Consider the following 121,896-nt stretch of genomic DNA (forward strand, 5'->3'; position numbering starts at 1 on the left):
TATGTTTCTCACAGCACAATTCACAATTGCAAAGATATAGAATCAGCCTAAGTACCCATCACCCGATGCGTGGATACAGAAAATGCGGTATGTACATATACCATAGGACACTACTCAGCCATAAAAAAGAACAGACTAATGTCTTCTGCAGCAACATGGATGGAACTGGAGGCCATTATTTCTTTTTTTTTTTTTTTTGTTTTTGAGACGGAGTCTCGCTCTGTTGCCCAGGCTGGAGTGCAGTGGCCGGATCTCAGCTCACTGCAAGCTCCGCCTCCCGGGTTCACGCCATTCTCCTGCCTCAGCCTCTCGAGTAGCTGGGACTACAGGCGCCCGCCACCTCGCCCGGCTAGTTTTTTGTATTTTTTAGTAGAGACGGGGTTTCACCGTGTTCAGCCAGGATGGTCTCGATCTACCTGACTTCGTGATCCGCCTGTCTCGGCCTCCCAAAGTGCTGGGATGACAGGCTTGAGCCACCGCGCCCGGCCAAGAGGCCATTATTTCAAGTAAAGTAACTCAAGAATCAAAAACCAGATACCGCCCGTTTTTACTTATAAATGGGAACTACGCTGTGGGTACACAAAGGTATACAGAGTGGCTTAATGGACACTGCAGACTCAGAGGAGGGGAGAGTGGGGACGTGAGGAATGGGGAGGATGAGGGACGCAAAACTACCTTTTTGGATACAATGTACACTACTTAGGTGATGGGTGCACTAAAATTCTAGACTTCATCACTATACAATTTGTTCCTGTAACCAAAGCCACTTGTACCCCTAAAGCTACTTTAAAAAAAAGTACAGAGTAGAAAATGGTCACCAGAGGCTGGGAAGGTAAGGAGATGAAGGAGATGTTGGTCACAGGGTACAAAATTTTAGTTAGACAGGAACAATTAGTTTAAGAGATCTATTGTGTAACATGGTGACTATAGTTTATAACAATTTATTGGTCGCGTGTGGTGGCTCATGCCTGTAATCCCAGCACTTTGGGAGGCCGAGGTGGGCAGATCTCCTAAGGTCAGGAGTTCAAGACCAGCCTGGCCAACATGGTGAAACCCCATCTCTACTAAAAAATACAAAAATTAGCCGGGTGTGGTGGGGGCGCCTGTAATCCCAGCTACTCGGGAGGCCGAGGCAGGGAAAATTGCTTGAATCCAGGAGGCAGAGGTTGCAGTGAGCCAAGATCATGTCATTGTACTCCAGCCTGGGTGACAGAGTGAGACTCTGTCTCAAAAATAATAATGATAATAATAATAACAACAATGTATTTTATTCTTGAAGATTGCTAAAAGAGTGGATTTTGTATGTTATCACAAAAACCATAGGTTAATTATCTCAGTTTAGCCACTCCACAATGCATACATATTCCAAAACATCATATTGTACGTGATAAATATGTATAATTTTTGTCAATTTAAAATAATTAATTTTTAGAAAAGAATTTGAGAATGGCTATATACATTTTAGATAAGCAGACTTCAAAGCAAGGAAAGTTATCAGGTATGAAGAGGGTTGTTACATGTTAAAGACATCAGAATTCTCCAAGAAGTCATCACTGTAATTACAGAGCATCAAAATGTGTAAGGTAAAAAATGATAGACCTGCAAGGAGAAATAGGTGAATCCACTATTACAGTCGGAGACTTCAGGCACTGCTGTATCATAAATGAACATATTCAGTAGGTAGAAAATCAGTAAGACATAGTTAAACTCAACGACACCATCTCTGGCACTATTTAACCACATGTTCATTCATTTATTCAACAAGTATGTATTTTGTATCTATGCATGCCAGTCGCTTTGCCAGCATTGGGCACACAAAGTAAAATGTGGGTACTTGGCTCAAGGTTAAGTTGTTCCTAAAACCAGATTTCAAACAGATTCAGGTATGCATAGTTAACTGATGAGGCAGTGTTTGGAAGGGTTCCAGTTACATGAAAAGAATTGATGAAGAGGAAGGATTCTGCATGACAGAAAAGACAGATGATGGCCGGGCACGGTGACTCACGCCTGTAATCCCAGCACTTTGGGAGGCTGAGACGGGCGGATCACGAGGTCAGGAGATCGAGACCATCCTGGCTAACACAGTGAAACCCCGTCTCTACTAAAAATACAAAAATTAGCCGGGCGCGGTGGTGGGCGCCTGTAGTCCCAGCTACTCCGGAGGCTGAGGCAGGAGAATGGCGCGAACCCAGGAGGCAGAGCTTGCAGTGAGTGGAGATCGCACCACTGCACTCCAGCCTGAGCGACAGAGCGAGACTCCGTCACAAAGAAAAAAAAAAAAAAAAAGAAAGAAAAGAAAAGAAAGATGAATAGTGGGGCAGAGAAGCAAGAATGGTGTTTCACATCCATCCACCTCCTCACCCCACACACCACATACACACTAACAACGTGCACCTTGCCTTTTTGACCAATGTAGAATACTATGGAAGGAGGAGCTTTAAGTAGAATGTGGTGGAGTTATTTTTATGAGAGATGCTGAGAGACAGAGAAACAAGCAATACTATTTTGGTGCTCAGGGGATAAAGGGCAGCACTGAGTGATAAAGGCATAGTGTATCCACTTGACTCCCAACCCCCAAACCCACCCAATTCTAACATCTTCATCTAAACAGTTTCAGCACTGTTGGATGAAAGTACATCTTGGCGCAGATGCTATTGTTTCCATGGAGCCATGATGTCGATCAGGCTCCCACAGGTATCTTCGTTACTAAAGGGCACCATCAGGACTGAAGCAGAAGAAAAAGAGAATCAAAGACACCATCTGATACACCTGACCTACTTGTCTAGGAGCATTTTGAGGGCTCCCCTGGAGAATCCTAGATATGGCAGAGATGAGACAGGTGAGACTTTAAGGAGACCTGTAAGGGATGGAGTAGACATTACCCACTGTCTCTCAGCGTCTGCAACTCTTTTCTTCCTTTGTGGGTTGTAACAGAAACCTCCAATTTTACCTGAGCACATAGCCATCCAAAATAAAAAGAGAGTCTGGGACATATCCTTGAAGGGGAAAAGTTGAGTGAAAGCTCTGAGAAGTGTGTTTGAAGGGAAGGAAGTGCCATATTTGCTTTTTCTTTTCTTTTTCCTTGGAATGGACATGTTGTCTGAAGCTAGAGTAGCTATCTTGGACCATGATGGGGAAGCCACATGCTGAGTTTAGCAGAGCAACAAGATAGAGCTTGACTGTCTGACACCATGGAACACCATAACAGACCTAAATTGACTATCCCTGGACTTTAGAAAACAAAGTGTAAACGCTGGCCATGGTGGCTCACTCATGTAATCCCAGCATTTGGGGCAGCTGAGGCAGAATTGCTTGAGGCCTGGAGTTTGAGACTAGCCTGGGCATGAGACCTCATCTCTACAAAACATTTTTAAAATTAGCCAGGTGTGGTGGCACACACTTGTAGTCCCAGCTGTCCAGGAGGTTGAGGCAGGAGGATCCCTTGTGCCCAGGAGTTCAAGGCTGAAGTGAGTTATGATCTCATACTACTGCACTTCAGCCCGGGTGACAGAGTGAGATTCCATCTCTAAAAAATAAAATAAAGAGAAATAAACACTTTTTTGTTAAGCCACTGCTACCTGAAGTTTCTGTCATTGCCAAACCAATTCTAATTAATACATACAGGAATTGGAGAGATGGTAATAAACTCGTGAGATATAGGTTACTGTTAAAGTGGTCCCATCAGTAACTCCAGACTGGTGAGGCCTGAGAAGATTTTGTTATCCAAGTTTAGGCCTGATGTGAATTTCTAGCACTACATGTAATGAGATAATCATAAAAACAGAGGCATAACAGCTGAGGTTACATTAGAGAAATTGTGAACCTCTTCCAGTTATTGTCCAATCCGCATTCTTTACCTCAAATGTTCTGGCAAGGGAGGAGAACAACAACAAAATTAATTAATTTTTTTTTTTTTTTTTGAGACGGAATCTTGTTCTGCCACCCAGGCTGGAGTGCAGTGGCCGGATCTCAGCTCACTGCAAGCTCCGCCTCCCGGGTTCACGCCATTCTCCTGCCTCAGCCTCCCGAGTAGCTGGGACTACAGGCGCCCGCCTCGTCGCCCGGCTAGTTTTTTGTATTTTTAGTAGAGACGGGGTTTCACCGTGTTAGCCAGGATGGTCTCGATCTCCTGACCTCGTGATCTGCCCGTCTCGGCCTCCCAAAGTGCTGGGATTACAGGCTTGAGCCACCGCGCCCGGCCTCAAAACTAAATTTTATGGATTAAAGAAACAACTTTTTTTTTTTTTTTTTAGATGGAGCCTCACTCTGTCGCCCAGGCTGGAGTGCAGTGGCGCCATCTCGGCTCACTGCAAGCTCCGCCTCCCAGGTTCATGCCATTCTCCTGCCTCAGCCTCCTGAGTAGCTGGGACTACAGGCACCTGTCACCATGCCCAGCTAATTTTTTGTATTTTTAGTAGAGATGGGGTTTCACCATGTTAGCCAGGATGGTCTCGATCTCCTGACCCCATGATCCACTCGCCTTGGTCTCCCAAAGTGCTGGATTACAGGCGTGAGCCACCGTGGCTGGCCTAAAGAAACAAGTCTTAAGTTGAGAATTACAGTTTGGGATTCCCTTATTTATGACTAATTTATGAGCCAGGAGGACTGCAGAAATAATTTATGCTTCGTTAGCCTCAGATTATTCTTCTTAGTCCTGAAACTCTTGCAAGCATAAGTGAAGCCCTTTAATCAGCCCTCTGCCTCTCTAAGCCCCAAGCTAAGACCCAAACCGAGATTCTTAGTGCTTGGTGTCCTCAGTATCCATCATGATTTATGAACACAGGTCACAAGAAAGCTTTGTGAGATACACAAAATGCAGTCAGATATCTACTGAATTTGTGAATTGAACAACAAAATTTGCAAATTAATTGAAAAGCCTAAGGAAGAACTATGTGTCTTATGTTTTTAAATTGTAACCAATTTGAATTCCAATCGCTAAAGCCAAAATAAACTTCTGAATAGGCTTTCCGAAAAAACTGTTTTGAGTGCTCCAGAAAACTCACATCAGCCCTTCTGTTTTGCATCTTCTGTTCTGCAATAGCCTGATAACATCAGCATGTCCTCAATCGCTGCTCAGTGCTCAGTTTAGAGAAAAATCCCCATGATCCTAGCCCTGGAGCCAGCCCCGGGCCTTCTGTTTTTGGCTGAAGGCCAAGAAGGATACAATGATGGCTATAGAACTTACTGACAGACTCAAGGGAACCCCTGGGGCACAGTTTGGGCATGATCGAAGGACAGAGTTGATCAGTTAAAAAAATTATGTAAGAGGAGAGCTCCCAGCATGAGCAACGCAGAAGACAGTGATTTCTGCATTTCAAACTGAGGTACTGGGTTCATCTCACTGGATATGAACAGACACTTCTCAAAAGAAGACATTTATGCAGCCAACAGACACATGAAAAAATGCTCATCATCACTAGCCATCAGAGAAATGCAAATCAAAACCAAAATGAGATACCATCTCACACCAGTTAGAATGGCAATCATTAAAAAGTCAGGAAACAACAGGTGCTGGAGAGGATGTGGAGAAATAGGAACACTTTTACACTGTTGGTGGGACTGTAAAGTACTTCAACCACTGTGAAAGACAGTGTGGCAATTCCTCAAGGATCTAGAACTAAAAATACCATTTGACCCAGTCATCCCATTACTGGGTATATACCCAAAGGACTATAAATCATGTTGCCATAAAGACACATGCACACGTATATTTATTGTGGCACTACTCACAATAGCAAAGACTTGGAACCAACCCAAATGTCCATCAGTGATAGACTGGATTAAGAAAATGTGGCACATATACACCATGGAATACTATGCAGCCATTAAAAAAGGATGAGTTCATGTCCTTTATAGGGACATGGATGAAGCTGGAAACCATCATTCTCAGCAAACTATCGCAAGGACAAAAAACCAAACACCACATGTTCTCACTCATAAGTGGGAATTGAACTATGAGAATACTTGGACACAGGAAGGGGAACATCACACACTGGGGCCTGTCGTGGGGTGCGGGGAGAGGGGAGGGATAGCATTAGGAGATATACCTAATGTAAATGACGAGTTAATGGGTGCAGCACACCAACATGGCACATGTATACATGTGTAACAAACCTGCACTTTGTGCACATGTACCCTAGAACTTAAAGCATAATAAAAATAAATAAATAAATAAATAAAATCATAGTTTAGAAAAATTATGTAAGAGATATGGAACATTCCGATATGTGCAGTCCATTACACATTGACCTCATTCTCACAGTAAGAACACAAATTATGAAAGTAACACGTCCAGGCTTCAACAGCTTGTAAGTATAAAATAAGGCTACACCTTCACTTAAAAAACACTTAAAGACTTCAAATGTCCATATCCCCAGATAGGAATGTACTTTTCCTTTAACGTCCTTGGGTAACTTATGAATTTCCTGGGGGTGCTACCTTCATGCATCCTCATAGGCCCTTTGAGTTCTTCCTGCTGCGCTCCTTGTCCAGCGGTCATATCCATAACTGTCCTGTCAGAGGATATCTTGAGCCTGTTCCCACAGGAGCTACTGCTTCCGGCATCACCCATCGCCTCTGTTTCAGGTGAGAGGTCCCTGCTGCTTCCCTTGGACTTTTATATCTCAAGAAAATTACAGCTAGAGAAGAGGAATAAGCTCTAGTGTTCTATATGATGGTAGGATGGCTATAGTTAATACACTATACAGTTTCAAATAGCTATTAAAAAGTCAAAAAATAACAGATGCTGAGTAGATTGCAGAGAAAAGGACACTTACACACTGTTGATGGAAGTGTAAATTAGTTCAACCACTGTGAAAAGCAGTGTGGTAATTCCTCAAAGAGCTAAAAACAGAACTACCATTCAACCCAGCAATCCCGTTGAGTATTTACCCAGATGAATATAAATCATTCTACCATAAAAACACATGCAGCTGGGTGCGGTGGTTCATACCTGTAATCCCAGCACTTTGGAAGGTCAAGGCGGGCAGATCACTTTAGGTCTGGAGTTCAAGGCTAGCTGGGCCAACATGGTCAAACCCCATCTCCACTAAAATTACAAAGATTAGCTGGGCATGGTGGCACACACCTGTAGTCCCAGCTACTTGGGAGGACGAGGTGGGAGAATGACTTGAACCCAGGAGGCGGACATTGCAGCAAGCCGAGATATCATACCACTGCATTCCAGCCCAGGCGGTAGAGCAAAGATTCCATCTAAACACACACACACACACACACTAGATGTTCATTGTAGCACTATTTACAATAGCAAAGACATGGAATCAACCTAAATGCCCATCAATAACAGATTGGATAAAGAAAATGTGGTACATATACACCATGGAATACTAAGCTGTCATAAAAAAAGAATGAGATCATGTCTTTTGTGGGTACATGGATGGAGCTGGAGGCCATTATCCTTAGCAAATTAACACAGGAACAGAAAGCCAAATATTGCATGTTCTCACTTATAAGTGGGAACTAAGTGATGAGAACTCATGAACACAAAGAAGGGAACAACAGACACTGGGGCCTACTTGAGGGTGGAGGGTAGGAGAAGGGAGAGGAGCAGAAAAAAAATAACCACTCGGTACTAGGCTTAGTACTTGGATGACAAAATAATCTATACAACAACCCCCATGACATAAGTTTACCTATATAACAAATCTGCACATGTAGCCTGAACCTAAAATAAGTTAAAAATAAATAAATAAATGAATAAAGTTCTAACAAGAATAGACTATATCTTTCCCTTCATTATTCAGAACAGAGCTTGGATCAAATGGAAGTTTTTGAAGTCTGGGCGCGGTGGCTCACCCCTGTAATCCCAGCACTTTGGGAGGCCGAGGCGGGCAGATCACGTGGGCGGATCACGAAGTTATGAGATGGAGACCATCCTGGCTAACATGGTGAAATCCCGTCTCTACTAAAAATACAAAAAATCAGCAGGGTGTGCTGGCATGCGCCTGTGGTCCCAGCTACTCGGGAGGCTGAGGCAGGAGAATCACATGAACCAGTGGGGCAGAGGTTGCAGTGAGCCGAGATCGCGCCACTGCACGCCAGCCTGGGCGACAGAGGGAGACTCCATCTCAGAAAAAAAAAAAAAAAAAAAAAAAAAAAGTCTTTGAAATTAAATTTAAATAAAATTGGAATTTAAAAACATTCAAACAGTACTTAAATATGCTGAAGGTAACAGCTTTTTATAAGCCTGTTTGTTTGCCTTTGGAAATATTTCCTAAGGATAGAGCCCTAGAAACAAACTTCACGGGTTATGTGAGTATTTGATTAGTGAGAGTCACCAAAATGTACATGTATGTTCTGTGTACTTTTCTATAACTGTGTTATACTTCAGTTTCAGTATGTTTAAAATTGTTCTGGAATTGGCCGGGCGCAGTGGCTCATGCCCGTAATCCCAGAACTTTGGGAGGCCGAGGTGGGCAGATCACGAGGTCAGGAGTTTGAAACCAATCTGACCAAGATGGTGAAACTCCGTCTCTACTAAAAATACAGAAATTAGCCGGGCTTGGTGGTGCGTGCCTGTAATCCCAGCTACTCAGGAGGCTGAGTCAGGAGAATTGCTCGAACGCGGGAGGCCGAGGCTGCAGTGAGCCGAGATCGTGCCATTGCGCTCCAGTCCTGGGCAACAGAACAAGACTCCATCTCACCAAAAAAAAAAAAAAAAAAAGGTTGTTCTGGAATCAGCAAATCTGCATTTTAAAACTTGACGTATATTGACAATCTTTTTCCAAAAACCTGTATCAAAACATAGTCTAACAGAATCTCTAAATCCTTCTAACATTATCAGATATATCATATTCCATTCTAGTAGATATAAAATTATATTGGTCTGGTTATTAATCAGGTTAAACATCTCATATGTTTACTAGCAATTTATTTCCTTTTGTGATTTTCCTATTCATATGTTTTGCATGTCTTTATATATTTATTGACTTTAAGAGCACTTATACAACAAAAATTAATTCTTCTTCTAGTAGATGCTGCAAATATTTATCCTATTCAGGGGTTTCTTTTACAAATTCGTAATATTTTTGTCACCTTAGAAGTCTTAAAGTTTATATAATAAATTATGAACAATGGTTTGCAATATCCCTTAACATTATTACAAATACATTTCCAACCTTTTCTGCATGTGCTTTTATAACATTTTCTAAATTCTTTATGTTTTGAATATCTAATTCATATGAGATATTTTTTAGTGTGCGATGTGATGTAAAAGTCCAATACTATTGATTTTTAAAGTATAGCCCAATAGGTCACCGCTAGTTTGAAATTCTCCTATTGCAGCTTCTGGCGTGGTGGAATAGGTTGTTTCATACCAACTTCTTGCTACAATAATGAAGAGCTGAACACAAATATTTTTTAATCTTTCTGAAGGCATGAGAGGGCACCAGTGTAATGATGAACTAAGTAACCAGTATTCAGGAGCGGGGAGGCTGAGTCTGGTATTTGGGGTCACTTTCCCCCACTTCAAGTCAATGTCAATTTCAAAAGTGGCAAATGAGAAGCTGACAAGAGCTTTGATAAGAACCATAGGGCTGAGGAAACAAAAATTAAAGTTTAAGATACAAGAATGAGGAGACATCTGATAGTGTCCCAGGCTTTTAATTAGAATGCTGACAGCTATATCTTAGGAGTAAGAAGGAGCCAGAAAAAGACCTACCATCACAGAGAATAAATCCCAGCCCTGTGGCATGTAAAATTCTGATGAATAAACTCAATTAGGATTGCTAATGGTCCAAGCTTGAAAAGAAAAATATCACGGAGAGGCCAGGAGCGGTGGCACACACCTGCAATCCCAGTACTTTGGGAGGCCAAGGCGGGTGGATCACCTGAGGTCAGTAGTTCAAGACCAGCCTGGCCACATGGTGAAACCCTGTCTCTACAAAAAATACAAAAATTAGCTGGGCATGGTAGCGCGTGCCTGTAATCACAGCTTGAATCCATGAGGTGGAGGTTGCAGTGAGCTGAGATCGTGCCACTGCACTCCAGCCTGGGCAACAATGGGTGGTAGTGGTGGTGGGGCAGGGACAGCAGTAGAAACTTTGTGGAGGAAAATCACATCTTTCAGGTCCTCAAATATCTTCACAATTGTATATATGCCAACTCAACATACAATGAAAAATAATCAAAGATACAAGAACATAAGTCATGATGAAAGCCAAGAACAAGAGACAGTGAAAACAAATGATGTCCACATAATCCAGAAAACAATTATTAGACAAGAATTTTTAAATGACTATGTTGAAATACATGAAAGACCAATGTGGTAGTCTGGTCCTGCTCCTACACGATGACCTACAAAATGCCCACTCCTGTTATATGTGCCCACATCATCTCCTCCCCTTGAGTGCAGCAAGACTTGTGAATATGATGGGATAGTTATTTTGTGATTACATTATGGTTTATGGAACAGTTGAATTTAAGAAAGGGATATTATCCTTGGTGAGCCTGACCTAATTAGGTGGACTGGGTGCTGAAAAAAAAATAATTTGAAGTGTGGGAGGGATTTGATGTAAGGAGACTCTCCATTGCTGGCTTTCAAGATGGAGGGGACAACATGGCAGGGAACAACTGATGGCCTCAGGTTGCTGAGAGTGACCCCTGGTCAACAGCCAACTGAAAGACAAGGACCTCAGCCTTATAACCAAAAAGACTGGATTTTGCCAACAACCTGCATGAGCTTGGAAGCAAATTCTTCCCCACAGCCTCCAGATAAGAATGCAACTCAGCTGTTAGATACTGGGCAGAGAACCCAGTTGAGCTGCACCCAAAATTCAGACTCACAGAACTGTGGGATAATAAACATGTGTTGTTTTAAGCCGATAAGTTTGTGGTAATTTGTTATGCAGTAACAAAATAGCTAATGTAACAAGATTGAGAATTTTGGCAGGCAATAAGAAACAACGCCAAAGAAACAGATGGAATGCCAAAACTAAAAACTACAACTGAAATAAAAAGCCCAGTGCATGGGTTTAAAAACAGATAGACACAACTTAAAAAAAAAGAGAGAGATCTGGAAAATTGATTAGAATAAAACAACCAGTAATTTTTTTTTTAAAGCATGAAAAATACAGAGAAAAAAAGTGTAAGAGACATATGGGTCATATCCAACATACATGGAATTGAGGTCTCAGAGAAAAGAGGAGAGTGAATAGGAAAGAAGCAGTCTATGAAAAGTTGGCTGAAAATATTGGCTGAAATATTTCTAAACTGTAGAAATATATTAAGCCATAGTTTCAAAAAAAGGCTAAAAACCACACAAAAAGAAAACCACATTTAACAACATCGTATGAAAACTAATAAAAATCAGAGAGATAAATCTTTAAAACAGCCAGAGGGAAAAAAGTATGGAGGGGAAGGCATATCACTTTTCAAGGAACAACATATGCACAACTTCTTCAATAATTGTAAGAAATAAGAAGAAATATATAAATGTTGCAAAATATATCAATTACTAAAATAGATACAGGCAGAAATAGGATATCTGAATAGGCATATATCTACTACATAAATTCACAATTTAAAACTTACCAACAAGAAAAAGTTAGATCCAGATAGCACTACTGGTGAATTTTTTCAAACATTTAAGTGATAAACAAAACCAGCTCAACACAAAATCTTTCATAAAATAGAAATGGGAATACTTCCCAGCTCATTTTACAAAGCCAGGATAACCCGATGCCAAAACCTGACAAACACATTTTTAAAAAAGGAAATTATATGCAACTAACCCTCATGAACACAGAGGCAAAACTCCTTAATAAAATATTGGCAAATAAAATCTAGCAATATATTATTGGGATAATACAGCATAACCAAATATAGTTCACTCAAGGGGCCAGACAGGTGGCTCATGCCTGTAATTCCAAAAATTTGGGGAGCCTATGGGGGAGGATCTCTTGAGCTTGGGAGTCTGAGATCAGCCTATAGGCCACATAGCAAGGCCCCACCTCTACAAAAAATTAAAAAAAAAATAAATTAGCCAGGTCTAGTTGTGCACACTTATAGTCCTAGCTACTTGGGAGGCTGAGGTAGGAGGATCACTTGAGCCCAGGAGTTCGAGGTTATAGTCAGCTATGATCATGCCACTGCACTCCAGCCTGAGCACTAGAGTGAGACCCTACCTTTTAAAAGAAAAAAGAGGATTGATTCAAGAATGTAAGTTGATTTAACATATAAAAATGAATCAACATAATCCACTTCATTAATGGAATAAAAGTGAAAAACCATATGACCACTTCAAATGATACAGAAAAAGTCCTTTGTTAAAGAAAGTAGAATAGTGGTTGCCAAGAGCTGGGGAAAGGGGGAAATGGGGAGTTACTATTTAATGGGTATAGAGTTTTAGTTTTATAAGATGAAAAGAGTTATGGAGATAGATGGTGGTGATAATTACACATTATAAATGCATCTAATACCGGCTGGGTGTGGTGGCTCACACCTGTAATCCCAGTATTTTGGGAGACCAAGGCAGGCAGATCCCCTGAGATCAGGAGTTCGAGACCAGCCTGGCTAACATGGTGAAACCCCGTCTCTAGTAAAAATAGAAAAAAATTAGCCGGTCGTGGTGGAGGGTTCCTGTAATCCCAGCTACTGAGGCAGGTGAGGCAGAAGAATTGCTTGAACCCTGGAGGTGGAGATTGCAGTGAGCCAAGATCATGCCATTTCACTCCAGCCTGGGCAACAAGAGTGAAACACCATCTCAAAAAAAGAAAAAAATTGTTAAGATGGTAAATGTTATGTGTATTTGACCACAATTTTTAAAAATTGAAAAAAAAAAAACCCATTTGTCAAAATGAACACTGGTTTATTCTACAAACAATTATCAAACTGGGAATGACAGGGTATTTTCTCAATCGGATAAAGGACATCTACAAAAAACCTCAACTAATGCTCTTTTAAGATTGAAGTCAAGATAAACACATTCACTTTTATCACCTCTATTCAACATTGCATTATAGATCTAGCCAGTTCTTTATAGCATTAAAAAAAAACATATAATTTAGAAAATAATTATTTTACAGATGACACATAATTGTTTACACAGAAAATCCTCAGAAATCCATCCAAAGAGGAAGACTAAGTAATAAGTGAATTTCCTTAATAGTCATGAAATGACTGTTAGCTGTAACCAAGACAGCGTGAGTCTGTGTCTAGCTACATACAAATGGGTTTTTCATAGTCCTAGCCCTTAGTTAGAAGGGAACTTTTTTTTGTGAAAGTTCTTTTTAAGCGTTTTCTACATTTCATTGCCCCAAATTGGCTTACGAATTCTTATCCCTAAACCAATTACTGACTATTGTGAGGGATTGTCATGATTGGTTTAGATCAATAAGCAGAGAATGAAAATTGAGAAGTTAGTCACCAGGCTTTCTGTTTCTTTTTATATTATATCTCTTCCTCATCAAGAATTCAAAGATCCATTCCAAAAATGGAGTCAAAGAATCTCATTATAGTAATAATTATCATCTATTGAATACTTTATAGTCATTGTTTAGTAGTGCTGAGGTCTGAATGTTGGTGTTGCCCCAAAATTTATATGTCGGAATCTAATACCCAATTTAACATTAAGAGGTGGGGCCTTTAGGAGATAAGCAGTTCATGAGGGCTTTCCCTCATGAGTGCATCAGTTCCCTTAGAATAGAATCTTCAAGGAAATTGTTTGCCCTTTCCCCATGTGAGGATACAACCGGATGGCACCATCTTTGAAGCAGAGAGTGAGCATTCAACAGACACCAAATCTGCCGGCACCTTGATATTGAACTTCCCAGCCTCCAGAACTGTGAGCAATGAATCTGGGTAAAATAAAAAGTTTTCTCAACACAAAAATATAAACCCTCAAACTCTTTAACTTCCAAATCTACTGACGACTTTACCTGAGTTGGGGTGTGTGTAGCAGAATGGGGCAGGTATAAATAAGAGAGTAAAGAAAGGAGCTGGGTTTCAGGAATGGGGTCAACATGGGACCTCACATGCAAAAAGAGTATCCCAAAAGCAGAGCAGATCACAAGGACAAAAGCCTCACCAGAAATCTGCAGAAATATTAAAGGAGTTGGAGTTCTTCCATGTTACAATTTCATTTATGGCGCCATCTGGTGGCACATCTCACACACACTGTAGATACTGGAGGTTTTAACATCGTCATCTAAGACAGGGTCTCGCTCTGCCATCCAGGCTGGAGTGCAGTGGCACAATCATAGTTCACTGCAGTCTCAACTTCCTGAGCTCAAGTGGTCCTCCCGCGTCAGCCTCCCAAGTAGCTGGTACCACAGGCATGAACTACCACGCCAGCTCATTTCTTTTTTCTCCTCTCAGTCCTTCCGGCGGAGGCAACGTAAGAAGGAGGAAGGACGGAAGGCCGAAGGAATCCGAAGGAGAGGGAGGAAGGCTTCGGAGGAGGGTGGGTTGAGGGAGGGACTGTGGGGATGTCGAGGGGAGTGGCTCGGAAGGGGAGGAGGATCTTTCCCTCTTTCTTCTTTCATGGTTCTTTCTTCTCTTCTCTCTCTGCACTCTATCTTCTCCTTGGTCTGTTTCTTCTTATTCTCTTCTTCTTTCTTTCTTTCTCTGTTTCTTTTATTTCTGTTCTTTCTTTCTTTCTTTTCTTTCTTCTCTTTTCTTTCTTTCTTTCTTCCTTTCTTCTCTTTCTTTTTTCTTGTAGAGACAGAATCTTCCTATGTTACCCAGGTTGGTCTCAAACTCCTGGGCTGAAGTGATCCACCCACCTTCACCTCCCAAAGTGCTGGGATTACAGGTGTGAGTCACTACACTGGCCAGTTTTAATATTTTTGAGAAATTGATTCATAAAAGAGAAAATACTGCACCTACCATAAATTCAGCACCTACCATGTGCTTAGAATTGTATGTGTGTATATAATTTTAACAACATTGAGTTATCTTTACCTTAAAGAGAAATTTATTTGTCAAAGTCTACAAAATTGATTTTATTTGTTTGCAAGTTCCATTCCCCGCACATACTCAACTGTCTCCATAATTACTTGAAGATTGTAATTTAAAAACACAAAGTGAAAGAAACATCACAAAGTAGAGAATAGAGGATAAAGCATTAATAACCTCTGGTTAGTCTATTCTGAGTTATTTGGGGAACTATTGTTTTCAAAACAAACAAATAAAAACTTGTAAAAGGAAACCAAAAAAGAACAAATACTTGAAAAATAAATATATAAAATGTCAGGACTGGAAGAATTAGTATTAGGTTCAAAAGACGAAGTCAAAGAAATGACTTCCAAGAGAGAAAAACAGAAGAAAAGATAATATAGTAGAGCAATCCAAGAGATTCAATATTTGACTAATAGAGTTCCAGGAAAAGAGGAGAGAGGGAAACAGAAGTAAATTTCCCATACCCGAAAATTCGAGTTTCCAAATTAACCCCACCCCCATCCCCAGTGCAGGATACAATGACTCCTACCTAAGCACGTCACTGTGAAAATTGAGAACACAGACATAAAAAGATCCTGTAGGCCGGGCGCGGTGGCTCAAGCCTGTAATCCCAGCACTTTGGGAGGCCGAGACGGGCGGATCACAAGGTCAGGAGATCGAGACCATCCTGGCTAATACGGTGAAACCCCGTCTCTACTAAAGAATACAAAAAACTAGCCGGGCGAGGTGGCGGGCGCCTGTAGTCCCAGCTACTCGGGAGGCTGAGGCAGGAGAATGGCGTGAACCCGGGAGGCGGAGCTTGCAGTGAGCTAAGATCCGGCCACTGCACTCCAGCCTGGGCGACAGAGCCAGACTCCGTCTCACAAAAAAAAAAAAAAAAAAAAAAAAAAAAAAAAAAAAAAAAAAGATCCTGTAAGCTTTCTAGGAGAATGAAAACATCATTTCCAAAGATTCAAAATGGCATCAGGCTTCTCAACAATAGAACTGGATGATAGATGACTCTAAAGCAATGCGGTTTCACGATTCTGCAGAGGAATTGTAACTCTATAATTCCATACTCAGGCAAATTATCAATCAAATCAGAGAATAGAATAAATACATTTTTCAGATATGGAAGAACACACAAAATGTACCTCCCAAGCACACTTTCTTATGAATGTACTTGGGGATATGCTCCAAAAAAATTAGGAATAAACAGAGAAAAGTAGACCAAAGAAAAGGAAAATATGGGATCTAGGTAACACTGATTACAGGATTATAGCTGCAGAGCAGACTTACTGAGGCAGAGGCTCAAGGACAAAAATCTCTAGGAAAAACGCAAGTACCTAATGGGAAGCATGACTTTATTGAGAAGATAGATGAGTTTGAGGATATACAGCTTGCACAATTTTCTTACAGTGTAAGAAAATTAAAAAGGTAATAATAGGCCGGGCGTAGTGGCTCCCGCCTGTAATCCCAGCACTTTGGGAGGCTGAGGCGGGGGGATCACGAGGTCAAGAGATTGAGCCCATCCTGGCCAACATGGTGACACCCTGTCTCTACTAAAAATGCCAAAATTAGCCGGGCATGGTGGTGGGCGCCTGTAGTCTCAGCTACTCGGGAGGCTGAGGCAGGAAAATCGCTTGAATTTGGGAAGCAGAGATTGCAGTGAGCTGAGATTGTGCCACTGCACTCCAGCCTGGCAACAAAGCGAGACCCCGTCTCAAAAAAAAAAAAAGGGGGGAAACACATAATGTTATTTTAAGCTGTATGGTGTTATTGGACTTCCAGAAAACATTGTTTGGATATTTCGAACAATGTAGGCAGTTTTCTGCATGCTTCCTGACAAGTGAGGAGACTTGTGGCCTGGTTCTTAGACTTCCCTAGCAGCATGGCCCCCAAATGCCAGTCTCCACTCCCACCTTAAAAGAAGAAATCAAGACCTCCTGCTCTGAGATTGGAGGAGACATCAGTCTCTGTAGGCTTGCCGAGGAAGGGAGAAAAAGAACAGCAAGAAGCAATTGAACATGTTGATGAAGTACAAAAAGAAATAGACTTAATGAACAAGCCAGTGAGGAGATTTTGAAAGTAGAACAGAAATAATACAAATGCTTCCAACCATTTTTTCAGAAGAGGTCAAAATTGATTGTCAAGATCCCAAATTTTAGGGCAACAATATTTGTCAATCATCTCCAAGTGTCTGCACTGCTTGGGGAGGAGGGCGAAGAGGCACTGCATTATTTGATCAGAGTTGAAATGACAGAATTTGAAAATATTAAATTAGGTTACAGAATAGATTTTTATTTTGATGAAAATCCTTACTTTGAAAACAACGTTCTCTCCAAAGAATTTCATCTGAATGAGAGCGGTGATCCATCTGCAAAGTCCACGGAAATCAAATGGAAATTCGGAAAAAATTTGACGAAATATTGAAGTCAGATGCAGAATAAAGCCAGCAGGAAGAGGCAGCATGAGGCACCACAGAGCTTCTCTACCTGGTTTACTGACCATTCTGATGAAGGTGCTGATGAGTTAGGAGAGGTCATCAAAGATGATATTTGGCCAAACCCATTATAGTATTACTTGGTTCCCAATATGGAGAAGGAGAAGATGAGGAGGAGGAGGAGGAAGAATTAGATGATATTGAAGGAAGATGAGGATGGTGATGAAGAAGAAGGAGAGGAGGATGAAGGAGAAGATGACTAATAGGACACTGATGGCTTCCAACCTTCCTTTTAAAGAAATTTTCTCCAGTTCCTGGGAGCAAGTTGCAGTCTTTCCCCTGCCCCACCCCACTTCTTGTGCTCAGTAACCCTGTTCTTGTGGTCCCTTTTCTCTACTATATGGTTTTCAACTTATTTGGGGGGAAATACCTTGAGCAGAATACAATGGGAGAAGAGCCTCTATCCCCTTTCTATTCAAAATTCATTTTTATCCCTTCCTGTCTGAGCAAAAACTGTATAGAATCAACACCACTGAGCTCTGTGGGAAAAAAGAAAAACCTGCTCCTTTTGCTCTGCTGGAAGCTGGAGGGTGCGAGGGCCCTGCATGGCAGTGCACAGAAGTCTAGCTTCTTTCCTACTTTCTGTATATATTGGGCTCAGAGAGTACACTGTGTCTCTATGTGAATATGGACAGTTAGCATTTACCAACATGTATCTGTCTACTTTCTTTCGTTTAAAAAAAGAAAAAAAAACCTTCTAAAAAATGGGGTTTTAGAAGGTCAGCAAAGGGTGGTTTTGACATGTTTGGCCATGTTAAGTGGGCATTTTGATAACCTGGCTTCTCCTTTGGGCTGTTTGTGATGTTTGACAGATATCCTTGCAGTTTAAGATAACACTTTTAAAATTCTCTTCTCATTATGACCTGAGCCCTACCACTCAATGGGAGAATCAGTAGAACCTATAGGATCTTATCTGGAATTGACATGCTCGATTATAATTTTGTTCCTGTTTATTTTTAAATTTTCTTTTTGTTTCACTGGAAAGAAAAGATGATGCTCAGTTTTAAATGTTAAAAGTGTACAAGTAGGCCAGGCGCGGTGGCTCAAGCCTGTAATCCCAGCACTTTGGGAGGCCGAGACGGGCGGATCACGAGGTCAGGAGTTCGAGACCATCCTGGTGAACACGGTGAAACCCCGTCTCTACTAAAAAATACAAAAACTAGCCGGGCGAGGTGGCGGGCGCCTGTAGTCCCAGCTACTCGGGAGGCTGAGGCAGGAGAATGGCGTAAACCCTGGAGGCGGAGCTTGCAGTGAGCTGAGATCCGGCCACTGCACTCCAACCTGGGCGACAGAGCAAGACTCCGTCTCAAAAAAAAAAATAAAAGTGTACAAGTTGCTTTGTTACAATAAAACTAAATGTGTACACACAAAAATTAAAAACTAAAAATAAAATAACATAGGCTGGGCACAGTGGCTCACATCTGTAATCCCAGCACTTTGGGAGGCTGAATGGGGAGGATTGCTTGAGCGCAGGAGTTTGACCAGTGTGGGCAACATGGTGAAAGCATGTCTCCACAAAAAAATACAAAAAAGTAGCCTAGAGTGGTGGCACATGCCTATAGTCCCAGCTACTTGGGAGGATGAGGTGGGAGGATCACTAGAGCTGGGGAGGTGGAGGTTGCAGTGAGTTGAGATCTCACTACTATACTCCAGCCTGGATGACAGAGTGAAACCCTGCCTCAAAAATAAATACATAATAAAAGAATATAAATATTTTGTATCAATTTTCAGCTTTTACAGTCAATAAACTTAAGTCTTAATTTTGGTTACAGAATTAAATATTAATATTAACAGTCAATGTAAAAGTAAAGTATAGTTAACTGAAGGTGGGACACAGAGGAAAAGAGAGTGAAGGAAAAGATTAGGATGCTAATATTCTTATTTTACAAAGTAGGAACTCAAAATACACAGTGCCTATCTGAAAAAGATATTAAAATGATTAGTATAGTATTAAGTTAGAAAAGTAAACAAGAGAACTGAAATATAGCTATATTAGGAGTAGAGGAGGGGAGGGAGGTGGAGTTCAGCTAAACCTTAATATGTTGTAAAGTCAATAGACCTTTGATGGATTAGTGAGTAGAGGACACCTTTCCTAGAGATACTGAGGCAAGAGGTAGCAGTAGTGCCTCTTAGGGCTTGGACTGGACTCAAACAGTGGTGGGGGGGAACAAATTCCACTAGAGGGAATTTGTTTGAGGGAAAACAGCCTGCAAATTATTTATTTATTTATTTAAGACAGAGTCTTGCTCTGTCGCCCAAGCTGGAGTGCAGTGGCGCGATCTCAGCTCACTGCAACCTCTGCCTCCTGGGTTCAAGCAATTCTCCTGCCTCAGCCTCCAAGTAGCTGGGATTACAGGCAGCCACCACCATGCACGGCTAATTTTTGTATTTTTAGTAGAGATGGGGTATCACCATTTTGGCTGGGCTGGTCTCGAACTCCTGACCTTGTGATCCACCTGCCTCAGCCTCCCAAAGTGTTGGGATTACAGGCATGAGCCACCGCGCCCGGCCCAAATTACTTTTGGTTGGCAAATCACCTTAATGTTCAAAAGAGGGAATACTTAAATAATTATCACATTACATTAATAGAATAAAATATATCTAGTAAAACTTTTTAATGACTACTCAACAATATGGAAAATTCTATTATATAACAGAATTTTCAAAAGATATAAGTCCTCTTTCCCTCCCTTCCCTTTCTAAACAATTTAGTCCTAAAGCCACCAGGTGGGGTAGAGCAAGGTCATAGACATTGATGAGGAGGGGCCGTCTGGCATGGGAATAAGAAGTCAGAACCCAAGAGAGATGAAGATGTGTCCATGGTGGGGGATGTCTGAGGGGGCTGAGAGGGGAACCCAGCCGGCAGAGTCACAGCCTGAGTAAGTAAAGGAGACATCCACTCAGAGGGGTTGCCTAGTGGACATATTCAGGCCCAAATGGCGGACACCCATGTAGAAGGGCAGCCCTGGCACAGAGTGTCAGAGCCAGAGTGGGTAAAGGGCATCCACATGGGAGGGGAAACGACAGCAGCAAGGTGAGATTGGTTACATACATGAAGATGGATGGAATAAGCAACTATATTAAAGAATATGGGAGAAGAAATGTACAAATCAAAAAGTTATAAATAAGAAAATTAAGATACAAATATAGAAAGAGAAAACCTAATGTGAGGTTGTGGGGTTGGATTTGAATTGAGATATTGGTATAAATGTATGGTTTTCAATATGGTTACATAAAGAAAATACATGTGAGTATGGCTGCTGCACTTAGGCCCTTGAATCGAGCTCTTCTGCAGGTACTGCAGATTTCAGTGTATTCTGGGGTGGGAGGTTCCAGCTCTGCCTGTGGCTGCTAACAGATACCTACTTACAGATAGTATTGTGAAATTAAAAGAATTTCAGCATAAGAAGGTGGCTGTTGCATGTAATCTTCCTGGCACTAAAGAAACCTACTTTAGAAATTTGGAAGAAAAACTGACAAGCTCATCTTGAAGGAGGAGTCGACAACCTTACTTCATTTGTGTGGGTCCCAGGACCATGTGAAGCTGGCTAAAAATGTCATTTACAGGTACCATGCAGAGAACGGAAATATCACTTTGGAGGAGTATAAGTTTGGGCCATTTGTCATGAGTCTGTGTTATGGGTTGGATCTTGAGGAGCTCATGAAAGGCCAGCATTTATGAGGTTCCTTCTCAGAGTCCACATCATTCAATATTTTGATGGATATGTTAGTTGTCAAAGGCAAATATAAAAGTGCTCTGGAAGTATTGATAGAGATGAAAAATCAAAGTGTGAAATTCACCAAAGATACCTATGTTCTTACTTTTGCAGTTTACTACAAACTGAATAGCCCTGAGTCTTTCAAAATCTGTTCTACATTAAGAGAAGAAGCCCTACTCAAAGGACAGGTTCTCTCCAGGAAAGCATACCATTTCTTTGTGGTGTGAGCTCTGAATCAGAACCAAGTGGCAAAAGCTATGTCCATTTTTTTCTCAAATCATGAATCCAGAAAGCATAGCCTGCACTAATTAAACTATTATAATCTATATCCAGTCAAATATGTTGGAAACCCTGATAGAGATACTAAAAAATGCTGCAGAAGGAAATTTATTAAAATTTGTTAAAAGACATGAATTCTCAGAGGAAGTGCTGGCCAAAGTGAAGGAAAAGTGAAGGATGTGCCTGCCCTTGTGGCCAGATTTAATGAGATCTATGGGAAACTGCACATCAGTGGCCAGGTCACCGCTTGTACTTTGGGTGCTCTGCTCTGCCACACTCCCAGGGACAGGAAATCCCATATGTTGCTATTAAACAAGAAGATGATGACCCGTTGGACCTTCCAATCACTCAACCAGTCCTTTCTGGCTGAGTAATAATCCTCATTTCAGTCCACCTGTGGATCTGAAGGGCCTGCTTCTAGTGAGTTATTGCCTTCCCTAAGAAGCAGGCATTGCACTTCAGTAGATGCGGTGCTGACACTTGGCCTCCTCTTGAAATTCCCAAGTTCACTGAATGGTGGCATGTTGATCTCTGAGAATTTATGTTGCACTACTGTGCTGTGAAGGTCTACATGCAAGCACGGTTCCCTCAGAAAGGAGCTTCCCTTGTACATTGCTGAGGATCCTTGAAGGAACATGGTCGGTCTCCAGTCCAGCTTCCAGCACCAGAGTGGAATCCAGCAAGGACCATCAGGAATGAATTTCAATACAAGTGTGGTTACTCTGATTTTCAAGGGAGTAATTACTTGTAAATTACATCCCTGCTGAATTCAAGAGGTCTGAAACCCTATTCTGTCATGTTAGAAAATAGGCCAGGATTTCCTCACTGCTCTGCCATCATATATTTCTATGACTTGAACCCTCATTTTTCCACACTTGATCTTAGCCAAAAGGCCGAGAAGCGATGAACCCTCATTTTTCCATACGCAAAACAATAATGCCTATGCGTAGCTGCATATAGATTTGAAATCTTTATTCAAGGTTCAGAAGGATCAGATTTTCTCAAAAATAAGAGAAATAAAACAGGTTCATAAGCAAAAAAGAAAGAAAGAGAAAGAAAGAAGAAAGAAAGAAAGAAAGAAAGAAAGAAAGAAAGAAAGAAAGAAAGAAAGAAAGAAAGAAAGAAAAGCAAAGAAAAGAAACAAAGAGAAAATACATGCAAATCCATGTGAGTGTGAGTGTGTGAGTGATTGGCTATTTGCCATATTCCCAACTATGTCCACTGAGACAGCCTTAGAGCTCTCTCACCCCATCAGTAATGAGTACTACCTAGCACCCAGATCCAGGTTTCAAACTACTGTTCATCACTAAACATAACCAGCTCACCCTAGAAAAATGACTGGTTCCAGGAGAAGGAAAGTATAAAATGAGCTTGGACCATCTTGTAGTTTCTAAAAGCGAAGAACTACCTAAATAATGATGGGGAGGCTGGGCATGGTGGCTCATACCTGTAATCTCAACTTTGGGAGGCCGAGGCAGGAGGACCCCTTGAGCCCAGGAGTTCAGAGACCAGCCTGTGCAACATAGTGAGACATTGTCTCTACAAAAAAAAGAAAAGAAAAGAAAGAAAAAAGAAAGAAAGAAAAGAAAAGAAAGAAAACATAGCTGGGCATGGTCATGCGCACCTGTAGTCTCAGCTACTCAAGAGGGTGAGGGCTTGAGCCCAGGAGTTTGAAAGCAGTGAGCCATGATCACATCCCTGTACTCCAGCCTGGACAACAGAGCAAAGAGAAGAAGAAGAAGAGAGAAGGAAGAAGAAGAAAAGGAGGAAGAAGAAGGAGGAGAAGGAGAAGGAGAAGAAGAGGAGGAAGAGGAGGAGGACGAGGAGGAGGAGGAATAGGGATACATCAAAAACACACAGAAGCCCTATTAAAACAGCTTCCACTGGCTAATCTGGGACAAATTATAACTCAATGAATAAAACAAGAAACCATGGCCGGGCGCGGTGGCTCAAGCCTGTAATCCCAGCACTTTGGGAGGCCGAGACGGGCGGATCACGAGGTCAGGAGATCGAGACCATCCTGGCTAACACGGTGAAACCCCGTCTCTACTAAAAAATACAAAAAACTAGCCGGGCAAGGTGGCGGGCGCCTGTAGTCCCAGCTACCCGGGAGGCTGAGGCAGGAGAATGGCATGAACCCGGGAGGCGGAGCTTGCAGTGAGCTGAGATCTGGCCACAGCACTCCAGCCTGGGTGACAGAGCGAGACTCCGTCTCAAAAAAAAAAAAAAAAAAAAAAAAAAAAAAAAAAAAAAAAGAAACCATGAATCCATACTTATATAAATAAATGAATACTTTTAAAATATAATAAAGATTTAAATACCTACATAGTTTTCTTTTCCTCCTCCTCCTCCTTCCTCTTCTTCTTTCTCTTCTTCTCCTTCTCCTTCTCCCTCCTTCCTCCTGCCTCCTCCTCCTTCTCCTTCTTCTTTTTGAGATGGAGTCTTGCTCTGTCACCCAGTTGGGAGTGCAGTGAGGCAATCTCGACTCACAGTAACCTCCGCCTCCCAAGTTCAAGTGATTCTCCTGCTTCAGCATCCTGAGTAGCTGCAACTACAGGTGCCTGCCATCATACCCAGCTATTATTTATAATTTTAGTAGAGACAAGGTTTTGCCATGTTGGCCAGGCTGGTCTCGAACTCCTGATCTCAGGTGATCTGCACCCTCTCCCAACCCCCCAGCCTCCCAAAGTACTGGGATTACAGACCTGAATCACCAGACCCGGCTGAAATACTTACATAGTTTCAAAATGCATCCACTACAAAATACTTAGTAGTTCCAAAGAGAAAAATAATAACTTCAGTAGAGAAGGCTGGCAGATTTCATTTTAATCAGGTGAACAAAGTAAACATAATCAATAATGGCTTAAATTGAAATAGAATTGAGCCGGGCGCGGTGGCTCAAGCCTGTAATCCCAGCACTTTGGGAGGCCGAGACGGGCGGATCACGAGGTCAGGAGTTCGAGACCATCCTGGCTAACACGGTGAAACCCCGTCTCTACTAAAAGATACAAAAAACTAGCCGGGCGAGGTGGCGGGCGCCTGTAGTCCTAGCTACTCGGGAGGCTGAGGCAGGAGAATGGCGTAAACCCGGGAGGCGGAACTTGCAGTGAGCTGAGATCCGGCCACTGCACTCCAGCCTGGGCGACAGAGCGAGACTCCGTCTCAAAAAAAAAAAAAAAAAAAAAGAAATAGAATTGAAACTTAGAGGATGCAGTGGGAAGAACACGCACCATTTTTGTGACACCTCTGCCAAAGATGGAGAATCTAAATCTAATCGGGACAAACCCACATTGAGAGACATTCTGCAAAATAACTGGACTGGAATCTTCAAAAGAGTCAAAGTCATGAATCCAAGAAAGCCTGCGGAACTGCATAATACCCAATGAGAATGAAGAGACATGACTACTAAATGAAACACATGATTCTGATTGAATCTTTTTGCTCTAAAGACCATTATTGAGACAAATAGTAAAATTTGAGTAGAGTCTGAGTTAGATGGTAGCATAATGTAAATGTTAACAGTAATGTCCTGATTTTGATAGTTATATATGAGAATATCCTTGTTACAAGAAAGGCACACCAAAGTATTCAGGAGTGGAGGCGCATTCGGTAACTTATTCTTAAACGGTTCCGGAATAAAAGAGAGTTACTTGTGTTGTACTTGCAGTTTTTCTGTGAGATTGATGTTGTTTCAAACATTTAAAATTACAGTTCAAAATGATAAGGCAACCCTGTAAATAATATTTGATTCCAATGTTTTTTAACATATACATGTTTGTATGTATATTTGCACATAGAAAACTAAAAGTATGCACCTAAATATTAAGGGTGATTAATTTTAAATAGTGTGACTACATTTAACCATGACTTTGTCCTTTTTCGTCTGTATTTTCCTAATTTTTTACAATGAATTGTATTGCTCTTTTTATTCATTAAATCACTAGGAAAAACATTAGAAAATACAAATAAATTTGAAAATAATGAATTAAAATTGCTCTAAATCTCATCACTGAAAGTTAACCACCGATGACATTTTGACATCTATGCTTCCAGGATTTTTTACATGCATATATATATATGCATGTATAAGAAAGTTAAACATACATTAGAAAAAATATATATAGAACTTTATTTACAAAGGTAGGCATGTATTTTCACAAAATGAAATCGTAATAAACACACCATAAATTTTTTTCACTGAATTCATCTACATTCTTTCATGTCAACAAATGTAGGCCTTTATTATCCCTTTCGGGATTGAATACTATTCCATTGTTAAACTACTATTTATTTAAATAATCCCTGATGTTGGACACTTAGAATTTTTTTACTTTTACCATTATACATCATGCTATGATGAACATTCTTATTCATACAACTTTATGCATTTGCCAAATTGATTCCTTAGGATATATTATGAAAAGTAAAATCCTGGGGTCAAAGATTTAAAAAATATATATTAAGCACTTTTGCTGCATATTATCAAATTGCCCTCTAGGAAGCATGTGTATCAGCATATATTCTTACCAGCCTAGTACCCTAACCCATGACAATGTTAAATAGTGTCTTTTTTCTATGTGAGGAACTTAAAATAATCAGAATAAGCAGTAATCTTTAATATTTCTGGAGATAACTGGATAAGCAAATACATTTCATAAGCTTATAAATGTCCTAAAATGATAAACATTCTATGGTTTTTAACTAAGTTAGTAGGTCAATCATTAGCCTGGGGATGGGGAAGGGGAGAGGAAGTAAAATAATTCTTTAGTTACTAGATAAAGAAAAAATGATATAAGTGGAGAGATGGAAAAAACACTACAATGAGTCATTCCAGACCAGAAAATCTTGCATTTCATAACTATATTATCTATTGCTGTGAAACAAATTACTCTAAAACTTAGCAGTTAAAGCAACAAATATGTATTGTGTTTCAGTTTCTAAAGGTCAAGAGTTTAGAAGAAGGTTAACTGATAGGTTCTGGTTCAGGGTCTCCCATAAGCTTGCAGTAAAAATGTCAGCTAGGGCTGCAGTCATCTGAAGGTTTGACTGGGGTTGGAGGAGCTGCCTGCAAGATGGCTCACCCACATGGCCTTTGGGAGGAGGTCTTAATTCTTTCCTGGTGTTGGCAGAAGACCTCAATTCCCACATGGGTCTCTCCATTGTGCTACTTGAGTGTTCTCATGATGTGGCACCTAGCTTACCCCCAGAGCAAGTGATGTGAGCTCAAGAGCAAGGAGAAAGCCAAATCCTTTTTTGGACCTATTTCAGAAGAGGCATGCCATCACTTTGATCACATTCTGTTCATTGGAAGTGAATTCATTTCTAGCAGATTCTCTCACTGAGGTCAGTCACACTGAAGGAGAGAGAGATTAAGCTCACCGTTTGAAGGGAAGAGCATTAGTGACTGTGTGGACACATTTTAAGGCCACCATAGTAGCTAAAAAACATGAAGCTCTCATCAAGAGCTTCTGTAGTCTCAGATATTGATGACAGATGGCCAACTAACCACAGATCAAGAAAGGTCAGGTGCAGTGGCTCACTCTTGTAATCTCAGCACTTTGGGAGGCCAACGAAACAGGATCGCTTGAGGCCAGGAGTTTAAGGCCAGCCTAGGCAATATAGAAAGCCCCCCACCTCTAAAAGAATTTTTTTTTTCCTTGAGACTGAGTTTCGCTCTTGTCGCCCAGGCTTGAATGCAGTGGTGCGATCTTGGCTCACTGCAGCCTGCGCCTCGGGGGTTCAAGCAATTCTCCTGCCTCAGCCTCCCAAGTACTGGGATTACAGGCATGTGCCACCACGCGTGGTTAATTTTTTTGTATTTTTAGTAGAGACAGGGTTTCACCATGTTGGTCAGGTTGGTCTTGAACTCCTGACCTCAGGTGATCCTCCTGCCTTGGCCTTCCAAAATGCTAGGATTATAGGCATGAGTCACCGTGCCCAGGCTAAAACATTTTTTTAAATTTAGATTTAGAAAAAGAAAGTTGGAAACATAGAGTAATGAAAACATCACTGATTCAGGGACCAGAATATTTGGACCAGGGAAGATCAAGTCATGGCCGGGCACAGTGGCACTGTAATCCCAGCACTTTCAGAGGCCGAGGCAGGCAGATCACCTAAGGTCAGAAGTTCGAGAACAGTTTGGCCAACATGGTGAAACCCCGTTTCTACTGAAAATGCAAAAATTAGTCTGGCGTGGTGGCAGGTGCCTGTAATCCCAGCTACTCGGAAGGCTGAGGCATGAGAATCGCTTGAACCAGGGAGGCAGAGGTTGCAATGAACTGAGATGGTGCCACTGCACTCCAGCTTGGGCAACACAGCGAGACTCTATCAAAAAAAAAAAAAAAAAAAAAAAAGGCATATTAGTCAATGTATGAGAATAGGCTAAGTAAAAAAAAAAAAAAACTGTGAGTTCAACTAGATATATACACATTGAACACCTACAATGCACAAGGCATTGTGTTAGTTCTACTGGGTATAACCAGAGAGTTTCCTTACCTAAGATAAGCTGGTAAACGTTAGAACTACAATTTTAATGTAGTTCTGGAACTTTCAATTGAAGTTACTTACCTAAGACAAGCTAGTAAATGTTAGAAGTACAATTTCAATGAAACTTCTGGAACTTTCAGTTGAAGTTCCAGATTCCATGTGCTTAACCATTATGCTACCCTGACATTCTAGAGTCTACCCTGCCCACCTGCCTGAAGTGATCTCCAACCTGGGCCCTTGACCTTCAGCTCTTGGAGGGCTTCAAAAATGAGTTCCCTATTCCTTCCTTAGAGCATGTTCTTGAGTTAGTGATTTATTGAAGGAGTGCTCTTAGGAGAAACCTGTATGTAAAAAGCTAAACAAAGAAGTGATTTTAGCTAAAGGTTAGTCTCAAGCCTGACTCCATGGGGAGCTCTAAAACATGACAGATGCCATAAGATTGAGGCAAGAGGTCTAAGTTCTTACACATCCATATCAGCCAGTCATTGGCTGTGGGCTACTCCTGGGGAAGGACATAACCTTTTAGGCATTGTCAACAAGGAGACCCCCATAGGCTGGAGGCTATGCTCTGGAGAAGAGTGCACCTGTGAATTCTTGACAGGGAACACTCAGCAGCTGCGGGATGGCTGCACCTCCCTGGTAAGGGAGATCTATATGTATCAACTGTTCTCAGCCTTACAAATATATAATTTTAACCCCACTCTTCTAATACGGTTGCTTGCTGTATGTTTGGTCCTTAGCTAGACCAGCTTTCCAGAGCAGTTCCCAGGGCTGGCTCTAATCACATCACCTTCCTTCTTCCTATCACAATTTTCCCCTCTGGATCTCATTTGTGGATATGTTGCAAAGCCTGTTTCTTTTGTTTTGTTTTGTTTTAATGATTTTGTACTCAGTAAGTAGGTAGCACAGTGCCACACGCATGCAAAAGCATTCATAGAATAAGGCTTATTTTGCTTTTTTCTTTTCTTCTTGTCACCTCATAAATGTGCTGAAGATCCCATTTTTGAAGTTAATAATTTTATATCCTTGTGTATGGATTATGCAATAAGTTTATAAGGATATAATTCCAAACACTAACCTCATGCTAGTGCTGGCGAGCTGACATTTTGAAACACTGGGATATCCCAGTACCTCCTGAAATCCTATTTCCATAGGTAAATGGACTATTAGGTCTCGACATGAGACTCACATTTCTCTCATTGCCCCTGTTGCTTAGCCTTAATACCACCATTTTCCTCTTCCCCTTACCTTTCCCCTAAATCCAAACTTTACCTGGTTTCTGAATCGTAACTCTTATAAAGAATCAGCACAGCTGCTCCTGGAAGTGACATCTCTGGTATATGAACCACTTTCTGAAAACGAACTGGAGCCCAGTGCAAAAATGTGAAGAGGAGAGAAAGGCAGGTCTATGGGTAGGATACAGGGAATGGAGGCAGGAACATCAACAAATTCCACGCTAAATCAAAGCATTGCTGAAAATGACAGCAACTCTGTGCCCTGGAGTTCCTTTTGACCCCACCAGCAATGAATCTCTGCTGGATAACGTAACTTCATTTCATGGGAAGGAGAAGGCTTGAAAAGAACCAACTGAGTCTACCCTGCCTGGTAGACTGAGCACTTGAGGGAGGCAAGGAGGTGAGTTCTTGTCGAGGGCCTAATAAGGACATGACACATGAGACATTACCTTGGATACAGCCACAACCAGAGTTGCCTCTACTGTGTGTGGCCCTGGGCTAAAGTTTTTTTGGCAGAAGGGTGAGGAAGAGGGCCCTATCTATATAAACAGTTTCATGTTTAAATATATTACAAAATTTATGAGCCCAAGTGAAGTATCATGATTTGTCAATGAAGTTTTAGAATAATGAGAAAAGAAGAGATACTATATATATTTCTTTATTGTCCAATCAGTGTATATGGAGATTCTTTGGGGTGTCCAGATATCATCTCTTCCTGTTAGATCTAGGAATCATTTCTTCATGCTCTTTACTGTGAAAAGTACCATTCTTGAATAATTTCATGTCTCCAACCACAAGAGAAAAGTGTATAGCACTGCTACAGCTCTTCAAAACCTATTTAAATTGAAACAATTTGTATCTTCTTGCCTCTGTAGTTTCCTAGTGCCATTTAATGCCGGTTATAGTGTTACCCATGACAGGGAATTATCCACTGTATGGCCTAAATACCAACTTCCAATGACTCTCTCAAAGGTTACTTTATTACTTTACATTGTTGATGATGATCACAAATGCAAGTCTTATCCAGAATATGCAAGAAAATGAGAATGATGATTAATTTTCAGGCAATGTAGAATTTGCCATTTGGAATTTTGTAGTATAAACATAAAACATATCTTCTAATCACATTTTCTCTTGAACTCTTTAAGCCATAATTACTGCATTCCTAGAACATGACCTCTTTCACAACTAATCACATTCCTACCTTCCACACATTGCCACCAGCAAGGGATCTGTGGGCAGAGTGAAAAAAGCATCCCATTCATGCAAGGAGTGATTATCCTTCATCTTGCACAGATTAAGACCAACCCAAGAGAGCATGTTATCACCTACCATTTGGAGGCAAGAGAGAACATTGATAGGAAATGCCCCACTGGGGCTGGGAGCGGTGGCTCATGCCTGTAATCCCAGCATTTTGGGAGGCCAAGGTGGGTGGATCACTTGAGGCCAGGAGTTCAAGACCGGCCTGTATGTATCCACATACAGACATGGTGAAACCCCGTCTCTACTAAAAATACAAAAATTAGCCAGGCATGGTGTCATGTCCAGCTGTACATGCCAGGCATGCGCCTGTAACCCCAGCTATTTGGGAGGACAAGGCCAGCGAATTGCTTGAACCTGGGAGGCAGGGGTTGCAATGAGCCGAGATGGTGCCACTGCACTCCAGCCCGGGCGATAGAGCGAGACTCCCTCTCAAAAAAAAAAAAAAAAAGAAGAAGAAATTCCTCATTGGCACTGAGGAGCAAGAGTCTCAAAATCCTTACAGCAGACAGGAGTAGTCACTCCACACCTCCACATGGTATGTATCTTGCAAAAGGGATGAAGTAACTGTTTGGGTGCCAGCAATGGGGAGTTCACAGGGTAAGAAACATGTACTGCTACTACCCCTGGGTGCTGTAGACCAGAATTAGCAAAAGCCAGCAAAACAGCAAAAGCCTCCACACATGCAGCTCAAGCCTTAAGATCAGTAGTAAATGGTCACCGGTGGCCCAGAGTCCTGGATTCATCCTGTGTCCAGGATATATTTGAATCATCCAAAATCAAGTGTCAGCACCTTTCTGATGGTCCACTCTGGTGATCTCACACACAAAAAAATACCACACCAGCCAGAAGGAGAAATCCATTTACCAGGCCACCCTCCTGGAACCAGGCCCTGGCCTTAGGGCCCCAGAAGGACCCTCTTAGGTGTAAGTCTAAAAACTCTTTTTTTTTTTTTTTTTTTTTTTGAGACAGAGCCTCCTCACTCCATCACCCAGGCTGGAGAGGAGTGGTGAGATCTCTGCTCACTGTAACCTCCGCCTTCCAGGTCCAAGCAATTCTGCCTCAGCCTCCCAAGTAGCTGAGATTACAGGCATCTGCCACCACGTCCAGCATTTGTGTGTGTGTGTATTTTTAGTAGAGACGCGGTTTCACCACGTTAGCCAGCACGGTCTCGAACTCCTGACCTCAGGTGATCCACCCACCTCAGCCTCCCAAAGTGTTGGGATTACAGGCATAAGCCACCATGCCTGACCAAGTCTCAGAACTCTTTTGTGGCACCTAGTTGATCACACATGGCAGTGGGGAAACAGTGCTCCAAAGGGGAGAAATGGGACCTGGGCCCACACCAGTCCTAGGCTAAGCTCAGAGCACCCTAACCACATGGCTGCTGGCCTCAGCCAGTCCCAGATACTGTAGCAGGGGAGCCTCAGCCAGTCCCAGATACTGTAGCAGGGGAGCCTCAGCCAGTCCCAGATACTGTAGCGGGGGAACTTCCTATGTAGAAGGCACTCCAAAGTATAGGGGAGTCCTGAGGGCAGTGGCCCTGCTTGCTCAAGTCTAAGGACTCTACTGACCCTAGAATATAAATTTTGTGGCCATCCAAGGAATGAAATTTAGTAAGATCCCACATATCCGCATACTGCCAACAACCTGAAACTCAAACCTGTGCTGACGGTCTTGCCCTTCGTGTTATAGTGCTGCTTCCAGAAGGACTCCGTCAAAATACCATGGGCAGTGAGCCCTGCAACATCACCACCAAATGCAGCTGCCATTCATTGAACCCTACCGTGGGCTGTTCAATCTCATCTAATCCTCACAACAACCCTATAAAGTAGGTATGATCATTATCTAATTTTACTGATAAGAAACCTCAGATTCTGAGAGCTGAGGGCAATTCCCAGAGTCACAAGTGGTTTTTTTCGAGGGGCAAAGCTGAGATATTCTCACATTTATCCCAAGAATTGGTTCTTTTCTCCTACAGCACACCACATCAGATTAGTTAATAACCCGAGCAGTTCAACATCTTTGTTAACAGTTTTGAAACATTAATTCACAGAAAAACTGGTAGGCTCCAAGATGCCTGGACCCCACCTGATGTCTAGGCTCCAACTCAGATTAATTAAACCAATATTGCTAGAAGAGGGCCCTGGAATTGTTTTTAATTAAAAAAAATTTAAACTCCCCAAGGTAATGTTTTGTTGTTGTTGTTGTTTGTTTGTTTGCTTGTTTTGAGACAGAGTCTTGCTCTGTCGCCCAGGCTGGAGTGCAATGGTGCGATCTTGGCTCACTGCAACCTCCACCTCCCAGGTTCAAATGATTCTCCTGTCTCAGCTTCCCGAGTAGCTGGGACTACAGGCTTGCGCCACTATGCCGGGTTAATTTTTGTATTTTTAGTAGAGATGGAATTTTGCCATGTTGGCCAGGCTGGTCTTGAAATCCTGACCTCAGGTAACCGACCTGCCTCAGCCTCCCAAAGTGTTGGGATTACAGGCATGAGCCACCACGCCTGGCCAGTAATGTTAATAAGCAGCAAAGTTCAGAACAACTTAAAACACATTTTTTTTTTGAGACAGGGTCTCAATCTGTCACCCAGGCTGGAGTGCAGTGGTGCAATCATAGCTCAGTGCATCCTTAATCTCTGGGGCTCATGCAATCTTCCCACCTTAGCCTCCCAAATAGCTGGGATCACAGGCATGTGCCACCATGCCTGGCTAATTTTTATATTTTTTGTAGAGATGAGGTCTCCCTGTGTTGCCCAGGCTGGTCCTGAACTCCTGGGCTCAAGTATTCTTCCCACCTCAGCCTCCCAAAGTGTTAGGATTACAGGCATAAGCCACCACACCTGACCAAAAACTTGTACAGAGTGTTCTGAAGACAATATTTGAGTGTCTTCCAAACAGCAGAGGAGACATCCCTTGGCCAATAAGTAGATAGTCATTGATTAATAAATGTGTCAAAGAAGAATATAGAAGAAACTTATAATACAGATCCTTCCACAAAGATGCTAGTGGCCTAACTAGGATCATATATGGTATACTCAAATTAATTAAGGGCTAATTAAATAATTATATATAGATCCCACAATTTCTTACTTGAAACTTTTGGGGCCAATGCATTTTGGCCAACATTTTCAGATTTTAAAAAGCACCACTGTATGTTACAGTGTGTATGTTTATATCATATATGACTAACACACTCTTAGAAGGGCCTACTCATAACAAAACACAGTGATATTACCACAGTGAAATATGTAATGGTCACATAGCATAAATAAAGAAGATGAATAGCCTCACATTGTCAGTCTAGTCAGGTGTCATATCTAAATGAGTTTTGGGGCCACTTTGAAAAAAAAAAACTTTCCGTTTTCAAAGCTTAAGAGATTTGGGTACTGTAGATAAGGGACTGGGGATCTGTCACATGGGCTCAACATAGATCCTGGAAGTATAGAGAGGAAGAGACATTGGAATTAGAAGACTTGGCAAAAGTCTTCTGAATGAGGCAGAATTTGACCTACAGTGAGTTAATTTTCTGTCCCTGGGAGGTGAGGTCCCACAATGCCTTGTCACCCTATTATCAGCCATGGAAGGTATACTTTCCTGCTTGAGCCACTAGAGGCCTGTATTTTGTAAATTGCTTTCCTGAGATAGTCTACATGGTCAGATTAAACAGAAAAACAAAAACAAAACAAAACAAAAAAACACATGACCACTGAGATTTGCCCAAAGTGAAGACCTGGAGGAGATGAGCATACTCATCAAACAGCGCCGGAACCCTTAGGGAGAGAAGCTGGAGGGAATCTGAAGAGGATGGAGCCACATCGGAATACTACAGAATATAGGCTTTAATCCCTGGCTAATTCCATTCTCTTGATAATTCACTCCATACAATGGAGACCTTTCACATTTCATTCCTAAATCCTTGGTTTACCTACCAGACAGATCACTAACATGGTCGATTTTCTCTGACACCTATTCTTCTTTCCCCTCTTCCCATCCCATTTCTCATTTTTTTCTCCCTTGCCTTAGATAATCTTTCATCTCTTTCCCCAGACAGGGATTCGCCCTCAGGAATCTGCCTTGGCTGAGTCATCACCTTTCACCACTTCATCACCACCTCTAAAACATCAGGGTAGCCCACAGATGGAGACACACTTCCTGTCCACTATTATTAGAATTACTTGGGAGACAACACAGTTCCTAAGAGGTTATTGCTGGAAGTGAGTCAGAGGTATAAGGGATATATTGAATCAGCGAAGTCTAGGAGGATACTAGAGTGGTTGCCTGTCTGTGAAAACAGGAAGAATAAAGTAAACTGGAGAATAACGAAAGAAAGAGCAGGAAAATGCAAGCCAGGTCAGAGTAAAGCAAACCGTTCTTCCCTTCAGTCTCCCATTTATGTATGTCCCTGACTTGGGTCTGTAATAGTCTAGGAATGTGAAGCAGAGAAAAACTCTAGGGGAAGGAAATCTCAAAATCCAGTCACACGGTGAATCCTTACAGCTATGTTCTCAGATTCCTCTCCTCCCTAAGCATGACTAACTACACTAGTTCTCATTTGAATTTAGAGGAAATAGGCTGAGGGCAGCCACTTGCATTTTCTATGTATCCAGCCACACAGCTTCTCTTCTCCTTGATTAAGTGTGATACGTTCTCTGCTGAAATTATTCTTTCACCAACTTTCTTGTTCTTTAGAGCAAGAAAGCGGAAATAATGCTAAATGAGAAAAAGACTGTCTCTCATCCCATTCATTCCACATCTACTGGGCACCTAATATGAGCACTATTCTGCTTCTGGACATAATTCAAAAGATTGCTCACTCTCTCTCTCTCACTTTCTTTTTCTCTCTTTTCCTCTCTCTTTTTCTCACTCTCTTGACCCACCCTCTTCCAGCTCCCTGTGCCAGACTCTGACTATAGGACTAACATCTGCTTACATGACTGACTATAGGACCAACATAGCATAAGTGATCAGTATCGGTTGACTGAATCTCTAAAAGGATCCAGATAAAGAGAAGGGAAGGCCCAAAAAGAAAAAGAAGAGGAAAGAGAGAGGCTGGGAGCAGTGGCTCACACCTGTAATCCTAGCACTTTGGGAGGCCGAAGTGGGTGGATCACCTGAGTTCGGGAGTTCGAGACCAGCCTGGCCAACATGGAGAAACCCCGTCTCTACTAAAAATACAAAATTAGCTGGGCGTGGTGGCACATGCCTGTAATCCCAGCTACTCCAGAGGCTGAGGCAGGAGAATCGCTTAAACCGGGGAGGCTGAGGTTGCAGTGAGCCGAGATCGAGCCATTGCACTCTAGCCTGGGCAACAAAAGTGAAACTCTGTCTCAAAAAAAAAAAAAAAAAGAAAGAAAGAAAGAAAAGGAGAACAGGAAAAATAAAGGAAGAAAAGAAGCAAAGGACAAAAGCAAAGGTAAGAGATAAAAACAAGAAGCAAAGCAAAGAGGCTGGTAGTAAAAGATGGGAAGAAAGAGAAAAGGGCAGTGAAGGGTCAAGAAAAAAAAGTTCTACCCTTGCTCCAGCCCATGTTCTATCTTGCTCTACAGCACCACACCACCTCCTCAGCAGACCCCCAAACCTAGTCCCTAAATTTTTGCAAGCTCAGAAAAGGAAGCCTGATCCACATGGTCCTCCAGAAGCCATCACGGATAGAATCACTTTAACTGCATCCACAACAGAGAAATGCAGTTGTGCAAAACCCAAGAGTGTTATGTGATTGTTGTAGAGGCTCAGGGTGGGTAGCAGGGAAGAACATGGGTAAAGGATGCACTAAACTCGTCCAGTCCACATCCAGAGACAAACTTAGAAAAGCAGACAAATCGGCCGGGCACGGTGGCTCAAGCCTGTAATCCTGGCACTTTGGGAGGCCGAGACGGGTGGATCACGAGGTCGGGAGATCGAGACCATCCTGGCTAACATGGTGAAACCCCGTCTCTACTAAAAAATACAAAAAACTAGCCTGGCGCGGTGGCAGGCGCCTGTAGTTCCAGCTACTCAGGAGGCTGAGGCAGGAGAATGGCATAAACCCGGGAGGCGGAGCTTGCAGTGAGCTGAGATCCGGCCACTGCACTCCAGCCTGGGCGACAGAGCGAGACTCCGTCTCAAAAAAAAAAAAAAAAAAAAAAAAGAAAGCAGACAAATCGATGGCCAGGACTACAGTAGGGACTACAGCAGCTCTTCACTTACTCCTTTCCAGGGTAAAGGAAAGGAGAGACGGAGAGCTGAGAGAACCGAGGCATCACCTTATTCTACCATCTGTAATCCTAGGAACAAAATGCAAGTTGGGTGACCCACAAGGCAAGGAAGAATTACATATGCGTAATACCTAAGACCAGGAGAACTACATGAGAAAGAAGAAGTAAAAAAGGAAGAGGAACAGGAGAAGGTGAAGAGTAAAAAGATGAGTTGCTTCATTATCCAGTTGGTAACTGGAGTTTCATGTCATTACAGGTTATAATAATGTGCTTTTTTATAACAGAAGTTAGGTAATTGCAGTTAGGAGTGACCTGGTCTGGTTTGGACAGCTCGCACAATGTCAAATCAAAAGGTCGGGAGCTTTTGTGACATTTTCCCCCCTTGAGCTCACAGGCAATGACAGGACTGCTACAGACAGCTTTGACTGTCTTTAGATCCTCGTGGATGAATGCATACTGGGCTATGCAACTCTGATTGGGCTCCTTCATCTTGTGTGCCATCATATCATTGCATTCTCTATCTGTCTGGTCAAGCCTAAGATAGTCTTTGTTGCTCTGAAAGAGAGCTGAGGCTCTGAGCATCTTGTTTCCTCCAACCTCATCTTCATTGAGGATGGGATCTTCTGGCCAGCCAGGCTGCACCACTTCTTTGTTGCCAAGTACCAGCGTTTCTGTGGTTTGGATGCCCTGTCCCTCCTCAGTGGCCTCAGTTTCGTCCTGTGAGTCACTGGACCAAAATTCATTGAGCGGTTGATCACTCTCCTCCAAGACTGCTGCAGCCATTTGAAGCCCCAGCCCCAGGCCCATCCCCAGGCCCAGCAGCAGCATCAGCAACATGAAAAAGATCTGCACCAGATTCAGCCTCATTTTGCCTGGAGGGGAAGCGGGAAATGGAAGAACATGACTTTAAGATCAAAATTGGCTCTAGTAGAGACTGTAGTCTCCCTAAGCCCTACAGCATTGTATTTGGGGTCTCCTCTCCCTTCGCCACATTACCCTCTTCAAGGCAGTGATTTCTCTTTCCTTTCCCATTTCTCTTGTTCCTCCCCACCACATTCCCTATTGCTATGTAATAAAAGGTGGAAGTTTCCTCATGTTCTTTCTCTTGAAGACTAGGAAGATGACCAGGGAAAGCAGTTCTGAGGTAAATTACATATAGTAAATCAGTGAGGAAAGTTGACATCAACTGATTTTTTTTTTTCCTTTTTTTTTTGAGACGGAGTCTTGCTCTGCCGCCCAGGCTGGAGTGCAGTGGCCGGCTCTCGGCTCACTGCAAGCTCCGCCTCCCGGGTTCACGCCATTCTCCTGTCTCAGCCTCCCGAGTAGCTGGGACTACAGGCGCCCGCCTCGTCGCCCGGCTAGTTTTTTGTATTTTTTAGTAGAGACGGGGTTTCACCATATTAGCCAGGATGGTCTCGATCTCCTGACCTCATGATCCGCCCGTCTCGGCCTCCCAAAGTGCTGGGATTACAGGCTTGAGCCACCGCGCCCGGCCTTTTTTTTTCCTTTTTGAGACAGGGTCTTGCTCTGTCACCCAGACTGGAGTACAGTGGCACCATCATAGCTCACTGAAGCCTCAATCTCCCAGGGTCAAGTGATCCTCCTGCTGCAGCCTCCCAAGTAGCTGAGATCACAGGCACACACTACCATGCCCAGCTCTTTTTTTTTGGAACGAGTCTTGCTATGTTGCCCAGGTTGGTCTCGAACTCCTGGGGTCAATTAATCATCCCACTTTGGCCAAAGTGCTGGGATTACAAGTGTGAGCCACCATGCTCCTGACATCAATTGATTCTTAAACAGAAATTTGTTCCAAATAACCAGAGAATGATTGAGAAGACAAGTATGTACAGGTCACATTCTCCTTTAGGGAAATTCTTGTAGAAAGCCTTATTCTCAATATAGGACTAGATTTACCACAGAATACCAGCTCTTTATTTTTATCTCAAATTTGCTTTTGCTCATTCAAGTATCTATTACTCTTCTTGCTACCCACCTTCCCCACAAAAGATAAAAAGGAATAGAAAAAGTACCACAGTCCATTCTTACTCCTAAGGTGAGGCTGGAGGGAAGATGTCCAATTTTACATCTCAGGCCCCTGCTGAAGCTGTATCTTGTCAAGACAGATTCCTTCTATTACTAAAGATCTCTTAACACCTGGGTGGTCTTGCTGATTAGCTTTGTACTCTCAGGGAAGAAATGGAATAAGAATTAAACCAAAGAAAATCAAACAACTGACCTGCTGGGGGTTCCCTTACTCATAAAGATCCTAAGAAGGCCAGGCTTGGTGGCTCATACTTGTAATCCCAGCACTTTGGGAGGCCGAGGGAGGTGGATCACCTGAGGTTAGGAGTTCAAGACCAGCCTGGCCGACATGGTGAAACCCCATCTCTACTAAAAATACAAAAATTAGCCGGTATGGTGCCACACACCTGTAGTCCCAGCCACTTGGGAGGCTGAGGCACGAGAATTGCTTGAACCCGGTAGAAGGCCAAGATGGTGCCACCTGTGTGACGGAATGAGATTCTGTCTCAAAAAAAAAAAAAAAAGATCCTAAGGAGAGCTGAGCATGCATCTTTGTCCTTCTAGGCCAGTCTCATCCCCTTAACAAAGAGAGACATTCCCTGCCAGAATTAAAAAAAAAAAAAGAAAAAAAATTGCTATGAAGAACATTATTGAGGCAATTGATAAAATTATAATCTCTGTAGTAGATAAGAGTATTATGGCAGTCCCCCTTATCCACAGGGAATATGTTCCATGACCCCAGTGAATGTCTAAAGCCCTACATGCACTGTTTTCTTCCTATACATACATATCTACATAAGTTTAATTTATAAATTAGACAATGTATATTAACAACAACTAATAAAATAGAACAATTATAACAATGTACTGTTCAAGCTTTTGCAGATAAAAATTCTTTCTTACTGTAGATTTTACCAATTGCAGCATATGCTTCCCCCCCTTTCCTTATTAAGTTGAGAAACTTTCACCTTTTCACTTAAAGGGAGCACTTTACAGGTTCTTTTTGAATATCTGAATTGCCAGCATCATCATTCTTGCACTTTGGGGCTATTATTAGGTAAGATAAGGGTTATGTGAACACAAGCCTGAGATACCTTGATGGTGCATCTGATAACAGATACTAAGTCGCTAATGGCTGGGTGGTGTCTACAACATGGATACACTGGACAAAGGGATGATTCACATCCCAGGTAGGATACAGTGAGACAGTGAGAGATTTCATCACATTACTCAGAACAGCATGCAACTTTAAATTATGAATTGTTTATTTCTAGAATTTGCCATTTAATATTTTCAGACCATAGTTGACCATGGGTAACTGAAACTGGGTAGGGAGAACCACTGTATATATGTGTTTGATATACTGAATGTAAAACTGTACCTTGATTATTTAAGATCCTTCTTCTTAGCAGATGCACTCTGAAATAGTAAGGAGGAAAAGAGCACAACGTATGCAATATACTCTCAAATGCTTCAGAATATAGATATATGGATTGTACACGTGTGTGTTTACAGAGAAAGAAAGAAAATGATAAAAAATAAATAGGGGAGCCTGGGCACAGTGGCTCACGCCTGCAATTCCAGTACTTTGGGAGACTGAGGCAGGCAGATCACTTGAGCCCTGGAGTTTGAGACCAGCCTGGGCAACATGGTGAAACCCTGTCTCTACAAAAAATACAAAAAAATTAGCCTGGCATGGTGGCGTGTGTCTGTCGTCCCAGGTACCCGGCAGGCTGAGGTGGGAGGATGGTTTGAGCCCAGGAAGTTGAGGCTGCAGTGAGCCATGATCCAACTGCTACACCCCAACCTGGGCAACTGGAGTGAGAATCTATCTCTAAATAAATAAATAAATAAATAAGGGAAGTTTAAAAAAATAATGTATCTGGATAAAGAATATTCATGAGTTCCCTGAATTATTATTGCAATTTTTCTGTAAAGTTGAAAATATTTTTTTAAAAAGTATTTATTTATTTTATTTTATTATTATTATTATTTTTTGAGACGGAGTCTGGCTCTGTCGCCCAGGCTGGAGTGCAGTGGCCGGATCTCAGCTCACTGCAAGCTCCGCCTCCCGGATTTACGCCATTCTCCTGCCTCAGCCTCCCGAGTAGCTGGGACTACAGGCGAAAAGTATTTATTTTTAAAAAGAGAGAGCAGCTCCATGTTGTTTCTTGAGGCACCCAACACCTCTATGACTTACCTACATACCTAAGAAGCTGCAGAGATTCTTGTGTCCTCTCGTTCCCCAAGTTCTTCCCTCCCAGGGTTTACTTCTTCATGAGCAGTGCCCTGGCTGATAGTCTGAAGAAAAGTGGTTATCTTCTGGTGGTCCACATGCTCTTAAATACATACTTACTTCCTAAATCCACCTCCTTTTTCACTTCCTCCGCCTAGCGCTGAGCAAACACACTCAGCCAATTGCTTCTGTTCCCATAAACACTTTGAAGTGAGGCTATCTGGGCACTGACACAGATCCAGACATCCAAGACAGGAAATGTCTCCAGCCTGGGAAATTGCAGACAGTTTTGTTTCACGGATCAATTGTTCTGCTCCTGAGTTACACCCACTATTATGTGGTTTATGCAGCCTGACCTTGTGCATGAATTTCAAGTTTAGTCTTTTCTTGTATTTGCTACATGTACACATGTACTTCCTTTAATCCTCTCCTATAATTTCTGCAGTGTCAAGATCTTTGGCCTTTATTTGGCCATCTCTCCAACATAATTATTTTGCTTTTCACACTTTGCAAGTGTATTATGACAAGATTTAGAGTATTTGAGTCAATCATGAGTTTTCACATATCTTTACCTGTACCTTTATCCAGTTGTTCACTCTCTACTCCCTCTTTCCATTCCCCCAGCCAATAACCACATTCCCATAAAACTATCCAGATTTTGCAAATCTGATCATTTAGCCCTAGAAAGGAGACTATCCAAAGCAGCACTATCCTTATCAGTCCCTATAGTCTGGGTGAATAAAACCAGGAGGGTTACAATGTTGATCCTAAGGTTCACTTCTTTAGCAAAAATTGACATTATGACATAATATTTTTAAGATCACCCTGGAGACACTTTCCTCTTCTCCCTGACGGGAGGAGCCGCTCTTTCCGCGCGGTGCATTCTGGGGACCGAGGTCGAGCCTGCGCTGCCGCCGTCGCCTGAGGGAAGCCAGAAGAGGCCGCAACGGGGAGAAAACGCGGAGTCGCCACTGGAAAGAAGTGGACTCCCTAGCAGCAGGCGCCGCCAGAGAGGCCCGTCCACCCGTTCGCCCGTCTCCCTGCCCCGTTCACAGTGCAGCCTGCTTCTGCAAAGTGGTACGATCGAAGGGACTATGTCTTCATTGAATTTTGTGTTGAAGACAGTAAGGATGTTAATGTAAATTTTGAAAAATCCAAACTTACATTCAGGTGTCTCGGAGGAAGTGATAATTTTAAGCATTTAAATGGAATTGATCGTTTTCACTGTATTGACCCAAATGATTCCAAGCATAAAAGAATGGACAGATCAATTTTATGTTGTTTACGAAAAGGAGAATCTGGCCAGTCATGGCCAAGGTTAACAAAATAAAGGGAAAAGCTTAATTGGCTTAGTGTTGACTTCAATAATTGGGAAGACTGGGAAGATGATTCAGATGAAGACATGTCTAGTTTTGATCGTTTCTCTGAGAAAATGAACAACATGGGTGGTGATGAGGATGTAGATTTACCAGAAGTAGATGGAGCAGATGATGATTCATAAGACAGTGATGATGAAAAAATGCCAGATCTGGAGTAAGGAATATTGTCATCACTTGGATTTTGAGAAAGAAAAAGAACTCTGCAAGATTTCGTAATTGAGAGAATTCCTGAGTTGATAGCTCTAAAGGCAGATGCTGTATTTGCCTACTTTAACCCGTTTTTCAACCTGTTTGTTTTTTAAAAGGGTTCACTAAGGGTTGATATGTACCATTGTATGGGGCAATTTTTTTTTTTTTTTTTTTTTTTTTTTTGAGACGGAGTCTGGCTCTGTCACCCAGCCTGGAGTGCAGGTGCGCGATCTCGGCTCACTGCAAGCTCCGCCTCCCGGGTTTACGCCATTCTCCTGCCTCAGCCTCCCAAGTAGCTGGGACTACAGGCACCCGCCACCTCGCCCGGCTAGTTTTTCCGTATTTTTTAGTAGAAACGGGGTTTCACTGTGTTAGCCAGGATGATTTCCATCTCCTGACCTCGTGATCCGCCCATCTCAGCCTCCCAAAGTGCTGGGATTACAGGCTTGAGCCACCGCGCCCGGCCATGTATGGGGCAATTTTAAGTCAGCTAAGGCAATAACCTTATGCATGAACATTTCCCAGACTTTCATGAAGCTGTTGAGGTCCTAGGCAATTGATGCAGCTGTTGTGATAAATAAAAACACCTCACCTAAGTCTCCTTTTCTTCATAACGTAGATACATGATAGGAAGCGCTCAGCTTAGGGAAAGAGAACTAAATTTTAGATTATAGAACATGGATTCAAAAGTGGCTGGAACAAATTGGCTGACACCTTATTGGTAACCTGCTATTCCTCTGGTGTTACCCTTCAGGATTGTTCCACTAAAATTTATTTTTCAAAAAATTTACTTCACATTATTCTATGTAAGTGATCACTTGTCAGTGTTCCAGGTATATCTTAGCTAAAACTAGAGAATGCCCTAACTTAGATGGTTTTTGAAGCCTATACATTTGGTATTGTTTGACCCTTAAGCTTTTACATCTCTTAGCATGGAGGATGAAGAAAGCTGTACATTGTTGCTTGAGAGTCTGTACATTTAGACCAGATTTGTATTTGCATTGTCAAGTATGGCAAATGAGTGAAAAATGTTTAATACACTATTGGATTTTTTATTTCTTTTTTCGATTCAGCTTATACCAGGGCTGAAAACCTCAATTTATGTTCATGACAGTGGGGATTTTTTTAAATGTCTACATTCTTTCTAATAAACTGTTGGAAGACTTCTTGGCTGTCCTTTACAAAAATAAAAATAAAAAAATAAAAAACAAAATCACCCTGGAGACTGTTAAAGCACTATAAAAAAAACCTCTGTAGACATAAACACGATCTTTTAGGATGTTTTCCTAAACTGTGGTATACAAAAATAAAAAAATAAAAATAAAAGAAGATGTTTTCCTTAGTCCTTTAGGCAGAAGTTTTCAAATGGTCTAGGAGCCACCTCTGTGATTTACAAAGTCTACTGGGCTGACTTTTTGCAGTGCTGGTGTTTATAATTCACAATAAGAACAATAACACCAACTACCAGTATTGAGCACTTCCTTTTGCAAGGCACTTACTGCATTTCACCCTCACATTTGCTTGTGCTATCCCTCTTTGGTGTCTTTTCTGCCCATTTATTCTGGTGAGGTCTATTTGCAATGTGAAAAGAAAATCAAGAATTCTTCGCTGAGCCCAGTAGCAGTTTAAGGTCAGCAGGGGTAATGTATTCAACAACCACGCATCACCTGCTTCTTTATAACTAAAGTGTTTTGTTACTACTAGAGATCATTTGAAATTAACCTTTAATTAAATATAAAGAAGGAATCTAAGTCTGTATAAGTATAACCTTTAGACTGGACAGGCTTTTCTTTTCTTTTTCTTTTCCTAGGCTGCAGTTTTCTCATCTTCTAAATTTGAATCGTTCTTGGACATAAAATGGTTTATAATACTAAAAACCGTTTAAATAAAAAATGAATAAATTTGGATAATAGTAGCACTTACTTCACAGGGCCATTGTAAATATTATATAAGACACTGCCTGTAAAAGGCTAAATGTAGTAGTTGTTGTTATTGCTCTTACATAGTGATTACCAACACATGCTCATTACCCACCCAATCAGTATCATTTTCTGTTTAGAAATAGCACATGCTAAGGACTGTGGCTACCAACACTGCTCACTGTATCTTCTAGAAGAGTCAACCAGTATCCTGGAATCTCATAGAAGGAATTATGAGAAGGCTGATATAGGATGACCCTCATTTCACAAATAAAGAAGTGGCTCAAGTAAGTTAATGTCCCAAATGCTACAGATAACTAATAGCAGTTCTGATACTAAAACCCCTGACTTGTAGTTAAGAAAAATTTATGATAGATAAATAAGTAGATGGTGGATAAATGATAGGTAGATAGACAGATAGATAGGTGTAAAGAGATAGCGGTAGAAAAGATTGATGTTAAAACTGAACCCTACAATTCTCCCAGCTTACTTCCTAGAAAGAGTTTTCAGGCTGTAGCACAGACAGGGAGACCCAGGCAGAGTCCGCCAGTCTTCCTGAGCTGAGGAGATAAAATTGGGGGACCAAAGAAGCCAAGGCAACTGGAGTTCACAGAGCACAGTACCAGAGAGGACAGAATTGCAGAGAGAACTTCAGAGATCTGGAGTGACAAGATATCACTGCGTATCTATCAGAATGGCTGAAAGAATAAACAGCAAAAATACCAATTGCTGGCAAGGATGCAGAGAAACTGGGTACATGCATACATTAACAGTGAAAATACAAAATGTTATGGCCACTCTGTAAAATAGTTTGTCAGATTCCTTTTTTTGTTGATACATAATAGTTGTACATATTTGTGGGGTTTTGATACATTTACACAATGTTCAATGATTAAATCAGAGTAATTGGGATATCCATTACCTCAAGCATTTATCATGTCTTTATGTTGAGAACATTCCAAATCTTCTAACCATTTTGAAATATACAATAAATTATTGATAACTATGGTTATCCTGCTGTGCTAGTGAACACTGTAACTTATTCCTTCTAACCGTATGTGCTTACCATACAACCCAGCAATTGCACTCCTTGGCATTTAACCCAGAGAAATGAACACATATTTTCACATAAAAACCTGTACAGAAATAAAATAGTAATTTTATTCATAATATTCAAAACCTGAAAACCATCCAAATGTTCTTCAGTGGGTGACATGTTAAGCAAACCATGGTACATGTACCATGGAGTACGACTCAGCAGTAAAAAGGAATGAACTATTGATACACACAATAAATTAGATGCATCTCAAAGGCGTTATACTAAGTGAAAAAAATCTATCATCAAGTAGCCATGTACTGTATGATTCCATTTACATAACATGGAGAACAGATTCATAGTTTCCTGGGGCAAGGATCACTGGGATAGGGATATAAGTGTGACTACAAAGAGGTATTACCAGGGAGATCTTTGTGGTGATGGAATAGTTCTGTGTCTTGATTGCAGTGGTGGTTACAGGAATAAACAGATAATAAAATGACTTGTAACTACACACACACACACACACACACACACATACACACACGTCACACTAATGTTTATTTCTTGGTTTTGATATTGTACTCTTTAAGTGAGATAAAACCACTGGGGAAAACTGTTGATGGGTACATGGGAACTCTCTATACCATCTTTGCAACTTTCTGTGAATCTATAATTATTTCAAAATAAAAAGTTTTTCAAAGTGTTAATGCTCATTATAGAAATTTTACATAATAGTATATAGAAACACACAAATACACACACAAGACCCTCATCCTACTATTATTTACATTTTGATGTGTATCTTTGCAATCTTCCTTCACCCAACTCAACCCCATATTGACGTTAAGTTCAACATGTCTATTGAAACTACAGGTTGGCCGGGCACGGTGGCTCAGGCTTATAATCCCAACACTTTGGGAGGCCGAGGCAGGCAGATCACCTGAGGTCAGGAGTTCAAGAACAGCCTGGCCAACATGGTGAAACCCCATCTCTATTAAAAATACAAAAATTAGCCAGGCTTGGTTGAGGGCACCTGTAATCCCAGCTACTTGGAGGCTTAGACAGGAGAATCACTTGAATCTGGGAGATGGAGGTTGCAGTGAGTCGAGACTGCACCATTGCACCCCAGCCTGGGCAAGAAAAGCAAAACTCCATTCCATCTCCAAAAAAAAAAAAACAGGAAAAAAAAAAAGAAAGAAAAAAGAAAACTGCAAATTGAGATGTCAAGTGGTAGTTGGACATAGTGGATATAGCAACCCAGATTTTTTTTAACTTTGTTTTGTTTGTTTTTAAGATGGGGGAAATAATAGCTTGTTTGTTGATAGTAAAGACACAGTAGAGAGGAAAAACATAATGCAGGAGTGAAAGAAGATATTTGTTAGAGCAATAGTTTGAGTGCTCAGACAGAATAGATTGCCTGGGTTTATGTGTGTAAATGTGTTATGTTATCTATGAATTACACTTCAGGACAGTAAAAGGGAAACAACATGTTTGCTATGAAAGGTTGGATATGGTGACGTGGTTGCGAACCAGTGGTTTGGAAGAATCAGTAATGGTTAGGGTCTTGCTACACTGTGTATGCATGAATTTTTCCTTAATTCTCCAATTGCTGCTGCTCCAGTTGACTGGATGTAAGAATCCAGCTCAGCTGTGGGATGGAGGCTTTGCAGGTATGAGGTCTCTCTTGGGATGCGAGACATGGGAACAGCAGAAGGGAAAGAATACTGAGCAATGCTTTTCTAATAAGGAATTAGTCTCTGTTGTGGGTCCCAAAGAAGCCATTATCGGCCGGGCGCGGTGGCTCAAGCCTGTAATCCCAGCACTTTGGGAGGCCGAGACGGGCGGATCACGAGGTCAGGAGATCGAGACCATCCTGGCTAACACGGTGAAACCCCGTCTCTACTAAAAAATACAAAAAACTAGCCGGGCGACGAGGCGGGCGCCTGTAGTCCCAGCTACTCCGGAGGCTGAGGCAGGAGAATGGCATAAACCCGGGAGGCGGAGCTTGCACTGAGCTGAGATCCAGCCACTGCACTCCAGCCTGGGCGGCAGAGCAAGACTCCGTCTCAGAAAAAAAAAAAAAAAAAAAGAAGAAGCCATTATCTTTTTTCCTACGGTTTTTCCCATTCACATGCCCACCAGATAAACAAAGTCTGTGGTGGGGGAGGGGCACTTTTTCAGAAACTGCCATGTTATTTGAGATGACCCAGTATCTAAACATGGTCTTCCATCAGGATCCCAGAGTGCTCGATTGTGTGCAGATCACAGCGTCAGTCTACCCACCAAACACAAAGGGACCTAGCCTATTTAACATCTTCCCAGTAAAGCCTTTCTTATGGTATTATGTAGTATAATTCTTCTTACAGAAACATTTCTGAAGATTATGCTTTGCTTAAGGGTAGCCAGCAAAGGGGGTAAACAGAAATGAAAACCTAACCTATACTCTGTAAACAGACTGTACAAACTAGCACCGAGTTGACTTCACCAGGAGGAAGAGCCTTTCTTCTCATTCATACAAAAATGCTGTTTGGGCTTTCTGGGGACCTAAACAGACGGCTCTACATTTTAGTTCATTTTCACATAAGTAACCTCGTGTGATCCTCACAACTTCCCCACCAAGTAAGACAGTCCCAAATTATTTCTTTGGTTTTACAATAAAACTGAGGCCTCAAGCTGTTAAGTGACTCGCCTGAGGCCACATAGGTAGCGGGTGGCAGAACAGGAATGAGGCCCTGATCTGCTGACTTCCACCCATTGTTTTTTCTTTTTTAGCATCTACCTAGACCCCGATAATGTGTTCCACTGGAAATCATTTCCTCATGGACCTAGACAACAACTGGTTATAAGTGATTCCAAAAACAATCTTGAATATATAAGATAGGTATTTTTAGTTATTATTAAGAATCACAATTCACATTTGTAAAATGAACTACACAGACCTGCTCACAATCTGTAGAACCCAACCCTTCTTAACTCTGCCTGCTACTTTATTCTTATGATCCTTGTTCCCCCTCTCTAATCATTGTAGTTCCTCTGATCTAGCTTTCTAGCTGTTCAGGCCCTGCATAGCCACGGGTTCCGTCCATGGATTACCCTCTGGGGGCGTTACCACATTATGTCTTGTTCTTTCTAACTGAGTGATTTGGGCAGCTTCTGCAATCTGGGAAGAATTTTGCTAATAACATATGAACCGCTAGACCACAACCACTCTGGTGCAACAGAAACTTCCAGAACCAACAGTCTACAAAAGGAGCTTCTCAAAATCACATCTAACCTATGAATCACTCCTGCCAAGAAGCTCTTTGTTTTTTCACAGCCTATACCTCTGCTAGAAACGATGCCAGCTCTCTGATATTCTGGGTGGCATCCTCGATAAAAATCATGCTCAGGCCAGGCACAGTGGCTCACGCCTGTAATCCCAGCACTTTGGGAGGCTGAGGCAGGTGCATCACTTGAGCACAGGAATTTGAGACCAGCCCAGGCAACATGGAAAGGTCCTGTTTCTACTAAAAATACAAAAACTAGCGGGGTGCGGTGGTGCGTGCCTGTAGTCCCAGCTACTTTGGAGGCTGAGGTGGGAAGATCACCTGAGCCCAGGGTGTTGAGGCTGCGGTGAGCTGATATCACGCTGCTGCACTCCGGCCTGGGCAACAGAATGTCTCAAAAAAAAAAAAAAAAAAAAAAAAAATTCAAACATTTTTATCAGTGTAAGTAATATTCACTGCCTTCTTTGAAATAGGCTTAATCATTATCTTTAGAGATATTTCATCTAAAAATTATTGGAAATGACTTTATTATCTGGTTGCATATGTTGAAGAAATAACCAAATTTCTTTGTAAGTTGCATTATTCTTATTATGAGCCTGCATAACCTTTCACATTTGAAAATTATCGGTAATAAACTAACCACAGTCATTTTAATGCTCTGTCACCTACAGACAGTTTTTACTTTACTCTAATTTTGCCTAAAGGCTCTGCTATAAATTACAGGCCAGAATTTGTGTCTTCAACAAAGAACAGTCTCAAAGCCTCATGAAAAACAATTGTACCAGGTATTTCAAACTATTGATACTTTAAAGCATACACTTGGACATAGGCTTTTGAGGTAACATCACTTAGACAATGTTTAGATCAGGCTGGGTGCAGTGACTCATGCCTGTAATCCCAACACTCTGGGAGGGAGAGGTGGGTGGTTCACCTGAGATCAGGAGTTTGAGACCAGTCTGGCCAACATGGCAAAACCCCGTCTATACTAAAAATACAAAAAAATTAGCCGGACGTGGTGGCAGGAGGCCTGTAATCCCAGCTACCTGGGAGGCTGAGGCAGGAGAATCACTTGAACTGGGGAGGTGGAGGTTGCAGAGAATAGAGATCGCACCACTGCACTCGAGCCTAGGTGACAAAGCCAGTCTCCATCTCAAAAAAAAAAAAATTTTTTTTTAGATCAAACCTGTGGACTGACTCCAGATTTCCAAAACTCATTTTAGTTAAAAAAAAAAACAAAAAACAGGCCGGGCGCGGTGGCTCAAGCCTGTATTCCCAGCCCTTTGGGAGGCCGAGACGGGTGGATCACGAGGTCAGGAGATCGAGACCATCCTGGTCTACACGGTGAAACCCCGTCTCTACTAAAAAATACAAAAATCTAGCCGGGCGAGATGGCGGGCGCCTGTAGTCCCAGCTACTCGGGAGGCTGAGGCAGGAGAATGGCGGGAACCCGGGAGGCGGAGCTTGCAGTGAGCCGAGATCACTGCAGAATAAGAATTAATTATATAAAACTGAATGAACTGATAAAGAAACGTTGTGGTTATTTGTTTGGAATATTGCTTTAAAGTTCTGCCTTCATGTTGATGTTGTTTTAATGTTCTGTTCTGAACATCTAAAGAAGGTTTTTTTTCTTTCTTCTTAAAAATCTCTCTAATTCATAAGTTAGCAGCTTTTGTAAATTAAAATATTTATCAAATATAAACATTTTTAAATGATATCTGATTCTTACTGAACCACATACTCCAAATAAGAATTCAGAAACTCTTACCACCCTTCTTACTTTTTATAACAGTATAGTTATCTGAATAGGTTCAGCAAGAATCTTTTCTTTTTTACCAGGATATAACAGAAAAACAGTTATACAACCAGGGTGTGGGTCAGAATGTCATTTTTGAGAACGGTGTTGATTTAATCAACACCACCTGGGATCTGGCTTACAGCGTCCCAGTCTTGCAGAAGGTGAGGAAGGTCAATTCCTAGTTCTTGGTTCCTTACCTTCTTGGCAGGTAAGACACTAAGAAAATGTGAGAACTTTGAGAAGAAAGAAATTCATCCAAATGTATCGGTACTGTGGGTAAAATCTAGTGGAAAGAGATTCTTGAGCTTGGTTTTTCTAAACTCACAATAGCAAATAATAGAGGCTTTTAAATGTCAGTCTGAGATTTCTTAAGAAAACTTCTAGAAAGAAGTTCATTCTGTGGCCTTGTGAATAGTATATGGCTCTAGATTTACAAAGCAAACTTAACAAGGCCTATATGGTAAATAAAACTCTTCCACCTGTGGAAATAATCAGGCCAAACTATCAGGATTGCCCTTTTACTTACCTTCTGTCACACTGAGCTGAGAGCTTTCTATGCCATCTCTCTTCTTGTCCTCAGTGACAAGCAAAGTGTCTGGAACAATGAAGGTAGTCAACAACATTTATGAGAAGAATAAATATCAGGTTGTGGGATAGCTTTTGCACCTGATTCCAACCATGAGGCAGCAATGGAAAGCCAGGGGGGCAGGGGGAGGCGCTGGACTCATCAAGCTCGGTTTCCTCTGCCCAGCCTCAAGTTGTACCATGCGGAGACAGAGACTCCATTAAAAATAAACTGGTAATTAACTTTAAAATACTCCAGCAATAAACAAATAAATAAAAATAACAAAATAAGGAGAAAAGATGAAACAAGATGGGCAAAATGTTGATTACTGTTGAAGTTGAATGTAATGGGCACTTGGGGATTAATCAGACACTTCTCTCTGCTTAAGTGCATGTTTAAAAATTTCCATAATGGAAAGGAAGAGAAAGGAAAGGAAAAGGAAGGGAAAAGATAAAGGAAGGAAAGGGAAGGGAGGGGAGAGCAGGGGGAGAGGAAGGAAGAGGAGGGGAGGAAAGGGAAAGGGAGGGTAAAGGAGGGAAAGGGGAGAAGTGGGAAGGGGGGAGGGGAGGGGATGGGAGAGGAGGGGAAGGAAGGGAAGGGAGAAAGGAAAGAAAAGAAGAAAAGAAAAGGAATGGAAAAGGAAAGGATAGGAAAGAGGAAAGGAGAAAGGAAAGGAAAAAGGAATGGAAAAAAAAAGAAAGAAGGAGAAAGGAAAGGAAACTTGAAGGGGAAGGAAATTACAAAAAGGAAGTCTGCTGACTTTGTAAGAAGGGGGTAATGAGTCAGTTCAGGCAGTTTTGTTTCGGGTTTTTGCACCAGTGTTCCAGGTGTCCTAATCAGAGTGACTCATTCTGAATAAAGGCCAGATGAAGCCAAACCTGCTGGGTTACTTTCCTAGGAAACTGGGCACTGTTAATCACAAGATGTTTATGGTTGAGGAAATGACTTAATGGAAAAAGGCATTCTTAGTTTAAAAATGGGTTTCTTGGATGGCATGGTGGCTCACACCTGTAATCCCGGCACTTCGGGAGGCCAAGGCAGGTAGATTGCTTGATCTCAGGAGTTCCGGACCAGCCATGGGCAATGTCAGGCGTCTGAGCCCAAATCTGCTCGTACAAGTATCCAGCAACTGAAGCAACTGAAGAATCACAAAAGAAGTGAAAATGGCTGATTCCTGCCTTAACTGATGACATTACCTTGTGAAATTCCTTCTCCTGGCTCAGAAGTTCCCCCACTGAGCACCTTGTGACCCCTGCCCCTGCCCGCTAGAGAACAACCCCGTTTAACTGTAATTTTCCACTACCCACCCAAATCTGGTAAAACAGCCCCACCCCTATCTCCCTTCACTGACTCTCTTTTCAAATTCAGCCCACCTGCACCCAGGTGATTAAAAAACTTTATTGCTCACACAAAGCTTGTTGATGGTCTCTTCAAACGGACATGCATGACAGGCAACACGGTGAAACCCTGTCTCTATATAAAAATAAAAATAAAAATTAACTGGGTGTGGAGACTGAGGTGGGAGAATCCAGGAGGATCGAAGAGGATCGAGTCCAGGAGGTGGAGGCTGCAGTGAGCCTAGATCACGCCACTGCACTCCAGCCCGGGCGACAAGAGTGAAACCCTGTCTTAAAAAAAAAGGCTGGGGGCAGGGGGTGGTGGGTGGGAGGGTTTCTTGTGGTGGTGAAGGTGTAAGCAAATAAATAAAAATAAAAATGGGTTTCACTTTAAAGATAATACTACACTCATAAATTCTTGCTGAAATCAATAGTTACACCAGAGAATAACAATACTAGTAGCCTGTCACAACTTGATTGTAAGCCTTTATAATAAAGTAAACTATTCTTAACCTTAATATCTTATATAAGCAAGCATTACATTTAAGGTAGGGGCATTCCTCCACTTGCTCTCTGTGGATGCCCTACTCTGTAATAGAGTAGTTTCTAATGAACTGTTTTAACTGTACTGTACTCTGCGCCCTGTCCTTAATTCTTTCTTGCCCAAGATCGAAAAACCTGCTCTTGAGGTCTGGGACAGGAATCCTTTTCCAGTAAAACCGGTAGTTGACTCCACCTCTGACTTCCTCTTTTGTTCTGAGAGAGGATCTGTAAAACACTAGCAGTTTTGAGGAAGAGTGAGCCCTAGGGGGGGAAGTGCTCAGTGGCCTTGTGCTAGCTCATGTGCTGGAAGTCAGCCTCACTCCACACACTGGTCTTTTCCTGATCCCTTTCGGGTCTGAGACTGGGCAGTGGTCAGATACTGCCATGAGTAGATGGGAATGGAAATACTCAGAGCTGAGGAGGAGGCAGGAGAAGAAACTTTCAAACAATTGTCATGATGTGATATTTCAACTTGAGATAGTGGCGAAATAAATGTTAGTGGGAACTGCGTTCAATCCAAATGACAAAATCTCTAAAGTCTCAAGAAGAGATACCAGCTAAACTGGTAGCTTCTAATCTTTTAATCATCATGGGTCCTTTTTTCTTTCCTTTTTTTAAATACAATTTTAAAAATTCCTTCCCAAGTAACTGGGACTACAGGTGGGTGCCACCATACCCAGCTAATTTTTTTATTTTTTGTAGAGATGTAGAGATGGGGTTGCCCAACCGATTGGACCTATTATTCCCAGTCCCCATAGGCCCCTATAAATATTTGTTAAGAAATAGTTGTAACTTAACAAATGTATTTGGGGGACCATGTCCAAAAAAGCCAGATGGCCACCCAGAAAGGGTTTCAGGAGGTGGAGGTCACACAATTATCCAAGATACATTAGATCCTATCCTCAACTTACAGGGGCAAACTTGATCTTATCTGAGTTTTTCAGTTTCTTTTTTTTGAGACAGAGTTTCACTCTTGTTGCCCAGGTTGGAGTGCAGTGGCGTGATCTCGGCTCACTGCAAACTCCACCTCTCGGGTTCAAGCTTCCCCTGCCTCAGCCTCCCAAGTAGCTGGGATTACAGGCACCTGCCACCACACCTGGCTAATTTTTGTATTTTTAGTAGAGATAGGGTTTCACCATTTTGGCCAGGGTGATCTCGAACTCCTGACCTCAGGTGATCTGCCTGCCTTGGCCTCCCAAAGTGCTGGGATTACAGTCATGAGCCACTGCGTCCGGCAAGTTTTTCAGTTTCATACGACTGACTCACACCAACCAATCCCCCAAGTAAAATTATGAACAAGATCTACACTGAAAAATATGTGCAGTGAAAATAAACCTGCCCCATACATTCTCTGCCTGACTCAAGTGGGAGACCAAACCTCAAAGAGATGATTGCTTGGTGAGTATCAGTGGTCAGCAGTGTCACAGTTCCTTCAGGCCAGGATAAGTTTGGGAAAACATTTCTGACTTGAAATTAAGAACTGAGCTACTGTCTTATTCCTGGACAATGATGGCTTAGTAGAAAGCAATTTTCATAATTTAGAATTTTCCTTTCCAATTTCCAAACTCTCCTATCTCCTTCTTAAAATACATTAGCATGCTTGTTGATTTGTATTCTTTTATACTCCACCTTGTTCCAAGATAGGATTAAAGTCAGCTTGCAAAACTGTCTGCAATAAATAATAACATGAATCAAATTTAGGTGGGAGAAAAGAGGCAGGATACAACTTGATTGATTATGCCATCATTGTGTGGAGGCTGAAATCATTATGCTTCCTGAAGCCGGCATTTTGGTTCCCAGAGCTGAAGTCTGTAAGTCCTTAGCCCTAGTTAACAGATTAGAAGTTTTGATGGTTTAATTCTACAAATGGTGACTACTGTTTACCAAATGCTGATTTGACCTGATTTAATTCTCAGGTGGTACTAATAATTTCAAGTGTTGAAGAAATTTTGCCATTTAATATTCATACCTACGAATCACCACTTTATTTTCCCATTCGTATTAATAAAAATGAATTAATGAATAAAACTTACCAAAAAAGAGTTTTTAATAAGAATGAGATGACCACAATGGTTTGAATAGTTCAAACAAACTTAGTTTTAGTTAGCATGTTGTAGCCTCATTCAGAGTAAATGTGTGGTTTCCAGTAAGATGCCTGACATATTAAAATTAGCTTACAGACCTTCATTTTTACATTTGACGCCTAGAAAGAATCTTGAAAGGACAGCCAACAACCATATGAAAAACAAAATAGAAACTACCTAAGTCAAGAAGGTAGACACAAATGCCCCTCAATTTGCAAATAGATATTTCCCCTGCACCAAGAATCACCCCATGGGAGGAGCAACTGAGTTAAAATTTCAGGATGAAAGGGTTTGCTTTCTCTTCATGAAACTGTGTCTAGTGCTCTGGTCAGGTAACGATGATGATCAAGGTAATATTAGCGATCCAAGGAGCAGAGGCTCTTTCCATGTGGAGCTCGTATACCCTGGTAGGGCCACCAGGTGGACAAGCCAGTCCACCTGCACGATGCTACTAAATGGCGGGTCACAGAACCAAGGAAAGGAACGACTCGCCAGAAGAAACTCTGCCTTTTCTGAACTTTTTTTTTTTTTTTTTAATTGAGATGGAGTCTCACTCTGTCGCCTGGCTGGAGGGCAGTGGCGCGATCTCGGTTCACTGCAACCTCCGCCTCCCGGGTTCAAGCCATTCTCCTGCCTCAGCCTCCCGAGTAGCTGGGACTACAGGTGTTCACCACCACGTCCGGCTAATTTTTTGTATTTTTAGTGGAGACAGTGTTTCACCATGTCAGCCAGGATGGTCTCGATCTCCTGACCTCAAGATCCCACTGCCTTGGCCTCCCAAAGCACTGGGATTACAGGCGTGAGCCACCGCACCCGGCCAGAACTTTTTTGAGTTCACAGACTAAGTTCACTCGGGATGGCAGATACTGGCTCATATGGTTTGGCTGTGTGTCCCCACCCAAATCTCATCTTGAATTGTACTCCCATAATTCCCACATGTTGTGGGAGGGACCCAGTAGGAGATAATTTGAATCATCGCGTGGTTTCCCCCATACTGTTCTGGTGGTAGTGAGTAAGTCTCACAAGATCTGATGGTTTTATCAGGGGTTTCCACTTTTGCATCTTCCTCATTCTCTGTTGCCTCCGCCAAGTAAGAAGTGCCTGTCACCCTCTGCCATGATTGTGAGACCTCCGCAGCCATGTGGAACTGTAAGTCAAATTAAACCTCCTTTTCTTCCCAGTCTCTGGTATGTCTTTATCAGCATCGTGAAAACGGACTGATACACTGGCACAGAAGTTAGCACAGAAGAGTTGTTCATAAAGGTTTGGTGAAAGAGAGAGGAAAGGAGAGGAAAGGGAAGGATGGAAATTGGGAAGGAGGGAGGCAGGGAGCCCTGAGCAGTGCATGGAGGTCAGCAGTTAAGATTAGCTCAGCAAAGGAAGAGTCCTGGGCTTCTCTGAGAGATGGCCTCTGACAGGCTTCCAGGTTCCCGTGCTCTTTGAGAGAGTCTTTCTTATTCCCTTACCCAGTATACAGGTACTTTGGCCTGGCCTGGCTGGCCAGATATGCAGCTGAGGTTTTACCTTCAAAGATGGCGGCTAGAGAAATAAGAAAAGGGAAAGCATTTAGAATCCATAATAAGCCGTACTGATAAGTAACACACATGCATATCTTATGAATTAATGTTGATCTTCCTAGGTAAGACCTTCATAATGCCAATGCTGTTATGTAAGACAATGTCCTTATTCTTAGAGATGCATGCCAATATATTCAAAAGTGGACTGATAGCCAAATTGTCTGCAGCAGTTTACTTTCAAATGGCTCAGGAGAAAACAAATGTATGTAGCAAATTATTGACTATTGATGGTTTAGGTGAGAGGTACGCTAGTGTTCGTTACATGATCCCTTTTAGTTTTCTGTAAACTTAAAGATATTCCAAGTAAAAAGTTCAGGACAAATGGACATTAGAAATTTTCCCTAAAATGTATAAAATCTGTAGTAGGCACACCTAACTGGTAACAGTGCTTGGTTATCTTGGCTGAGAGGATAAGGGGTTCTTCCTTGCTTTTTGGCGTGTGTGCATGTGTGTTTAAGGCCACAGCTAGGACCCTTCTTTCTGCCCCTCTGGCCTCTTTCACTGCACCAAACCACCTGCTAATCCCCCTAAGAACCATATTTCTCAACAAGTGTTTCTATGTCTATCAGTAGCCCCACATGCTTCTTCCCCACAAACACATTCCTCATAAACCATTGCCCACACAAAACACACCCCCTTTAAACTGCTGTTCTGGAACAAATGGCTTTCTTCTCTACTGAGTGCACCTCTGCCCAAGGCTTCCACCCACAAACAGTTCTTTCTCTAAAGTTCCTGTGTAACCCTACCCCACCCATCCTCTCTGAATCATTGCCTCAATCCCCTGAGGTCTATCTTACTGCAAATTGAATTCCTGCTGGTGTTGAGCCGGAAGATTTCTCAGTTTGGTAAGCTAAAGAGTTGCCCTTCCCTTACAGATGAAGCAGTGAATTGCTTCCACTGTTGTCTAGGATCAGGCACAGACCTTACTGTTTCTGCCCTAGCATCCCAGCTCCTCAGGTCCCACTTGAGTGGCGTCAAGCAAAAGTGGACATGCACGGATAGGTATATAATTATTGAAACATGAAAGCACAGTGTAACATCTCACTCTCCTTCTGTAGAACTAGAGTGTTGTGGAACTGTAATTGTTGCCATTCAGGTTTTTGCAGATAAAATGTCTTGAAAAGAATTTTAGAGGTCATAAGGTCAAATATTTCTGTCTATAGCCTTGTCAAATACTCCTCTAGCTCCTATTTCAACATTTCAGGAATGTAACGTAACAATGTCTTTTTCGTAGAGCTCTTTTTCTAATATTGAGTGGGATCTCCTGTCCTAGTCAACTCTCCAAAGTTACACAGAATAAATTTGATTCTTCTATATGAGTAATGTTTAAAAATAATATAAGGCCGGGTATGTTGGCTTATGCCTATAATCCCAATACTTTAGGAGGCCGAGGTGCTAGGATCACTTGAGGCCAGGAATTCGAGACAAGCCTGAATAACATAGAAAGACCTTGTTTCTAAAAAAAAAATTTTTTTTAAGTAGCTGGGTGTGGTGGTAAGTGCCTGTAGTCCCAGCTACTCAGGAGTTTGAGGCAAGAGGATTGCTTGAGTCTTGAAGTTCAAGGATACAGAGAGCTATGATCATACTACTGCATTCCATGGAGCCTCGGTAACAGGTCAAGATTCTATCTCTTAAAAAAATGATGATAATAGTATTAATAGAAGACAGTTCTTCGCTACCTCCTTTCATCTTCTGTTTACCACCAAACTTAACTACTCTCTGACTTTTCATTCAACCTAAACGTGATGCCTTTTTACACATTCTGCATGCCCATCTCTATGTGTAGATCCAATGGTATGGAGACAAAAGTCCTGAGCCTGAAGGAATAGCTTAGCTATTCCTTTGCTGTGTGATGTTGAAAAAGTCAGATAACCTTTCTCTAAGCCTTTTTAAATCAGAAAAATGAAAATGAGAATAATATCAATGATACTTGCTCAAGGGTCTCAATAAGTATCAAAACTAAAAGGACCAAAAAATGTAAAATATTTTGTAAACTATAAAGCACTATGTACATATTACCTGCTGTGAATATTCACATTAAATGTCCAGTCTCAGCATGAGTGTCTCCCTTCCTCCCAGAGTAAATTAGGTCCTTCTATACTAGGTTTTTTTGATAAAATGTAGCCACACACATTGGAATTCAGCATCAATGGCTCTTATGGAATGATAGTGAATGGCAGTGATTACTCTGGAAAAATCAGTCTATTCATAATGACAATGGTTCAGACTAGTTTGTTTTATTGTTATTGTTTTGTCTTGTTTTTTAGAGAGGGACAGGGTCTCGCTTTGTCACCCAAACTGGAGAGCTGTGGCATGATCATTGCTCACTGTAACCTGGAACTCCTGGGCTCAAGTGATCCTCCTGCCTCAGACTACCAAGTAGGTGAAACTACAGGTGTGTGCCATTACAATCAGCTTTTTAAAAAATTTTGTGTAGAAACAGGGTCTTGCTCGTTGTCCAGGTTGGTATCAAACTTCTAGCCTCAAGTGATCCTCCCATCTCAGCCTCCCAAAGGGCTGGAATTATTGGCATGAGCCACTGCACCTGGCCTAGTTTTTTGTCTGTTTTCGATGCTTCAATGTAACAGCTACATCTTCCTTCTGCACTAGCCATTCTTTTACACTCAATCAGCTTTATAGTTGCTCCCTCCCCTGCAGGGCTCATAGCCTGCCATGTTATGAATTGTATTCCACAAAGTCTGGAGTCTTTGGGGTCTCTAAGCAAGAATTTAGCACTGAGGCTCTGGAGAGGAAGGGCTGAACTTTCTTTAACATATTTAAAGAGTTTGCTAAGAAGTCTTTACCCTGCAGGGATCACCTTGCAGAGTTTTTCTTTGTTGTTGTTATTGTTGTTGTTGTTTTTATTTTATTTTTTTTTTTTTGAGACGGAGTCTCGCTCTGTCACCCAGGCTGGAGTGCTGTGGCCGGATCTCAGCTCACTGCAAGCTCCGCCTCCCGGGTTCACGCCATTCTCCTGTCTCAGCCTCCCGGGTAGCTGGGACTACAGGCGCCGCCACGTCGCCCGGCTAGTTTTTTGTAGTTTTTAGTAGAGACGGGGTTTCACCGTGTTAGCCAGGATGGTCTCGATCTCCTGACCTCGTGATCCGCCCGTCTCGGCCTCCCAAAGTGCTTGGATTACAGGCTTGAGCCACCGCGCCCGGCCTGTTGTTGTTTTTAATTTCCTAGCTCTGCTGCCCTCTTATGGACAGTTATCAAGTCAAAACCAATCTCCTATCTTAGATCAATTTCCTTCTATTGGCAAGGTTCCCTATCACACAACACAAGTGTAACTGTACTATAAGCAAGCCATAGGGTATTATATCAATAATTAGTAAAGGTGCCATTTAACTCTCAGACTATGGTACAGGCCATCTTCTCTTCAAATCACACCCAAGTCCCAGTTGGCTTCTTTCCAGTTCAAAATGCCTCCCATCGTTTAAAAAAAAAGGGAAAAAAACCTTCCCCTGAACCCATATCCTTTCCCCAGCTACCACTTCCCTTTATAGCAAAATTTCATTGTTTTCGCTTGCTGCCTCTATTTCCTCATCTCTCATTCTTTCTGGTGTCGTCTCTAATAAATATATCATCTTTGTTACCCCACTGAGACTACTTGTTAAGGTCAGCAGTGACCTTGATCAGTCTCTTTCTTCACTTGCCCTCCAAGGCATCCTACTTCTTGGTTTTCCTTCTACTTCATTAATGTCTCCTCAGACCCATTTGCTAGATCCTTCTCCTTCTCCTGACTTCCGTCCCGAAGTGATATCATCCAGATCGTTTGGTTTAAATGCCACCTATGTGCTAATGACTTCCAAATGTATTTATCTAGCTTAAATCTCTTCCCTTGGACCCGAACTCATATACCTGACTGTGTAATCCACGTGTCCATCTGGAGGTCTAGCTTTTCAAATGTGACAGCAGTAAAAGAAAGTTTTCATGGGCCGGGCGCGGTGGCTCAAGCCTGTAATCCCAGCACTTTGGGAGGCCGAGACTGGCGGATCACGAGGTCAGGAGATCGAGACCATCCTGGCTAATACGCTGAAACCCCGTCTCTACTAAAAAATACAAAAAAACTAGCCGGGCGACGAGGCGGGCGCCTGTAGTCCCAGCTACTCGGGAGGCTGAGACAGGAGAATGGCGTGAACCCGGGAGGCGGAGCTTGCAGTGAGCTGAGAGCCGGCCACAGCACTCCAGCCTGGGCGGCAGAGCAAGACTCCGTCTCAAAAAAAAAAAAAAAAAAAAAAAAAAGAAAGTTTTCATTACCATGCCAAAACTGCTCCTCTGTTAACAATATCTTGGTAAATGGCAACTCCATTCACCCAGTAGGTCAAGCTAAAAACTTAGGAACCTTTCTAAATTCCTCTTTTTTACTCATACTTTATTTTCTATATGTCTATAGAAATAAGGTAGGTCTTTTATATATATATTCTATATATATATAATATATAAATTATATATCTATATAAATATAGGTAAGTCCTATCTGCTCTATCTTCAAATATCTCCAGAATCCAACCTCTTCTTACTGAAGCAGCATCGTTCATCTAAGGTAATACCCGAGGTTTGCTGCCTCACGCCAAGGAAATCAAGGATGTGGACACACAAGGAATGAGGTTAAAAGTGGAGGTTTCGTAGGTGAAAGAAAGAGAAGAGCTCTCTGTGCAGAGAGGAGTCCTGGGGAAAATGGACTGCCACTTCCACAGTGAAATGCAAGAGGTTTTATAGATGAGCTTGAGGAGGCAGTATCTGATTTACACAGGGCAAGAACGATCGGTTGGACCAGGCATGCCATTCGCATAGCACTCAAAGAAGCTGGCTGCCTCACCCTAATCTTTTATTATTTGGATGGGTTTTTTACCTGGCCATTGCCATGTTGCCTGATTCTTTACTGGGCACGTGGTGACAAAAAAAAGGGAAGATGGAGCCTCCACGTTGAACATTCCTTGCCCTCAGGTAGCCCTTTTCTATTGGCACAGCAGCCAGCATTCACCTGTGCAAACTTCCACCTTGCTTATCTATGTCTGCAGCTCAATTTTTCAGGCTGCTCTTTGTTAGAAAAGAAATGATTTGGGGGCTGCTTTTAGTTTAAAAAGGAAACCTTGCCAAGGACTCTTGCCCTCACCATCTGCCTAAATAATTTCTTCTAGTTCCTGTATCATTTGTCATGCGTGTCCGTGTGAAGAGACCACCAAATAGGCTTTGTGTGAGCAACATGGCTGTTTATTTCACCTGGGTGCAGGCAGGCTGAGTCCGAAAAGAGAGTCAGCGAAGGGAGATAAGGGTGGGGCCATTTTATAGGATTTGGGTAGGTAAAGGAAAATTACAGTCAAAGGGGGGTTGTTCTCTGGCGGGCAGGAGTGGGAGTTACAAGATGCTCAGTGGGGGAGCTTTTTGAGCCAGGATGAGCCAGGGAAAGGAATTTCACAAGATAATATCATTGCTTAAGGCAAGGACCGGCCATTTTCATTTCTTTTGTGGTGGAATGTCATCGGTTAAGGTGAGGCAGGGCATTTGCACTTCTTTTGTGATTCTTCAGTTACTTCAGGCCATCTGGGCGAATACGTGCAAGTCACAGGGGATGTGATGGCTTGGCTTGGGCTCAGAGGTCTGACATCATTGCCATCACTGGTTCAAGCATAAACCAACTTTTACCCTAATCTACCTCTGAGGTCTCCTAACCAATCACCCAGTTTTTGCTTAATACTATTGATTTTCTACAAAGCAGCCAGTGAGGTTTTCTTTTTAAAAAAAGTAAATTGGTTAAAAAGCATTTCAATGACCTTCTTTCATGCTCAAAATAAAACCTAAACTTGCCTACAACACTTGCCTACATCTCCAATCTTGTCTACTACCACCATTTCCCTTGTTCAGTCTACTCTAATAGCATTGACCTTCTGTTACTGCTAAATTGTTAAGTTCCCTGAGAACTTGTATGTTTGCTTTACCTTCTGCTTGCACACTCTTCTCTAATCACTACATTGTTCATGCCCTCATTTACTCAGGTCTCTGCTCAACCGCCAGCTCCTTGGAGAGTTCTTCCCTGAACCAACCTGTTTGAAATCACTCACCCTTTTATCACTTTTTTTTAAAAAAGCAGCCTTAGTGAGCTGTATTTCTTTTTCTTTTTCTTTTTTTTTTTTTTTGAAACGGAGTCTCGCTCTGTGGCCCAGGCTGGAGTGCAGTGGCCGGATCTCAGCTCACTGCAATCTCTGCCTCCCGGGTTCACGCCATTCTCCTGCCTCAGCCTCCCGAGCAGCTGGGACTACAGGTGCCCGCCACCTCGCCTGGCTAGTTTTTTGTATTTTTAGTAGAGACGGGGTTTCACTGTGTTAGCCAGGATGGTCTCGATCTCCTGACCTTGTGATCCGCCCGTCTCGGCCTCCCAAAGTGTTGGGATTACAGGCTTGAGCCACCGTGCCCGGCCTGTGAGCTGTGTTTCATGTATCATAAAACTTACCTGTTTCAAGTGCAAAATTCAGTGATTGTTAGGAATTTTATTCAGTGTTGCAACAATCACGTAGATCAGTTTTGGGACATTTTTATGCCTTAAATGAGATCTCTATGCCCATTTATATTAATCCCCATCTCAACCCTAAGTCCCAAAAAACCATTAATCTACTTTCTGTCTCTATAAATTTTTCTGGATATTTCATGTAAGTAGAATCATGTAATACAGATTTGTATCTGGATTCTTTTATTTAGCATGTTCTTGAGGTTCATCCACGACATAGCATGTGTCAGTAGCTTGTTCTTTTTTATTAACGAATAGTGTACCATTGTATTGATATACATTTTTTTTTCTTTTTCTTTTTTTTTTTGAGACAGAAGTCTCACTCTGTCACCCAGGCTGGAGTGCAGTGGCATGATCTCAGCTCACTGCAGCCTCCATCTCCCTGATTCAAGTGATTCTCATGCCTCAGCCCCTGAGTAGCTAGGATTACAGGCGCATGCCACCATGCCTGGCTAATTTTTGTATTTTTAGTAGAGACAGAGTTTTGCTATGTTGGCCAGGCTGGTCTTACACTCCTGGCCTCAAGTGATCCACCTGCCCCAGCCTCCCAAAGTGCTGGGATTACAGGCACAAGCCACCACACCCGGCCTAGATATACATTTTTTTTTTAATCCATTTACCAGTTGATGGGCATTTAGGATGTTTCCAGGTCTCTCTCGATACAGCCTATCTGTGCTCGTAAACAAGGGTGAATCTGCCTAGAGCCCCTCCTTGGGCAGAGGTATCTCGTGTGTCTAAGGGTTATATAATGACAGTACTATCACTGGGTCTTAGAGAACAGTTTGGTTCTCTAAGGCCATCTCTCTCAGCATATCCTGGTCTGAGAACATTCTTGAACTCAGTATTGTGGAACTGAAGCAGGGATCAGTTTCCTATATCTTTGAGAGACCAGCTAACAAGCCTTAGATCTTTGAGAGACCAGCTAACAGCCATAGGGTGTATCCTGAAGTGAAGAGTCCGTAGATAACAAATAGTTAAGAAGCTGGACAACCACAAAGAATGGCGGATTGACAGAAAATATCCAAAATTACTCTTACCATAATTCTGTCTTTTTTAATACTAGTCGTTTCTATTTGTGAGGGGGAGGGGAATTTGGCAAAGTAAGCATCGAAGGAAATCTAATGACCTGCCATCGCAAAAAATTTCAGGCATAACTCAATTTTGCTTTTCAGGGACTTTACCGACTCCATAACATCTTATCTATGATGTCCAGAGTGAGAGCTTTCCCACTGCAAAACAACCGTATGAAAAACAACTACTATGACACGCAAATTCGTGAAGCGTTCCATATTTTTTCTAACTCATGGCATACTAGATATGTTAATAAACTTATGACATGAATGCTTAATGCCTCGTTTTTGAAATAGGGAATGTACTACTTGGCCATTTGCCTACTTTATTAATTTGGGTAACATTCCAGTATTACTCTGTGATTTAGCTTATTTAATAGTGTTAAACTGAGGTTATATTAAATTTTTGATTCCCAGGTCAGGATTTTGTTGGTAATTTATGCAATAAAAGGGAAATACAAATCAAAAAAAAAAAAAAAAAAAGAAAAACAACTACTGTGCCAAATGTCAACTTTATTCCCTTGATCGCAATTAAATAATTTTCATACTTTGATGACATTAGTGGAACAGTAACAATGGTGGTAGCTATGTATTATTATTTTGGGGGAGATGACGCAAGCAGACAATAATAAAGATGAATACTGTGAACCAGAATTGACCTTAAATAATCTCTGACAGATGAAAGAACAGTTGGTAGAACTAGATCAGGTCAGGCTACACAAGACAAGCACCATATTCTACTAACCTTTTATTATAAATTACAACAGGAGCTCAGATAGAAACAGTTCGAAATAAAAGAGGAAAAGGGAAAACCAAGGCCAAAATCAAGTAGCTAGCAAGTGAAATGGTGTTTTAAAAAGAGTAACAGCAAAAAGAGGAAGAGAACAAGAAAGAAAAAAAAAAAAAAAAAAAAAAAAAAACAATGGCAAGTGAGATAAAACAACAGCTTTCTAGAATGAACAAACAAATTCAGAATGGACGCGAAAGTAAAAGCCCAGTGGAGGGGTAGGGGTTCGTTGACCTGAAAGCAAGAGAGCAAATTCAGATTAATCCAGAAGAATATCAAATCTAATTTATGCCAAACTAAAGTTAGACAAATTGATTAAAGACAGGAAAATGTCTATTTTTATTAAAATCCAAATTTACAATAACAGAAAAACCAAGCAGATAACCAGTATTTGTTCAAAGGCGTCCCTTAGAAACAAAACATTATTATGAAAATCAGGGGCCTATTTGCAAGAAAAAAAAGGCAACACAAATCTAAGCCAAATCGAATTCGGCAGAAGGCACAGCACAAAATGAATAGCTCCCTTCTTCCCACCTTCTTGCTTTAAAGGAGCAGCAGGTGGCATTATCTCTTTGTGTCTATTCCTATTAGTAATCAACGAACGAACTGAGAAGTGGTGAAAAAATTAAGACCATATTCTTCCTTTGCTTCTAAAAAACTGGAGGTGACAGACACGTATCCTTGACAGCATTGATGTAAGTCATCAAGAAAGCACACTAACTCACTGATGTGAAAAGATCTCCAAGATATGTTAAAATAAAATAGCAAGATACAGAAAATATATATAACATACTAAGTGCTGTTTATAATAAGAGAACAAAAATAGAATTTGTATTTGTTTATGTTTATATAGATCCTGGAAGAATGCAAAAGAAACTAATAACAGTGGTTACCAGTGGGTGGGGAAGGAAGGGCATATGAGAACAGGATGGAGGTGAGAGTTCTCACTAAACACATTTAATGTTGCTTAATTTTTGAACTATGTGATTATATACTTATTCACAATTTTATATTAAAAAGAAACTATTGACTTAAGTGTGTATTTTCATCTCTAAGTTGTTTGCACTTTTGCCTTTACATTTTACTTTATAACAGCTTATTCTTTTTTGTGTGTGTGACAGAGTCTTGCTCTGTCACCTAGGCTGGAGTGCAGTGGTATGATCACAGCTCACTACAGCCTCGATATCCCAGGCTCAAGCTAGCCTCCTATCTCAGCCTCCCGAATAGCTGGGACTATAGGTGTGCAACACCATGCCCAGCTAATTTTTAAATTTTTTATAGAAACAGGGTCTCACTATGTTGCCTAGGCTTGTCTCAAAAAGTGCTGGGATTACAGGCATGAGCCACTGTGCCTGGCTAATTTACTCTTTTTTATTTTATTTTATTTTTATTTTTCGAGACAAAGTCTCACTCTGTCACCCAGGCTGGAGTGCAGTGGCGCCATCTCAGCTCACTGCGAGCTCCACCTCCTGGGTTCACGCCATTCTCCTGCCTCAGCCTCCTGAGTAGCTGGGACTACAGGTACCCACCACCATGACCAGCTAATTTTTTGTATTTTTAGTAGAGACGGGGTTTCAACATGTTAGCCAGGATGGTCTCGATCTTCTGACCTCGTGACCTGCCCGCCTTAGCCTCCCAAAGTGCTGGGATTACAGGCGTGAGCCACCGTGCCTGGCCAAGTTTATTCTTTAAAATGCTACAGAAGACCCCAACCTGACTAAAAATTAAATACTTAACACCAATCATTATGCTATTCTATGCAGTTAATTTTGGGTGAAAGTAATTCTACTATCAAAACAAGCCTCTCTTTTAGTCAGGCTTCTATCCACCAAAATGTTACAGTGCAATTTTTTTTTTTTTTTTTTTTTTTTTGAGACGGAGTCTCGCTCTGTCACCCAAGCTGGAGTGCACTGGCCAGATCTCAGCTCACTGCAAGCTCTGTCTCCCGGGTTCACGCCATTCTCCTGCCTCAGCCTCCCGAGTAGCTGGGACTACAGGTGCCCGCCACCTCGCCCGGCTAGTTTTTTGTATTTTTTAGTAGAGACGGGGTTTCACCGTGTTAGCCAGGATGGTCTCGATCTCCTGACCTTGTGATCCGCCTGCCTCGGCCTCCCAAAGTGCTGGGATTACAGGCTTGAGCCACCGCGCCCGGCCTACAGTGCAATTTTTACCTACCAGTCCTTAGTTTAAAAACCGTCAACGGCTGGCCATCTTGCTTAGAAAATAAGGTCTTACTCTTTTGTTTTGTTTTGCTTTTTAGAGAACAGGGTCTCGCTCTGTTGCTGAGGCTGGAGCGCAGTGGCTCCATCATGGCTCACTGAAGGCTCCGCCTCCCCAACTCAAGCAATCCTCCCACTTCAGCCTCCCAAGTGGCTGGGACCACAGGCATCCACCACCACATCCAGCTAATTTTTGTAATTTTTTTAGAGACAAGGTTTCCCCATTTGCCCAGGCTGGTCTTGAACTTGGTCTTGAACTCCTGGGCTCAAGCAATCCGCCCAACTTGGCCTCCCAAAGTGCTGAGATACAGGTGTGAGCCACGGCGCCCAGCCCTAAGGTCCTACTCTTGAGCCTGGAATCAGAGCTCCTCTCTACCCTACTGCACATACTCCCATTTATTTCTTCATTTTAACTATTTCAATTTGTTAAATGATTAAACATTCCTGGATTCATCTGTATGTAATGCTCTCTGCTATGTCCTCTTAACCTACCTTTTTTTTTTTCAAAGATGGAGTCTTACTCTCTCACTTAGAGTGCAGTGCCACAATCATAAAGCCCACTCCAGCTTCAAACTCCTGTGCTCAAGTAAATCTCCCACCTAGTATATGTGATTATAGGCATGAGCCACCATGCCTGGCATTTCTGTAAGGCCTAAATAATGTCTCGTCAATCCTTTCCTACTCCCCAGCTCCGGTGATGGTCCTCTTCTCTGAATTCTGTAGCACATACCATCAGCGACACTTAGCATACACTACTTTTCACACATTACTGTATTCCTTTTTTAAAAAATTAGGCCCTCTTCCTCAGTTCAGTCAAAAAAGCTGATTCTAAACAATGACAATATAACATTTGAAGAGACTAGTAATAGTCTTTAGCAGCTGTAAGGGACTCAAATAACTCAGCCTAGTTATTTCTTTTTCATTCATACATCTTATCTCACATCTAGACTACAGGCACTTCATCTTATACCAACTTACATTTTGGTTTTTAGGACAATATTCTCTACATTAATACATGATTAATGAATACTTATTGATGCTAATAAAGATGATCATGATAGGGTCAAGCAAACAAGTCTGACTTCAATGTGTTTTGGACATCTACCATGAGATTCAGTAAAATCAATCTATTTTGCAGGCATTCTGCAGGCCCCTCCAGAAACGAATGGTATCGTCACCAGTTTTTTTCAAGAATGTCTTTTCTCTGGGAAGCCCTCCCACACCTACTTCCCTTCACTGTGTGCTGGTAGCCTACAACCCTAAACTGATACATTCAGCTTTGGCTGGACTGGTTGGCTTTTTAAAATCAGACACTTGATAAACAAAATGTGGTGTATCCATGCCATAGAATATTACTTGGTAACAAAAAGGAATTAAGTACTGATACATGCTACAACTTGGACGAATCTTGAAAACATTATGCGAAGTGAAAGAAGCTAGCCACAAAAGTCTAATTTCATTAGTGTGAAAGTCCAACATAGTTAAATCTACAGACACAGAAGGTAGATCCATGGTTGTTTGGGGCTATGGGGAAGCAGATAAGGTTTCCCTTTGAAGTGATGAAATGATCTCAAAATAACTGGTAATAATTGTGCTTATTTATGAATACATGAAAGACCATTGAATTGCACACCTTAAATGGGTGAATTCTAGGGTATGTAAATTTTATCTCAATACAGCTATTTTTAAAAAAGAAACTGAATAGGCTGGGCGCGGCGGCCTACGCCTGTAATCCCAGCTCTTTGGGAGGCTGAGGCAGGCGGATCATGAGGAGGTCAGGAGATCATGACCATCCTGGCCAACACAGTGAAACCCCGTCTCTACTTAAAAAATACAAAAAATTAGCCGGGCATGGTGGCAGGCACCTGTAGTCCCAGCTACTTGGGAGGCTGAGGCAGGAGAATGGCATGAATCCGGAAAGCAGAGTTTGCAGCGAGCCAAGATTGCGCCACTGCACTCCAGCCTGGGCGACACAGTGAGACTCCGTCTCAAAAATAAAACAAAAGAGACTAAATATATTATGTCTTCATATAAAAACGAATTTAGTAAATCTACTTACTAAATCTAAAAAGCTTACAATGCTCTTAAACATTCCACTCAATTATCTCTAGGACATATTTTTCAGATGGCCCCATTCTGATTCCTGGTCAGTCTGGCCAAGAGACAGATTGGGGTAGGAAAGCCAAGTACCAAATGCAGCTCTCCTCAAACCAATTACCTTTCTGCCTGTCTCACTAGAGCCTTTCATGTCCTGATCTAGTCACACCAGTTGTGACAATGACTCATGAACATGCCTAGTACTTTTTGCAGCTCTGCTTTGGCTCACCCTGATGTGAAATCCTCTTCCCCCGCTTCATCCTTCAAGACTAGGCTTAAAGTTTTCTATAAAACTTTACCTAAGTATCCATCACTTTAAGCAAAAGAAAAAAAGAAAAAAAAAAACTTTCCCTAATCTACCCAATTCTCACTGTTGGGTGTATACAATCAGTCCCTCCTTTGAGCTCCCACATGTGACTTTGTACTCATTTTGTACAAGCGTTATACAACAGTGACCTTGTAAATGAATCTTAAGATTGTAGGGCAAGGCCAGGAGGATGGCTCACTCCTATAATCCTAGCACCTTGGTAGGCCAAAGCCGGAGGACTGCTTGAAGCCAGGAGTATGAGACCAGCCTCAGCAACATGACGAAACTCCATTTCTACCAAAAAATACAAAAATTAGCCAGATGTGGTGGCATGCACCTGTGGTCCCAGCTACTCAGGAGGCTGAGGTGAGAGGATCACTTAAGCCTGAGTGACAGAGGTTGCAGTGAACTGAGATCACACCACCGCACTGCAGCCTGGGTGACAGAGTGAGACCCTGTATCAAAAGAAGAGACAGAGCCACTCCAAGATGCTTTTTCTTTGTGTTGGGCAGTTAAGTAGGTCAGTTAACCAAACAAAGGATAATTTGAAAGTTCTCCAAAGCAGCCTGTGCAAAATATCTCTTCCTTATTATACCACTAACAACTAAAATGTTGTCACTACTAGAGGCTCATTCAGACTGGTCTTTCTCAAAAGGCACACAGGCCTGAGAGGGCAGTGTGGTTTTGAAACATGCCAGCCAGCTGAATGCAAGTTGATAAGCAAAGATAATAGTGCAGTGAGCCAACAAGGGGGAAATGCCTGGATACAGTATCACAGGGAGGTTCTGACCAAGTGAAGAGAAAGACTGGAGCACAGAAAGGAAGTGGAAGGACAGAAGCAGACACTCAAAGAGAAGCAGAGTGTGAATCAACTTCACAGATTTGCCTGGGGCTGGCAGCAATCCAATGAACAACAGAGAGGCTGAGAGCAGAGAGGCGTTTGCCACTGCCTTGTCAGAATGGAGTGAATGGAGAGTGTGGTTACGGACGTTGGAGAAGAGTAGGAGAGAAAAGGCAAACAAGAGGAAATATAATTAGGGCTTTGGTAAGGAAGCGGGAACTAAGGAAGAGGCTAATCAGTGAACTGATTCAGCTATGATCAAATAGACAGGAAATGAAACAATCAGAAGGCAAGGGAGAGAGGAAGGACTAGCCTGGTGGATGTGGCCATCAAGCACCAGAAGTTAATTTTCCTCACCATCTCATAACCTCTTTCCCACCTTTCATCATTTTGCCCTTCTTCATCCTTTGCTACACTCACATACTATCTCATCTCGGTTCCTAATTACTTGTCTGAGAAGCAGATAGTCACACAAGACATGTGGTCTCACATCCTTTCATGTCAATCTTGTCCTGTGCCTCAGCCTCATCCCAAGTTACATAAAACATGAAACTATTTCATCTTTCTCTTTATTCTGACAACATTATGACATTAAATAAAGTCCAAGAGGTATTGGGTTAGTCCTTGTTTGGTCTCTGGTGATTTAGATAAGGTAGAACAAAGCCCCCAGGAATGTATTATCTCAAAAAGCTAGTAGCAGCTGCTGTGCAAAGTTCTAAGGCCCAAGTCAAATCCTGGGCACCTCCACAGATGCGTAGTAGGGCATGGGCTCCAGCTCTTGTATAAGAAAGAACAGAAATGAGAACAGCTTTATTTTGTAGCGCCAACGTCTCACTATGCTCACACCTGTGATCCCAGCTGTGAGAAGAGGATCTGGCACTAGAAGGGTCTAGTGGAAGAAAATGGGAAAGGTGAAGGATAGAAATCTTTTCCTTTCTGCTACAACCTAAGGACAGAGGCACGTGACTCCAGCAAGGGGTCAAAGAAGGTAGCAGCTACTTGGATCTTGTGTGAGAGACGCGAGACCACTCCAGGGCAGGTCAACTGGCTTTGTCAGGGAGTGGAATGCTGGCCATAAGAATGGAGACCAACTGTTCCAATTTCTGCGCAGCTTGTTTGCCAGCCGCTAATACTTCTTCGTGGTTGGCCTTCTCCAGGCTTTCGTAATCCATGATGACCTTGTTGGTGATGAGTGAGAAGCCGAAGACTCGAAGTCCACAGTGCCGTGCAACGATAACTTCTGGTACTGTACTCATGCCTGATGGTGAGAAAGATGGAAACCAACTGTCAGGATCCTCAAATAACTCTTTTCCTTGCCCTTTAGCCTCACTTTCAACAAGAATTAAAAATCTCAAAAAACATCCAAAGATGGCCAGGTGCAGTAGTGGTTCATGCCGGTAATGGCCAGGTGCAGCGGTTCACACCTGTAATCCCAGCACTTTGGGAGGCCAAAGCAGAAGGATGTCTTGAGCCCAGGAGTTTGAAACCAGCCTGGGCAACATAGCGGGACCTTGGTTCAAAAAATAAGTAAAATTAGCCAGGTGGGGTAGTGTATGCCTGTGGTCCTAGCTACTCAGGAGGCTGAGGTGGGAGGATTGTTTGAGCCCAGGCAGCTAGAACTGCAGTGAGCTAGAGATGGTGCCACTGCACTCCACTCTTGGCAACAGAGCAAGGTCCCACCTAAAACAAATCCAAAGAAGCAGCTAAATTATTGTTGAGGTATGTTCTTCTGTATTGCCTAAAATAAATACACATTTCTTAAAATCACCAATGCAATGCTTCATTTCTGTATTTGTGGCAATTTTGAAGTCAATCCTAATGATAGAGTTCCATCTTACAGCTAGAGGTACAGAAGGTGGCTATAGTGAATTTTTTAGAATTCTTAGAAACAGTCATCAAATTGGCCAGGTGCAGTGGGTCACGCCTGTAATGCCAGCATGTTAGGAGGCCTAGATGGGAGGATCACCTGAGATCACAAGTTCAAGGACCAGCCTGGCCAACATGGTGAAACCTCGTCTCTACTAAAAATACAAAAATTAACTGGGTTTGGTGGCACACGTCTGTAATCCCAGCTACTTGGGAGGCTGAGGCATGAGAATTGTTTGAACCTGGGAGGCGGAGGTTGCAGCAAGCCAAGATTATGCCACTGCACTCCAGCCTGGGCGACAGAGCGAGACATTGTCTCAAAAAAAAAAAAAAAAAAAAAAAAGGTAAAAGAAACAGCCATCAAATCATGATTATGGATAGGTCATTCATTAGCACTGCAGCTGTTAACCCCTTGGTGCTTTGTAAGGAGATTTGATGCTACACCAAATCTCACCACTTTGTATTTCAAGAAGTCAGTTTAATTCACCCTTCCCTGAAATCAGATCCTCTCAGTCCAATGAGTCCTGTTATCTCCTACTCCTTCCCATTCCCATTTTGCTAAATCCCTCCCTCTTCAAGCCTCCAGCCAAATTCCCCTTCTCACCAACAGCATCTGCTCCCAGCTTCTGCAGCAGACGAGATTCTGCCACAGTCTCAAAGCTGGGGCCTGCCAGCATCACATAGGTGCCTTCCTGTAGCTCACGTTGCTCCCCCATTTGTTTCCACATACTGAGAGCCCTCTGCCTCATAGTCCGGTCGTAGGCATCAGACATGGCAGGGAAACGAACTCCAAACCTAGGACACAGGTTGAATTATCTCACATAAATGGAATTTTAAAAATTCTCCCAAGGCTCCTAGAGAAGTCCTTAAATCCTACCCATCTGAAAAAAACAGAGTAAGCTACATACCTTTCATCATTGGGCCCTCTGAGAGGGTTCTGACCACTGAAACCAGGTAGGTTGATATGGTCACGGATCAGCATGATATCTCCAACCTCAAACTTGGGGTTCAGCCCTCCTGCTGCATTGGTGACTACCAGGGTGTCCACACCCAGAAGGTGGAAAACCCTCACTGGGAATGTCACCTTCGAAACAAAAGATCAGAAAAAAATTTTACAAAATTTCATCAATCCAGCTACACAGAAATGCATGATATACATCGTGAAAGAAAAGGAAGGAGGGGACCAAAAATCCACCTAGCCCAGATAGCTAGGTAGTGAAAGAGGCTAGATAGTTCTCTCCTGCCTCTTCCAGATCCAACCAGCCTAGTCCCCTGATTTACCTTCCAGAGCGAGTACCCTTCATACATATGGAATCTGCCCTGCATTATCACACAGGCTCTGCCATTCAGGAACCCAAACACCAGTCGGCCAACGTGACCTGGCACTGTATACAAAAAAGAAAGAGAAATGAATGGGATTATACTTTCACGCAACGCATATCCATTGAGCACCTACTGTGAGTTACTCGCTCTGCTCAAAATGTTAGGATATAATTAAGTAAAAGACTCATTATTATCTCTGCTTTCAGAAAGTTTAAGTCTGGTGGGAGACCCAGGCATTACTCATAATTATACAAATACAACCTGAGATTAGAGATATGGGGTAAGGATGTTCAGCATGAACATACAAAGAAGGAAGGGCTTTTTAAAGAAATTTCAAGATGATACAAGCCATACTGCCAGAGAGTAAAAAGTGAGTAAAAAAAAGTAGATACTCAGAAACGGAAGGTTCAATACCACATGCTGTCACTTATAAGTGGGAACCAAACGTATACATATGGACCTACAGAAATAATAGACACTGGGGACTCGGAAGTGAGAAAGTAGGAGGGGGATAAGGGATGAAAAATTACCTAATGAGTACAATGTTCACTGCTCAGGTGATGGTTACACTAAAGCACAGACTTCACCACCACACAGTATATCCATATAACAAAACTGCATTGTACCCCTGTGAATCTATAAAAATTAAAATAAAAAATAGGCCAGGTGAGGTGTCTCACGACTGTAATCTCAGCACTTTGGGAGGCCAGGACAGGTGGATCAAGAGGTCAGGAGTTTAAGACCACCTTGGCCAACATGGTGAAAACCCATCTCTACTAAAAACACAAAAATTAGCTGGGTGTGGTGGCACACGGCTGTAATCCCAGCTACTCGGGAGGCTGAGGTGGGAGAATCACTTGAACTTGGGAGGTGGAAGTTGCAGTGAGCCGAGATCACACCACTGCACTTGAGCCTGGGTGACAGAGTGAGACTCCTTTTCAAAAAAAAAAAAGTGAATGCAGTAATTATAGACCTCTTCAAATTTTTCAAAGTTCTCAAAACATGTATTCTTATATATTGCCCTAACTTAATTACCTACCTCCTCAGTCCAGCAAGCAAGCTCATAGTATACTTACTCTGGCTTCCTAAAGAAGAGACTACTAAACTAGGGGAAACAAATTTGAACGCATGCAAGTCTCTTTCCTTATGACCCATAGAACAGTCCTACGGGAACACATGTCCATGTAGGGGTGCGTGGGAGTGCAAAGATAACTCCCCACCGACATAACAACCATTATTACCATTCCCTTATCTGGCAATCTCTTCTAATAGATGGTTAACCTATCCCTTAGGGAATGGGAGAGGGACCAGAATCAAGAGGAAGAGCTGAGGAATTCTCAAAGATAGAGGAGCTTATGCAAAAAAACAAAATGAAACAAAAACAGTAATAAAGTTGACATAGGAAACCCAAGTGGCGTATAAAAAATAAACATGTTGATAAGCTTAAAAAAATTTACCCCCTTATCATTTAATGCAGTGCCCTTCTCACTGGGGGTAGGAGTGGCCAGTGGAGCCAACGTCACTGCTATCTCCCTTAAAGAAGTATGCCCTTCATTCACCCTCTCTTAATGTTTCCCACACCTTCCCCCTCTGCTCTCCCAGTCTTGTTTCAAAGGGTTTAAAAAAATAGCTATTAAAGGTCTTTTCCTGCCATCAGGTCTTAAAAAAAATTCTTAACTCTCCAGGGAAAAGAAGAAAGAAATCTTAAAAATTAATAAATAAACCAACAGAAGTTAGTTATTTGAGAAATTAAGTAAACCAAATAAATGACCCTTGCCCTTTACTTGGCCCCTGTCACCTGGCCCTCTTCTAAGTCTTAGTCTCAGTCCACGGACACACACATGCCCTGTCTGTTGTGGGATGTCTGCTAGAGGAAACTCCTGAGTCATTCTGACTCACGGTGGGCTCTTCTCCTCTCTTACAATATTTGTCTTCAGTGAAACGCTAGGTCAAGGAGTAGAAACGTTGGCCTCCTTGGTTGTGTCCCACAGAATCCCAATAACATCCCTCAGCCCCATTCCCCGCTTTCACTTGCCAGTACCTGTACTTCGGGGAAAGTTGGGGATTTCACTGTAGTCAAAGATCTGGGCCTGAGTTAATTTATCTGTCAGACCTCCTAATCCAGAACCACAGATTATTGCAACTTGAGGTCGGTGCTTAGTGTGAGACAGAAGCCATTCTGCAGTGTTCTTATAGTCTTCATATGTGTATCTAGGGGAGAAAAACATCAAGGTGAATTCTGCTCCCATTCCAAGGCCATCACAGACAAATGACCTTTGGTGCAAGAAGGCTAGCAGGTACACTGAGGCAGCAGGGACAGAGAAGTTGGCACCGAGGGAGAGGCCATACTATGCTCACCCATCTACTCAGCCACCCTTCTTTCTACAAGTCTGATATGAAACTCCCTCCATTCCAGAGCCTGGCAAAAATTAATAAAGCCTGTTTCTACTAACAGACCCAACTCCAGTGCTGGATCTACTGAACACTGGCAAGTTGCATACTTATCCTCATGACAAAGGTTTAGAGAGGAAGGAACCAGAGTCTACAGGGAAGTGCAATGAAATAATCAAATTAGGGAGGGTAAAAGGGCTTGACCAGGAGGGAGCCCAACAAGAGTACTCAAAATGGGATTAAGCCCTTCCTGAGGGTGGTGACCACCTAGTAAAATTCCCCTTATTACCTTACCTATTCCCCAAAGACATTCAAAATGTAATTAAGACCAACTACCATGAAGGCAGGGATAAACTCAAATTTTCTTTTAACCCTCATCCCTCCAGTTCCTTCCTCAGCCAAAGACTTAAGGGCTACTTTTTTTTTTTTTTTTTTTTAAACCAATAAAACACAATGGGAACACCCCTGGTAGAGGTCCACCTACCATTCTTAGCTCCCTGGATCACAAAGGGGTTAATTCCAGACAAGAAACTAGATAAAGTGCTGTACAAAAAAGCAGACCCAGTCCACAGTACTGGTTGTCAAAAGGCTAAACCAGGACTGACTACACTAATTCTCAGCAGACGCTTGTTAGAAAGACAGATTCTGGCACTCCAGCCTGGTGACAGAGTGAGATCCTATATAAAAAACAAAAAACCAAAAAACGGATTCTGAAGCCCATGTAATTTTGATTTTAAAGCCAGGTTTAGGGGCCAGGCACGGTGGCTCATGCCTGTAATCCCAGCACTTTGGGAGGCCAAGGGGGGTTCACGAGGTCAGGAGACCGAGACCATCCTGGCTAACACGGTGAAACCCCGTCTCTACCAAAAATACAAAAAATATATATATATATTAGCCAGGCGTGGTGAGGGCACCTGTAGTCCCAGCTACAGGGGAGGCTGAGGCAGGAGAATGGCATGAACCCAGGAGGCGGAACTTGTAGTGAGCCAAGGTCACTCCACTGCACTCCAGCCTGGGCGACAGAGCGAGACTCTGACTCAAAAAATAAATAAATAAAAATAAAATAAAATAAAACCAAGTTTAGGAATTGCTGGTCTAGAGGGAAGCAGAACTCAACCTAGATTCTAGTCTCAATATTGTCTTTTTAGGCATGTAATTGGTGTTCCAAATTATTTTCTCAGGCATAAACAAGGGAATGTAAATTGGCCCCATCTACCTTATAGGCTCGATCTGAAAATGAATTGAATACTTGCTAACAACCTCCAAAGACCTATGGCTCTGTTACACACAGTATTTGAACCTTTCTCCTGCTTTCCACCTGCCTGTGGTCTTCTTCCTGTCCTTCCCTCTCCCTGCCTCCTTCCAGTTTCCTTTCTCTCCACCAAGGATCTTTGCTCTTCAGGAACCTAAGGGCACTTACCCAGAACCCCTACACTAGCAAGAATCAACTCGTGTTACTTTTCTTCCATTTCCAAGTCCAGTTCTCTCACACCCATCTGGGAAGACCAAAGGTTGCCTTCAGAGGTGGCAATGAGGTGTGACAGAGCTGAACATAACTAACCAAGCTTCCACAGGAAATTTTTTACTCCCAAAGCAGAGCCTGGGAAACCAGACATGATTGCACAATACACCAGGCTACCCTCAGGGAAGCAGTTGGATACGGTAGGTTGGGGCTGGTCAATAGAGCCACAGGACAATGGAGAGAAGCAATTAAGTTGGTAAAATGTTAATCAAATGGCGTCCACAAAAGGTGCAAAGGAAATGAATGATGTGTGAAGCTGCCACCACATGGCAAGTCTAGCTACAACTCATAGCACTTCCTCATTGGCTATCAGTCCCCACAAGAACACCCTGGCTCCCTGAGCATCCAAAAGCAACTGTAATGCCTAATGCAGGTCACTTGGACTGGGACATCCAGGACCAAAGCAGAGAGAAGAGTTTTCAAAGGCCTGGGGTGGGGGAAGTGAGCAGAGGACTGTTGCTCAGTTCGATGACTGATTTCCTTCTCCACTTAGGAGTCAGTTCCCACTGAGTTTGTCCTACTTCCAGTCTGGAAGGAAGGGAGGAGTGCAACTGGCAAAGGAGGTGAGCAATCTTTCCTCTAAAGGAGGAACTCCGAATTTGAGCACCAAAAGTACCTCGCAGCTTTACCCAGATCCTAGCATGGGAATTTATGAAGAGCGCAGGGGGTGAGGACACCTCCTCCTGGTATGGAGTGAGGGATATATATATATATATATATATATATATATATATATATATCCATACACTCACTCTCCACTTGTACCCCTAACACACACGGAGACACACAACGGCTGCTTTTACGGAGTAGCTTAGACGCCACCAACCTGTCCCCTTCCTGCTCCGGTGGCGCCACCCCAGCTCGATTCCCGCGTGCGTCCCTGCCCGCGCTGGCTGCCACATGACTCTGCCGCCTTGCCCCCGACAACAGGCTCCGTGCCAGGCCTCTCTGCATCCCCTGGGCGCTCGCTCCCTTCCCCGGCTCTCTCTGGGCCCAGTGTGCCAGGTTCCCGGGTCTCACAGCACCCGCCCCTCCCCAAGGGTCCCGCGGGCCTGATGCCCGCCTCACCCGTTCTCCATGGTCTCGCAGCAGCCCTCTCGATGAGCCTGCTCCGGTGTGCTCCGGTGTGCTCCGATCCGCTGCGATCCGCTGCGATCTGCTCCGATCCGCTCGGATCCTCTCCGCTATGCTGAACTGAGCAAGGCTGCCAGGTCTGGTCCGCACAGTTCGCTCACTGTGCTAGGCTCTGCCTTATATCCCCAGCCCTGGAGTCCCCAGCCAATGGCAAGCGAGCACGCGGGCCGGCCCCGTCTCCATGGTGACACACCCTAATTCAATCGGCTGAACCTGGGCTGTAAATCTAATCGGAGTTCTTCTCAGCCCTAAACCTTCTCCCTCGGGGCGCGGGGTGGGGGGGCGGACCGGAGCGCACCCAGCATTTCGTCTCCGTACCCATTCCAGTCCGCAGAGCAGGAATTCCCAGCAAGAAGGCCTATGCGGAAATAGGGCTAGAAGTCGGGAGAAAATTCCCAGCCCTCTCCCTGCAACCTCATTCCAGCTGTGTCAATAGCAAACCGTGAGAGATTCAAAAAGAAAAAATTTCAAACCTTAGATTGTACAACCCCAGAATAAAAATGAAGCGAGCCTGTGTCTGAGTTGCTGCCTGGACAAGGGAAGCTGGGTCGCCCCTGGCAACAGTTCTTACTTGGAGGATACAGGGTTTAGGAGAGCACATGCAGGCCCGGACTGGGAGAAGAAAAAGTTCTCAGGCAAGAATTCCTGGGTCCTAGATGCCGACGGAAAGGATGAGGATGGATTTGGTGGGTAGGGACACAGATAATCCCTTGATCTGTGCAATACTGATCCAAGCAATTTAGGTAACTAGAGGACTCTTCCCACGATGAAAATTCTGTTATCAGAATACACGGGTACCAGAATATAACATAAATAGCGTGTCTTTGGTAGAATACAACTATTTCTTCTCTCCACATTTACAAATTAACCAACCTTATATCAAATCACAAATCAATGGTCCTTGCTTAGCTATTGGAATCTTCCACTTCTTCCCTCCTCCAAACTCTTTCCGCTTGCCATTTTACCCACTTCTGTGGGCAGCCACTATTTTCCAACTGTTTTTCTCATTCATTTAACAAATATTTATTGAGCACCATCTATGCACCAGTACTGTTCTAGTGCTAGGGACACAAGAATAAAAACAATATCTGTAAAATTAAAAAATATGTATATATATATATATATATATATGAAGGTCAGGTGCGGTGGCTCACACCTGTAATCCCAGCACTTTGGGAGGCTGAGGTGGGCGGATCGCCTGAGGTCAGGAGTTGGAGACCAACCTTGCCAACATGGCAAAACCCCGTCTCTACTAAAAATACAAAAAATTAGCTGGGCCTGGTGGCAGGCACCTGTAATCCCAGCTACTTGGGAGGCTGAGGCAGGGAGAATGGCTTGAACCTGGGAGGCAGAGGTTGCAGTGAGCTGAGATCGCACCATTGCACTCCAGCCTGGGCAACAGAGCAAGTGGCTGGTTCCTGAGAACTTATTAGCACTTTGAAAATAACAATGCACACAAATTGAAAGAAAAATATTTCGTTCTTAAATAACCACAAATAGTTACTTATGGATATGTGCATCTGTTTGACACTACTCAACTTCTCACATGTTGGAATCCAATGCTGCCACCCTCAATTTCTGTTCCATGCTGATTTTTACACAGTACTTTTTTTTTTTTTTTTACATAGTACTTAATTTTTATCAGAGGGACCTTCTAAAACCATCTTTTGTGAAGATATGTTGTCTGTATATATATATTTTGAGACAGAGTCTCACTCTGTCACCCAGGCTGGAGTACAGTGGCATGATCTTGACTCACTGGATTCTCTGCTTCCTGGGTTTGAGCCATTCTCTTGCCTCAGCCTCCCGAGTAGCTGAGATTACAGGCTCCTGCCACCACACCTAGCTAATTTTTTGTATTTTTAGTACAGACAGAGTTTTGCCATATTGGCCAAGCTGGCCTCGAACTCCTGACCTCAATTGATCTGCCCGCCTCGGCCTTTCAAAGTGCTGACAGTATAGGCAGAAGCTACCACACCCGACCAGACGTACTGTCATCGAAAGGAATATAGCACAATCTAGTGTTCCAACTGTGAATCACCTCAAGTTAATAGGTCACACAGTGTTTAAGAAATATAAAATATTGTTGTGTTTCCTTTGAAAATTAAAACTATTCCACAGTACCCTTGTGAGCTTGTACTTTGGCACAGAGTTTGGGAACCATGGCCCCAGTCCCTCTATGACATCTCATTCCTGAATCTATGTAGTGTAAATGAATGGGCTCTAATAAAACTGTCTGTGTATGAATGCCATCTTCACCCCTTATTTACTCATTGTGTGGTCCTAGGCAAGTAAAGTTCTTATTATGCCTCAATTTTTTCCTCTGCAAAATAGCGATAATAGTACTATTTTTGCAAAGATTATATAGAATACCTTTTACATGTTTAGGTAAGTGCCTGACTATATAAAAAGCACACATTAAATGCTGGCTATTATTATTAATCTCCATTGTCTCTTTCTCTTTTGATCTTTCTAGACTCACCTAACCATAAATTGAATCAAAATAAAAACTAGGGGTATATCCAGCCTATCAATTCCAGTGAATCCCACACTGTTCAAAACAGAAGGCACTAGCCATGTGTGGCTATTTAAAAGTTATAAAATTAAGATGAAATATAATAAAAATAAAAATTCAGTTACCTAATCACACTAATTACATTGTAGCTTCTCGATAGCCACATGTGGTTAGTGGCCACCATATTGCATAGCACAATTACATTTTTATGCTAGAGCACAGCACTGCTCTTATCTTTTCTAGTCACTGCTACCTTGTATCCACATAAAAGAAACTGGAACTGTGCTTTATTATTTACTTTTAGGGTAAAAGAGTTCCTGTGGCATTCCTATAGACAGGAACCAAACAATCATCAATCTTAGGATGATTAGAGTTCATTAATGCCTTATTACCCTTTCTGCTATCTTCTCATCACTTCTATCTTCAGAGGAACTCCTTGCCCAGGAACATACTTAGTAACACACTTATCCTCCACCTTCAAGATCAAGGAAACTAAAAAAAGGTGGCAGGAATAGGTTCTAAGTCACTCAGTATGGCTTTGTGAAGTGGGGAGACATCTCTAGATAGTGACTCCCAATGTCAACAATTATAGAAGCAAGCTCTATAGGCCTCTCAGGATCGTTTAGATAGGGAACCTATTTTATTCCTGCCCTCTCAACTGAGATCTCTCATTATCTCTAGATCACAAGCTAAATATGCTCTTTTAAAAATATCTACCCCTAGCCAGGCACAGTGCCTCAGACCTGTAATCTCAGCACTTTGGGAGGCCAAGACAGGAGGATTACTTGAGCCCAGAAATTTGAGACCAGCCTGAGCACATGGTGAAGCCCCATCTCTACAAAAAATACAAAAATTAGCCAGGTGTGGTGGCATCTGTGGTCCCAGCTACTAGGGAGGCTGAGGCAAGAGAATCACCTGAGCCCAGGAAGTCGAGGCTGCAGTGAGCTGTGATGGCGCCACTGCACTCCAGTCTGACAGAGTGAGACCCTATCTCAAAAAATAAAATAAAATATCTACTCTCCTTACCACCATAATCTTTGATCTTCCATTTTCTCCAATTACTGAAATTAAACCATTTTAGGGTTTTTCCGTGTTTTTTTTTTTTTTTTTTTTTTTTTTTTAGATAGGGTCTCGCTCTGCCACCCAGGCTGGAATATAGTGGCTCAACCTCAGCTCACTGCAGCCTCAATCTCCTAGGCTCAAGCAATCCTCTTTCCTCAGCCTCCCAAGTAGCTAGGAGTAAAGGCACGCACCACTACATTTGCCTATTTTTTATTTTTATTTTTTTAGAGATGGGGCCTCTTCATGTTGCCCAGGCTGGTCTCAAATTCCTGGGCTCAGGTGATCCTCCCACCTCAGCCTCCCAAAGTACTGGGATTCTGGGTATGAACCACCACATCCGGCCCTTTTTTTTCTGTTATAGAGATCACTTTTATTTCTCTTTTCTAAGAGTGAGACTTCCATCTGTGCCTCACTCAGTGACAGGAAGAACAGAGTAGAGATAAAGGACTGGCCTACCACCCTCTATTCCAAAGACCTTAGATCCTAGAAAGGGAAGCCAAGAATTCCCTAAAGGAAAGAGTAAAGAACTGAGGCCTAAGAAGAGCAAGGAGCACAAGGGAGCAAAGTCCCAATGTAATTAACATAAATTAATCGTTTAAAACCAGGCCATACTCTACCCCAATCCCACCCAACCCCCCGGCAAACTACCCCGGTCTTAGTTGACTCACTCTGCACATTACCAGAAACTTTCTGTGCTTTTGAAATGCGTTAAGGAATTGTGTTGTTTTCACACAGGTGGTAAACTACCACTTCAGGAAAGAGGAAAAAATAAATAGGGCATGTGGAATATGTGAAAAAAAAAAAAAAAAAGAAATCAAATTGGGACACTTTGGGTCATAGAAGCCAAGCAGATGTTTTCCACCCCATCCTCTGGCCATGTACACACTGTAGTGGTTATCACTTTGTTGGAAATCTAAAGAAAAAAATGCTTTGAAATCTTCACAGTTTCTTTGTATTCTATTATATAACACACTGAAGTGTGTTCCCCCAAATTCTTACGTTGACGCTCTAACCCCCATTGTGACTATATTTGGAGATAAGATCCTTTAAGAGGTAATTAAGGTTAAATGAGGTTATAATGGTGGGGCCACAATCCAACAAGACTGTTGTTCTCATAAGAAGAAGAGAGGCCAGGCTGGGTAGTGCTTGCCTGTAATCCCAGCATTTGGACACCAGGGCAAGAGGATCACTTGAGCCCAGGAGTTAGAGACCAATGACCAGCCTGGGCAACATAATGAGACCCTGTCTCTACAACAAATAAAAATATTAGCCAGGCATGGTGGCATGCACCTGTCGTCCCAGCTACTTGGGAGGCTGAGGTGACAGGAATGCTTGCACTCAGGAGTTCAAGGACACCATAGACTATGACTGCACCACTGCACTCCTGCCTGGGAGACAGAGTGAGACCCTAAAAGTATGGAAAAAGAAGAGAAAGGAAGAGAAAGCAAAAATGTGTGCAGAGAAAAGTCCATTTGTGCCACAGTGAGAAGATGGCCATCTGCAAGCTAAGGAGAGAAGCCTCCAGAGAAAGTAAACCTGCCAATATCTTGATCTTGGGCTTCCAGACTCCAGAGCTGTGAGAAAGTAAATGTTTGTCGTTTATGCTATCTGTAGTGTTTTGCTATGTCAGTCCTAACAAATCAGTACACCTCAATAGCCTAATTGTTCTCAATCTAAGTGGGAAGATCCCACCCCATAAGTAAAAATCAGGCAGTACCTGAGATGCCCAATATTTACCCGAGATAATATTAAAATGATTTATCTGTATAATACAGGTACCAACCAATCAGAACCAATGCCACCATAAACAACCAATGCCAGCCACCCTGTAGTGTCCCAGCTGAATATCCGCCCTGCTTGCAACTGCAGCTAACAATATTGTTCAGTACCCAGCAAATTTATCCCAAGATGGGGCTTAAGTTACTTTGTTAATTAATTTGAGAGCCATTTATCAAGCAGCTTCTATGTTCCAGGCATTTAGCATAAAAGGGCGCCCATCCCAAGCACCTTCTCTCTGCCACCTCTGTGCTTCTGCCCCTTTCAGTCTACCTATCAAATTATTTGAATGTAAAACATTAGATCATAAGTCAGAAGACTGGGATTTAGAGCTCCATTTCAGTCTGTCACTTAGCTTAAATGACTCCAGTTTACACAGTTTCAGTTTCCACATCTGTAAAATAAAGATATAGTCTTGGCTTCCCTGTCCATATCACAGTGGATTCTGAAATAAAATGAATACAACTATGAAAGTGCTTTATTGGCCGAGTGCAGTGGCTCACGCCTGTAATCACAGCACTTTGGGAGGCTGAGGTGGGCGAATCAAGAGGTCAAGAGATTGAGACCATCCTGGCCAACATAACGAAACCCCATTTCTACTAAAAATACAAAAATTAGCTGGGTATGGTGGCGTGCGCCTGTAATCCCAGCTACTTGGGAGGCTGAGGCAGGAGAATCACTTGATCCTGGGAGGTGGAGGTTGCAGTGAGCCGAGATCATGCCACTGCACTCCAGCCTGGTAACAGAATGAGACTCTGTTTCAAAAAAAAAAAAAAAAGAAAGAAAGAAAAGAAAAGAAAATGCCTTATTAACTGTGAGCAAGTTACAAATATTATTATTTTTTGCATTTTTCTGCCTATTGACCTACTCAAGACAGAGCTCAGATCCTAGTTATCCATGCACAATATTCATTTTTCTTTATGTTTTAGAAGTCTTCTCTGGCTGCTCTAGTTAGACGTGATCTCTTCTTTTCTTGAACTTGTATTACATTGTTTAATTCTTTTATTATGAAGCATGTGCTGTATCATGAATTTCTAGTATTGATATTTTTTCGTATCAATGATTTTTTTTTTTTTTTTTTGAGACAGGATCTTGCTCTGTTGCCCAGGTTGAGATCATGGCTCATTGTAACCTTGAACTCCTGGGCTCAAGCAATCCTCCACCTTAGCCTCCCAAAACACTGGGATTACAGGCATGAGCCACCACTCCTGGCCTGATATTTTATACTGTCAATGTTTACAGTATTCTGTCTCCCTGCCCAGAGTGTCTTTCACACTCCTTTTTAAGGAGTGTCTTTCACAAAGTGTAGATATTTAAAAACTATTTTTAGGACAGTTTTTGGAATATATGTGTAACTACCACACAAATAATGAAACCTACTCCAACCTCAGACAATGCTTGAGTGTCCGTGTGCCACAAACAGTAGAAAGAGCAGCAGACTGGCCTCCTTCTATGGAGCTACAACGTCTTCCCTATTTTGTATCTGGAGCTTCCTTAGTTCTTTAAGTGTCTGTTAGGGGCTCTTATCTAACTGGTCGAAGGTTACTAGCTTCTAAGTAGAAGTTGGCCTGAGAAAACCCTGTCTAAAAAAATCAGTAACTACGTGAAGTCTCCAGCCCCTGTGGCAGCCAAGTGCTGGGACATCAGCAGTTCCTTTGTTATTAAATATTTGGGGCTGGCTGTACTTTCTTTCATGCACGTTCCTTCTCAGTGGAGAATCTGCTAGCCAAGCTGATAATGGACCTTCTCGGGGTTTATTGTTTTTATGGATTCCTTGTTGCTTACCATATTTAAAGCAGTCCCAATTTGGGCTATGACTCGGGAAAAAAATCCAAGTGCGGTTCAGGCGCCCGTAAAGACCACAGGAGACTTCAGATAGGGGACGGAAGCATTGCTCCTTTGCTGGAAGCAAAGTTGAGACAGGTCTAAAGACCGTCCCATCTGTCAAATGAGATGACAAAAATAACCTTGGATTTGATTAATCCAATCAACAAACTGCTAATAACAAATGTTAAAGGTTGGTGGTCATAAAATTGAGTAAATGTACGGTGGCTTGCACCTGTAGTCCCAGCTACTGGGAAGGCTTAAGGGGGAGATCAAACCCAGGAGTTTGACTCCAGCACAGGAAAGACCCCATCTTTATTGAATTTTTTTAGCAAAACGACGAAATCTTCTAGTATTGGAGACACTCATGAAAAGATAATTTAACAATTTGATCAGCAGTGGGGAAAGACGGGCTCTGTAAGGGCAGCTTCCAGGAAAACCGAGTCTTGTGTCCTATCCCCAAAGTGACTCCAGCGACAAAGGCTGGAGAGATAATCTTAACTTTTTAATCCATTTCCTTCTGGTACATCATTACCCTGACTTTTTAAAGGTACTTCTTCGAGTAGAATGGCTAACTTTGTCTACTGTTCCCCAATGTCCAACTTCTCCCCGCTCTGAAGATCCCAAGCTTCCGCACTCCTTTATTGCACCCGCCCAGCCGCCTTTAAAATGCATAAGCCACGCCCCCCATGTTCTGGCGCTAAGTTCGGGCCAATGCAGTTGCGCCACTAGTATCACAGGTCTAGGGAAGGAAAGTCACCAGCCAATAGAAAACCAGTTATAACGCAAAGCCGGATAAAAGTGTTTCTTTGAACCAATGAGGGGCAGAAGCAACAGAGCCCGTGCAGCTTCCAGAAGACCAGTTGAGCAGAAGCAGCCTAGCCCCACCTCCTGGTCTGGAGGTAGCGCGATGGGCGTCGCTCCCAATAGCTTGCAGAACCTCTAGTCACGTGCAGGTTTTGCAAGCCCAGCAGCATCTGGCAGGTCATGTGACAGTTGACGTTTGTGCGACGCTCCCCAATGGAAAAGGAGAGCTGCCTTCACAGGACTAGGAATTGGTTTATCTACGCGAATAACAGCATGACCGGGGCGGGGAGAGCCTATCAAGTGCTGCTAGACGGAACGGGGCGGGGCAGGCCACTGGTTGCGGAGTGAGCTGGGCGCGCGGCGCGCAGGCGCCCTGGGGACCCGGTAGCGGCGGTGGCGGTGGCGGTGGCTGCGGTGACGGCAGAGGCGAAGGGAGCCGGATCGCCGACCTGAGCGGGAGGCGGCGGTGGCGGCCATGGCGACAGATGGAGAGCGTTCCCCGCTGCTGTCCGAGCCCATCGACGGTGGCGCGGGCGGCAACGGTTTAGTGGGGCCAGGCGGGAGTGGGGCTGGGCCCGGGGGAGGCCTGACCCCCTCCGCACCACCGTACGGAGCCGGTAAACATGCCCCGCCCCAGGGTAAGCCGGGGCGGGTCCGAGGTGCTCCCCGGGGTACTTTGAAAGCCGGGGAGGGGGCGGGACCGAGGGCGGAGGCGGGTCCCAGTCGCCAGGTGCGGGACTGCTGCACCTGTGACTGGGCGAGGCTTCCTTCCCTCCGCAATCGCGACCACAGCGTGGGACGGAAGGGGGTTCTGAGCAATCTGATGGAAGCGCCAATTATGAGAAGCCCTCCGAGCTTGGTCAGAGGGTTGAAGATCAGAAAGACTTCCCTACCACCGTGGAGCATCAGTGGAGGATGTCTGTAAGTGATCCCAGCCCTTCTGTTTTCTTCCTCTCCAGCATTTCCCCCGTTCCCCGAGGGACATCCAGCCGTTTTGCCTGGGGAGGACCCACCCCCCTATTCACCCTTAACTAGCCCGGACAGTGGGAGTGCCCCTATGATCACCTGCCGAGTCTGCCAATCTCTCATCAACGTGGAAGGCAAGATGCATCAGCACGTAGTCAAGTGTGGTGTCTGCAATGAAGCCACCGTGAGTTATACATATCTATGAAATGGGCCCTGTTTCCTGGATCCTCTTTCTGATGGCTTGGTTCTAGACCCTGACCTTCCGGCTGTTAGCCAAGTGCTCTTGATGATACCCAGGTTTCAGTTCCAGGTGTCTCACGGCCATTTCCCCAAAAGCCACTCACCAAAGCTAACGTTTACTTTCTCTCACTTCACACCTAGCCTAGTTCCTATTTGTAAATCTCATGTTATAGTCTGTTTTATTTCTCCTTCCTGGCTAGCACCTTATTTTTCTGATCTCATAAAGTGTTTTTGGAGGGAATTGGAGGGGATTGGGATTAGAGGTTTGCTTGCTGATGACCCTGTTATTCTCTAGCCAATCAAGAATGCACCCCCAGGGAAAAAATATGTTCGATGCCCCTGTAACTGTCTCCTTATCTGCAAAGTGACATCCCAACGGATTGCATGCCCTCGGCCCTACTGGTAAGAGGCATAATGTGGGGAAGGGCATAAGTGGGGAACTGGAAAGTCAAAAAAGGATGAGCGTATATAGAGAATGTAAAGGTGAGAGAGCCTAGTGTTTATTTAGAAAGAGAAAAGGCTTTGAAGCATATGCCTCAGGAATATTACAGCTGTCTTTCTCATTTCTCAATAAAAATATTGGGATGAAATGATGTCGTTTAGGAGAATAGAGAGCCTTGGGAACTGTGTGTGTTATCCTGAGGTCGGAGGGGAATTGGGGACCTGAAGTTTAAGCAGTGCTTTTTCTTTCTCAAGGATTCTTGAGGGTATACAGTTGGGGGACAGAGTATCGTAAGTGTACAAAGTCGAGTGGCTTGATAGGCAGAGAGTGAAGGATGTGAAACAGGGACTGTGTGAAGATTTTTAGGATTAAAAACTTTTCAAACACAGTCTTTTTCTTTTGTATAGCAAAAGAATCATCAATCTAGGGCCTGTGCATCCCGGACCTCTGAGTCCAGAACCACAACCCATGGGTGTCAGGGTTATCTGTGGACATTGCAAGAATACCTTTCTGGTGAGGAAGGGGTATTGGGAAGGGGAGGGGAAAGGAGACTAGGAGTCATTTCGAGTATATTTCTTGGAGTAATGGTAATGATCCCTGAAAGTCTGTCCTATGGGAACATGTTCTGCATCCCCACCCCAAGGTTCTCATTGAGGGGGACCCTGCTTGTGCTATTATTTTCATTTTCTTTCTCCATAGTGGACAGAGTTCACAGACCGCACCTTGGCACGTTGTCCTCACTGCAGGAAAGTGTAAGTGATTAGGGATTGAGCTGGTGATTGATGTATGGAGTAAAAACTCTATGGCTGTAGAAAGCATCCATTTCTATTTGCCTCCCCACAGGTCATCTATTGGGCGCAGATACCCACGTAAGAGATGTATCTGCTGCTTCTTGCTTGGCTTGCTTTTGGCAGTCACTGCCACTGGCCTTGCTGTGAGTACCCTTGCCCCAACCTCTTTCATTCTGCAGCCTCATCTCCATAGGCTAAGATTTGGGAAATTGCTACCCTAAAAAAAAGTGGAAGAAACTTGGGGGAGTAGTTTGTTTTAAGATATGGATGAGCTAAAGTGTAAGGTGGCTGATCAAACAGACTTTATTACTACTAAGAGTGCAAAACAGCCATCCTTTCTCTGTAGGATGAGGATAGGACAGTGAAGTGCTTAATTTAAGAGTTGCTATTTGCAAACCTGGCTCAGTTGTCAGATATTAAGAAAAACTGAGATACAGTGTGGGATGGGATGAGTATGTTACTGCCTAAGGGAAGGGAGCTGAGCAGCTCTGCCTTTAAGAAGGTGCCTGAGGGTGGCTACATGTGGATAAGGAACAAGGACTGAAGCATGAGTTATTACTGTTCTTAGGACTAATAGGAGGTAGTGGAGACCAACATTAACCCCATCTTTCTTTTCTTCTCCCTCCTTACCTTCATCAGTTTGGCACATGGAAGCATGCACGGCGATATGGAGGCATCTATGCAGCCTGGGCATTTGTCATCCTGTTGGCTGTGCTGTGTTTGGGCCGGGCCCTTTATTGGGCCTGTATGAAGGTCAGCCACCCTGTCCAGAACTTCTCCTGAGCCTGATGACCCACAGACTGTGCCTGGCCCCTCCCTGGTGGGGACAGTGACACTACGAAGGGAGCTGGGGTAGTTAAAGGCTCCCGGGGCTTCTATAAGGAAGCCAAGCAGCTGCCTTCCTTTTCCCTGGGGAGAGGTAGGAAGGAACCAGGCCCTCACTTAGGTTTGGAGGGGCAGATAAGAGCACTGCTGACCATCTGCTTTCCTCCAAGGGTTGCTGTGTCTAGGGTGAAGTAGGCAAAACGTTGCCCTTAAAACTGGGTCCTAAAGACGGTTCCAGCCTTGTCCTTCCTGTGTGCTCCCTGAGAGCCATTCCTGTCCCTTACACATTCCAGGGCAGGGTGGGGGTGGGTAGCCCTGGGGGTTCCCCTCCCTCTTGTGCACCATTAGGACTTTGCTGCTGCTATTGCACTTCACCAGAGGTTGGCTCTGGCCTCAGTACCCTCAGTCTCCTCTCCCCACATTGTTTCCTGTGGGGATGGGGTCAGCCGCTGCTCTGTACAGAACCACAGGAACTGATGTGTATATAACTATTTAATGTGGGATATGTTCCCCTATTCCTATATTTCCCTTAATTCCTCCTCCGACCTTTTTTACCCGCCCCCCCCCCCCCCGCCCAGTTGCAGTATTTAACTGGGCTGGGTAGAGTTGCTCAGTCTTTGGGGGAGGTTAGGGACTTATCCTGTGCTTGTAAATAAATAAGGTCATGACTCGACCCTTTTTCAGTTGTTAACTTGTATGCACGAAAATATGAGGGAGGGAATGTGTAGCCCCACGAAGGGGTAAGACACAAAGACAGCAAGGCTGAAACTATGGCTCTTTATTTTTGTGTGGATAATTCAAACAATGTCATTAGTAGTCTTTGTTCAATTTTTCTTAAAAAAGGAAAAACACTCAAATAAAAACTCTTGGGCTTAAAAGAACTCTAAGTCTGTCACAGGAGCCTGGTTGGAGGATTCTTATTTTTACAGATGAGAAATACAATGCAGATTTTTCTGAAGAGCGTTTGAAGAAGGAATAGTAGTTGAGGGGGCTTATTTCCCAGGCTCAAAGTGATTTAGGGGTGGTGTCCCATTGCTAGGTATAGGGTGATAGGACAGTGATCACTGCCGAGGGCCTTGGAACGGATCTTGCTATCACACAATGCAGGTAACAGAGAGTGGGACAACAAAAAGTAATCAAGGCGCCAACCAACATTCTTGGATCGAGCATTCATCATGTAAGTCCAAAAGGTGTAGGCATAGGGTGTGTTGGGGTAGAGGTGCCTAAAGCTGTCAGCCAGTGGCACAGCCTGCAGTAATTCCCCAAAGCCTTGGCGCTCTTGTGGCGTGAAGCCAGCATTCTTTTTGTTTCCCTTGGGGTTGCGAAGGTCAATTTCTTCATGTGCCACATTGAGGTCTCCACACAGCACAAGGGGCTTTCGGGAAGCCAAGCCCTTCAGGAACTTGCGAAAGGCTTCATCCCAGCGCTGCCTGTACTCCAGTCGTACCAGACCCCGGCCTGCATTAGGTACATACGCTGTTACCAGCACAAACGAGTCAAATTCAGCCACGATCACCCGGCCTTCCTGATCATGCTCTTCCTCGCCTACAGAAATGAAACAGAACTAGCATAAAAACTGTAAGAAAAGGGAAAGCAATCAAGAGGTGGGGCAGAGATGGAGAATTAGCAATTGGTCTTGAAGAGTTCAGGCATTAGGCATCAATAGGGTCTCACCTATGCCATAAGAAACTTTGAGTGGGCAATGGCGGGAAAGTAGGCCCACGCCACTGTATCCTTCCTTATCCGAAGGAGCAGACCAGTATTGATGAGAGAGTCCAGGCAGCTCTTGAAGTTCAGCTGGTAGTTTGTTCTCTGAACATTTGGTCTCTTGAAGGCATAGTATATCTGGGGCTTCTTCCTTTACCCACTATAAGTGAAAAGAAAGGTGGAAAATGTATTATCAATTCAGCAAAACATTTATTGAATATATGCTAAGTCATAAATATGCACAGGTTAAACAGTCAAGCAGTTCGAGGTTAATATTTAAACCATTCGAAGCTAGATAAATGAAAACAGGTAAAGTCTTACGTGCTATACTATGAATGTGTTTTGTCTATAGGCAAGCTAAGATTTTTAAGCTATAGTTAATGAAATGGAGGACATGCTGAAGATAAAATGGAGGAAATATAGTAAAGAGGTTTTTGCAACATTCTGGGAAGAGGAGAGAACATTAAAAAAGAAAATGGCAATGGAAGTGAAGGAACAGACATTTAGGAAATACAACTGGCAAGACTGGGGAAGCCCCACAGAAAACTGCAGGCAGGAGAAAAAACAGCCTGAAGGCTATACGGAGAAAAGGGGTGACTAAACCCTAAGATCATTAAACACTAAAGAATGTCTCTTCCCCTCAAATACCACTCACATCTAATCCTTTCTTCTTAATCCAGGCTCGAAGCCCATCCACGTTCCAAGAGCAGATCTTGAGTGTGGCAGGTTTGCCACTGGGTGAGGTTTTCTGATCGGGGGGGTCCTCATACAGGGCTGGGCCCTCTCCTGCTGCCTCCTTGTCATTTTTCTTTGCGGCCGTCTTACTCTTCTTGGGCTCTGGCTCTATAAAATGAGTAATATATACTAACAAAAAGTTGGTGGTTTCCAACCGCGATCCGGCGTTAACTATGGACCCAACGAAAGCCTGCGGTTACTGCGTCTTCACAAACCCCTGCAAAAATGAGTCGGCCCGTACTTACCGTTCATCAAGGGAATTACAAACACCCCCGCCGTAGCTTCTAGGAAGAGGGGCTCATTTCATTCTCTTACCTGTCTTGAGCTCATCCCCGTCTTCTGCCACCGCTCCCTTTTTCCCACGCTTCGGCATTCCCGTAACGAACGCCCTTCCGCACCTGTACCGCGTCGCCCACCGAAGCAGTCTTTTTACCGCGTTGCCTACAGACGCAAAGAAATCATGAAACCAGCTAAGCCTGGGGAGAAGACTCTTCTCAAGAGCGTCCCCGCACCAGGTCCCGCCTTTCAAACCACGTTATCTCTAAATCCTTTCCCCGCCTCCGTGCATCATAGGCCCTTCAGCCCCTCACCCACGTAACTAGATCATTTCATAGTGCCTTGTACCCTACTCGCGAGATCTGCCCTCCAGCCAACTGAGGATCTTAATTAAGGGTCCTGACTCAAGCTTGCCGTTCAGACTGCCAGCGAAGCCCCTCTTATAAGCGAAAGAGCAACCCCGTATCTGCACCGGTCCGATGGCAGCCTAGCTCCTCCTAACCCGAGCACAAAGAAGGATGCACGCTGAGCCCCCACGTGGGTAGCGGACCTGGTCACGTGATCAGAGGCACGCTTCCGGTGGCCGAAGAATGCGCGTGATTGGTCTGTCTGACACCACGTGACGAAGTCGCTTGGCCTTGCCTCCCTCATCTAATTCTCTAGAAGACTTAGGGCCCCAACCCTCCTTCGGGCTGTTTATCGTTGTGCCCGACGCAGGGCACATTGTGTGACTCTGACTTAAGATTCTAACGCTGTTCAAGAGGGAAAAAAAAGTGGAGAAGGCTGGGCTGGACCACGGGAAAGAGATAGGAAAACGGATAGGATTGTAAGGCACAGAGTCGGCTCGGCGTCCCTGGCAGTTAGGAAGACAGGTCCCTGGAGGGGCCTTGGCGGGTCTCCGCTCGCGGGAGTTCTGCGGTGTCTTTACCACTATTTTCTGCAGGCTAGCCCGCTTCCTATGCGCTCCGGAAAGCTGCGGCCCAGAGCAGACTAGTGAGGACCTCCACAGCTCCTGACGTTGCTAGGAGTCCTGTCGGCGTTTTCTCCCAGGCTCCGCCATGCCGGCGGTGCTGGGTTTTGAAGGCAGCGCCAATAAAATCGGCGTGGGTGTGGTGCGGGATGGCAAGGTGCTGGCGAACCCGCGGCGGACTTATGTCACGCCTCCGGGCACAGGTGGGTGAGTAGGGGAGTTAAGAGTTTTCCGCGCACTTCCCCGCAGAAGATCAGCCTTCCATCTTCCTAAATACTAGTGAGGTGCAGCTTTTGATCTGAGTCTCATTGAAATTATGTGACATTATTAACGTCACAATTCTGATGACTAGAAGAGTTACAAGCACTTGGACGTGGATCTGATGAGTTCGTTTACCGTTTATTGAGCTCATTTTATGTGCTAAGCATTCAGAAATAGATGTTATGATACTGCTGTGGAGTCAGACATATAAATAGATGTTTATACTACAGCATGATAAACAGTATAATAGAGATGGACTCGAAATATTCTGTTTAAAAAACGCTTAGCAGGAGTATATATTCCAGTTGCCCTGAATATACACTCCTTTTTTAAAAAATTTTATTTTTTGAAATATTCTAGGATGGGTAGAGAGATGAGAGTGGAAAGACTCCCAGCTTACATGTCAGAGAACTGGCTGGCTATGCTGTATTCATATTAAATATTTATGTTTTGGACATTTGGTCTTTATTTTTTATTTTAATTTTTTTTGAGACAGTCTTGCTCTGTTGCCCAGGCTGGAATGCAATGGCATGATTTCGGCTTACTGCAATCTCTGCCTTCCAGGTTCAAGAGATTCTTCTACCCCAGCCTCCCAAGTAGCTAGGACTACAGACAGATGTGTGCTACCACACCCAGCTACTTTTTGTATTTTTAGTAGAGGCGGGGCTTCACCATGTTGGCCAAGCTGGTCTCCAACTCCTGACCTCAGATGATCCGCCCACCCCAGCCTCCCAAAGTGTGAAAATTACAGGCATGAGCCACCGCCCGGGCCTGGTCTTTGTTTTTAAAATGGGAATAATACCTGTATCATTAGGTCTTGAAGATTAGATGAAAGTATCAAACACGTATGGGTGTGATGGCTCACACCTGTAATCCCAGCACTTTGGGAGGCCGAGGCGGGGTGGATCACCTGAGGTCGGGGTTCAAGAACAGCCTGACCAATATGGAGAAACCCTGTCTCCACTAAAAAATACAAAAAATTAACCGGGCGTGGTGGCGCATGCCTGTTAACCCAGCTACTTGGGAGGCTGAGGTTGCGGTGAGCTGAGATCATGCCATTGCACTACAGCCTGGGCAACAAGAGTGAAACTCCGTCTCAAAAAAAAAAAAAAAAGAAAGAAATACAAAACACATTACAACTTTTAATTGATACTTTAAATAAGCTATTATATCTTGTCTACTCTCCCTGCAAACACTTGGATGCATAGGAGAGGGCAACTGATTTGCATGTATCTGAAAAGCCTCCCTGAACAGGTGATGTGACAGATTCACTCCTCTAGGAACTTGGGCACTAGGAATACAAAGATAAACGAAATACTCATTGCTTTGAGATACTCATGATTAAGCTGAGCAAACCACAGAAAATTATAATGCTGTAATTGTTAAATAAATGACATCATCATGCACAGAGCTCTGTAGGGTCACAGAGGAAGAAGGTCACCAGGCTGGGTGCCATGGCTCAGGCCTGTAATCCCAGCACTTTGGGAGGCTGAGGCAGATGGATCACGAGGTCAGGAGTTCGAGACCAGCCTGGCCAATATGGTGAAACCCTGTCTCTACTAAAAATACAAAAATTAGCTGGGCGTGGTGTCGTCGCCTGTAGTCCCAGCTGTTTGGGAGGCTAAGGCAGAAGAATCGCTTGAACTCAGGAGGCGGAGGTTGCAGTGAGCCGAGATCATGCCACTGCAGTCCAGCCTGGGCATCAGAACAAGACTCTGTCTCAAAAGAAAAAAAAAAGGCCGGGCGCGGTGGCTCACGCCTCTAATCCCAGCACTTTGGAAGGCCGAGGCGGGTGGATCATGAGGTCAGGAGATCGAGACCACGGTGAAACCCTGTCTCTTCTGAAAGTACAAAAAATTAGCCGGGTGCAGTGGCGGGCACCTGTAGTCCCAGCTACTCGGGAGGCTGAGGCAGGAGAATGGCATGAACCCGGGAGGTGGAGCTTGCAGTGAGCCGAGATCGTGCCAGGCCACTCCAGCCTCGGTGACAGAGCTAGACTCTGTCTCAAAAAAAGAAAAAAAAAGATCACCAAAGGGTATGAGGTAGATACCACTTGCATTGAGACCGGAAGACTGAGTAGGGTAAGAAGAAGAGAATTTCTGAAAGTTGAACAGCCTATATAGAAGCCGGAAAGAGTGTATCTGAAAATGTGGAAGATAGGATACTTGGGGAAAGTGAAAGGACTCTTACTACATCACTAAAACTCCTGTTGCTTTCTTTTTTTTTTTTTTTTTTTTTTTTTTGAGGCGGAGTCTCGCTCTGTCGCCCGGACTGGAGTGCAGTGGCCGGATCTCAGCTCACTGCAAGCTCCGCCTCCCGGGTTCACGCCATTCTCCTGCCTCAGCCTCCGAGTAGCTGGGACTACAGGCACCCGCCACCTCGCCCGGCTAGTTTTTTGTATTTTTAGTAGAGACGGGGTTTCACTGTGTTAGCCAGGATGGTCTCGATCTCCTGACCTCGTGATCCGCCCGTCTCGGCCTCCCAAAGTGCTGGGATTACAGGCTTGAGCCACCGCGCCCGGCTCCTGTTGCTTTCTTTAACTTTCTACCTACCTTTGCTACCAAAAATCCCTGTGATCTCTGACCTATGTTCATTTTCTAGGATTCCTTCCAGGTGATACAGCCAGGCATCACCGAGCTGTTATCCTAGACCTGCTGCAGGAGGCACTAACAGAGTCTGGATTAACCTCCCAGGATATCGATTGCATTGCATACACCAAGGGTATGGCTGGGAGAGTGGTCAACAATGGAGGAATATACCTGCAACCTGGCTAGGTCAAAATAGCCAACACCTTACCTCTGCCACCACCACTGTCCCTACCCCACCTCACATCCCTTACTTCCCCCACCTATTTTTTTTCCAATCTCTAGCATTGTAACTTCCATTTCTGTCTCCCTAGGCCCTGGCATGGGTGCCCCACTAGTTTCTGTGGCTGTTGTGGCCCGTACTGTGGCCCAACTGTGGAATAAGCCATTGGTGGGTGTGAACCACTGTATAGGACACATTGAGATGGGCCGCCTCATCACTGGAGCCACCAGCCCAACCGTGTTGTATGTCAGTGGAGGAAATACGCAGGTATTTAGAGTGCTCTACCCATTCCATCTCAATTTCCGAGGCACTGAACCAATATCTTCTTTGTTCTATCTGAGTCATGGGAATGTCAGGAACAAAGCTGAACTCATCTGAACCTAAAATACTGTAGACCAGAAAACTCCCAACCGAGTTTGTAACATTGCAAATTTTGGCAGCATGTTCAGGACCTTAGATGACTTATTATCAGACTTTATATCTGATCATAGAGTTTAGGAATTTCTACTTCAGGAAAGGAATGAATGGTAAGGATTGAACCCTTCAAAATAATGAATATCTGAAAGATCTTGCATTATTTTGAAGCTTATTTTTTCTGTAAATCTTAGCAACTGAAACTAACAGTTACTGGGCATGGCAACTCACACCTGTAATTCCATCACTTTGGGAGGTCGAGGTGGGTGGATCATCTGAGGTCAGGAGTTTGAGACCAGCCTGGCCAACATGGCAAAACCCCATCTCTACTAAGAATAACAAAAATTAATTTGGCGTGGTGGCGGGTGCCTGTAATCCCAGCAACTTGGGAGGCTGGGCAGAAGAATTGCTTGAACCCAGGAAGCGGAGGTTGCGGTGAGCCGAGATCGCACCATTGTACTCCAGCCTGGGCAACAAAAGCAAAACTCTGTCTCAAAAAAAGAAAATAAGGAACTAAGGGACACTACCTGATTTATTATTTTAGGGCAACTACATGTTTTGTTTTTGTATTACTGGGGATGATTATATAGACTTTGTTGTTCTAAAAGTTTAGAAATATAAATAACTTTAAAAATACTTTATAAATTATAGAAGGTATTTTATTTTATTTTATCTTATTTATTTATTTGCGACGGAGTTTCACTCTTATTGTCCAGGTTGGAGTGCAATGGTGCGACCCTGGCTCACTGCAACCTCTGCCTCCCAGGTTCAAACTATTCTGCCTCAGCCTCCCGAGTAGCTGGGATTACAGGAACCTGCCACCATGCATGACTGATTTTTTGTCTTTTTAGTAGAAACGGGGTTTCACCCTGTTGGTCAGGCTGGTTTTGAACTCCTGACCTTAGGTAATCCATCTGCCTCGGCCTCCCTAAATGCTGGGATTACAGGTGTGGGCCACTGTGCCTGGCCAGAAGATATTTTAAATTTATAAGTGAAGCTAAAGTTGTTTGGGATACCTTATATGACCTTTTTAAGGTTGAGGTTGGATTCCTTTCCAACAGAACACTTAATTATCATTAGAAATAGTTCAGCATTGTCCCCAGCCCATGGAAAGGTTGTGTCTAGAAGATGAGGCACGTGTTTCCCATGAAAACGATGCAGAAACTTCAGCAGGTAGAGGGCAAGTAGTTGGTTGAGGCCTGAAGGATGACATACAAGATTAGGGACTCGGGTTGTGGAAAGTATAATGGAGACTACAAGAGGTGATAAAAAGGAGCAATGACGGTTTTGTCTTCCTCTTTTAACGTTTGCTTAGGTGTAAGAAACAGGGAGGGTAATTAGGTAGAGAGGAGTGGATAGCAGAAGCAGAAAGGCAGGGTTTTTCCTTCTCCTTTGTTACTATCTTTTTGACAGCAGATTAAGATCTGTATCAGAAAGGGAAGAAATCCCTAACAGCACTGGGAAGGGAAAGGGACTTCTTAAGGTTCCTAGGAAACCCTTGGTGTTCTAAGTCTGCAGCATATGTGTCAGTAGGTGACAGATAATCTCTGTGCTAAAAGTTGGTCACATATGAAGAATGGCCTTAATATGTAAAATAGTTGGGCGCTGTGGTGGGCGCCTGTAATCCCAGCTACTTGGGAGGCTGAGGCAGGAGAATGGCATGAACCCGGGAGGCAGAGGTTGCAGTGAGCCGAGATCACGCCATTGCACTCCAGCCTGGGCGACAGAGCGAGACTCCGTCTCAAAAAAAAAAAAAAAAAAGGAAAGAAAAATGGTCTTTTTTTTTTCTTTTTTTTGAGATGGAGTCTCGTTCTGTCACCCAGGCTGGAGTGCAGTGGCACGATCTTGGCTCACAGAAAGCTCCGCCTCCCGGGTTCATGCCATTCTCCTGCCTCAGCCTTCCGAGTAGCTGGGACTACACGTGCCCACCAGCACGCCCAGCTAATTTTTTTTTGTATTTTTAGTAGAGACGAGGTTTCACCGTGTTAGCCAGGATGGTCTCTTATCTCCTGACCTTGTGATCTGCCCGCCTTGGCCTCCCAAAGTGCTGGGATTACAGGCGTGAGCCACCGCGCCCGGCCAGAAAAATGGTCTTAAGTGGATTGCTATTGCTGACTTGACTGGGCCATTAGTCTGCCTCCATATGAGATTTTTTAGTTCTTCAACTCTGCTTCTTGGTTCTAAATACCACTGCCCAGCTGGATACAATGATTCACACCTATAATCCCAGCACTTTGAGAGGCCGAGGCAGGTAGATTGCTTGAGACCAGGGGTTTGAGACCTGATCTCTACAAAAATATAAAAATTAGCCACACATGGTAGGCCAGCCACTCGGGAAGCTGAGGTGGGAGGATCCTTTGAGCCTAGGAGGTCGAGGCTACAGTGAGCTATGATCACACCACTCCACTCCAGCCTGGGAGACAGAGCGAGACCCTGTCTCAAAAAAACAAATACCACTGTCACTATGTCATAATTTAGAAGGATTCATGTTCTCTGCCTCCCAGCAGAAAAGCCTATTCCTTACTGTCAAGACTGCATTTAAGGAATATATTAGGAACTTCTAAGCCGGAAAACAAATGTATTTGAAATGATACTTTATTTCTGCTTGGACCTATACTGTCTTGTAGATTAGGACTCTATTCCTGGAATCCTCAGGGTGTACAGATTTCTTTTCAAATCAGAGCTGTAAAAAAACATTACCCATTCACCATTTGGGAAACACCTTTCTTCCACTTCTTAGTGGAAGCTCTGGTGGTCATGTTGATCCTCTGCTATGTTTTTCTCCCAAAGCCAAATAATCCTGTTTACAGACTTGGGGTTTCATGGACATCCTCATCACCCTTAGGTGATTGCATACTCGGAACATCGTTACCGTATCTTTGGGGAAACCATCGATATTGCAGTGGGTAATTGTCTGGATCGTTTTGCTCGAGTGCTGAAGGTAAGCCAATGGGGCTGCAGAGAACATAAAATGCGGGTGAACTTTTGGGAAGCCATGGAGGTGGAGGGAGGAAATAGTAAATAATCTTCTTATGCTTCCTGCATATCTGATTTCATCCTCTTCCATTCCCTCCTTCCTTATTTTTTTCTTCTGCTAGATTTCTAATGACCCAAGTCCAGGATACAACATTGAACAGATGGCAAAGCGGTAAGGGGACATAAGGTGGAAGCAGGCTGGCTGCTGGGGCTTCAGGGATTTCCCCATATACGGTATATATTAACAGAATTTGGGAGGGGCTTTGGAGGGTCAGAAGCCGGTTGACTGTAGGCTTAGTGCCTTGTGTACTCATTCCCACATAGAGGCAAGAAGCTAGTTGAGCTGCCGTACACTGTAAAGGGGATGGACGTCTCATTCTCAGGGATCCTGTCCTTCATTGAGGTGAGTGTGAGAGACAGGGGCACCTTCATGCTTTTGAAATGAGGCATATCTGTTTTACTTACTGTTGTATTTCACATAGCTCAGTATGTTCATATAGCACATTCCTGGTCCATATCATGTGCTGAGTAAATTCATTTGTAAGGTATTCATTGAATATCTCTGTGTGCCAGGTACTGTTCTAGGTAGTAGAGATGCAGCATGGAGCAAAACAAAAATCCCTGCCTACATGGAGCTTAGATTCTAAATGGGGGGGGCGGGGGAGATAAAAGAAAGAGGAAAATAAATGAAGTGTCAGATGATGATGAGTACAGGTGAAAAATTAAGCAGGATAAGTAAGGGGTGAGACATGTCAGGACAATCATTCAAAAAGTTAATTATTGCATCTTAAATGAATGCTGTTCATTTTATACCATGATGCCAGTGAAGGGAATGTGGTACAGGATGTGCTGGTAACTTGAATTGTGGTGAAACATGGTCACCCTCCGAATGCATTAATTTTTGTTCTTATGTAATCCCAAAACTATGATTTGCTGATTCATTTGTTTTTCCCTTTAATTGTAGGATGTAGCCCATCGGATGCTGGCCACAGGCGAGTGTACTCCTGAGGATCTGTGTTTCTCCCTGCAGGTAATGCAGTAAAAAGCTGGGACAGAAGTTGGGACTGGAGGAGGTTTTATATTGTAGAGCAGAACTAATCTGGGGCGCCCCTCTAATATTTTCTCCTTATGTGTCCCCGACAGGAAACTGTGTTTGCAATGCTGGTAGAGATCACAGAGCGAGCCATGGCACACTGTGGCTCCCAGGAGGCCCTCATTGTGGGAGGAGTGGGGTGTATGTATTATTGAACAGTGTTCCTCTTTCCTGTTCTTAGCACTGTGCGTCTTCCTTCTGATACTCTAAATCATTAAGGGTTTGGAGTAAGCTTCCCAATCCTTGCCCCTGGTCCCCTGCATCATTGTTCTAAGTAAGTGCACATGACGTGTTCTGCTGGACCATGAAGAGATAGCTAAAACTAAGCTAATCTTGTTCCCTACCTCTTTGTAGGTAATGTGAGGCTACAGGAGATGATGGCGACAATGTGCCAGGAACGTGGAGCCCGGCTTTTTGCTACAGATGAGAGGTAAACACACTTTCCCTTTGGTTTCTTTTTCACTGCTCCCTGTTATAGGGATTTTCCACCCTTAGATCCCAATTTTCATATCTCTTGCATCCCAGATTCTGTATTGACAATGGAGCCATGATAGCCCAGGCTGGCTGGGAGATGTTTCAGGCTGGACACAGGACCCCACTCAGTGATTCTGGGGTTACACAGAGGTGAGTGATTCAGCTCTTGGTGAGGGTAGATTTTTGGGATGTAGACAAAACAGCAGGGAAGAGAGTCCAGGAACATGAGGGCAGAGAAGAATGGAAGATGTTAAGGGCTAGCTCTCCACCATGTTTCTTCTGTTTTTCCACAGGTATCGGACAGATGAAGTAGAAGTGACCTGGAGGGACTGATAAGATTAACAGAATCACAGTAGATAGTTCCTTAATTGGAACCTAAAGGACCCTGTGCCTCAATCTCTATCCTGATGTCACAGGAGTCCTAGCAAAGCTATAGACTCCAAGCAAGGCTTGGGGTCCTTTATGGAACCCCAAGATGACTCAGCAATAAAATATTTTTGGTTTTTTGGTTTTGTATGTTGGTGATTGAATTGTGTTGTTCAGGACCAATATAGATTTGGTGCTGGATAAATTCTTGTTGGAGGCTGCTGCTGTGGAACGAAGAATGAGGTATCTTTTTTTGTTGTTGTTTTAAGAAACGGAGTCTTGCTGTGTTGCCCAGGCTGGTCTCAAACTGGGCTCAAGCTGTCTTACCGCCTCAGCCTCCCGAGTAAGCATGCCATTGTGCCTGGCAACAATAGTGTTATCATAACTATTAGTTTAGTATCAGATCCTTTGCTAACTGCTTTACTTTCATCCTCTCATTTAAATTCTTTGAAGTAGGTACTCAAGACTTCTCTCAAAATAGCCTGGAGGCTAGGTGCAGTGGCTCACACCTATTATCCCAGTGCTTTGGGAGGCCAAGTCAGGAGGATCCCTTGAGCCCAGGAGTTTGAGCCCAGCCTGGGCAACGTAGCAAGACACCGCCTATTTGAAAATTTTAAAAATTATCTGGGCATGGTGGTGCCCATCTGTAGTCCCAGCTCTGAGGGATGCTGAGGCGGGAAGATAGCTTGAGCCCAGGAGTTTGGGCCCAGCCTGGGCAACATAGCAAGACACCACCTATTTGAAAATTTTAAGAATTATCTGGGCATGGTGGTGCACATCCTGTAGTCCCAGCTCCAAGGGAGGCTGAGGCGGGAAGATAGCTTGAGCCCAGGAGTTTGAGGTCGCAGTGAGCTATGATTGAGTCACTTCTCTCTAGCCTGGGTGAACAGAACAAAACCTTGAATCTTAAAAACAAACAAATAAGCAGTCTAGAGATTGGTCTAATTTGTAACTCTAGAGTAAAACTGCATCTACTCCATATGCTTTCTCCTACATGCATATCCATTGGCAGGCTTGAGGAATGCCCGCAGATGCACATCTCTCCCTATCACAAACAACAGAACGAATCTCATACCCTTTATCTTATTGATGTTGGTATCAGTCATCACAATTAGTCCTAAACTACTGAGTCATCTCATATTTTACACTTAATAACCATGTATCTCCACTCTGTTTTGTCTCCATCTACCTACCTTTTCCAACTCTAGAAGCTCTTCTACTGTACCCTCTGGAAATGATGGCCAGTCATTTGTCAAATTCTCTGTATCATCAACCTCTTCTCTGAATATTCCTTCACATTTATGCTCTTCAGACTTGGTTTCTTATGAGGACTCTGCTTCTCCTAAGGTGGTGTTTTCCCTTCCACACCCACTGTACCACTGGGCCTGGGGGTGGTGCACGTGTCCTCATTTTTCCTCATACTGTTTCCAGACCATTGTCCCTCATCCCTAGTACCCTTCTGCTTTGAAACAAACTACCACATGAACACCACTCTTGTCATAAATCTTGATGATTTCAATATTCAGGTAGATCATACTAACAGCCGCTTATTTCCTTGGTCATGTTCTAGAGCTGCAGATCCTCCACATCTCAGTTTCAGACATCCCACTCTCTACTACCACCACCTCCTGTCTTTCCAGTTCATTTACTTTAATATGATAAATCCAACAGTTCATCCCTTCACCAGGACCTACGGTCCATTGTTCATACGTCAGCTAAATTCCCATAATCCGCCTCATTTCCCTTCCTTTTTTTTGCTTTTGTCATATTCAACTCATCGCCTACTTTAGACCCATGCAGCTGAAAGGGCTAGTAAAAAATAGCCATGCTGACTGCTCTTACTTTAAACTTACGACCATGACACTAAAATGGGGGTCCTTTATGCCACCCAGAAATATTCCATCTCCTCTAGGCCTTTCACTTGCCCTCTTCTCTGGTGACTGTTTCATACCTTTTGACCCCTCAAATCTCTTAAGATCTCCTCCTGTTCTGACTCTTACCTTAGTTCCTATTTCAGTAAGAAAATAGAAGCAATCGGTATACATTTACAGGCTTCTGCCCCTGAAACTAACCACCTTCCAGCATCTGTACCCATGTACTCTGCCTTCCTGTTACCATAAACCAGTGGTTCTCAACCAGAGCTGATTTTGCTTCTCAGAGGACACCGGATTGTCACTGTGGATAGGAGGATATTTTACTGATTAGAAGTCAGGGCTGGGTGCAGTGGCTCACGCCTGTAATCCCAGCACTGGGAGGCCAAGGCAGGTGGATTACTTGAGGCCAGGAGTTCAAGACCAGCCTGACCAGCATGGTGAAACCCCTCTATTAAAAATACAAAAAGTCAGCTGGCATGGTGTCGCACGCCTGTGATCCCAACTACTTGGGCACGAGGATCACTTGAACCCAGGAGGCGGAGGTTGCAGTGAGCCAAGATTGTGCCACTGTGTGCCAGCCTGGGTAACAGAGCGAGACTCTCTCAAAAAAAGGGATAATTCTCCTTCTTTTCCCGGAGAGTCAGTATTTCCTTCTCTCCTGAATCTTGCCATTAGCACAAAAATATGCCACTGTTTTCCTCATTTTACAAATAATGCCCACTTGGCCCCATTTGCCCTTCCAGCTGCTTCCCATTTTTTTGTTCCACATTACAGCAAAACTTAGAAAGACTTGTCTTCGATTTCTCTCCACCAGTTCCCTATTAAATCTCCACCAAAACTATTCTTATCACAGTCACTAATGACTTGCACATAGCTAAATCTAATGGTGTATCCTTCATCCCCAGAAGCTGTCAGCAGCATTTGGCACTCCCTCTTTGAAAAGTTTCCTTACTTGGCTTTAGGATGCATTCTCTAGTCTGCTTCCTAGCTTACTGACTGTCCCCCTTTTTCTTTTCTTTTTCTTTTTTTTTTTTTTTTGAGACGGAATCTCGCTCTGTCTCCCAGGCTGGAGTGCAGTGGCCGGATCTCAGCTCACTACAAGCTCCGCCTTCCGGGTTTACGCCATTCTCCTGCCTCACCCTCCCGAGTAGATGGGACTACAAGTGCCCGCCACCTTGCCCGGCTGGTTTTTTGTATTTTTTTAGTAGAGACGGGGTTTCACCATGTTTGCCAGGATGGTCTCAATCTCCTGACCTCGTGATCCGCCCATCTCCGCCTCCCAAAGTGCTGGGATTACAGGCTTGAGCCACCGCACCCGGCCTGACTGCCCTTTCTTAATCTCCTTTGCTAGTTTCTCCTCATCTCCACAGAATTTAGTCCTCAGACTGCCCTCTTTACACCTACACCTGCAGTGACTTCATCTAGTTGTATACATTAAAATCATTTTGATGGGGGTTACTCCCAGTTATAGTTCCAACCTGGACTTCTATCCTAAATACCTAGCTGCCCATTGGCACCTCCACTTGGATGCTTAATAGGGATCTCAAATTTAACGTATTCAAAATTGCACTTATTCTTTTCCCAGCTTAGTCCTGTAGTCTTTCTTGTTTCTGTTAACGACAACTCCATTCTTCTATTGTTCATGTCAAAGTATCTGTGTCAGTTTTCTTTCTTCTCCAATTAATCAAATCCTCTTGGTTCTACCTTCAAAATATATCCAGAATTCCATTTCCCCTCACTTCCACTGCTGCCACTGTAGAGCAAGCCAGAATTATGTGTCTTCAAGATTATTGTAGCTGGTCTTTCTCCTTTTACCATTGCCAACTTAATCAATTCTCCACATAGCAGCCAGAGTGAATAGTGTTAGCATGGAAGCCAGATCATGTTACTCTTCTGCTCAAAACCCTCAGTGTTTTCTTAATTCAAAAGAAAAAACAGAGTCTTTTTAAAGGGCTGTGAGACCGTCTGTGATCCACTCTGCCCTTCCCTGCTTACCACTTTCATCTGCTACTCAATTCCTTGTTTGCTCTGCTCCAGCAACACTGACTTTTCTGTTGGCCTTTAAACACAACAGTTGTCCTCTGGGGTGGGAGGAGAGTATTGGGTCCTTGGTAAATGCAGAGTTCATTTTCTAGTCCTTTCTGGTTTATATGTCACTATCTTCCCTTTCCTATTCTCCCTGGAACTTCGAGAACTTGGGACTTCCTGGGGAGCCATGGAGTCCCTACCTTCATCATCACCAAGCTAGTACACGTCCACTGCCCTCCCGCCCTGCTTGGACTGGAACATTGAGGCTGCTGGAGTAAGGATGCCGTCTGAGAAAAGAGAAGAAAAGAATGAGACAAACTCTTTATCCTTATCCAGCTGAGCAATTGCTCGTAATTCAGTATGATACCTCTCCTTCCCTAAGAGAATTATTGCTATCCTAGAAAAATGTCATGTGGCTTCTCTCCACATTGACTAACCACATTCCCTTTTTATTTTCCTTGGTGCCTGCTTCTCTAACCCACTCTACAACTCTGTTTTTCCTAAAATAGGACATGTTTTAGGATTGGTCTCCTTCCTGCTAAGTATCTATCCCTATGACATCCAAATATGGTGGGTTTACTGGGAAAAGGGGGGGTATAACATAATGTTATCTTTTTACTAAGTATGCCCATTGTAAACTGGTAAGATGTGTAATATTATTAGAATTGGGGTAGTGCCAGAAACCCTTCTCTAGAATTGGGCCATAGCCCTTCCTGACCACACTCCAGCTCACCCTGCTGTGTTGTATCTTTTGATCCAAATTTCTCCCACCTGAATTGAGAAGGTACCTTTAAAGCTTTCCCCCACCCTAAAAATTTCAGGAGAACTAAACCTTAAGTAAAATTCATTTCTCTCACATCCTGGTATGCAATTCTATTCAGTCTTAAGTCTTGCTAACTCTAGATGAGTTCATTTGCCTCCCAGACTGTCTTTGAGAGCCAATTTCTATACCTCCCACACCACATCCTTCTCTTAGGCCCACCTCTTTTCACTCACCTTGAGCTTGGTGTTGAGTAGCCAGGCTTAACCCTCCTGGCATCCTTATGAGGCCTATGCCATAGTTGTAGTCAAAGGCATCACTTTATGGAGAGGAGAGAAAAGGAGATAAAGGAGGAAGAGATGAAGGGGTGGGGTCTCTCACTGCTGGGCAGCTGTTGGGAACAAGGCTTTCACCACAATTATATTTCCTCTTCTTTCTAGTTCCTGACCATTTCTATGCCCATCTTACTCTTCTCTATCTCACATTCACAGTAGAATGCCTATATAGTACTCCATGGTAGATATAGGCCCTTTCTGCCAATGTTGCTTATATCCCAAGACCAGCACATTAGACTTCAGTTGGTTCAAACATGAGACCTGAAAGGAGAAGCAAAAAGGAAAGAAGGGGATATGGTATGTTGGGTGACGGGTGACAAGAAGACTTCCTTTTTCTCCACTACCCCTCCCAGATTTCAGGAAGCTAGTTTCCTTCTGTGTCTGAGCAGATAGCCCTGCAGAGGTTCATGGTTCTTGCCATGGCCTTTCCCAAAAAAGCCAAAAGTCTGCAAGAACCAGTCATGTAGTATTAAAGAATGGAGTGGACCAAGTGGGAACTGTGGCAAACTGGAGAGCACCAGACTTATCCCATGGGACAGGAGCTACTCAGCCCCAGCCAATTGTGTCATGTGGGTTGGAGACCCAGGATTAGCAGATGCCTGGATCTTAAATGTTGGCAGTTTATTTTAAAAATTGTAAATGCTGTGCAATCAGAAAATTCATTTCCGGGCAAGATTCCATCCATAGGCCATCATTTTCAATCTCTCATCTAGAGACTTCCTTACTGTAAGTTCTTAATGTGATCTTGCACATTGGTGAGGCTCACTGAGTAGGACAGTGCCATGTGGTAGGTGTCTGCCTGGACTGAAGAGTCCCAGTTCACAACTGTGCAGAGGAAGGGGTGGTGCAGAATGATTAGGGGTGGCTTATCAATCGTCAGGTAGAAGAGGAAACAGATTTTACTCTTTGTAGTTCTTGTGGAACTTGTAGTTCTTGTGGGCTTCTTGTGGAGGTCAGTCTCCTGTTGTAACTCACTTCCTGACTCCCTACCCACCCGCCTACTCACCAGGTTTTGTAGGTCATATAACAGCAGAAGGGTAAGCATCACAGTAATCAGTGTTGCCTGCCATGTGAGGAAGAACATGATGAGCAGGCAGAGCAGAGAGCCCAGGAGAGAGACCCAGGGACTTTACCTGCAGAAGGAAGGGCACCAGCCTGCAGGGGACCACCACTCACTCATGTACCCCAAGGATGCTCTCCCAACTCCCTGGGTCTTTCCAGACCTGGACCTTACGTCAACACCTGCCCACACTAACCAGGCAACCAGGTAAAGGAGGCATAGAAACAGCCAAAGTTGATGAGGAAGCTGGCAATGATATTCAGCTCAGCTTTGGGGGAAATGAAAGGTCAGGAGTGAATCTCCACACTAATGACATAAGATCCAGGTCTAGAAGTCCAGGACATTGTTTTATTACTTTCTCCATTCTCTCTATTCCCTTCTTACTCCTCACTCCACCCCTGCCCCGCCGCCCCCCCCCCCCCCCCCCCCACACACACACACATACCACCCCTACTACTGCAAGGTTAGGAGACATTTTCATCCATTTTCAAGAAAACAGAGATAGAAAAGAGGTTTTAAGATCAGGTCCTAGAAGCCAGAGGTAGGGCTGGGAAGGGCATGAAAGGAATGGTGATTAATAGAGCCTGGTGTGGAGGGTGGGGTGGGGAGTACTCACCGTTAAGGATGAAACCTACAGCAATGAGGAAGGTGAGCAGATAGTCCCACGTGGTTCTTACCATGGCCTTTCCCAAAAGCCAGTGACTCGGTGTGGCTTATCCTGGCACAGCTGCTGCAAGAGGTCATGGCGTTCAACAGGGGAGGGTCCCAGGAAGTGGGAGAATGAGAGCCCTCTCTTCCTGTAAAGAGGCAGGAGAGTGGTGAGCATAGACAGAAGTCAAGGGAGTTTAGGGGTCAGAGGCAGAAAGCATAGGAGTAGGGGGAGTAGGGTGTGTAAGATCCCTGGGAATGAGGGAGGGGAAAAACTGAGGGTGGGGAGGTAGATAAAAGGGTGACACCAGGCCGGGCATGGGGGCTCACGCCTGTAATCCTAGCACTTTAGGAGGCTAAGGCGGGCAGATCATGAGGTCAGGAGTTCAAGACCAGCCTGGCCGACATAGTGAAACCCTGTCTCTACTAAAAATACAAAAATTAGCCGGGTGTGGTGGCATGTGCCTGTACTTGGGAGGCTGAGGCAGGAGAATCGCTTGAACCTGGGAGGCGGAGGTTGCAGTGAGCCTAGACCATGCCATTGCACTCCAACCTGTGTGACAGAGTAAGAATCTGTCTCAAAAAAAAAAAAAAAAAAGTGACACCTTCCCCATACTTTCCCTTGATTTAAAGGCACACTTTGAATTTTGCTATGTGGGCTTGGATTATCTCTTTAAACGCTAGCCAGCTACAGTTATCTCCATCTCCCAAAGTTACCATCTAACTCCTGGTTGCTGAGAACTGAGCCCTCTTTTGCCCCTCCTCCTCAAAAATTATACACGTGGGATGACCATGTCTACTAACATTCTCTCCTTTCTCTTGCAAGCCTCTTGCTAAGATCTCAACTAGCCTGGAAGATATTAGGGGCTGAAACAAAGCAGGAAAGGGCACAGAACAGAGTGGCACTCAAGATTCCAGCAGATGTCAGAGGGCTAAAGGCAGACACCACGTTCATGGCCTGAGATAAAGGGCAGACAGAGGCAAAAATCAATGCATTTCCAAAGTAATGCATTCCACCCATATTTTCACCTAGTTTTCCCAGACTTATTAAAATTGATCTGCATCTTTGAATGTTTTGCCCTATTCAAATTAATAAACATCTATGCTATGCCAGGCAATGGACAAGGTTTCTCTCTCTACATTTCCGTTCTGGTTCACCCACCTCGTAGTGATTAGAGAGCCCATAGAGGCAAGACCCTTGCTCTCGACAACTGCTGAAAGCCCAGCTATACTGGCACTTTGCGCCCAGGCAGCTCCCATTCTGCACACCCATGTCAGTCCTATTTTCTGAAGCATCTTGAATCATACAGGAGCCTGGAAATGAGATTGACGATACCCATTGTTTCACGGGAAGAAAACCCCATCCCAAAGCAGTAGGGCTGTCTAGGTACCAACAGTACCAAAAGGGGAAATGAAAGTGTTTATATAGCAGCAGTTGGGGGAGTGAGGAAATGACCAAATGTGATCATTGGAGAACACCATACAATTCATTAACAGATATGAGGGATGGGAAAACATGAAGGGAGGAGCGGGAGTCACTACAGACTCACCAGCCTTGACTTTGCCGTTACTGGAGATGGCTGAGGTAGACAACCCAGTGACGGTATGACTAAGGCCAAGAACAGGATGATAAGCCATGTGAGCCTTGGGGTGAGGATGGGAATTTGTTCATACATGTACATCCCTTCCTACTGCCCAGGAGAGCTCTGAGCTCATACCTGTGCCAGCCTGAGCAGCAATCCAAGGCAGCTGCAGGTAGAGAATGATGCCCCAGATGTTGAGCATACAGTAAATCCAAGGAGGAGGGTGGTAAGGGAGGGGTCACAGTCTCCAGTGTGAACCCCACCCCTTGCCCCTTTCTTCAGAGGTACTTCCCAAAAACTCCCCTGGAGCAAAAAGTTCTCGCCTGCCTAGATCCCCAGACTTAGGGAACCATGAGCGCCAATCCATTACCATGACTCCTGTGACCCAGCTGAAGTGCACTGGGGCCTTTCCGGTTTTGGCTCCAGAATTCTCCAGATCATCTTGGGAGTGTGGCTGGGTGTGGGGTTCCTCTTGAGGTGGACGTGGCGCTATTTCATGGCTGAGACAGCACATACATAACTGAGATGCCAAGACCCCTCGCTAGCCATCGTGTCTGCAACCAGGAGGACAGCTAATGGACCTGGAGGGCAGTCCCAGAGCTACATGAAGGGTGGTGGTAGCCCACATGCAGATTTTGTCCTACCTTCAGGAGTTCACTGTGGGGCCTGGGTCTTACCAAGCTGTATGGAGCCATCCCAGGACTACAGAGTTGGCATAGAACTCGTAGCAGGGTCCAGTGTCCTTGTCCTTGTAAGCAGGTGGTGAGCAGAGGCTGGCGTGGGGTATGTCTCCATCAGATTGCAGTTCCTCCAGCTCCTGGTTGGGGGTCAAGATGCTGGCCACATTGTCCTGCTCTGGGGAGACCATGAGAGGCATTAGAAATGTCTAAACTGGGAAAGAGGATGCAGAGCCTGGACACTATCTCCCCATTCAGCTGACCAGGATAACCATAAACTGCCTCTCAGTAGAACCATTTTGGGGAGTGCACCTGCTGGCTAGGCTCACCCAGGGAATGCTAGCTACTTGGAGTTGCCGAGGTACCCAGGCCACAAATGGGGAAATGGAGACAGCTCTGAAAGTAGGAGGGGGTGCTGTGCGGGTCAGCCCACTTCCCCACCCTACCCTGCCCTCCACATGAGCCCTTTCATCTGAATCACAAGGAACAATTGTGCCTCCTTCCGTTATTAAGTCTGTCTGTGGAGTCAACTTATCCAGCCTGGACCAGACATTTTATAGGCCAGGAAGTAGGAGCCCTTGGCCTGTCCTGCCTCCTGAAGAGAAGGGAGAGGAAGTGTGTCACTGCACCTTTCCCTAAATCCTTTCTGCAAGATGACATTCAAAACTGCGGCACAAAGTGATTGCACATGCTTTTAGGGGCTTTAGTTAAGCACTTGGCCTCAGGATGAGAAAGGAAGTGTTGTCTTGGAAGGAGAAGGAGTGGCTGTTACCATCTGGCTCAAATGGAATACCTGCATGTCCATAGCCCATCTAGTCCAGGACTCTGGTCCTCACAGCATGCAGATCAAGCACACCTTCCACTGTCTGGTTCTGATCCCAGCACCAAGATAAGAGTTAGAATTCCGCAGACTTTTCCAAAGACACAGGATTGGATTTCAGGCTCTCACCCTGGACCCCACCTCTGGACAGATAGGAAGCGCTGTGCTGGGGTAAGCCACCTAGGTCCGTAGCCCTGCCCCCTGGCCCTTCACTTTCCCCACTCTTCTGCCCTCCGTGGGTAAAACTGGGCTATGTTCACTCCTGGGTCCCAGCTTTTTTGTTTTTTGAGACAGGGTTTTGCTCTGTCACCCAAGTTGAAGTGCAGTGGTGCGACCTCGGCTCACTGCAACCTCTGCCTAAGAAGCTGGGACTAAAGTTGTGTCCCACCATGCCTGGCTAATTTTTATATTTTTTTGTAGAGATGAGGTTTCACCATGTTGCCCAGATTGGTCTCAAGCTGCTAGCCTCAAGTGATCCATCTGCCTTGGCCTCCCACAGTGCTACGACTACAGTCGTGAGACACTGTATCCAGCTAATTTTTGTATTTTTTGGTAGAGATAAAAAATCTGGGGTTTCATCATGTTACCCAGGCTGGTTTCAAACTCCTGGGTTCAAGTGACTCACCCACCTTGGCCTCCCAAAGTGCTAGGATTACAGTCAAGAACCACCATGCCCGGCGGGGTCCCAGCTTTATCATGCACAGAAAAGTCAACAGCCAAAGCCTGGTCCAGACTCTTTGCCTGACCCTTCCAGCCCACTCTAGTGGCACAACCCTTCTGGCCTTGGGTTCATTCCACCGGATCCCCTCATTCTCCTTGGTTTTCTAATTTGCCTAGATCAGCACCCCCTATGACCTACAGGTGGAAGGGTGGGGATGTCAGTCTGGGAGGGAGCCCAGGGGATTGGGTGTCAGAGTTAGGACACCAGGTGCCAAGTGCCTAGCCAGCCAGGACAGGGCTATAATTAGCCCCATGGGGCCACTGGCTGAGTGGGATGCCATGTGGGCAAGTTCCCGCTGCCACGCAGCCCCAAGCACAGCAGGCGCTCAAGTGAGAGGGCAAGCGGAACGTTGGTGTCTCCTGAGGGTGACTAAAAGGATGGGGGCAATAGGGGAGGGGTGTGGTCCGGGTTACTGGATCTTTACACGGCTTCTTGCATGTTTCACTGCACCGTGTGTACCCTATAGTTTTGCTGTATATCCCAGATACTCCAGTGTTGGGATGTGGCTTAGGGTAGGAGGAGGGTGTTGGAGCAGGGGAGAGACTGACATTTCGACTGGCTGAAGAGATGGTTGCTCTGGCCTCTTTGGGTCCAGCTCTGACGCCAGGCTGTCTTGCCTCTGCTCACCCGCAGCTATCCAGCAAACCTCGGCATGAGCGTCTTGGACACCCCCCATTATCCCCCTGAGCTGGAGAGTGTCTCTCATCCCGTCCAGAAGGACTGCCTTGGACTCCCTGTGCACGCCCAGAGAACCCCCTCCTGGTCTCCTTCCCCCGACAAGGACCCCAGTTTGCCTTCCTTTCCTCAGGAAGAGCCTGGCTCCAGGCCCCTGGTCCCAGGGAGCCTTCCCTTTCCAGCCTTGTCCCTAGAGGAAGAAGAAGAAGAGGAAGAAGATGAAGATGCAGCAGAGCCGGAGTGGCTGCGCAGCGAGGAGCATCCGAGCCAGTTTTTCGCCCAGGCCCAGCGGCTGCGGGAGCAGAGATTGTTGCTGGACGAAGAGGTGTCAGTCGCGGGGCGGGTATACGGGGTGCATCGGGTGATCCTGGCCGCCATCAGCAGCCTCTTCCAAGACAGGCTGCTGGGCGGCGGAGGTCCGCGGCCCCCCTTCAGCCTCGAGGTGTCCCCAGGGGGCTGGGAGGCCGTGCTGACCTTTGCCTATGAGGGGGTGCTGGGCCCCGCCCCGCAGGGAGATGTGCTGGCCGCAGCCGAGGCGCTGGGAGCGCCCCGGGTGAAGGCTGCTGCCCAGCGGACACGCGAGAGGGCTGGAAATGCCGGGGAATATGTAAAGAAGCCCAGCCAGGCAGAGGAGCTGAGGGAGAACCTGCGCAGAATCGAGCTCCTCTACCGAGAGGGCGTCGGGTGTGACTTGAAGCTGGAGGCAGGCGGCTGCCAGCTGCGGGGTGAGGGCCTGTGGGGCATTAAATTACTGCAGGTGCATATGCTACCGGAATGGTGTGTGCAAGCAGCAGGTGGTTTGATCCCCACCATGATGGTCGGGATCCCTGCTGCTGTCAGAATTTCCCTGGGGTGGCCTTTGGTGCCTCTCCTGCCCCACTGAGAGCCGGGCATGCGCAGTCGAGTTGTTTTCTAGGCGCACTGACAGATTTAAACTGACCCTCTGTCTGACTTTTCCTGTGTCCAGTAACAAGGAAGCTCCAGCCAGCTGGCTAGAGCTAAGGGTACAATACATGGCAGCAGAACAAGCAGAAAGCGGATTGACTCAAACAGAAATTAACCAAAGGCCCTTCTTGGCATCTTCCATTCAGGACACAGGAAAGCCAGGGGAACATGGTGGAAAACTCAATGTGGCCTTTCACCTTGGTGTGCTTGACACCATGGCTGACTTATGGGCCCGCAGCTAATGAGCAAGCTCTGGTACTGTTGAAGGTTACCAGGCCATGGCACTTTTTTTTTTCTTTTCCTGAGACAGCATCTCACTCTGTCACCCAGGCTGCAGTGCAGTGGCATGATCTTGGCTCAATGCAACCTACAGCTCCTGGGTTCAAGCCATTCTGCTGCCTCAGCCTTCCTAGTAGCTGGGATTACAGGCACCTGCTACCATGCCTGGCTAATTTTTTTTTTTTTTTTTTTTGTATTTTTAAGCAGAGACGGAGTTTCACCAGGTTGGCCAGGCTTGTCTTGAACTCCTGACCTCAAGTGATCCACCTGTCTCAGCTGGGATTACATGCATGAGCCACTGCACCCAGACTGGTCATGGCACTTTGAAGTTAACTCTGCTCATCACCAGGAAAGCTAAATAGGGTTGCATAAGTTGAGTATTATTCAGAGTCTGCTAACATTTAGTGAGGCACTGGGTACCTGAAATTTTTACACATGACATCTCTTTTTAATTTTCACTGAAAGCTGGTAAGGTCCATATCATTATCTATAGGTGCAGATAAGGAACATTAAGTTCAGATATGTTGACTTGGGACAACCAGGATACAAGCCTACATCACTAGTCCGGTCTGCTTCCACTAGGCCATGTGGACACATGAAAGTTTAAAATTACAAGGGATTAGTTTAGAGATTATCTAGTTGGGCTCTTACACTTTGCTGATGAAGAAATCAGAATCCAAGACTTGTCCAAAGTCACATAGCTACTGTCCACTAGAGGAGTGACTGGGAACTAAAGTGCTTCTGGGACTCCTAGAAGGAAAACTACTCCAAAAGTCTTTATTTTCATTTATGATAGCACTAGATGGAGAGGGGATTTAAATTTTTCATAATCATAAAATTCCCACTAGGCTTTTGAATTTAAGCATACTCGTATCACTGCTTCTATTTCCCTAGGAAATATTCCTACTTAATGGTTGGGAATCTGTCACTTAAAATCCTGGGGAATAGTAATGAGTAAGAGGTGAATACAAGTGGTTGTGAGCCCTTTCAGGGTTGACTCTGAACTATAGGTTGATCGATGATATGGGAGCTGAGATGGTTTACCTTGTTTTGAGGAATGCAGATTTTCTCAGACAATATATATTTGAGATCTGTCATTGATGTTTACTAGTTGGGAAGCACCAGGCCACTACCTACTGCTTAAAAGACAGTGGGAAGTCATATGAACAACACCTGCCCTTTGGGAGAGGCACGCATGCCTCAGTTGGTCAAAGCAGCATGGAGTTCTTACACAGCTTGGCCCTCTGTGACCTGCCTAAAAGGACTTCTAGCAGCATTACCCCCCACCTTTTTGTTATGAAGCATTTTACAAAGCAATGAATATTAAGATGAACATTCAAACACCCATCACCCAGATTTAACAATTAATATTTTACTATATTTATTTCATCTGTTAATTTTATTTTTTGCTGAAGTTTAAAGAAAATTTATGACATTTTACTCATAAGTATTTGGGTATGTATCTTTTTAAAATAGGAAATTCTGTGGGACTAGGTGTGAAAGGAAAAAAATAAAGGGACATTTTCTCATAACCATAATACCTTTATCTTGCACGACGAAATTAGTAGTAATTTCTTTCCTTTTTTTTTTTTTTTTTTTTTGAGATGGAGTCTTGCTCTGTTGCCCAGGCTGGTGTACAATGGCATGATCTTGGCTCACTGCAACCTCTACCTCCCAGATTTAAGCTATTCTCCTGCCTCAGCCTCCCGAGTAACTGGGGTTACAGGCATGCACCACCATGCCCAGCTAATTTTTGTATTTTTAGTAGAGATGGGATTTCACCATGTTGGCTGGTCTGGTCTCGAACTCCTGACCTCATGTGATCCACCTGCCTCAGCCTCCCAAAGTGCTGGGTTTACAGGCATGAGCCACTGCGCCTGGCCAGTAATTTCTTAATATCACCTAGTCCACATTTATATTTTCCCAATTTCCAAAAAACATTTTTTAAATTGAGTTTGTTCAACCCAGGAATTAATCAAGGACTATGCTATTCTCAGTTGCATGTCTCTTAAGCTTCCTTTAATCTAGTACAGTCCTCCCTTCCTTTTTTTTTTTTTAATTACTTTATATATTGATTGGTAAAGACAATAACGTGTAAGATTGGTTATCTTGGGTCGGGCGCGGTAGGTAGCTCATGCCTATAATCCCAACACTTTGGGAGGCCGAGGCAGGCAGATCACTTGAGGCCAGGAGTTCAAGATTAGCCTGTCCAACATGGCAAAACGCTGTCTCTACTAAAAATACAAAAATTAGCCAGGCATGGTAGCGTGTGCCTGTAGTCCCAGCTAATCCGGAGGCTGAGGCACAAGAATCACTTGAACCTGGCGGGTGGAGGTTGCAGTGAGCCGAGATTGCACCACTGCACTCTAGGCAGGGTGACAGAGTCAGACCCTATCTTAAAAAAAAAAAAAAAAGAAAATTGGTTATTTTATAAAATGCTCCATTTTCTTGATTTGTATGGTTTTTCCCCCTCATGGTTATGTCTAAATTGTTCCTTTAGCCTTTCAACTTCCTATAAACTTGACTTTAGATCTAAAGAGTTGAACAGATTCAAGTTAAATATTTTGGCCAGAATAATCCATAGGTGATGCTGAGTATGCGGTCTAATTGTTTAACAGCATAGGTTAATAGGACAGTTTCATTGTCGTGAGGACCATGCAGATAACCAAGGTATTGGTACACAAGCATGCTTATTGCAGCCTGACAACAGTGACAGTGGATGGAGATGATCTGCCCAGACAGCCACTGCATGGAAATGAAAAATAAATCACATGCTTTCTCTAGGACTCAACTCAGTTTCCATATTTTATTTATTTATTTATTTATTTATTTATTTATTTATTTATTTAGAGATGGAGTCTCGCTCTGTCACCCAGGCTGGAGTGCAGTGGTGCAGTCTCAGCTCATTGCAACCCTCGCCTCCCAGGTTCAAGGGATTCTCCTGCCTCAGCCTCCAAGTAGCTGGGATTACAGGCACCTGCCATCATGCCCAGCTAATGTTTGTATTTTTGGTAGAGATGGAGTTTCACCATGTTGGCCAGGCTGGCCTTGACTCCTGACCTCAAGTAATCCACCCACCTCAGCCTCCCAAAGTGCTGGGATTACAGGCATGTGCCACCACACCCAACCAGTTTCCTTATTTTAAAGGGAATAATTGAATTAGATTATTTTGAAGGTTTCAAGTTTCAGATCTCGTGATTCTATAAATTATACCAAGAACAGGAGAGGGTTATGCAGAGAAAAGCTGGAACATGTGGAAAACATTAAACACTAAATCTCAGGCAAGAGGAGACAGCAATCCGATGAGGTTGGACTACGGCCATTCCCGAGTGGTGCCACTTTCCCAGCAAAATCTAACAGAATGGCTTACAGTTTTGGCTCTTGAAATTGTAAAGAATTTTATTTTGTGCACAATACAGACAGACCTATATAAGTTGTATGTTGGTCTTTTCCATTTATTTTGTGCCCCTCTTAGCAAATGCTTTCTTCTCAACCTGATTCATCAAGACTCTTTTTCTAACTGATCTGACCAAAAAGACTAAAGCAATGTTTATCAAAGTGTCTTCAGACCACTAACATGAGAATCACATATGGTTATTTGAAGTGTTAAAATACAAATTTCTAGGGTCTCCATCCAGAACTGTTGAATCAGAATCTCTGGGAGTGAGCCACTGAAACCCACATTTTAACAACTACCCCATGGTATTCTGATGCACACCACAGTTTGGCCTGTAGCAGTGGGTGGCTTGGAGAGCCAAAGTTGGAGGTACCAAGTTGGGGTAGTGCCTATCGGTCTTGCAACACTTTGAGTCCTCCTCTATTTCTTCTCCCCTCCTACAGTGCACCGAGCCGCCCTGGCCTGTGGCAGTGAGTTCTTTGGGGCCATGCTCCTGAGTGGAATGAGGGAATCCCAGGGCACAGAGGTATCTCTGCGGACCATCTCCACCCAGGACCTGCGACTCCTCGTCTCTTTTGCTTACTCTGGAGTTGTGCGGGCAAGGTGGCCAGGACTACTGAGAGCTGCCCAGGCTGCTCTGCAGTACCAGAGCTCTTCCTGCCTGGATTTGTGTCAGAAAGGCTTGGCACGGGGCCTCAGCCCTGCCCGTTGCCTGGCCCTGTTCCCCATGGCTGAAGCCCCTGGGTTGGAGAGGCTCTGGAGCAAAGCCCGTCACTACCTCCTCACCCACCTGCCTGCTGTAGCCTTGTGTCCTGCTTTCCCTTCTTTACCAGCTGCCTGCTTGGCTGAGCTCCTGGATAGTGATGAGCTCCATGTGCAGGAGGAGTTTGAGGCCTTTGTGGCTGCACGGTGTTGGCTAGCTGCCAACCCTGAGACCCAGGAGTCAGAGGCCAAGGCCCTGCTGCAATGCGTCCGCTTTGGCCGCATGTCCACCAGGGAGTTGCGGAGGGTGCGGGCAGCCGGGCTACCTCCACCCCTGACCCCGGATCTGTTGCACCAGCTGATGGTAGAGGCTGATGTTCCAGGCCAAGAGAGACGGAGGGAGCCTGACCGGGCACTGGTAGTGATTGGCGGGGATGGGCTCAGACCAGACATGGCCCTAAGACAACCATCCCAAGCAGTGTGGTGGGCCAGGGCCTTCCGCTGTGGCGTGGGACTGGTACGAACTGTTGAGTGGGGGCAGTTGCCTGCCCTGCCTGCCCCAGGACGCTTCCGGCATGGGGCTGCGAGCCTGGCAGGAAGTGAACTCTATGTGTGTGGGGGACAAGATTTCTACAGTCACTCCAACACCCTGGCTTCAACTCTCAGGTACAAGCTTCAAGAGTGGGTAGGGTGTGGCAGGCCCTAAGGTGGACAGGGAGAGAAATTGCTGGCCTAGCCGACCATAGACGCCCAGAGTCACTCTTCCACTCTCTTGTTCTACTGTGTCCAGGTGGGAGCCCAGTCAAGAGGACTGGGAGGAGATGGCTCCTTTGTCCCAGGCTCGAAGCCTTTTCCCCTTGGTGGCACTGGATGGACAACTTTATGCCCTGGGTGGAAGACACAATGGTGTTGCCCTGGACTCTGTGGAGGCCTACAACCCTGAGCTCGACGTCTGGAGGTGAGCAGGCAAGGGGGCATCTGGGAAAGATTAGGAGACTTGGACTAGAAGGAGAGTTGAAGATGCTAGTTGCCTTATCTTGTGTCCTGTTCTCCCTTAGGCCAGCACCTGCACTTCCAGCACCGTGTTTTGCCCACGCAGCTGCAATTTTGGAGGGCCAATTGTATGTGAGCGGTGGTTGTGGTGGGACTGGCCAATACCTGGCCTCATTCCTGCACTATGACCCCAAACTTGAGAAGCCAGGGACATTTCTGAGCCCTATGGGGGTACCTCGGGCTGGCCATGTCATGGCTGCATTGGGTGGGCGGGTGTATGTGGCAGGTGGGCTGGGTGAGACTGGGGACCTGCTAAGCTTTGAGGCCTATGAACTAAGGACTGATAGCTGGACTCACCTGGCACCCCTACCCTCCCCCCATGTGGGAGCTGCAGGTGCTGTGCTGCAGGAGGAGCTACTGGTGCTGGGAGGCTACAGTCACCGTACTTATGCACTCTCCCACCTTATCCATGCCTACTGTCCTGGCCTGGGCCGATGGCTTTGCCTGGGAACTCTGCCAAGGCCTCGGGCTGAGATGCCTGCCTGCATCCTGACACTGCCCACTGTGCAGCACATAGCTGTGGTTCCCACCCCACACCAAACCAAACCTGCTGGGTGAAGAGGGAGCAACAGTGTATGGGGAGAGGAAGGCATAAGAAATAGCCTGAGAGAAGGACAGAGATTGTGGGGAGAGAAAAGAGAAGGCTTTATTCTTGATAGTATTTTATTTTCACACTGTGCATTGTAAACTGCTTTTGTACGTATGATTTCCATTGAGGAAATGGTGGTTCCAGAACTCCTGGGGAACACATATAGGGGAAGGCGAGGCAGCTGAATAGCCAGGTAAGGAAAGGAGACTTGGGAGCAACTCCACAAGGCTTAGGGATTCTTAGGGAAAGTGCATCTGGTTTGAAAGAGAGTTAAGAAGCTTCAGTAGCCAAAGTATAGAGACCATGGGAGGACAGTTGGAAAAATGGTTCTGACCCATTGGTCAAGGGAAAAATGTAGAATGGCCATCCATGAAAGAGTTTGAGGAGTGTGGGAGGAAGGACTGTAAATCGTTCAGCCCTTTTTTTTTTTTGCCCGGGACTTGCTCCTTTCTCCTCTCCCATCCCTGGGATGCCTAAACCTTCTTAACAATATTCTTTCTCAGGTAATTTTGTAGGCCTGGTCTAGCATTTCCCAGCTGAGACACCACAGGCTGCCCCTGAGAACCTCTTGGTTTCCTTCTGAGGCAGAAGTTCCCACATAGACATGCACAGCACAGGAGCCTGAGAGGCCTGACGGGCCCCCTAGGGCCACATGGCAGGAGTGTTGTGTGGGGAAGATGATGGGGGCAGAGGCCAAAGGAGGGAGAGGCCCACAGTGGAAAAACAGATGATTTGAGGTTTAAGGAGATGGGATGGAAGAAGTCAGAAGCCTGTCTGGCTTCTTTCTTTCCCTTTGGGCAAACTGAGGAATCAGGAGTGAAAATTAGACCGTTGTTGCCTGAGGTCTTACATGGTGAGAGGATGTGGCAGACAGAAGAGTGAGAAACAGACATGACTTAGAAAAGCCATTTCCCCCTTTCAATCCCTTTCCCCCAGAGTTATTTTTAAATCCATTTCCCTTTTTCTTGGCCAGGGAAAGTAGTCAGGTGCTTCCTCTTTCTCTATTCCCCCATCCTGCTCTCCACACTGCCCCTCTTTTTTTATTTTTCTTTCTCTTCTTTCTCCCTCACACAGTTATGAATTACCTACTTGGTGGCAGGCACTGTAGAAGGCACCAAGGATACAGAGGTCAGAGAACTCTGACCAGCAGATAAACGTTAACAAATACAAGTTTTGAGTAGACTTAGATATATGGACAAGTCTTAGATGTATGTGTAAGTCTTGTGAGAGCCCAGAAGATGGAGCAGTGAACTCTGCCCAGGAAGGCTTCTGTTAGGGAAGGTGTCATCCAATGGGTATATTTTGAACCGGATCTTAAAGGCTGCCTAGAGTCTCACCCACTAGAGAAGGGGGAATGCATTTGAAACAGAAAGAAGTGGGGCATGCCATGCCCTGTTTCTCCATAGCAAAGGGGAAGTGGGTATTCCAGAGGTTCTCCAGATAATTCTGTTGCTCTTGCCACCTACCCTCTTCTCTGGAGCCTTTCTGAGGATAATGGCTTTCACTTAATGATTGTGTATTCCCGCCCTCTACGACTCACCTCTGTCTTTCCTGTTTACTCTTTCCATTTCTGCTGACTGGGACAGCTGAGAGCAAAAAAGGGTCAGTTTGTGTGTGTGTGTGTGTGTGTGTGTGTGTGTGTGTGTGTGTGTGTAGGTCAATTTTCTTTTTCTTTTTCTTTTTTTTTGAGATGGAGTTTCACTCTGTTGCCCAGGCTGGAGTGCAATGGCGTAATCTCAGCTCACTGCAACCTCCGCCTCCTGAGTTCAAATGATTCTCCTGCCTCAGCCTCCCTGAGTAGCTGGGATTACAGCTATTACATCTGACTAATTT

General features: G+C 44.0%; 6 protein-coding genes, 1 long non-coding RNA gene and 3 pseudogenes across 14 annotated transcripts; 7 read left to right on the top strand and 3 right to left on the bottom strand.

The window, feature by feature from the left end:
* Positions 1-16,786: 16,786 nt before the first annotated feature.
* Positions 16,787-17,601, top strand: LOC104673125 (annotated as a pseudogene).
* A 3,050-nt stretch (positions 17,602-20,651) lies between these two features.
* Positions 20,652-21,770, top strand: LOC104673124 (annotated as a pseudogene).
* Positions 21,771-36,792: 15,022 nt separating this feature from the next.
* On the bottom strand, positions 36,793-40,939 carry RNASE10 (ribonuclease A family member 10 (inactive)). 3 transcript variants are annotated; one of them, XM_030931579.1, is made up of 3 exons: positions 40,804-40,892; positions 39,977-40,014; positions 36,793-37,445 (listed from the first exon to the last, which is right to left on the bottom strand). In XM_030931579.1, exon 3 carries the CDS (start codon positions 37,438-37,440, stop codon positions 36,793-36,795), a length of 648 nt encoding a protein of 215 aa, XP_030787439.1. In that variant the 5' UTR covers positions 37,441-37,445; positions 39,977-40,014; positions 40,804-40,892. The 3 variants fall into 3 exon arrangements, with proteins under 3 accessions (XP_030787439.1, XP_030787438.1, XP_010375361.1); XM_030931578.1 differs by having other exon boundaries at positions 40,796-40,892; XM_010377059.2 differs by lacking the exon at positions 39,977-40,014 and having other exon boundaries at positions 40,804-40,939.
* On the top strand, positions 37,694-42,453 carry LOC104673148 (annotated as a pseudogene).
* A 16,404-nt stretch (positions 42,454-58,857) lies between these two features.
* LOC115897663 lies at positions 58,858-64,585 on the top strand. Its single transcript, XR_004057426.1, has 2 exons — positions 58,858-58,919; positions 64,205-64,585. It is a non-coding gene; the product is annotated as an uncharacterized LOC115897663 (long non-coding RNA).
* Positions 64,586-70,001: 5,416 nt separating this feature from the next.
* Positions 70,002-78,690, bottom strand: PNP (purine nucleoside phosphorylase). The gene is made up of 6 exons (XM_010377058.2): positions 78,524-78,690; positions 75,584-75,753; positions 73,501-73,604; positions 73,128-73,303; positions 72,824-73,014; positions 70,002-71,611 (listed from the first exon to the last, which is right to left on the bottom strand). The coding sequence occupies exons 1-6, from the start codon at positions 78,532-78,534 to the stop codon at positions 71,394-71,396; spliced, it is 870 nt and encodes a 289-aa protein (XP_010375360.1). The 5' UTR covers positions 78,535-78,690; the 3' UTR covers positions 70,002-71,393.
* Positions 78,691-86,770: 8,080 nt separating this feature from the next.
* PIP4P1 (phosphatidylinositol-4,5-bisphosphate 4-phosphatase 1) lies at positions 86,771-90,511 on the top strand. Of its 2 annotated transcripts, none has more exons than XM_010377056.2 (7): positions 86,771-87,211; positions 87,533-87,723; positions 88,075-88,181; positions 88,629-88,734; positions 88,921-88,973; positions 89,065-89,155; positions 89,652-90,511. In XM_010377056.2, exons 1-7 carry the CDS (start codon positions 87,049-87,051, stop codon positions 89,793-89,795), a joined length of 855 nt encoding a protein of 284 aa, XP_010375358.1. In that variant the 5' UTR covers positions 86,771-87,048; the 3' UTR covers positions 89,796-90,511. The 2 variants fall into 2 exon arrangements, with proteins under 2 accessions (XP_010375358.1, XP_010375359.1); XM_010377057.2 differs by having other exon boundaries at positions 86,771-87,190.
* On the bottom strand, positions 90,105-93,107 carry APEX1 (apurinic/apyrimidinic endodeoxyribonuclease 1). Of its 5 annotated transcripts, none has more exons than XM_030930323.1 (5): positions 92,960-93,107; positions 92,595-92,720; positions 92,200-92,387; positions 91,512-91,704; positions 90,105-91,382 (listed from the first exon to the last, which is right to left on the bottom strand). In XM_030930323.1, the coding sequence occupies exons 2-5, from the start codon at positions 92,650-92,652 to the stop codon at positions 90,853-90,855; spliced, it is 969 nt and encodes a 322-aa protein (XP_030786183.1). In that variant the 5' UTR covers positions 92,653-92,720; positions 92,960-93,107; the 3' UTR covers positions 90,105-90,852. The 5 variants fall into 5 exon arrangements, with proteins under 5 accessions (XP_030786183.1, XP_030786184.1, XP_030786182.1 ...); XM_030930324.1 differs by having other exon boundaries at positions 92,970-93,078; XM_030930322.1 differs by having other exon boundaries at positions 92,879-93,077.
* Positions 93,108-93,192: 85 nt separating this feature from the next.
* OSGEP (O-sialoglycoprotein endopeptidase) lies at positions 93,193-102,067 on the top strand. The gene is made up of 11 exons (XM_010377055.2): positions 93,193-93,728; positions 96,388-96,507; positions 96,686-96,861; positions 99,854-99,949; positions 100,107-100,156; positions 100,309-100,387; positions 100,949-101,014; positions 101,128-101,218; positions 101,432-101,507; positions 101,603-101,701; positions 101,845-102,067. The coding sequence occupies exons 1-11, from the start codon at positions 93,614-93,616 to the stop codon at positions 101,882-101,884; spliced, it is 1,008 nt and encodes a 335-aa protein (XP_010375357.1). The 5' UTR covers positions 93,193-93,613; the 3' UTR covers positions 101,885-102,067.
* An 11,001-nt stretch (positions 102,068-113,068) lies between these two features.
* KLHL33 (kelch like family member 33) lies at positions 113,069-121,397 on the top strand. Its single transcript, XM_010377052.2, has 4 exons — positions 113,069-113,823; positions 118,163-119,087; positions 119,212-119,379; positions 119,480-121,397. Exons 1-4 carry the CDS (start codon positions 113,076-113,078, stop codon positions 120,030-120,032), a joined length of 2,394 nt encoding a protein of 797 aa, XP_010375354.1. The 5' UTR covers positions 113,069-113,075; the 3' UTR covers positions 120,033-121,397.
* Positions 121,398-121,896: the final 499 nt, after the last annotated feature.

Source organism: Rhinopithecus roxellana, chromosome 5 (genome assembly GCF_007565055.1).
Source record: "Rhinopithecus roxellana isolate Shanxi Qingling chromosome 5, ASM756505v1, whole genome shotgun sequence".
Taxonomy (NCBI): domain Eukaryota; kingdom Metazoa; phylum Chordata; class Mammalia; order Primates; family Cercopithecidae; genus Rhinopithecus; species Rhinopithecus roxellana.

Coding starts and splice junctions, on each gene's coding strand:
- KLHL33 (XM_010377052.2), top strand. CDS start 113,076: ATGAGCGTCTTGGACACCCCCCATTATCCCCCTGAGCTGGAGAGTGTC. Junction 113,824..118,162: donor AGGCGGCTGCCAGCTGCGGG/GTGAGGGCCTGT, acceptor CCCCTCCTACAG/TGCACCGAGCCGCCCTGGCC. Junction 119,380..119,479: donor CCTGAGCTCGACGTCTGGAG/GTGAGCAGGCAA, acceptor GTTCTCCCTTAG/GCCAGCACCTGCACTTCCAG.
- RNASE10 (XM_010377059.2), bottom strand. CDS start 37,440: ATGAGGCTGAATCTGGTGCAGATCTTTTTCATGTTGCTGATGCTGCTG.
- PIP4P1 (XM_010377056.2), top strand. CDS start 87,049: ATGGCGACAGATGGAGAGCGTTCCCCGCTGCTGTCCGAGCCCATCGAC. Junction 87,724..88,074: donor GTGTCTGCAATGAAGCCACC/GTGAGTTATACA, acceptor GTTATTCTCTAG/CCAATCAAGAATGCACCCCC. Junction 88,182..88,628: donor GCATGCCCTCGGCCCTACTG/GTAAGAGGCATA, acceptor TCTTTTGTATAG/CAAAAGAATCATCAATCTAG.
- APEX1 (XM_030930323.1), bottom strand. CDS start 92,652: ATGCCGAAGCGTGGGAAAAAGGGAGCGGTGGCAGAAGACGGGGATGAG. Junction 92,388..92,594: donor CGGGGATGAGCTCAAGACAG/GTAAGAGAATGA, acceptor CTCATTTTATAG/AGCCAGAGCCCAAGAAGAGT. Junction 91,383..91,511: donor CAAAGTTTCTTATGGCATAG/GTGAGACCCTAT, acceptor TCATTTCTGTAG/GCGAGGAAGAGCATGATCAG.
- PNP (XM_010377058.2), bottom strand. Junction 73,304..73,500: donor AAGGGTACTCGCTCTGGAAG/GTAAATCAGGGG, acceptor TTTGTTTCGAAG/GTGACATTCCCAGTGAGGGT. Junction 73,015..73,127: donor AGAGGGCCCAATGATGAAAG/GTATGTAGCTTA, acceptor CCTGTGTCCTAG/GTTTGGAGTTCGTTTCCCTG.
- OSGEP (XM_010377055.2), top strand. CDS start 93,614: ATGCCGGCGGTGCTGGGTTTTGAAGGCAGCGCCAATAAAATCGGCGTG. Junction 93,729..96,387: donor TGTCACGCCTCCGGGCACAG/GTGGGTGAGTAG, acceptor TTCATTTTCTAG/GATTCCTTCCAGGTGATACA. Junction 101,508..101,602: donor CTTTTTGCTACAGATGAGAG/GTAAACACACTT, acceptor CTTGCATCCCAG/ATTCTGTATTGACAATGGAG.